This window comes from Triturus cristatus, chromosome 4_2 (assembly GCF_964204655.1).
Source record: "Triturus cristatus chromosome 4_2, aTriCri1.1, whole genome shotgun sequence".
Classification (NCBI taxonomy): domain Eukaryota; kingdom Metazoa; phylum Chordata; class Amphibia; order Caudata; family Salamandridae; genus Triturus; species Triturus cristatus.
In genome coordinates, this window is record NC_140586.1 from 966440425 (window position 1) to 966583759 (window position 143335).

Genomic DNA, 143335 nt, shown 5'->3' on the forward strand with positions numbered 1-143335 from the left:
CGCCACCAGATATGGACACAGTGCTTGTCGCACTACTGTAACTTCCGCCGCGCTGTCGAGCAGCGTCAGTGCCCATGTCAGGTTCCGAAGCTGTGTTCTCACCATCTGTGGCATACCTTGCTGTTAGCGCAGCAACCTTCTTCTTTTGAAACGGGGGTCGTTGATGTGCAAACTCGTCCTGCTTGCCTTTGCCGTCAGTCGGGGTTGCTCACGTCCTTGTTGGGCACCCCGTCCTTTCCCACGGTCTCCGCCACCGGACTGTGAAGCCGATGTTTCCTGTGAAGAACGAGGAGAACGTTGTTCAGAAACCTGTAATCTATCAGGTGACTTAATACTAGAGCGATCACGCAGATCATATGTGCGTTCAGTAGTCGACTGTACGGGTGATGCAGGACGAGACCCCTGTTTCTGTTGCTGCTTCCCCTGTTTCTTTGTTCGCCAATTTTGTTTTGGAAAATTTGGGCGTTCGTCTTTACCAGACGAGCTCACCTTAGTTTGCTGTATTAGATCAGGAATTATTACAGTTGGTTTAACACCTGAGGCACTGCGGCCAACTGTTCTATAGGCTTCCGCTATAATCTTAGCAAACTGCTTGGGCCTGTCGAGTACGTCCACGCGGTCTAATTTATTAGCCACTTGGAATTGCATAGCATCTTCTTTGAGGTTGCCCATGACCATGAAAGCAAACACATTGAACACCCCGACAAGCCGCATTCCCAATTCCACAGCCGCCTCCGCACCGTGATTGTCTTGAACACGTTTAATGATGGAGGGAAGCACAGACATAGACGGAGTGCCGAAGCACTTCGAGTATGTCGCGGCAAAGACCTTGCCCCAGTTGTCACAATCGGCCATTTCCGGGACCAAGTCTTTCAGCAAACTAATGGTGAGTATCCTGTGTTTCTCCACAGGAGTTGTATGCAGAAAAACAACAACAGCAGGTGCCCCCACCTGTATGTTGCGTGACACGTACTGCACTAAAGCCCTATGCACTGTAATAAGGACTGTGTGAAGTACACGCAACTCAGCCACCCCGACCGTCTGATAGCGGGGATGAGGCGTATATCCGGCCAGCACCGGCCATGTGGCCCCTGCAATTGACAAAGGGCCCATTCTAGCTGGTGTAACCGCATGGGGAAAGGTGTCATTAAACCAACTGCTATGCTGCCAGGCAGAAATAGGAATTTATTGTGTCCTATATGGCATATAGTTTGCAGGCAGCTGTGTCTGCATCCACTGCCGGCAAAGTCACCCAAGAGTAAAACAACTCGTAAGGAAACAACGCATCGGCGCTGTTAGACGGACCGGGAGGGTCGGCCGAGGACAAGGGGAGAGGTCTCCGGGGAGAGCCGTCTCCAGCGATCGTTCAGACGAATAACTTCCCCCCCACAGATGTACACCACACAAGGATAGGCTTTAACGTTCTTTATAAGCAGTTTAAGGTACGATGGAGTGATACAAGGAGGTCTGGACTCAGGGGTCCCCTCGATTCTAGTCTCTGGGTTTGGGAAAGGGGGTAGCGGGACAGTCTGGTTACCAATCTGGTAGATGAGATGATGGATAGCTCACAATCCTCGAGCTCGGTGTTCTAGCTTGGACGGGCCGCGGCAGCGCCAGCAGGTCCCGGTGAAGGTGGTCGTTACACGGTCCGCGGCAGCGCCAGCAGGTCCCAGTGAAGGTGGTCGTTACACGGTCCGCGGCAGCGCCAGCAGGTCCCAATGAAGGTGGTCGTTACACGGTCCGCGGCAGCGCCAGCAGGTCCCAATGAAGGTGGTCGTTACACGGTCCGCGGCAGCGCCAGCAGGTCCCGATGAAGATGGTGGTTACAACGGTCCGCGGCAGCGCCAGCAGGTCCCGACGAGGATGAAGGATGCAGAAGGCCGCGGCAGCGCCAGCAGGCAGGACGACAGTTCACAAGGCAGGGCTACGGCAGCGCCGGTAGTCCGTCAAGGATGAGTTCTTCTCGGTGTCTCTCGACTCCAGGATACAACTGCCTTCCTGTTCTGGAGCTGCCCTAGTTATAGGTCTGGCGCCCTTTGATGTCCGGACCCTCGCACTTGGAGGTCGGGAGGTCCGGGATGAGGGAGTCCAGACACCCAGCAGGGGGTGGAGCCAGCGCCTGGGGGAGCTGGAGGGCGAGCGGCACCTGGCGGGGGAGAGCCATCGATACTTCCTTTCTCCCATTGACCTGCCAAGTGGTCCGTTCACCTCCTGGGTGGATGGTGGTGCCGGGATGGCGTGGCCTGGCCAGGCCTAGGATTAGGGTCGAGCTGAGGCCACGCGGCCTCGTGGTGCCGTGTCCAAGATGGCGGCTGGTCCGGCCGGGGGCGCCGGGAGTGGGTCGGCCCCATGATACATAGACGTCCGGGGCAGGAGTACCGTCTGGAGACGGGGTGCGAGTGGTTTCGGCGGGTCACACCTGGAGGCCCGGGGCTTGGGCCTTGTCGTGCGGGGAGGGAGCAAGCCCCTCATGTGGCCTGTCCAACATGCGTCCCCCCCAGCTGAAGGCGGGGAGAGTCACCCATCCTCTTGGGGACTTTCCTCGTCGAGGCGGAAAAAGCGTGACAGGCCATCTGCGTTGGCGTGGTCTTGGCCCGGTCGATGTTCCACAGTGAAGTCCATCCCCTGCAGGGAGATGGACCAGCGCAATAGTTTGGGGTTTTCCCCCCGCATCTGCATTAGCCACTGCAGGGGTCGATGATCTGTCTGCACCCGGAAGTGGGTACCGAAGAGATAGGGCCGGAGCTTTTTGAGGGCCCACACCACTGCGAAGGCCTCCCTCTCGATTGTGCTCCAACGCTGTTCTCGGGCCAGGAGGCGTCGGCTGATGAAGGCCACCGGGTGGTCCAGTCCCTCGGGGTTCAATTGGGAGAGGACCGCCCCGATGCCATGGTCGGAGGCATCCGTTTGTACAATGAATTCCCGACTGTAATCGGGGGCCTGGAGCACAGGGGCAGTGCACAGGGCGGCTTTCAGCTTCTCGAAGGCCGCTTGACAGTCAGGGGTCCAGTTAACCTTCTTCGGTTGGTTCTTGGAGGTGAGTCCCGTGAGGGGCCCCACAATGCTGCCATAGTCCTTCACGAACCGCCGGTAGTAGCCGGTGAGCCCTAAGAAGGCTCGGACCTCGGTCTGCGTGACGGGTGGCTGCCAGGACTGGATGGCAGCGATTTTGAGTTGCAGAGGGGCCACCAGCCCGCTTCCCACCTGGTGTCCGAGGTAGGTCACGGATCCTTGACCAATTTGGCACTTGCCGGCCTTGATTGTGAGGCCGGCCCGCTGGAGGGCCTGCAGGACCTCTCGGAGGTGGTGGATGTGGTCGGACCAGTGGCGGCTGTACACAGCGATATCGTCCAGGTAGGCGGCGCTGAACTCCTCGAGCCCCGCCAGGACCTGGTTCACTAGACGCTGAAAAGTAGCTGGGGCATTCTTCATGCCGAAGGGCATGACCTTGAAGTGGTAGTGGCCATCGGGGGTAGAAAAGGCGGACCGTTCTTGGGCCCGGGGTGTGAGACCGATCTGCCAGTAGCCCGCTGTCAGGTCGAAGATGCTGAGGTAGCGGGCAGCCCCCATGCGGTCGATCAGTTCATCCGCTCGGGGGATGGGATGAGCGTCGGTTCTGGTGACAGCATTCAAGCCCCGATAGTCGACGCAGAATCGGAGCTCAGGAGTGGTGCCAGGGGCAGCAGCTTTGGGGACCAGCACGACCGGGCTGGCCCAGGGGCTATCCGAGGGCTCGATGACCCCAAGCGTGAGCATCTTGGCTACTTCTTCTTGGATGCAGGCCCGCACTCGATCCGGTACGCGGTAGGCCCGGTGTCTGACAGGGGGACTGTCCCCAGTGTCCACGTCGTGCAAGCACCAGGGGGTGACCCCTGGGGTAAGGGAAAATAAGGTAGAAAACTGCAGCAGGAGGTCCCGGCAGCCTTGGCGCTGCTCTGGGGTGAGGGCATCGGAGAGCCGGACCCCGTCCATGGAACCATCTTTCTCCTGAGTCGTCAGGAGATCCGGGAGAGGCTCGGAGTCTTCTTCTGCTCCACTGTCTGTAGCCATCAAGAGGCTGAGCTCTGAGCGCACAAAGTGGGGCTTGAGTCTGTTGGTGTGGAGGACCCGGAGGGGGTTCCGGGAGGATTCCATATCGATGAGATAGGTGACGGGACTCTTGCGTTCGACCACTTTGAAGGGTCCCGTCCATTTGTCCTGCAAGGCACATGGTTCGGTGGGGGACATCACCCACACTTGCTGGCCAGGTTCGAATTCGATGGAGGAGGCATTTCTGTCGTACCATTTTTTCATGTCCTCCTGACTGGCCTCAAGGTTCGTTTTGGCCATTTCCCTGAACCGCCGGGTCTGGTTACGTAGTGCCAGGAGGTACTTGAAGACGTCTGGAGGGGTCTTTAGGGGGGCCATCTCCCAACCTTCTTTGACTAGGCTGAGGGGCCCTCGCACAGGGTGCCCGTACAAGAGTTCGAACGGGCTAAAGCCGAGGGACTTCTGTGGAACTTCCCAATAGGCGAAGAGGAGGCACGGAAGTAGTACATCCCACTGGCGACGGAGGGGCTCTTCCAACCCCCCAATCATTCCCTTGAGCGTGCGGTTGAACCGCTCGACTAGTCCGTTTCCTTGGGGGTGATAGGGGGTCGTGAATCGGTAAGTGACCCCGCACTGTTGCCAGAGGGACTTCATGTATTTCGAGATAAAGTTCGTGCCTCGGTCGCTGACGACTTCTCGGGGGAAGCCCACCCGGGAGAAGATCCCCATTAAGGCCCGGCCGACCACCGGGGCTGTTACAGTTCGCAGGGGCACAGCCTCGGGGTAGCGGGTGGCGTGGTCCACTAGTACCAGGATGAACCGATGTCCTTGTGCTGTACGGGGGTCCAGGGGCCCCACAATGTCTATTCCCACCCTCTTGAACGGGGTGGTAACAACTGGGAAGGGCTGCAGAGGTGCTTTAAGTTTGCGGCAGCTCTTCCCGCTGGCCTGGCACGTGGGGCAGGACCGGCAGTGGTTGAGGACGTCGTTTCTCATCTTCGGCCAGAAAAAGTGTGTCACCAGGCGACTGTAGGTTTTGTCCTGGCCCAGGTGTCCAGCCAGGGGGACATCGTGGGCCAAATTTAGCAAGAAGTCTCTAAAACGGAGGGGCACGACCAACACTCGACTGGCCCCTAACTCCGCGATTCTCTGTTCACTGTAGAGTAGGTCGTTGTCCCAATAAATCCAATGGGCTCCGGTGGTGTCCCCTGCGCTTTGGGCGAGGGCTTGCTGGCGGAGTCCCTCGAGGGAGGGACAGGTTTTTTGCTCTTGACGGAACTGTTCCTGGGTGGGCCCACCTTCTTGACGCCACTGAGCCAGGTCGGGAAGGTCCTGGGGCTGGGCGACCCCTTCGGGGGTTTGCTCTGGGGGGTCGGTATGGTCGGTGTCCTCTACTGGGGCGATCGGGGGAGGAGGTGCTGGCCATTCCGGTTCTTCTGGTCGGGGGACGGTACGGGCGGCCATGGACCGGGTGGTTACGCACGCCCAGTCCGGGAGGCCCAACATCCCCAAATGCTCTCTTCTTTTGACGGTGGCCCACGGGGAACTCTCCAGATCATTCCCCAGGAGACAGTCCACGGGGGCATCATCCCGGACCGTCACCTTCAACATGCCGGAGACTCCTCCCCATTCGAAGGGGACGCAGGCCATCCGACATAGACTTTCTGAATTGTCGGCCGAACGGACGGGGAAGAGAATGTTCGGCAGGATCTGCTCTGGTTTTACCAGGTGACAGCGGACGGCTGTCACACTGGCCCCTGTGTCACGTAGGGCCTCGGCCCGGCGCCCATTAATGTTCACCCACTGGCTATATTTTCTGGTGTTGGCGGGTAGGGGGGCCCGCAGGACCATGTCTCTTCCCCCTAGGCACGCTAGAACCATGGCGGCCGGTTCCCACTCTTGTTGGGCCTGCTCGTACTCTTCCTGTTCTTCAGAGATTTGTTCTCCCCCCAGGGCGGCGGCAGCTACCTGGCGGGGTTTTGGCGTTTGGTTCTGCGGGCAGTTCGGGTCATTGGCGTAGTGGCCGACTCACTGGCATCGGTGACACGTGACGTTGGCTCGGAACCCCGGGCGCATCGGGGGGTTGCCCCGGCCGGCCGGGGGCGGGGTGCTAGCAGCGTGAGTGGCCGGGACGGTGTCTCTCCCTCGCCCCTGGCCTCCTCCTCCTCCTCGGGGACGGTGCTGACCTTGGTTGTTCCGGTTCTGTTCGGGTGGCCCTCTCCGTCCCACTCGGGTGCTCTCCCACCGGTCAGCTTCGGCGGCGAGTTGCCGTGGGTCAGTTAATTTACTGTCGAGGAGGTGCTGCCTGAGCTCGACGAAGCAGTTGTTAGAGAGGTGCTCCCATACCATAAGATTAAAAAGTTGCTCGTAGGTCGTCACGTGGCTCCCCTTAATCCAACCCTCAAAGGCTCGGCTGAAATAGTTGACATATTCCACCCAAGTTGTACCCGGGATCCGGGTGCAGTCTCGAAACCTCTGGCGGTACATTTCGGGCGTGAGCCCATATCGGGTGAGGAGGGCAGCCTTCATGTGGTCATAGGATGACATCTGATGGTCTGGGAGCTGTAGCAGGGCATCACGGCCTTCGTTGACGAACCTCCCCCATAGGCCGGCTCCCCAGTCACTTCGATCGATCCGGTGGGAGGTCATGGCGATCTCGTAGGCCTTGAACCACTGTTGTATGTCGTCCTCTCGGACATACTCTCGAACGACATCCTTGGGGATGTGGACTTTCTTTTCTGTCGCTCCCGGGGTGCGCGGTCGCTCGGGCACCTCCGGTTCTTTGTTCTGCTTCCGTAGGTCTATTTCTGCCAGTTTGCGCTCGTGTTCGTACGCTAGTCTCTTTTCTTCGAGCTCTCTCTGCCTCTGTTTTTCTTCCCGTTCTTCTCGGAGCCGCAGATGTTCTAGGTTCAGTTTTTGCTCGGCTAATTTTAGTTCACGTCCATTTTGAGCCGTGACATTTCTAACTCGTGCAGTCGGTTTTTCTCTCTTTCTTGGATCTCTTCCTGTGAGAGGCCCGTTCCTCGCTCCTCGGGAGCCGTGGTGATCCTCTCTGCCGCTGTACTGTTTCGGTCTGGGGATCTGGTGACCCCGGTTTCTGCCCACGACTCAATGGCGTGCTTGAAATCGTCTTTGGTACTCAGGCCGGTGGTAGCAATGCCTAGTTCCATGCAGAATTGTTTCAACTCACGATGGCTGTACTCTTCCAATTTATCCATCTGGAATTTCTCGGTGGATCCGCTCTCTTTGGTTGACATTGTGGTTTTGTCGTGGGGTGAGCTACTCTCTGTACGATTACGCGTTGATTCGGATCGCGCCGCTGGCCACCAATGTTAGACGGACCGGGAGGGTCGGCCGAGGACAAGGGGAGAGGTCTCCGGGGAGAGCCGTCTCCAGCGATCGTACAGACGAATAACTTCCCCCCCACAGACGTACACCACACAAGGATAGGCTTTAACGTTCTTTATAAGCAGTTTAAGGTACGATGGAGTGATACAAGGAGGCCTGGACTCAGGGGTCCCCTCGATTCTAGTCTCTGGGTTTGGGAAAGGGGGTAGCGGGACAGTCTGGTTACCAATCTGGTAGATGAGATGATGGATAGCTCACAATCCTCGAGCTCGGTGTTCTAGCTTGGACGGGCCGCGGCAGCGCCAGCAGGTCCCGGTGAAGGTGGTCGTTACACGGTCCGCGGCAGCGCCAGCAGGTCCCAGTGAAGGTGGTCATTACACGGTCCGCGGCAGCGCCAGCAGGTCCCAATGAAGGTGGTCGTTACACGGTCCGCGGCAGCGCAAGCAGGTCCCAATGAAGGTGGTCGTTACACGGTCCGCGGCAGCGCCAGCAGGTCCCGATGAAGATGGTGGTTACAACGGTCCGCGGCAGCGCCAGCAGGTCCCGACGAGGATGAAGGATGCAGAAGGCCGCGGCAGCGCCAGCAGGCAGGACGACAGTTCACAAGGCAGGGCTACGGCAGCGCGGGTAGTCCGTCAAGGATGAGTTCTTCTCGGTGTCTCTCGACTCCAGGATACAACTGCCTTCCTGTTCTGGAGCTGCCCTAGTTATAGGTCTGGCACCCTTTGATGTCCGGACCCTCGCACTTGGAGGTCGGGAGGTCCGGGATGAGGGAGTCCAGACACCCAGCAGGGGGTGGAGCCAGCGCCTGGGGGAGCTGGAGGGCGAGCGGCACCTGGCGGGGGAGAGCCATCGATACTTCCTTTCTCCCATTGACCTGACAAGTGGTCCGTTCACCTCCTGGGTGGATGGTGGTGCCGGGATGGCGGGGCCTGGCCAGGCCTAGGGTTAGGGTCGAGCTGAGGCCACGCGGCCTCGTGGTGCCGTGTCCAAGATGGCGGCTGGTCCGGCCGGGGGCGCCGGGAGTGGGTCGGCCCCATGATACATAGACGTCCGGGGGCAGGAGTACCGTCTGGAGACGGGGTGCGGGTGGTTTCGGCGGGTCACACCTGGAGGCCCGGGGCTTGGGCCTTGTCGTGCGGGGAGGGAGCAAGCCCCTCATGTGGCCTGTCCAACAGGCGTTCACCACAAAAATAACAGCCATCCCATCGTCCGGCACCCCATACTGCGTCAAATGACGTCGCAGAGGCGTACGGCTATGCGGTGCAATCTCGACCGCCATAAGGACACACGAGGATCTACAACGGGTGGAATAAGTAGCACAAGGGTTCAAAAACCTTTTTAATGATCAAGCCTGAATGAACCTATCGGATTAGTAATAGGTAGGTTAAGATCCATCACTCCTGTTATCCGGAAACAAGAGTGAGGGAGTCGTGGACTAATATAAGCACTACTAAGGCGTTTCAAATCAATAGACCAAACGTTAGGTGCGCCATGTTGCAGGGATTCTGCTCATGCACAGAACTATGCGCAGGAAACCAGGACCTCAGTGAATTGTGGTCTACCAAAAACTCACCTCAGAACCCAGAACCCCTTTCCGACCAGCATCAGTGTCCCATTCGTTATCCGTATCATCACGGAGGTCCCAATGTATAGACAACCCAGAACAAGAGACTTAGAGTACTCTCAGGAATGGTGGGAATCAGAAATACCTGTTGGTAATTATTCTCATATCAGTCCGCAACAAGAGTTAACAGAGACACGGTAAAGTTTAAAGAGTTTATTTTATAAACCTCGTGTCCTAAGATGCAGTACTTTGACTAACATAAGCAGGCAAATGATTACAATCAAAACCATCAGCATTGTTACAATACCATAGAAAATGAAAGGAGAGATCATATTACAAATGACAGTGGAATACAGCCACCTTCCTTTCGCTAGTAAACTAATATTATTATACTAATAAAAGGTCTCTAGGCTTGAATGGGGAACCCCATACCGTAAAGATCAGCTTAGTTGAATCACATCACAGGATCAGGTGTGCTCTGCTCCTGGAAAAGCTCTTCTTCAGAATGTGTGTGATTCATGCAGCCTGCAATATTAAAAGCACTCGACTTTCAGGTATTTGCAGCTGCGTGCGTGTTATGGCTAAATAGTGGGCCGATCAACCTGAACTCAAAAACATGCATTGTCTAGCGACCCAGACTGTGTCTTTACACAATGTTCAGACCAAGGTCGCAGCTCACGGCTAGGGATGTGGACAACAGACAGTTCTCATGTGAAGAAAAGGCGAGCAAGCAGTTTTCAAATAATAACATGTAACTGCAGTGTCGTGTGCAAAAGCAGCAAAAGTGGCAAGATGTCTTTCTAACTTCTAACGCGGTTATGCTAACTTAGCAATGTATGTATATAAAGTGCCGCCCCTACTACAGATGTGCGGGGTTTCGGCTAGTGCGAGGTTGGAAGATCAGAGGTTTCTTTTAGGTACATGGAAGTTGATTCTGTCATTGAGGTATTTGGGTCCGTTGTTGTGTAGGCATTTGTGGGCGTGAGTGAGGATTTTGAAAGTGACTCTTTTCTCCATGGGGAGCCAGTGGAGACTTCGTAGGTGATGACTGATGTGTTCGTGTCGGGGGATGCTGAGGACGAGTCTGGCTGCAGTGTTCTGTATTGTCTGGAGTTTGGGACTTGTTGATGCCGGCGTAGAGTGCGTTTCCTTAGTCCAGTCTGCTGGTGATGAGTGGGTGGGTGACTGTCTTCCTTGACTCAGGGGGGATCCACTTGAAGGTCTTGCGGAGGATGCAGAGGGTGTTGAAGCAGCTGGAGGTGACGATGTTGACCTGTCGGTTCATGGTGAGTGATGGAGTCGAGTACGATGCCGAGGTTCTTCCCGTGGTCTGAGGGGGTAGGTGGGCTTCCGAGGACGGTCGTCCACCAGGTGCTGTCCCATGCAGAAGGGGTGGTACCGAGAACGGGGACTTATGTCTCCTCGGCGTTGAGCTTCAGGCAGCTGTTGGTCATCCAGACCGCGACATCATGCATTCCTTTCTGGAAGTTGAGTTTGGCAGCGGTGGGGTCTTTGGTGAGGGAGAGGATGAGCTGTGTGTCTTCGGCGTAGGATACAATGTTAAGGCCGTGTTGTCGGATGATGGCTGCGAGGGGGGGCAATATAGATGTTGTAGAGAGTGGGGCTCAGGGATGAACCCTGTGGGACTCTGCAGGTGATTTTCATGGGGTCAGAGAAGAAGGGTGGGAGTCTGATTCTTTGGCTTCTTCCGGTGAGGAATGCTCGGATCCAGTTCAGGGCTGTTCCTTGTATGCCTGCGTCATGTAGTCTGGCGACTAGTGTGCAGTGGGAGATGGTGTCGAAGGCTGCTGATAGATCAAGTAGGATGAGGGCTGCAGAGTGGCCTTGGTCCAGGAGGGTGTAGATGCCATCTGTGGCGGCGAGTAGGGCGGTCTCTGTGCTGTGGTTGTGTCATGCCACGCGATTTAGCCCCTGCAGGTGGCAAGTATATAAGGGGCAAAAAGCGTATACACGCCGCTTCGCGTTCTTGCATCGAGCCCCATTTCCGTCACAAGCGCTGTTGCCTGACTTCCTGTTTTGTTCGTTCCGGTTTCCTGTTTGGTGTCGGGGAAGTTCCTCGGCGCTGGTGGTTGTAGCGTGTGGATCCTGTCGTTACTGACAGTGGAAGGTGTCCTCTCTCTTCAGGATATTCACGAGGGTTGCTCCTGGTTATGGCATCTTCACCCAAGAAAGGTCGGCTGGGTGGTTGGAGTTCCAGGGGTTTCCTGTCTCGCGTTTCCTCGTGTTGAGAGGTCTGACATTGACGGAGCACTTTCTTCATTCCTAGCGCTGTCTAGCGAGGTGTCCTCTGTCATTCGCCTAGCTGGTCCATGTGTCATTCTTGAATATTATTTAGTATTGTTTTTGCCTGTTGTTAAAGTACTCCAAGTTTGGATTAGCTGGAGTCTTTTCCTTTGTCCGGTTTTCACGCCCCCAGTATACTTTCCTCCAGTCACCTTTACATCCATTCCCTTCATCATCCGGAATAGCTACCTGGAATCCGGTGGTGATATATTGCGAGGACCATTGAGCAGGGGGTTAGGTTTCCCGCTCTTCTAATTACCAAGCCAGCTGCACCCTAAGGAACTACTACTTAGATCACACCTGTTGGTTCATACAGACTTCTACTTAGCAGCAGAAGATATACCGCGGGGATATCTACTTGTTGGCCTTGTGGAGATCTCTTACGCTCCTGTTGTTCCTCCTGACGACATCACCTATCCAGACCTTCCGGATCCCCCCACCTATCCTTGTTTTGTTTCCCTGTTTTCCCCAGTGGATTCCTCGCACTCTAGAGTTTGATAGAGTCGGGGAGACACGGGGGACGGCTGTGGACTCATCTACACGACTCCAGACGCTCCTGCAGAATATCCGCGATCCTTACAGGTTGCTTCCGAATCTGGATTTGGACGGGTTGAGGTATTGGGTTTGGGATGTTTTGATCTTTCTGAGGGGAGCATGGATACATGAAAGGGCATCTGCCTTAACTTGTTGAGCGCCAGGCCTCTAGGTAATTTCAAAATTGAACTCATGAAAGAATGATACCCATCTTATCTGTTGTGGTGCTAATGCACTGGGGCTGAGGTAAAACAAGTTTTTAATTTGTCAAATGCTGATTCTGCTTCCTGTGCCCAAGTCAAGGGTCCTTTTCGAACAATAGTGTTATTGGAGCGACTATGTCCGAGAAGTGAGTAATGAATCGCCAATAAAAACTGTCGAAATCCAACACGGTCTGTACTTCCTTTACACTTGTGGGAGCAGGCCAGTTTATAGTGGCTTCTGTTTTTAATATCCATTTGGATGCCCTTGGGGAATAAAATGAAGCCCAAGAAGTCTACTTGAGAGGCATGAAATGGAATTTTATCTAATTTTACATATAGCCGAAGCGGTCATAGTTTCTGCAACACTGCCAAGACATGACCCCTAGTATTCCTATTCACTGTGTGAGTAAATGAGAATATCATCCATATAAACAAATACAAATGTATCCAAGAATTCACCAAGAAGCTCATTAATAAAAAAAATAGGAATACTGTTGGAGCATTGCATTACCCGAATGGCATTACGCAGTACTCAAATAACCTGTAATTTATGTGAAAGGCTGTCTTCCATTAGTCAACTTCGCGCACTCGTATCAGATGGTAGGTGCAGTGAAAGTCGAGTTTGGTGAAAATAGTAGCCTTTCGCACTTGATCCAAAAAGGCAGATATTAGGGCGAGCGGGTACCTATTTTGAACAGTGACTTTATTAAGGGCTGGATAGTCAATACAATCTCTAAGCTCCCCGTTCTTCTTGTGAACAAAAAATAGGGGAGAAGACACAGAGAAAGAGGAATGCCTGATAAATCCCCTTGTCAATAATTCGTTCAGATATTGTTTTAGATCTTGACTTTCAGGCTCTGAAAAAGTATATGCTCTACTGCAAGGCAGGGTAGCACCAGGTATTAGATCTATTCTGCAGTCGAAACTGCGATGTGGAGGTAAACTAGATGCCTGTACCTTATCGAAAAAGTCCGCATAAGCTTCATGATGAGTGGGAAGAGTTGTATGTTCACTTGCTCTTGCTGATGTTCCTACACACAACAATGGGCAATCCCAGTTGGGGACTTCTTGGTAGCAATACTGCAAGAACTTTCTTGAATCTAAGGTAACAGTGTGAGCCTCCCAGTCTATCCTTGGGTTGTGTTGTTGTAACCAAGGGACTCCCAAGATGACTCCAAAAGTGGGGGTATCTATGAGATTAAAGCTGATGGCTTCAGAGTGCCCACTGTCACAAAAGAGAGTGCTGGGTAAAATGTTTTGAGTCCTGAGGATTGTTCTGAACCATCTACTGCGCTTACTGGCTCTGGTTCGTGTTTATGGTGAAACAAGACCCCTAGATATTTGGCTAAAGAGAGATGAGGAAAATTTTCTGTTGCTCCTAAGTCCAGCAGGATGGACTGGACCTTCCAAGTCTGGTTTTGTAACACCATGGTCACAGTGATGGTAAAATGCCGAGGGGGTCTAGGAAGTTTTCTGTTAAGTGCTCTTAAGACCTCTGACTGCTTGCTTAACAGATTGATCTCCTTACCTCTTAGGCAGATTTTTTTTCTGACGTGTCACTGGGAAGCATCACAGAGGAAGCAACCTTCTTGGGTATGGGTCCTTTCTGCTTAGGTCTAACTGGGCACTCACATGCAAAATGACCTGCCTTACCACAATAAAGGCAAAGGTTACTTACACAACGCCTTTCTTTTTCATTGGTTGTTAGCGGGGATTGAATCCTTCCAATTTGTATGGGCTCACCCCTATAATTTGTTTTAGATTCTTCATTTTTGTCTCCACTGTGTAACCATAGGACGCGAGGAGAATCACTCTTGGATTCTTCTCCTTTACGTTCGGTTAGACGATGGTCTACTTTTACTACAAGCACAATACATTTTAAAAAATCTTCGGGAGGATCCTCAATATGGGACAAAACGTCTTTCAGATCATCTCGCAAACCTCGATAAAAGTGAGAGGTATGCTTATTCTCGGGCCAATGTGTCTCTGAAACCAACCTATTAAAATTGGTTACAAAAGTTAGTAGATCTTTATTGCCCTGTTTTAGGTTCAGCAATTCCATGTCGCTAGCTTGCATAAAAGTGTGTTTAGAAATGAAGTTTCTTCGTCTGGTTTGTAATGGCAGTGTAACTGTATAACAGAGGTTCGTCATTTTGAACTATCAGGTTGGACCAATTGGCAGCATTCCCTGCTAAATAAGAAAGGTTGAATGCCGCTTTAGAGGCATCATACCGGAAGGCTGTTGATCGACAAAATAACTAGGAATGGGATTGGTTTATGAGTATGCTAAATTAACTGCTTTGTCAAATAAATCTCTCTGGTGATGCCAGAGGAACAGGTACTGGGTCACTAGGGTTAAGTTAATTGGTGTTGTTTCGCCTGAACCTGTTTGTCTATGTGGTGTAAAAGTTGGTTGTCGTAGGTATGTCTTGTCAAGTTTAGGTGTAGCTCCGGAAACTTTGTCCCAGGGCTCGGTTCTAAGTTTATATCTTGCTAACTTGCTTTGGAGAGACTGGTTTTCTTCCCTTGAGGTAGCTACTTAAGCCTGAAATGGGTGTAAGTGACATAGTTGGTTCAGTTAGTGATCGGGCAGAATACGTTTGTAGTGGGCTTGGCTTTCAGACAGGTCAGTGCCACTCACCTGAAATCTAGGGGTCCCCGGGTGTGAATCTTGTATGCCCACAACCATCGTGAGCTAGTCCTCCACACCTGGAGGAAACAGGATGTGAGCAATTAGCCCCAGGAAAGTGACAGGGGGCACAGAGTAGGAGTAGAAGGAGAGGAACAAACACTGGTCAGTAGCTTCAGCGACTGGTGACTCAGATGGATAGTGACTCACAGGATGGATCTGACTTGCAGTATTTGAGGAGCCCTTGGGTTTGCCTTACAAAGAAGCAAACAAAAACAGTCAGATTACCAAACTTCCCCAATGATTATAACTATCCTCCTTTCACACTGGTAACTTAGTATGTAACTCCCAGTAACGGTCCATAAAATGAAGTCCAAAAAAAGTGGGTTGGGGGCATGGCTTGGAGCGTCAAGATGGCGGTCGCACTCTAAGAGTGCTCCGGAACCCTCTGTCATCTGCTCCAAGATCCACCACTATCAGCAACCATCCATCGCCTTTACAGGTCACCAGAACTCCTGCCACGATCCGGGCTGAACGGCTTCAGGAGAAAACGTCAGAATATTGCGTGCAGCGCCTGTTTGCTGACCGCGGCCTTCAACCTGCTCTGGCAAAATGGCGGCTTCCATCCCACAGCCCTCAGAGCCTTGCCTGTACCCGGCTCTGTGATCCGGCCCACCTGCTACTAGAAATGCATCGGCACTGCACCCGCGGACCCTGCGACCCCCTACTGCTGGGTCTGAAGGAACTGAAGGAGGGCAAGTCGTCCAGGTCCCCAGTGATCCATAACAACAAGTCAGATTGCGAGCAGACCCGCGCGGAGGGGGCCGCGGCCGGCCGCTGTGGCACACGGGGACCAGGAGATCGGCTGCCATATCGGGTAGTGAGGTGCCGGCATTTATGCCCCGCCCCCCCTGACCAAAGCAAACCTGTCGGGCGAAGAACGGCTCAGGCTGGGCATCGTGGACCCGGCGGCAGTTCCATTCCTCCTACCGACTGAACCCCGCCTCTGCTGCACCTGCGGACTTGGCGGCTCCCTGGTGGGGGTCGGAAGGTGAGCTGTGGGCTCAATCCGGCTCCCGGGGCCAAGTGGGGGACCCTGCCGTGTGACATGACCAGGCCTCTGGGGCTGCAGAGCGACAGCAGGACAGAGACTGATGCGGTGGGGCCAGGAAGCTCGGCTGTCATTTCGGACAGAGCCGATCCTCCATCGGCAGCGTCCCTGGCGGCGGTGAGTGTCCCCAGACTTGGCAGCAGTGACTGGGTCTAAGGCGGAAAGGATTTGTGCAGCCCCAGAGACAGCACACCATTGGAGACTCTGGATCAAGCACCCTGCTCCAGCACGCCCATGAACCTGGCGAAAGGTGAGTCGGCTGCAAGGTCGTGCAGCGGGGACGCCGGGTGGGGAGCCCTGCACTCCCCCCTCACTCTCTACTCAGCAGGCCTGGCTCTGCAGCACTGCGACCCTCATTGCGGGGGATTGGGCTTGGCCGTGCCTGGAAGCACCCCTTGCCGCCTTCTGTTCCCTGTAGTCTGGGTGGGTTGGCGCGCCGGACCCCAGGGAAGGCCACTGCCACTGCCTATTTGCTTTGCTTGGCTGCCGGGGTGAGGCTGGAATAAACTTTTGCGCCATCTCTCCTCTGGTCCAGCACTTCCCACAGCCTTGTGTGGCCTCAGCCGGCCCGTGAATCCCCACACGACCTGGCGCACCACAGACGGAGCTCGCCGGCCTGGGCTTGAGTCTTTCCCCGGGCGGGCTCCCCGAGTCCCTGTCTGCCCCGCTACTGCGCCACGCTTGGGGTCCACCGGGCAAGTTTGGGAAGCTGCCCATTTGAACTTCCGGTTCCCCTAAGCCTGCGGCAGCGGACATCCAGCCGTGGGGCAGCAGATACGGCACCGCGCAATGCCGGGCCTCAAGAAAGACCCTGGTCGGGCCGTGACTGCGGTGTGCTTTCGGCTTCGGGGGGAGGAACCTGTGCTGGCCCTTGGCTAACCACCACTCAACTACATTAGACCTCACACAAGTGGGGACCACGGGCCGCAATCTGAGATAGGCCAACCACGGGTCACCCGTCGATATCTTTACAGCTGGCACACCCGTAGGTGCCTGTGCCCGGATCCTGGTGCCTTGACCGTGGCCAGCCTTCTCTGATCAGCCATTTTGCAACGTGGTGATTCTGCATCTGTGGGAGTGCACCTTCACCTGCATGGTTTTCCATGACAACACGTACTTCTTCGACAACCCTGAAGCAGCCTGGACCTGGCTGACAGAGGAATATCCTCTACGTCTCAAAACCAAGTCCATGGCCATAGGGACTCAAGCTGCTACCCCCCACAACTCTGCCCCGTGGAGCAAGCGTACACAGTGCTGCAGAGGCCCAAGGAAAACCAGGGCCAGGTCGGGATCGCTGAGATCTGGGTCCCCGAAATCCAGATGCCAGACTTTACCGTCGCAATCCCATCACTCACAAGCGGCCCGTGAATCCCCGCATGACTTGGCGCACCACAGACGGCGCTCCCCGGCCTGGGCTTGAGCCTTTCCCCGGGCGGGCTCCCCGAGTCTCTGTCTGCCCCACTACTGCGCCATACTTGGGGGCCACCGGGCATGTTTGGGAAGCTGCCCGCTTGAACTTCCGGTTCCCCTAAGCCTGCAGCAGCGGACATCCAGCCGTGGGGCAGCAGATATGGCACCGCGCAACGCCGGGCCTCAAGAAAGACCCTGGTCGGGTCGCGACTGCGGTGTGGTTTCGGCCTCGGGGGGAGGAACCTGTGCTGGCCCTTGGCTAACCACCACTTGACTACATTAGACCTCACACAAGTGAGGACCACGGGCCACAATCTGAGATAGGCCAACCACGGGTCACCCGTCGATATCTTTACAGCAGGCACACCTGTAGGTGCCGTGCCCGGACCCTGGCGCCTTGACCGTGGCCAGTCTCCTCTGATCAGCCATTTTGCAACACGCTGATACTGCATCTGTGGGAGTGCACCTTCACCTGCATGGTTTTCCATGACAACACGTACTTCTTCAACAACCCTGAAGCAGCCTGGACCTGGCTGACAGAGGAACGTCCTCTACGCCTCAAAACCAAGTACATGGCCATGGGGACTCAAGCTGCTACCCCCCACAACTCTGCCCCGTGGAGCAAGCGTATGCAGTGCCGCAGAGGTCGAAGGAAAACCAGGGCCAGTTTGGGATCTCCGAGATCTGGGTCCCCGAAATCCAGATGCCAGACTTCACCGCCGCAATCCCATCACTCAGAAGCGGTCGCCTCCCGAGATCACTCACCTACAGAGAGTTCCTCCTCCAAGATCCTAATTGTAAACTCTCCTGACTCTAATATATCCTGGAGTCCAAACATTCCCACCTGAGAATTCACGGGGCTCTACAGCCACATCCCGTAACATTATGATGATGACAATCGTGAAAAGGCATCATTTAATCATATCAGATCTTCTGCTGATGTTAACTTTGATCCTCCAAACAGAGAGGTCCACCACATTTCTGCTTTTTCTTTTCCTAAAAGTTTGGGACGACAGATGCTTCCTTTCTCGAAGTATAGGTGGGGAGTTGGGGGGAGGGTTCGGGCCGTTGCCCCAGGTTTTTAGATATTCTACACCCGTAGGATTCACAGCACCTCAGCTCCTGCATACCGTCTTATGGCTCCGTACTTACATTTAACCAGGTGACAATCACAATTCATGCAAAACATCCTCCGGGAATTTCACTGCATAGCGGCCTCACAGGCCACGCCAGGCTTAATCCACCTCTCCCGACATGATGACATCCATGGGAAATTCACTTAGCATTATGTCGTGGAACGTGAATGGCCTGATAGACAAGATTAAGCAGACCAAAGTCCTGAAGCAGGTCCAAAGGCTAGCCTCCGACATCCTTATGCTTCAAGAGACCCATCTGATGGGCAACAAGTGCCCCTTCCTTGCTAGATATGGTTTTGATCTGGAACTCCGGCTTCACAAGAGGATCGCGTGGAGTCGCCATTCTCCTGAAACGCACCCTACCCTTTGTGCCAACCCAAGCCATCAAAGATTCCAATGGCCTCTTCGTAGCCCTCTCTGGCACACTAGGTGAAGAAACTTTGAACTTTTCCTCCATTTATATCCCTGCAGCCACACACTCACAAACCCTCAACCAGATAGGTAGCACGCTCGCCTCTGCCTTATGGTACCACCGTGGTGGGAGGGGACTTCAATGCAGTCATACACGCCGAACACGACGCCACAGGGATCCTATCCGCCGCACGCACCGCCCACGCCAAGCGACTGGTGAATTGGTCTGAAGCCATGGTTATCTGTGACGTATGGCGCATCTGGAACCCACGGGCTTCCCAATACATGCACCCATCAGCTGCACAAGGTAGTCACTCTTGCATCAACATGCTTTTCATGCCAGCACCAGACTGTCGTAGAATCAGGGACACACAAATCTTCTCCCGAGGTATCTCAGATCACTCGCCAGTCTTTCTGACCCTGGGTGACCCGGCCACGGCTCTTCGCCCGATGTGGAGGATGAATGCCTAGTTCCTCCAGGATAGGGACTTCCGAAAAGCACTTCATGAAGATGTCAAGCAATACTTTCTCACAAACTAAGGCTCTGTCTCCTCCCCCCACATCCTATGGGAAGCCGATAAGGCCACGATTCGAGGTCTTGCTAAGCGCTAACTCAAAGCTCAAAGGGAGGCGTGGGACGGTAAGCTCATTCTTCTTGAAGCTCAGGCTTGCCAACTCGAGAGAGCCACAGCAACATTAGCAGATGACTCTCAGAAGTGTCAATTGTCCCTGATCCATGATGAATTGAGACAAATGTCCCTAGACTCCGCGAAACTACTGTGGCGCTCCTCCATGGCACGGGTGTACGGCTGGAGTGACAAGAATGGGAAAATGTTGCACCGCCTGGTGTCATACCCGCTGGCCAACCGTTATGGCCACGATTGTTCTAATCCCCAAAACACAACCACCCTCATCGGCCTGCACGGACTACCGACCCATATCCCTCATTAATACAGAGGTCAAGATATATGCCACAATCCTGGCACAGCATTTGAAACCACACCTCAAAAGGCTAGTCCATCCTGACCAATGTTGCTTTATGCCTGCGCGTGGCACAAGACACTGCTTAAGACGCCTGCACTTGGTGTTGGGCAACAGCCAACAGCTCACCCCATACCTAGCACTCCTCCTGGTGGATTTTGGAAAGGCCTTTGATTCTGTTGACTGGGGTTACCAGGAGGACGTCTTGCTGACCATGAGTATGGGACCTAAGTTCCGCCACATGAGTCACATTCCTAGTGCTAGTCAATGAGATCCTTTCACAAACCTTTCTTATCGAACGGGGGACGCGACAGGGCAGCCCGCTTTTCCCCCTCCTTTTCGCCTTAGAAATGGAGCCCCTAGCATACTTCATCCACACGGATCCCCAAATCCAGGCCTGGAACTGGGTGGGATCAACGTAGACAAAATCGCACTTTATGCGGATGACGTACTGCTATACCTTGCAAACTCCGCACGATCTGGCCCCAGATGCCTGCAAATCCTGCATGCCTTTGAACAGGCTTCGGGCCTGCATCTTAACCCGGCCAAATCGACCTTAATCCCTCTGCATCTTTCACAGGAATGCTTCGACCGGCAGTCCACCATCCCCATTAGACAGCAGTCACTTAAATACTTATGAATTTGGATAGCCCTCCTCCCAGAATTGGCCTGGGCCCTTAATGTGACACCCTGACCACCAGAACCAACGTGACTTGCAGAAATGGCAAAAATTGCCATTGAATCCACTGGGGAAGATAGCACTTTTTAAAATGATGGTCCTTCCCCAATTCCGCTACATTATCCAGAACACCCCGCTTCAGTTCCCGTGCACTTGGTTTCGAGGTATAGACAGTCTTATCTCCAGATTCCTTTGGGGTGGTCGCCGGCCGCGTATGGCACTCTCATGCTGCCAGATCCTGCCCTATGACGGAAGAATGGGGCTCACCAATCTGCACCTCTATTATCTTGCAACCCGTCTTCTGGTCTTGCACGACTGGTTCAACGGGGGTGGTCTGACCCTGCCTATAGAACCGAGCTTCACAAATTGGGTTTCTCACAAATTCAAGCCATGATCTATAGATCACCCATCCCCCAGGGCCTCCCCACAGTAACCCACACAGTCCTCCTAGCATGGCACACCACCCACATGCAATGGAAGGGCAAACTGACACAGCAAACGCCCCTATGGCACTGCACCTGGTTGCGGGAAGTGGGGGGCTTAATGGGTTTTCAAAGTTGGGAACGCATAGGTATCACCCTGCTGGGAGACGTCTGGGTCAGTGATCACATTTGCTCGTTTGCAGATCTACAACTGAGACACTCACTTCACCCATCCCACTTTTATAGATATCTGCAACTTCGTCATGCCCTAGACTCCCACTTACTACCGGGCACGTCCCTGCCAGAACACAGCCCCCTTGAAGCTCAAATCACCATGGGAAACCTGGGGAAAGTGGGCGTATCACGCATATACCGCTCATTAACGAACAATTGTCCAACGTCCCTCGACCCCCCCAAAGGCCAGATGGGAGACTTGGTTGGGCCCTCTAGAAGAGGAGGATTGGAGAGATGCGTTAATGTCTCCCAGAAGCATTACGACCTCATCCAGGCTTCGCCTGGTTCAACTATACTACCTCCACGCCTCCTACCTTACTCCCACCCGCCTATACAGGGCAGGCCTTACGCCGAACCCCTCCTGTGCGCAATGCGGGACCGACCGAAAAGACTTTTTCCACATGGTATGGTCCTGTCCACACATAACTCTCTACTGGAATACCATAGAGGCCGAGCTCACGGAGGTGTTGGGGTGGGGAGTCCCGCACAACCCACAACATATATTACTGGGTGTCACAGATGGGCTGGATGGATCGAGAGCGGATAAGAAATTCCTTGGTGCTGCCCTAGTAAAGGCCAGGCACGAAAGTGATGGTTTGGATAAATTCTGCTTCACCCAAAATCTCTACATGGCGCAGTGGGGTGGACTGGTGCGCTGCGCAACAACTTCTCCTATACGAAGTTAGAGGTGGCCAGGCCAAACACCGTTGGGTATGGGGTAAATGGCTCGATCTGTTAGAATGATTGCTATGATCCCTTCTCTAGGAGCACTCCCGAGGAAGTACCCGTGCAATGTTGAATATATACTGTCATAGAAATGTTCATGCCTGCATGATGCCATATGTACGGAACCGAGAATCAAACTGTATTGTTTGTAATTTGTATTTGTATGAAATCAATAAATTTGTTTATAAAAAAAAAAAGTGGTTAGGGCTGCAGAATACAACTACAAAATGGGTCTTTGGATAAAACTATTGCATTCAAGCAAGCAAATAAACTCTACATTCTTCTGGGCTGAAATAAACAATCTAGTCAAAGGGAGAAATCGGCATTACAATGCTAACATTACAGAGGCAATATGGCCACCACACATGGCTACAGTATATAATTCAGAAGAACATGACCCCACCTCCTGGTCATCACAAGCAGAGCCTGGTGTAGTTAGCCAGGAGAAGAAACAAACTCGGCCCCAGCAAGAGACAGAATTTCAGCTGATAAGCAAAGATCATGTAGCCAAAAAGTTAAAAAGGCTCAGATCAGAGGGGGCCCAGGTTCTAATGGCCTTTATTTATTTGAAAAGGATGTCAGCCGCTGGCCCTCATATCTAACACAGATTTGTAACTACGTCACGGTATCAAACGATATCCCGGAGTCATGGCGTCTTGAGCGCCTTGAGACCCTCACGGGTGAGTAGCGCGCTTTCCAAACCCCTGATTGATTGATTGGCAGTATCGTCCTGCCTATTTATAAATCACGAGAGCATTCACATCCACCAGGCCCCTCGTCTTGACAGATGTAGAAGTAAAGATCTGCGCTTCGAACTTGCTGATGGATTTAGAAAGTTGGGCCTACACTTCAAACATAATCCTACTAACTCAAACTAGCTTCAGGGTGGGAATGAGCACCTTAGCAAACCTGTTGGTGGTAACCATTCTGGCTGAACAAACGATCGCCAAATCCAGTAATTTGTACTCCTGATTTATCAACCTCAAATGGGGTGTGCCGCCTGTAGGAGATTAGGATCTGCTTCACATGGGTACCCCCACTTTTTGCTGGTGTTTCACTGTTTTTCGACCATAGTCTGGCTGTGGCACTGCTAATCAGGACCCCAGCCTAGCTGCTTCCTCTCTAAAATGGTTTCCATGTACATTACGTACATATCTAATTGGATTCTGGAGTGCCTTATAAGCCCCTAGTATATGGTATACTATGTACCTAGGGCATAGGTACACCAGAGGCCTACCAGTGGCTGCAGCATGTATTATGACACCCCTGGGAAGCACTCCAAAATAACACCACAGGTCTGCTACTGCAACCTGGGCAAGGGTGTGCTTGCACCCCTTACTGTGGTATAGGCTACCTATATCACTACCTTATACAGACACATATAAACCTATAAGCCACTCCTATGGCAGGCCTTGACAATCCTGAAGGCAGAGTGCTTGATTTATGTGAGAGGGTGTGTTGGACCCGGCCTCGTGGCGTGGTCCCTAACCCTATGGATTGTGCCCGTTACCCGCCCCGGCCTTCACGGGCCAACCGTCTGAACTGCACCAAGGCCCTTCACCTGGAGCTGCACGTGGTCGCATACTCCTCGTGGCTCCGCCATCTTGTTGGCATCCACGTCACACTATGCACCAGCCACCGCGTCCCCGCTCAACCCGGCCTCGACCCCAGCGAAGCCCCGACATCAAGGCACCACGAACTGGCCAGGGGGTGCCGCAGGGACCATTCATCGCCCCCGGCGGAGGACAGCATCGATGGGACCCCCAACTGTCCTCCCATCCCTAGGTGTGATCGGCCTGCAAATCTCTTGGGCCTGGCGCCTCTCCTGCTGGGCGTCTGGCCACCTCCACCCGGCCTCTCCGCCCCCCTCGGGCGCCTGGGTCCGGACATCAAAGGGCTCCAGTCCTATATCTGGGGTGACCCCGCCACAGATCGGCAGTTGTATCCCGGAGTCGAGAGCCCTGCTGATTGAATCGCGGCTGACCCTACGGAGAAGAACTTTTGTCGGTACCATCACGAGCCCTGCGGACTGCGTCGCGGCTCCTTCTTGTGAACACTTTGAAGCCATTCGGAACATCGGAGCCCTGCTGACGCGGTCGCGGCCCACCCTCGCTGAAACCTTCCTCGGAGCCCTGCTGACGACGTCGCGGCTCGAGCTATGCAGAAACCACCTTGAGAGACCTGCTGATTGAATCGCGGCTCTCCCTGAACTGTACGCCGGAGCCCTGCTGACACCGTCGCGGCTCGACCCCTCCGAGGTCGGAGGTCCTCCAGCTGGAGAAGAAGAACTGGGCCCCAGGTACCCTCGTACCGCATCCCTGCCAAAGACTGTCCCGCTACCCCTACCCTTCCAAAGAGACATTGAGACTTTTGGTGGATCCCTCGATCCCTTCGTGTAAATATTGACCTCGTAACCTTCTTATTGATGATAAAGCATTTCTTGTCTTGAGACAACCTCCTTGAGTCCTGTGTGGTGGTGTTACTGTGCTAGTACGTGATCGGAGAAGGATCTCCCAGGAGACTTCTCGGCAGCGCTCGGCTACTTCATACAGTGGGAGGGCCCCCCTTGGTGGTCTCGCCGACTCCTCGGGGTCCGCCTTCCAACATTTGGTGGCAGCGGAGGGATCCGAGCCGAACGCAATACGTACCAGCCAGTACCCACTAGCTACCCATCCAAACGAACAGCATCATGAGCAGCCAGGAAAACAACGCGACAATGGAGTTCCAGCCCGAACGGCTGGAGGAATATACGCACAAAGAGTTAAAGCAGTTCTGCAAGGACAAAGGCATTGCAACCACCGGCCTAGGTACCAAAGAGGAGATGCAGAAGGCTCTAAGGGCATGGTGGGAGGCCGGGGCAGGCCCCTCCCAGGAGGAAGGTCCCCTGCCCCTGACTGAGACCACTGCAACCGCACTGACTTCGGCAACTGGAGGAAGAAAGAGCCTGGAAACCGGCCTCTCCGGAGACGAAATACGAGAGCGGGAGAAGGTCCGGAGCCACGAGCTAGAGCTCGCACGACTGCGGCTGGACGGCGAACTCCAGCTGGCAGAAAAGAAACTGGCCCTAGAACAGCTACGGCTTCAAGAGGAGATCGAGGAGAAGAGACGACACCGGGAGTTGGAGGAGAAGAAACTGACTCTTGAGCACGAGCGCAGTCTCAAGGAGCTCGAGATCAAGGCCAAGAACGGAGGGACCAACACCCCCAGTACTAGAGACACTCTACCGCCTTCCGAGACCAAGGTACATATCCCGAAAGAGGTCGTCAAGGAGTATTACAAGAATGACGACATCCAGCAATGGTTCAAGGCCTACGAGGTGGCCATGACCTCTCATCGGGTGCCCCGAAAAGACTGGGGCGCGGGCCTGTGGGGGCGGTTCCTGAGTGAGGGTCGAGACACGCTGCTCCAGCTGCCGGAGGAGGTGATGACCTCCTACGATCACATGAAGGAGGCCCTGCTCACCCGCTACGGGCTCACCGCGGAAATGTACCGCCAGCGGTTCAGAGACTGCAAGAAAATCCCGGGCACCACCTGGGTGGAATATGTGGACTTTTTCAGTCGGGCCCTAGAAGGGTGGATCAAAGGGAGCAAAGTCACTACCTACGGGCAGTTGGTCGACCTCATCGTGTGGGAGCACCTCTCCAACAATTGCTTTGTGGAACTGAGACAGCACCTCCTCGACAGCAAAATGACCGACCCACGAAAACTCGCCGTCGAGGCCGATCGATGGGTCAATTCCCGGGTCCCCCGGAACTCAATGGGGGAGTACCAGAGGAACCCCACCGGACCCCCCCGCCAGCGCGGTGGAGGGGGAGGGCCGAACAGGAACCAAGACCCTCCCGCCGGGGCCCCCAGGAGCCCCCCTCGAGGGCCACCGCAGCAACAACTCTCCCCGAGCCTAGCCCGAAGGGGGGCACCCCCGGCCAGACCCGGACCACGGCCACCAGTGACCTGCTACGGCTGCCAACAGACCGGACACTATGCCAGCGATCCGGTCTGCCCCCTGAACCGAAGAAACGGGGCCGGCGCGCCCCCGCCCCGACAGCTGGCGGCCGCCGCCCTGGGAGAAGGAGAAGAGGAAGAGGAGGCCCTCGACCGAGGAAACACTGAGTGGGAGCCTGCAGCCATGTCCCTGGTCTGCCTGGGTAGCCGAGAAATGGTACACTGCACCCCCATCCCAAGCAACACCCAGAAGTACCGGCAGCAGGTCACGGTCAATGGACAACGGGCCGAAGCCCTTCGTGACACAGGCGCCAGTATCACCGCTGTCTGCTGCCACCTGGTGACCCCTGAACAGATTCTACCGAATGTCCTGTGCCCCGTACGGACGGCCGACAACAGTGAAAGCCTGTGCCAGATGGCCCTGGTCCCCTTCGAGTGGGGAGGGGTGACGGGCCTGCTGAAAGTGACGGTGCGCGACGACGCCCCTGTCGACTGTCTCCTGGGGAACGACTTGGAGAGTTCCCCCTGGGCTCAAGTGGAGCGACGGGAGCACCTCCGGATGTTGGGACTGGCTGACTGGGCCTGCGCCATCACCCGGTCCATGACCGCCCGGGCCACCAGCTCATCCTCGACCTCCGGGGCCGCCCCAGCCGAGGGGCTCACACCCCCTACCACCAGCCGCGAGGAGGAGGCGGACACCGACCCTGGACCCCGCGAATCCTCCCCCGAAGAGATGGCGTCCCCGAGCGCCCTACCAGAACTGACACAATGGCGACATGAAGGGGGCCCCACCCGAGAGCAGTTCCAGCAAGAACAGCAGTCCTGTCCCTCTCTCGAAGGGGTCCGACAACAGGCGACCGCGCAAGCCAACGGTGACCAGACCGGCACCCACTGGGTCTACTGGGCCGAGGGCCTGTTGTACAGCGAACAGAAAGTGGCAGAACTCGGGGCCAGCCGCGTGTTGGTGGTCCCCCTCCGCTTCCGGGAATTCCTTCTCAACCTGGCACATGATGTGCCCCTCGCCGGACACTTGGGGCAAGACAAAACGTACAGTCGTCTGGTGACCCACTTCTACTGGCCCCGGATGCGGAAAGATGTGGACAACCACTGCCGGTCCTGCCAGACCTGCCAAGCCAGCGGGAAGACGGGGGGTCGGGTCAAGGCCCCCCTCCAGCCCTTTCCAGCCGTCAGCACCCCGTTCGAACGGGTCGGAATCGACATTGTGGGGCCCCTGGACCCCCAAACCGCCCTGGGCCACCGCTTCATCCTGGTCCTCGTGGACCACGCCACCAGGTACCCGGAGGCGGTCCCGCTAAGAACTATAACGGCCCCTGTGGTAGGCCGGGCCTTGATGGGGATCTTCTCCCGAGTGGGATTTCCCCGCGAAGTGGTGAGCGACCGCGGCACGAACTTTATCTCCAGGTACATGCGGTCCCTGTGGCAGCAGTGCGGGGTCACATACAAGTTCACGACCCCCTATCACCCTCAGGGGAATGGACTGGTTGAGCGGTTCAACCGAACATTAAAAGGGATGATCCAGGGCCTGGAAGAGCCCCTCAGGCGGAGATGGGATGTTCTGCTGATGTGCCTCCTGTTTGCCTATCGGGAGGTCCCGCAGAAGTCCCTGGGGTTCAGCCCGTTCGAGCTATTGTATGGACACCCGGTCCGCGGACCGCTCAGCCTGGTCAAGGAGGGTTGGGAGATGAAGCCCCAAGGCGCCCCCCCTGACGTCTACCGATACCTCCTGACTCTCCGGAACCAGACCCGCAAGTTCCGAGCCATGGCCGAAGCCAACCTCGAGGCCAGCCAGGAGGACATGAAGCGGTGGTACGATCGGAACTCCTCTACCGTCGAATTCGAGCCGGGACAGAAAGTATGGGTCATGGCCCCGGTCGAACCCGGCGCCCTCCAGGACAAGTGGACCGGGCCCTTCAAGGTAGTGGAGAAGAAAAGTCCCGTCACCTACCTGGTCGACCTAGAGACCCCCCGGAACCCCCTCCGGGTCTTACATGCGAACCGGCTAAAACCCCACTTTGCTCGGACCGAACTGAGCCTGCTGCTGGCGACCGACGAGGGGGGCGAGGACGACTCCGAACCCCTGCCCGACCTCTTGCAGTCCAGCATTCAGGATGGATCGATCGAAGGGGTCCAACTCGCCTCTTCCCTGACTCCAGAACAGCGCCATGACTGCCAGCGACTGCTGCGGGACTACGCAGCCCTCTTCTCCCTCACCCCGGGGGTGACCCACTGGTGCGTCCACGACGTCGACACCGGGGAGAGCCCCCCCGTGCGACACAGAGCCTACCGGGTGCCTGACCGAGTGCGGGCCTGCATCCAGGCCGAAGTAACGAAGATGCTGACCCTGGGGGTCATCGAACCCTCCGACAGCCCGTGGGCCAGCCCTGTCGTCCTGGTGCCCAAGGCCGCAGCTCCCGGCCACCCCCCAGAGTTGCGATTCTGCGTGGACTACCGAGCCCTGAATGCTGTAACCAAGACCGACGCCCACCCGATACCCCGGGCCGACGAACTCATCGACCGCCTGGGGGCCGCTCGCTACTTGAGCACGCTGGACCTCACCGCCGGGTATTGGCAAATCCAGCTCACCCCCGGCGCCCAAGAAAGATCCGCCTTTTCGACCCCGGATGGCCATTACCACTTTCGGGTGATGCCCTTCGGGATGAAGAACGCCCCGGCCACCTTCCAGAGACTGGTGAACAAGGTTTTGGCCGGGCTTGAGGCCTTCAGCGCGGCCTACCTAGATGACATTGCCGTGTACAGCAACCACTGGGCAGAGCACCTCCTTCACCTGAAAGCCGTCCTGGCCGCCCTCCAGCGGGCCGGGCTCACAATCAAGGCCAGCAAATGCCAAGTCGGCCACGGATCCGTGACCTACCTGGGCCATCAAGTGGGGAGCGGGCAGGTGGCCCCCCTCCAAGCAAAGATAGATGCCATCCAGTCCTGGGAACCCCCCACTACCCAGACCGCTGTCCGGGCATTCCTGGGCCTCACCGGATACTACCGGCGGTTTATCCGGGACTATGGGAGCATTGTTGGCCCCCTCACAGAGTTAACGTCCAAAAAGCAGCCCAAGAAGGTGCACTGGACACCCCGCTGCCAAACAGCCTTTGACACCTTAAAGTCAGCCATGTGCACTGCTCCGGTGCTGCAAGCCCCGGACTACCAGAAAGAGTTCATGGTACAGACGGACGCCTCCGAGTATGGGATCGGGGCTGTCCTATCCCAAGCCGATGAGAAGGGGCTCGACCGACCAGTGGCCTTCATCAGCCGACGACTACTGCCCCGAGAGCAACGCTGGAGCACTATTGAGCGTGAGGCCTTCGCTGTGGTGTGGGCCCTCAAGAAGCTCCGGCCCTACCTCTTTGGCACCCACTTCCGGGTCCAGACCGACCACCGGCCCTTGCGGTGGTTAATGCAAATGCGGGGCGAGAACCCCAAGCTGCTGCGGTGGTCCATCTCGCTACAAGGGATGGACTTTGACGTCGAACACCGGCCTGGCAATGACCACGCCAACGCCGACGGCCTGTCCCGCTTCTTCCGCCTTGACGAGGAGAATCCCCAAGGAGATGGGTGACTCTCCCTGCCTTCGGCTGGGGGGGACGCCTGTTGGACCCGGCCTCGTGGCGTGGTCCCTAACCCTATGGATTGTGCCCGTTCCCCGCCCCGGCCTTCACGGGCCAACCGTCTGAACTGCACCAAGGCCCTTCACCCGGAGCTGCACGTGGTCGCATACTCCTCGTGGCTCCGCCATCTTGTTGGCATCCACGTCACACTATGCACCAGCCACCGCGTCCCCGCTCAACCCGGCCTCGACCCCAGCGAAGCCCTGACATCAAGGCACCACGAACTGGCCAGGGGGTGCCGCAGGGACCATTCATCGCCCCCGGCGGAGGACAGCATCGATGGGACCCCCAACTGTCCTCCCATCCCTAGGTGTGATCGGCCTGCAAATCTCTTGGGCCTGGCGCCTCTCCTGCTGGGCGTCTGGCCACCTCCACCCGGCCTCTCCGCCCCCCTCGGGCGCCTGGGTCCGGACATCAAAGGGCTCCAGTCCTATATCTGGGGTGACCCCGCCACAGATCGGCAGTTGTATCCCGGAGTCGAGAGCCCTGCTGATTGAATCGCGGCTGACCCTACGGAGAAGAACTTTTGTCGGAACCATCACGAGCCCTGCGGACTGCGTCGCGGCTCCTTCTTGTGAACACTTTGAAGCCACTCGGAACATCGGAGCCCTGCTGATGCGGTCGCGGCCCACCCTCGCTGAAACCTTCCTCGGAGCCCTGCTGACGACGTCGCGGCTCGAGCTATGCAGAAACCACCTTGAGAGACCTGCTGATTGAATCGCGGCTCTCCCTGAACTGTACGCCGGAGCCCTGCTGACACCGTCGCGGCTCGACCCCTCCGAGGTCGGAGGTCCTCCAGCTGGAGAAGAAGAACTGGGCCCCAGGTACCCTCGTACCACATCCCTGCCAAAGACTGTCCCGCTACCCCTACCCTTCCAAAGAGACATTGAGACTTTTGGTGGATCCCTCGATCCCTTCGTGTAAATATTGACCTCGTAACCTTCTTATTGATGATAAAGCATTTCTTGTCTTGAGACAACCTCCTTGAGGCCTGTGTGGTGGTGTTACTGTGCTAGTACGTGATCGGAGAAGGATCTCCCAGGAGACTTCTCGGCAGCGCTCGGCTACTTCATACAGTGGGAGGGCCCCCCTTGGTGGTCTCGCCGACTCCTCGGGGTCCGCCTTCCAACAGGGTGTCCAAGCATGAGCTGAGCCCATCTGCAGCATTTGGAAATACTTCCTTATGCCTGTTCTGTGATACAGCCATACCATATACTCTTAAGTGCATTATAACCTCGCGGTAAATGCCAACTTTGGAATAGCTGCATCAAAACATGTCGTGTTTGGTGTCAAACGCTTTGGAATACTAACCCCCCCCCGCCAGTCCTGGCGGCGGGGGTAGCATTCCACCCTTCTAGAGGGAGAGACATGTTCACACTGGCTAAACCCGGTTAAATCCTCTCAAAGCCCTGGCATCACAAAATGGATACCACTGCCACAGACACGGGTCTGGCCTCCTGCTGCTGGGGGAGACTCCGGCAGGGGAGGCCTGGACAATAGGTTTCCTGTCACAGGGAGGTGTAACCACCTCCCCAGACAGGCAGATATGTATTAGGGCAGGGTGGGTGCATTCAGAGAATTCTTTTGAGACACTGCCTGGGGCACACAAGGTGTCCCTGTGCATAGCCCGGTTCAAACTGGTTGCAGGGGCACTCAGCCCCTGCTCTGGCGCGAAACTGGACAAAGGGGAAGGGGTGTAACCACCCCCACCCCAGGCCCACCCATAGGTGGAGCCTGAGAGGTAGTCCATCCCCTAAACTTAGTATAAGTATAGGAACACAGTACCCAGGACTTTAGATTACCCTGGACGAACCTCTGAAACATATATCCTGGACCTTCGACTTTCTATCACGACTAGAAGACGGAAGAAATCTCCCTTGGGGTCAAGGAGAGACTCCCCTGCTTGTCAGGCACCAAAGAAGCAACTGACCGGTCTGCATTACTGAAGCTCCCACTGGACGCCGAAGTCTCTGCATCACCAGAGGTGGATTTCCAGACATCCCCGAGGCTACCCTGAATCCACAGGAAAGCTGAGGCCCGTGGCTATCGTGGGTAATGTGGAACCGTGACCCCTGGACACCGTGAACTTTTGCAGCAACAACACCTTCCTGGTCATCCTCGAAGTTGTGCTTAGGGCTCCGAGTAGCCCCAGCCTTGAGCACCTCCTGCACCAAAGATTGTTGACCTCCACTCCACGAGTGACCCGTGGGTCAGCTCCAAGTGCGACCGCTCGAGGCTCCTTCGCGATCACTAGCCCGTTGGCTAGCAGGTCCCCATGAAGGCAACTCCACTTCTAACTGTGCTTTTCTGGTTGCTCCAGACTTGTGCTTATTTACCCTCGCTGGGTGAGTCCATGGTTGCTGGTCTGCACCGCAGTCCTTTCTCTGATTTCCTGAGACTTGCCGTTGCCAAGGCTTGTTGGGTCCTTTCTGGTCGCCGACACCGCAGCACTCGACAGACTTCGTGGGACAGTTGGAATCCGGCTTGTGGACTTCGTCGACGCCTCCTGGACCTCGTAGCTGAAGAGTCAAGACACTCGACAACTCACCTGAAGCACCCGGCATCTGTGGGCATTGGTCCATCTTGCCCTAGGTCACTGGCAAGTGACCCAGACTCTGTCCCCTCTGCTTTCAGGTTCCTTACATCCTAGATCCAGGCTTGGATCTCTCTGGACACTTCTCCTCTCCTCGGCAGCAGCAGTTCTTTGCAGTCTTCCATTGGAATCGACGACGCAACCCGACACCAAAAGACACCTATGCACCCAGCTTTCCTGGGTGAGGTAACTCAAGTACTCCGGTACTCTCGAGGGTGCTAGCCCTAGAACTGTCTAAGTCCAAAAGGGTTTGGTCCTAGTTCGATTTGAAGTGTCTCTAATCTTTAAAATTCCAACCGCGCCATTCCCCATAGAAAGTAATAGGAACCCGCGGTTGTATTTCAACACTGCATACGGCTCCCGTGGGTCCCCAACGTCCCTACCTTGGGTGGTTCCTTGGGGTCCCAGCGATTCTAGAGGTGATAGGCACCTTGCCTATCTCAGTCGTGGTTCTTATACCACTATTTTAGTATATGGTTTGGTACGCCCCTAGGGCCCAAACGTGTATTTGTGCTTTTACTGAGGCTTAAACACTTGTAACTGAAGTACTTCGAACTCCAGTCTCATAAAGAGACTAGAGGGGTGTGATTTATCTTAAATACATATATTTTGAATATATACCCGGTGTGGTTGTCTTTTCATTTGATCATTCAAGAGATTATAGACTGGTAAAACAAGCTGCTTTACATTCCTTCAAGACTTAGCATGAAGGCTGCTCTCCATAGCTACCACTAGGATAGCTTTCAATAAAGGTTGTCTTTAACCTATCACCATAAGGGGTTGTTTGGACTGATACAAGGTGCCCACTAGAACTAGTGGACAGCATATATCAGGCCACCTTCTCACACCGACACTGCAGAAGGCAATAATCAGCTTATATTCCAACACATGGGTACAAATTAAGATAGGGGATCCCCTAAGATCCATGTGAACACGGGCTTAAAACAAGGGTGGATTCTTGCACCGTGCTTATTTAATATATACATGGCCGACCTCGATAACCACCTGGCCCTAGTGCAGGGGGATCCTCCCAGGTTGGGCGCGGAACAAATAAGACGCATAAAATACGCTGACGACATCGTCCTCCTCAGCAAAACCCCAAGTGGGCTGCAGCGGTCGATAAACCAGTTATTGGAGTACACCAACAATTCACGACTAAGCCTGAATTGCAGCAAACCAAGGGTTCTTTGCTTCAAAGGTAGAGGTAGCAAGAGGTAGCAAAGCAAGGGTTCTTTGCTTCAAAGGTAGAGGTAGCAACAGGCAGCAAAGCAAGTGTTCTTTGCTCCAAAGGTAGAGGTAGCAACAGGCAGCAAAGCAAGGGTTCTCTGCTTCAAAGGTGGAGGTAGCAAGAGGCAGCAAAGCAAGGGTTCTTTGCTTCAAAGGTAGAGGTAGCAAGAGGCAGCAAAGCAAGGGTTCTTTGCTTCAAAGGTAGAGGTAGCAGAGGCAGCAAAGCAAGGGTTCTTTGCTTCAAAGGTAGAGGAGGCAAGAGGCAGCAAAGCAAGGGTTCTTTGCTTCAAAGGTGGAGGTAGCGAGAGGCAGCAAAGCAAGGGTTCTTTGCTTCAAAGGTGGAGGTAGCAAGAGGCAGCAAAGCAAGGGTTCTTTGCTTCAAAGGTAGAGGTAGCAAGAGGCAGCAATGCAAGGGTTCCTTGCTTCAAAGGTAGCGGTAGCAACAGGCAGCAAAGCAAGTGTTCTTTGCTTCAAAGGTGGAGGTAGCGAGAGGCAGCAAAGCAAGGGTTCTTTGCTTCAAAGGTAGAGGTAGCAGAGGCAGCAAAGCAAGGGTTCTTTGGTTCAAAGGTAGAGGAGGCAAGAGGCAGCAAAGCAAGGGTTCTTTGCTTCAAAGGTAGAGGTAGTAACAGGCAGCAAAGCAAGGGTTCTTTGCTTCAAAGGTAGAGGTAGCAAGAGGCAGCAAAGCAAGGGTTCTTTGCTTCAAAGGTGGAGGTAGCGAGAGGCAGCAAAGCAAGGGTTCTTTGCTTCAAAGGTAGAGGTAGCAAGAGGCAGCAAAGCAAGGGTTCTTTGCTTCAAAGGTAGAGGTAGCAACAGGCAGCAAAGCAAGGGTTCTTTGCTTCAAAGGTAGAGGTAGCAAGAGGCAGCAAAGCAAGGGTTCTCTGCTTCAAAGGTAGAGGTAGTAACAGGCAGCAAAGCAAGGGTTCTTTGCTTCAAAGGTAGAGGTAGCAAGAGGCAGCAAAGCAAGGGTTCTTTGCTTCAAAGGTAGAGGTAGCAGAGGCAGCAAAGCAAGGGTTCTTTGCTTCAAAGGTAGAGGTAGCAAGAGGCAGCAAAGCAAGGGTTCTTTGCTTCAAAGGTAGAGGTAGTAACAGGCAGCAAAGCAAGGGTTCTTTGCTTCAAAGGTAGAGGTAGCAAGAGGCAGCAAAGCAAGGGTTCTTTGCTTCAAAGGTAGAGGTAGCAACAGGCAGAAAAGCAAGGGTTCTTTGCTTCAAAGGTAGAGGTAGCAACAGGCAGCAAAGCAAGGGTTCTTTGCTTCAAAGGTAGAGGTAGTAACAGGCAGCAAAGCAAGAGTTCTTTGCTTCAAAGGTAGAGGTAGCAAGAGGCAGCAAAGCAAGGGTTCTTTGCTTCAAAGGTAGAGGTAGCAACAGGCAGAAAAGCAAGGGTTCTTTGCTTCAAAGGTAGAGGTAGCAAGAGGCAGCAAAGCAAGGGTTCTTTGCTTCAAAGGTAGAGGTAGCAACAGGCAGCAAAGCAAGGGTTCTCCGCCTCAAAGGTAGAGGTAGCAAGAGGCAGCAAAGCAAGGGTTCTTTGCTTCAAAGGTAGAGGTAGCAAGAGGCAGCAAAGCAAGGGTTCTTTGCTTCAAAGGTAGAGGTAGTAACAGGCAGCAAAGCAAGGGTTCTTTGCTTCAAAGGTAGAGGTAGCAACAGGCAGCAAAGCAAGGGTTCTTTGCTTCAAAGGTAGAGGTAGTAACAGCCAGCAAAGCAAGGGTTCTTTACTTCAAAGGTAGAGGTGGCAGGAGGCAGCAAAGCAAGGGTTCTTTGCTTCAAAGGTAGAGGTAGCAACAGGCAGCAAAGCAAGGGTTCTTTGCTTCAAAGGTAGAGGAGGCAAGAGCCAGCAAAGCAAGGGTTCTTTGCTTCAAAGGTAGAGGTAGCAAGAGGCAGCAAAGCAAGGATTCTTTGCTTCAAATGTAGAGGTAGCAACAGGCAGCAAAGCAAGGGTTCTTTGCTTCAAAGGTAGAGGTAGCAAGAGGCAGCAAAGCAAGGGTTCTTTGCTTCAAAGGTAGAGGTAGCAGAGGCAGCAAAGCAAGGGTTCTTTGCTTCAAAGGTAGAGGTAGCGAGAGGCAGCAAAGCAAGGGTTCTTTGCTTCAAATGTAGAGGTAGCAAGAGGCAGCAAAGCAAGGATTCTTTGCTTCAAAGGTAGAGGTAGCAACAGGCAGCAAAGCAAGGGTTCTTTGCTTCAAAGGTAGAGGTAGCAAGAGGCAGCAAAGCAAGGGTTCTTTGCTTCAAAGGTAGAGGTAGTAACAGGCAGCAAAGCAAGAGTTCTTTGCTTCAAAGGTAGAGGTAGCAAGAGGCAGCAAAGCAAGGGTTCTTTGCTTCAAAGGTAGAGGTAGCAAGAGGCAGCAAAGCAAGGGTTCTTTGCTTCAAAGGTAGAGGTAGTAACAGGCAGCAAAGCAAGAGTTCTTTGCTTCAAAGGTAGAGGTAGCAAGAGGCAGCAAAGCAAGGGTTCTTTGCTTCAAAGGTAGAGGTAGTAACAGGCAGCAAAGCAAGAGTTCTTTGCTTCAAAGGTAGAGGTAGCAAGAGGCAGCAAAGCAAGGGTTCTTTGCTTCAAAGGTAGAGGTAGTAACAGGCAGCAAAGCAAGAGTTCTTTGCTTCAAAGGTAGAGGTAGCAAGAGGCAGCAAAGCAAGGGTTCTTTGCTTCAAAGGTAGAGGTAGCAACAGGCAGCAAAGCAAGGGTTCTTTGCTTCAAAGGTAGAGGTAGCAAGAGGCAGCAAAGCAAGGGTTCTTTGCTTCAAATGTAGAGGTAGCAAGAGGCAGCAAAGCAAGGGTTCTTTGCTTCAAATGTAGAGGTAGCGAGAGGCAGCAAAGCAAGGGTTCTTTGCTTCAAATGTAGAGGTAGCAAGAGGCAGCAAAGCAAGGGTTCTTTGCTTCAAAGGTAGAGGTAGCAAGAGGCAGCAAAGCAAGGGTTCTTTGCTTCAAAGGTAGAGGTAGCAAGAGGCAGCAAAGCAAGGGTTCTTTGCTTCAAAGGTAGAGGTAGCAAGAGGCAGCAAAGCAAGGGTTCTTTGCTTCAAAGGTAGAGGAGGCAAGAGGCAGCAAAGCAAGGGTTCTTTGCTTCAAAGGTGGAGGTAGCGAGAGGCAGCAAAGCAAGGGTTCTTTGCTTCAAAGGTAGAGGTAGCAAGAGGCCGCAAAGCAAGGGTTCTCTGCTTCAAAGGTGGAGGTAGCGAGAGGCAGCAAAGCAAGGGTTCTTTGCTTCAAAGGTAGAGGTAGCGAGAGGCAGCCAAACAAGGGTTCTTTGCTTCAAAGGTAGAGGTAGCAACAGGCAGCAAAGCAAGGGTTCTTTGCTTCAAAGGTAGAGGTAGCAACAGGCAGCAAAGCAAGGGTTCTTTGCTTCAAAGGTAGAGGTAGCAAGAGGCAGCAAAGCAAGGGTTCTTTGCTTCAAAGGTAGAGGTAGCAGAGGCAGCAAAGCAAGGGTTCTTTGCTTCAAAGGTAGAGGAGGCAAGAGGCAGCAAAGCAAGGGTTCTTTGCTTCAAAGGTGGAGGTAGCGAGAGGCAGCAAACAAGGGTTCTTTGCTTCAAAGGTAGAGGTAGCAAGAGGCAGCAAAGCAAGGGGTCTCTGCTTCAAAGGTAGAGGTAGCAGAGGCAGCAAAGCAAGGGTTCTTTGCTTCAAAGGTAGAGGAGGCAAGAGACAGCAAAGCAAGGGTTCTTTGCTTCAAAGGTGGAGGTAGCGAGAGGCAGCAAAGCAAGGGTTCTTTGCTTCAAAGGTAGAGGTAGCAAGAGGCAGCAAAGCAAGGGTTCTCTGTTTCAAAGGTGGAGGTAGCAAGAGGCAGCAAAGCAAGGGTTCTTTGCTTCAAAGGTAGAGGAGGCAAGAGGCAGCAAAGCAAGGGTTCTTTGCTTCAAAGGTGGAGGTAGCGAGAGGCAGCAAAGCAAGGGTTCTTTGCTTCAAAGGTAGAGGTAGCAAGAGGCAGCAAAGCAAGGATTCTTTGCTTCAAAGGTAGAGGTAGCAGAGGCAGCAAAGCAAGGGTCCTTTGCTTCAAAGGTAGAGGTAGTAACAGGCAGCAAAGCAAGGGTTCTTTGCTTCAAAGGTGGAGGTAGCGAGAGGCAGCAAAGCAAGGGTTCTTTGCTTCAAAGGTAGAGGTAGCAAGAGACAGCAAAGCAAGGGTTCTTTGCTTCAAAGGTAGAGGTAGCAACAGCCAGCAAAGCAAGGGTTCTTTACTTCAAAGGTAGAGGTGGCAAGAGGCAGCAAAGCAAGGGTTCTTTGCTTCAAAGGTAGAGGTAGTAACAGCCAGCAAAGCAAGGGTTCTTTGCTTCAAAGGTAGAGGTAGTAACAGGCAGCAAAGCAAGGGTTCTTTGCTTCAAAGGTAGAGGTAGCAGAGGCAGCAAAGCAAGGGTTCTTTGCTTCAAAGGTAGAGGTAGCAAGAGGCAGCAAAGCAAGGGTTCTTTGCTTCAAAGGTAGAGGTAGCAAGAGGCAGCAAAGCAAGGATTCTTTGCTTCAAATGTAGAGGTAGCAACAGGCAGCAAAGCAAGGGTTCTTTGCTTCAAAGGTAGAGGTAGCAAGAGGCAGCAAAGCAAGGGTTCTTTGCTTCAAAGGTAGAGGAGGCAAGAGGAAGCAAAGCAAGGGTTCTTTGCTTCAAAGGTAGAGGTAGCAAGAGACAGCAAAGCAAGGGTTCTTTGCTTCAAATGTAGAGGTAGCAGAGGCAGCAAAGCAAGGGTTCTTTGCTTCAAAGGTAGAGGTAGCAAGAGGCAGCAAAGCAAGGGTTCTTTGCTTCAAAGGTAGAGGTAGCAAGAGGCAGCAAAGCAAGGGTTCTTTGCTTCAAAGGTAGAGGTAGCAAGAGGCAGCAAAGCAAGGGTTCTTTGCTTCAAAGGTAGAGGTAGCAACAGGCAGCAAAGCAAGGGTTCTTTGCTTCAAAGGTAGAGGTAGCAAGAGGCAGCAAAGCAAGGGTTCTTTGCTTCAAAGGTAGAGGTAGCAGAGGCAGCAAAGCAAGGGTTCTTTGCTTCAAAGGTGGAGGTAGCGAGAGGCAGCAAAGCAAGGGTTCTTTGCTTCAAAGGTAGAGGTAGCAAGAGACAGCAAAGCAAGGGTTCTTTGCTTCAAAGGTAGAGGTAGCAACAGCCAGCAAAGCAAGGGTTCTTTACTTCAAAGGTAGAGGTGGCAAGAGGCAGCAAAGCAAGGGTTCTTTGCTTCAAAGGTAGAGGTAGTAACAGCCAGCAAAGCAAGGGTTCTTTGCTTCAAAGGTAGAGGTAGTAACAGGCAGCAAAGCAAGGGTTCTTTGCTCCAAAGGTAGAGGTAGCGAGAGGCAGCAAAGCAAGGGTTCTTTGCTTCAAAGGTAGAGGTAGCAAGAGGCAGCAAAGCAAGGGTTCTTTGCTTCAAAGGTAGAGGTAGCAAGAGGCAGCAAAGCAAGGATTCTTTGCTTCAAATGTAGAGGTAGCAACAGGCAGCAAAGCAAGGGTTCTTTGCTTCAAAGGTAGAGGTAGCAGAGGCAGCAAAGCAAGGGTTCTTTGCTTCAAAGGTAGAGGTAGCAAGAGACAGCAAAGCAAGGGTTCTTTGCTTCAAATGTAGAGGTAGCAGAGGCAGCAAAGCAAGGGTTCTTTGCTTCAAAGGTAGAGGTAGCAAGAGGCAGCAAAGCAAGGGTTCTTTGCTTCAAAGGTAGAGGTAGCAAGAGGCAGCAAAGCAAGGGTTCTTTGCTTCAAAGGTAGAGGTAGCAAGAGGCAGCAAAGCAAGGGTTCTTTGCTTCAAAGGTAGAGGTAGCAACAGGCAGCAAAGCAAGGGTTCTTTGCTTCAAAGGTAGAGGTAGCAAGAGGCAGCAAAGCAAGGGTTCTTTGCTTCAAAGGTAGAGGTAGCAGAGGCAGCAAAGCAAGGGTTCTTTGCTTCAAAGGTAGAGGTAGCAAGAGACAGCAAAGCAAGGGTTCTTTGCTTCAAAGGTAGAGGTAGCAAGAGGCAGCAAAGCAAGGGTTCTTTGCTTCAAAGGTAGAGGTAGCAGAGGCAGCAAAGCAAGGGTTCTTTGCTTCAAAGATAGAGGAGGCAAGAGGCAGCAAAGCAAGGGTTCTTTGCTTCAAAGGTGGAGGTAGCGAGAGGCAGCAAAGCAAGGGTTCTTTGCTTCAAAGGTAGAGGTAGCAAGAGGCAGCAAAGCAAGGGTTCTTTGCTTCAAAGGTAGAGGTAGCAACAGGCAGCAAAGCAAGGGTTCTTTGCTTCAAAGGTGGAGGTAGCAACAGGCAGCAAAGCAAGGGTTCTTTGCTTCAAAGGTGGAGGTAGCAAGAGGCAGCAAAGCAAGGGTTCTTTGCTTCAAAGGTAGAGGTAGCAAGAGGCAGCAAAGCAAGGGTTCTTTGCTTCAAAGGTAGCGGTAGCAAGAGGCAGCAAAGCAAGGGTTCTTTGCTTCAAAGGTAGAGGAGGCAAGAGGCAGCAAAGCAAGGGTTCTTTGCTTCAAAGGTGGAGGTAGCAAGAGGCAGCAAAGCAAGGGTTCTTTGCTTCAAAGGTGGAGTTAGCAAGATTCAGCAAAGCAAGGGTTCTTTGCTTCAAAGGTAGCGGTAGCAAGAGGCAGCCTCAATGTTCTTGGCGGCCAATGGTAATGCACTAGAACAGGTCAGCACATATAAGGACCTCGTTTCCATCCAGACTCCCACTTAACCTACAAAGCTCACTTACAATCAAGACGACCAATTGCTAATAATCTATTTTGTTCTTCAGAAACCTTGAAACGTAAGGCACTGAACCCATCAACGTGCCATTCTCCTCAGATTGCAGGAGCTAAGTTCCTGCCTTCGATATTACACGGCTCTGAAGTGCTTAAAGGGAAAAACGTTGTAGCCCTGAACAACTTACAATCAAACCTTTTTAAAAACTCTTTGCACCTCCACAGTACGAGTCGCAAGCCTGTATCAGATTGGAGTTTGAATTACTGTGAGAAGTTGGCCTGGCATATGCTGGTCACTAGTTATAGTGGCCACCTTGCACCAGTCCAATTCGACTCTTATGGTAGATAGGTTTAAGACAGACTTTTAAAGAAAGCTATCCTAGTGGTAGCTGTGGAGATCAGCCTTCAGGCTAAGTCTCTGAGGAATGTAAAGCAGCTTGTTTTACCTTATAATCTCTTGAATTACCAAATGAAAAGGACACCACACAGGTATATATATCAGATATATATGTATTTATTTCTAGATACACTCTACTAATCTCTTTATGAAATTAGAACCCAGATATACATTCAAATGTCAACTGTTCTCAATAAATTAAGCACAAATATGGCTGTAGCCCTAGGGGCGTACCAGACCATATACTAAGAAAATGGTTTAACAAAGTCGACTTGCAAAATGACAAAGCCTAGGGCCTTGGGAATCGCTGGGGCTTCACTACTGCAGTGTTAGCAGGTAAGTAACAAGCCCACGGGAGACGCGTGCAGTGTCTAAACACAGCCACGGGTTTCCTATAGGTTACAATGGAGCAAGTCGCGGTTTGCATTTTAAAGTTTTAGGGCACTTCGAAGAAGTCAACAAGCAAGCCACTTACAGGGTAAGTATTTTTGAAGGCCAACACACACCGGAGTGCACGAGTTACCTCACCCAGGGAAGCCGGGTGCATAGGTGTCGGGTCGCGATGCTGTTTTCAATGGAGACCAATTAAGACTTGCTGCTTGAGACGACTGGAGAGGTGTCCGCTGGAATACGAAGGTGGGTTGAAGATGAAGAGGACCTGAAAATTGAGGGGACAGTGTTCAAAGTCACTTGCCAGTGACCGGTGGCCAGCAGGATGGATGACGACAGATGTCGCGTCGTTTCAGGTCGTCGATGGTGATTTGTCTCTTCGCTCACGAGGTCCAGGAGGGATCGATGATGACCAGCAGCTGGATTCAGAGTGTCCCATAACGTCTGCAGCTGATGACGGTGTCGGCAACCAGATTGGAGCCAACAAGCCTTGGCAACTGCAAGTCTCGTGTGGACTGAAGATAGTCGGTGATGCAGACCAGTAAGGTCTGATGGACTTACCCAGCGAGGGTAAGTGAGGGAAGGCCCGGAGCAACCAGGAGAGCCCTTGAAGTCGGTTAGAAAGTCTTCGGAGGAGTCACTAGCCAACAGGCAAGTAACCGCGAAGACGCCTTCACAGGAAAAGTTTCACAGGAGCCCACGGTCACTCGGGACGGGGTAGGCCGCTGATTTTTGGAACCAGACCTGCTAGGGACTTGGGCCACAAATGGTCCAAAGCACAAGTTCGTAGAACGTTGTTTAGGGTTTGCACTCGAAATCAGTGCACGGTTCCCAGGTATTGCTGTTCCTCGTCACTCGCGGGGTCCAGATGCCACAGCTTCGCTGGGGACTCAAAATGGCCGTCGAGAGGTCAGGAAATCTGCTTCTGGGGCCGCAGGGACTTCGGGCTCCGGCAGGAGCAGTGAAGTTTGCAACCGTTGATTGAGGTTATAGGTGCCTGCCAAGCAGGGGAGTCACTCCTTGACTCCAAGGGAGACTCTTCAGTCTTCCAGAGATAGTGGAACGTCGAAGGGCCAGGATTATTCTTTGTAGAGCGTCGTCCAGGGTAATCTGAATTGCATTGGCAATGCTTGGTATCTTACAGTGAAGATAGGGGAGGGACTAGCTCTATGTCCACTCCTCTAGGAGGGTCAGGGTAGTGGGTGGTTACACCCACTTCCCTTTGTCCAGTTTCGTGCCAGAGCAGGGGCAGGTAGCCACTGAACCGGTTTGAGCTGGCATATGCACAGAGGAGCCTACTGCTCCCCCAGTGCAGGACTTCAAAGCACTCTAAGAGTGCACCCACCCAGCTCCAATACACTAAATCCTGTCTGGGAGGTGGTGACGCCTCCCTGTGACAGGATGCCTTTTGTTGGGCCTCCTCCATTGCGAGTTTCGGTCAGCAGCAGGAGGGCAGCCCAGTGTTGGTGCTGGTGACATCCATTTTGTGATGCCAGGGCTCTAGGAGATTTCTACCGTTTAGTACAGTGGGTACATGTCATCCCCTCTAGAAGGGTGGGATCATACTCCCACACCAGTTACTGGTGTGGGGGTATGATTCCAAGTTGTTTGACACCAAACACGACATGTTTTGATGCAGTCATTCCAAAGTTAGCATTTCCCGCGAGCTTATAATGCATTTAAGAGTATATGTTTTAACTGCATCCACAAACAGTAGCAGAGAATAGACTCTGCCAGCTGCAGAGGGGTCTTGCTCATGCAGAAGCACCCCCTCACATAGTAAACCAAGCATCCTGCCCTCAGGATTGTTAGGGCCTGCAAGAAGGGTGGCTGATAGGTTTATATGTGTGTGTATGGTGAGATATAGGAACCTATACCTCAGTGAGGGGTGCTAACACTATCTCACACAGGCTGCAGTAGCAGGCCTGTGGTGTCAGATTGAGAATGCTTCCCAGGGGTGGCATAATACATGCTGCAGCCCCTGGTAGGCCTGTGAAGTACCAATGCCCTATGTACCTAAGGTACCATATACTAGGGGCTCATAAGGTACCACAGTATTCAATCACTAGTGCATCTAATATGCACACCAATCATTTAAGGGAGTAAGCAGACTCCTAAATGCCTTCTGTGAATACCGAAAGTCTTAAAGTTAGAATTTTTCTCCGTTTAGGAGTAGTAAAGTTAGGACTCCTAACTTTAGGATTCCTAAATGCCTTCTGTGAATACCGAAAGTCTTAAAGTTAGGATTTTTCTCAGTTTAGGAGTAGTAAAGTTAGGAGTTCTAACTTCTGTGAATACCGAAATGAGTAAGTGCCTTCTGTGAATACCAAAATGAGTAAGTGCCTTCTGTGAATATCAAAATGAGTAAGTGGCTTCTGTGAATACCAAAATGGTAGTAAGTTTAGGATTTTGTCTTAAGTTAGTTCTGTGAATCGGGCCCAGTAACTCCTGGCACGATGGCTTGGCCTCAGGCTCCACTGGAAACAGCTCTGGACAACTTCAGATTGGCAGCTCTGTGGCCAAACTAACACATCTCTGCCCCTTTGATGTGCGTTTGCCCAGCCTTGCTGCAGAGGCAAGGCCTCCTACGACCTACATTCAGAACTTTGCAAATGAGGTCCTGTCGACCTGCAGTTATCCCATTACCAAGGGGAGCCCCTGTGCATTTGGCACGTAAAACCGTAATATTCCTGAACCTAGCAGCTCAGGAGTTGCAATCACTGGTATCTCGCTTTGAATTGGAGCCTCTAAAGGAGATTAGAACATTGGTGGGTTGGTCCATGTTCTATAAAAATGCTATAATGTAGTACACAATGAAGGTGCACGCCCCTCATTCATTGAAGCCCAAGTGAACAGTATTCATTTAGTCCGTTTATAGTAAAACAGATGCACTTATGATGCACTTATGGCAAACGTCTTGTGTGCATGTGTGCACGGTATTATTATTAGGACAAGCATTGGCATAGCCAATAGGTCTCGCCTTTGGGACCTTATACGTGTTTAGCCTTGCAACAGTTCACGTTGTTGCACCAAGGATATTGTGCTGCAAAACTAAATACTTATAAGGTCCCAAAGGCGAGACCTATAGGCTATGCCAATGCTTGTTTTATTTGAATTGATGGGAAAGACTTTTCAGGGTCAGGAGCGCTGGGGGCTGTTACACCATTGAGGCCATTACCAATGAAAACAAATATTGAATTAAGATCGCAGTCGATTCCAAGATGACACCTCAACACTGGTTTTGCTATCTGGTTCTTTAAGTTCTGGAGCTTAAGCTTCCAGCATGCAGCAACTAAATGGATGGATGATGTGAGGGTAAGGCTGGGTCAAGGGTTAACCCTATGACGTCACTGGTTGATCATTGAGTGTGTGCTGACTCTCGGCGACACTTCAGTTCTTGGTGAATCTGCGTCCGTGCGCACAGCATCTGTCCCTGCAGTTGCTATTGGTTGATGTTCACCAGTCAGTCTGTTTTCTATTAAGTGTTTCATTTTCTGGAAAAGTCTCTATTGAGTAGGTGTCTAGTTAAACCAGGTGTCTAGTGTTCCCTCCTAGCCTGCCATGTACTGGCCTGTCCTGTATTTTTTATTCCAGTAAAAATATTGGGAAAAGCAAGTGAAAAAAAGCGGCGTTTTCCCTTCTGAAACATAACACGAAACCGCACATACAGAAATCAGTCAACAAGTATTTGAGAGCTGTCTAAATCTTTTCAGAACAATTGTAGTGGTAAACAAAGGCTTAATTACCAAGGAATAAAAGAATTCTGACACCTTCACACGATTTTTTTTCACATAACAGTTGTTATTATGTGTTACCTAACATCAACAGGTAAACACATTTTGTTCCAAGAAGGAGGTAATCCTACATGAGGTTCACCGAGTAACTGTTTGCATTATTAAAAGCGGTATTTGCATTATAAGCAGCATGTATATGTTCTCCAACATACTCGTGCTTGCGGTATGTTCAATTCCAAGCACAGCTCGTGGCCATCCCAAACAGGGCCTCTGGTGCTTTACATCTTGCACTGGTCTCCTCCGTGCCAGTGGCCACAGCGACATCTTCTGGTGGCCGTGAAACTGCACCTCTCCGGAGCAAATAAACGTAGATCGTTGCGAGTCCTCTGATGAGTAGAGGAAAAGGGCAACAGCAGAGACTATGAGGACATTTGCTTCTCACGTGGGGGAAAATCCCCAGAGCAGTCCCCACAAAGATATCAATCAATATTACTGCGGTAGGATGCGAGGAAAGAGCGCTGGCGCATTCTTCTCAGGACTAGCTGCTGATTCAGATATAGTTTGATGTGAGTGTCGATTACCACGCAACGTGTGCAGCACATTGTCCTCGGCTTCAATCCAATCAAACTAAAAACAGTTTCAATCCAATCAAACTAAAAATAGTTTCAAACCAATCAAACTAAAAACAGTTTCAATCCAATCAAACTAAAATCAGTTTCAATCCAATCAAAGTAAAAACAGTTTCAATCCAATCAAACTAAAAACAGTTTCAATCCAATCAAATTAAAAACAGTTTCAATCCAATCAAACTAAAATCAGTTTCAATCCAATCAACCTAAAAACAGTTTCAATCCAATCAAAGTAAAAACAGTTTTAATCCAATCAACCTAAAAACAGTTTCAATCAAACTAAAAACAGTTTCAATCCAATCAAACTAAAAAAAGTTTCAATCCAATCAAAGTAAAAACAGCTTCAATCCAATCAAACTAAAAACAGTTTCAATCCAATCAAAGTACAAACAGTTTCAATCCAATCAACCTAAAAACAGTTTCAATCCAATCAAACTAAAACCAGTTTCAATCAAATCAAAGTACAAACAGTTTCAATCAAACTAAAAACAGTTTCAATCCAATCAAACTAAAAAAAGTTTCAATCCAATCAAAGTAAAAACAGCTTCAATCCAATCAAAGTAACAGCTTCAATCCAATCAAAGTAAAACCAGTTTCAATCCAATCAAATTAAAAACAGTTTCAATCCAATCAAACTAAAAACAGTTTCAATCCAATCAACCTAAAAACAGTTTCAATCCAATCAAAGTACAAACAGTTTCAATCCAATCAAACTAAAACCAGTTTCAATCCAATCAAAGTACAAACAGTTTCAATCCAATCAAACTAAAAACAGTTTCAATCCAATCAAAGTACAAACAGTTTCAATCCAATCAAACTAAAACCAGTTTCAATCCAATCAAATTAAAAACAGTTTCAATCCAATCAAACTAAAAACAGTTTCAATCCAATCAAAGTAAAAACAGTTTCAATCCAATCAAACTAAAAACAGTTTCAATCCAATCAAACTAAAAGCAGTTTAAATCAAACTAAAAACAATTTCAATCCAATCATAGTAAAAAAAGTTTCAATCCAATCAAAGTAAAAACAGCTTCAATCCAATCAAAGTAACAGTTTCAATCCAATCAAAGTAACAGTTTCAATCCAATCAAAGTAAAAACAGCTTCAATCCATTCAAAGTAAAAACAGCTTCAATCCAATCAAACTAAAAACAGTTTCAATCCAATTAAACTAAAAACAGCTTCAATCCAATCAAACTAAAACAGTTTCAATCCAATTAAACTAAAAACAGCTTCAATCCAATCAAACTAAAAACAGTTTCAATCCAATCAAAATAAAAACAGCTTCAATCCAATCAAACTAAAAACAGTTTCAATCCAATCAAACTAAAAACAGTTTCAATCCAAACTAAAAACAGCTTCAATCCAATCAAACTAAAAACAGTTTCAATCCAATTAAACTAAAAACAGCTTCAATCCAATCAAACTAAAAACAGCTTCAATCCAATCAAACTAAAAACAGTAAAAACAGCTTCAATCCAATCAAACTAAAAACAGCTTCAATCCAATAAAACTAAAAACAGTAAAAACAGCTTCAATCCAATCAAACTAAAAACAGCTTCAATCCAATAAAACTAAAAACAGTAAAAACAGCTTCAATCCAATCAAACTAAAAACAGTTTTGTTCCCGGCGTCATCCAGCATGATAAAACTGCAAGAGGTGTAATAAACCAATGGCAAGTTTCTATTGCTGTCTCTTTACTATGGGTGCTTTGTGGAGCGCGCGCTATGATGTCATCTGCCACTTCTGAGCGCATAGCCCGATGATAAACAAGTCGAAGGTCATGGTCGAGTTATAAAGTTAATGTAGTCCAATCGGAATGAAGGCTGTGCCCAAACTCACGATAGCTCCACACCGTCGAGAGCTTAGAAGCCAACATGAAGCGCTGTGAATTAAATACCACAAACCTCCCACTGACGTCCTAAGAATATTTTCTTTCGCATATTTCGCGAGAGAAGCATGGCTAAAACGTCAGGTTCTGCTTCTGCTTTTTAAAAGCAAAGGGCTGGACCTCTCAGTGCTGATGCTTTTAAAATATGCGTTTCTTCCTCTAAATTGTTTTCAGTGCTCCTCCGTCCATCCATTCAAATATGCCTGACTTCCACACAGTGCCGCGGTCCGCTTAAAAAACACAAATGGGGACGGGCCAGGAAAAGGGAGAGAGGAGACGGGAAACAAACAGCTGTGTGAGGCAGATACAGCCGATGCTTTGGAATGGCTCAAAAGCAGCACTGTTTGTTTAACCGGAGCTCTCCACAAAGCAGTAACTGGGAGAAGCGGTGCGAGGAAAGGCAGATGGCGGCGCCGCGAAAGTGAAAGTATTTGAGGCTGCAAGGGTGGGCGCCTGTGGTCGTAAGCGCGCACCCGTGCGCGTATCCACTCGCTGGTGGCCGGAGAAAGCCTTTTGGTAGCACTTCAAAAAGCCAGCTACTAAATGTCTCGCCAGACCAGCGCATGCGCTAGCTCTAGCGAGACCTAAAAAAAGGGGGTTCCCTATTGTAAAATTCAAGTTGAATAGAAGATGAGGAGGCTCCAATGATTAAAGTAGGTTTTAAGTTTATTCCAGCATGGTGAACCCATCCATCCAGCAGGAGATGTCAGGTACAACTGACCATCAACAGCAGAAGCATCACTGCACCAGATTCTATCACCATGGTGCACTTTCAAGCATAAGCAACATGACTGAAATGTGAACAACATTAAAGCAACTTATCAATCTTACAAATTTAAGGATATTACACCTAAGAGGCAGACCTCGGTCTGTTTCACCCTTTCACTTTTGCTGGTTATGATAATGTGCACTGACGGACAGAATGTTTTTAACCATAACGCTTGAGTGGCTATCTCGAATTATCTCCGCAATATGTTCAAATTTGCTTTTTTGTGCACGCAATGGTTTTAATGATCAAATTAGATGCACTTTAGGCAAAGTTTTGCACTGCACGTACGCACTTTATAAATACTAGAAAAAGGGTTTCCTGAGAGGTTGGCCTGGACTCTGATTTTGCATCCTGAATGTCGTATTTTAATTCATAGTATTAAATTGTTAAGTTTAGCCTGTGCAATATGAAACGAGATATTCAGTATTGAGTCCATGTCCTTTCATTGTTTTGAATCGTTTACTGCTGTGGCTATGTTGTAATTCCATGATAATAACTAGCATACTCTTATGTAAAAATAATGGTTTTAACTAACTGCATGAAGAAACCAGTCGATAATCTGAACTGGGGCTACTTATGTCTTGCTTGAAAAACAACAGTCTTTGTGGACATGTTAAATGGTTATATGCAGAACCTGTGATGAGGATACAGATAGGCAAAGGTCCCCCAAACTCACTCCTCCTCACAGGGCTGCCAAAGGCCTCCTAAAATCACCTCTCCTCACAGGGCTGCCAATGGCCTCCCAAACTCACTCCTCCTCACAGGGCTGCCAAAGGACTCCGAAACTCACTCCTCCTCACAGAGCTGCCAAAGGCCTCCCAAACTCACTCCTCCTCACAGGGCTGCCAAAGGCCTCCCAAACGTACTCCTCCTCACAGGGCTGCCAAAGGCCTCCCAAACTCACACCTCCTCACAGGGCTCCCAAAGGCCTCCCAAACTCACACCTCCTCATAAGGCTGCCAATGGCCTACCAAACTCACTCCTCCTCACAGGGCTGCCAAAAGCCTCCCAAACTCACTCCTCCTCACAGGGCTGCCAAAGGCCTCCCAAACTCACTCCTCCTCACAGGGCTGCCAAAGGCCTCCCAAACTCACTCCTCCTCACAGGGCTGCCAAAGGCCTCCCAAACTCACTCCTCCTCACAGGGCTGCCAAAGGCCTACCAAACTCACTCCTCCTCACAGGGCTGCCAAAAGCCTCCCAAACTCACTCCTCCTCACAGGGCTGCCAAAGGCCTCCCAAACTCACTCCTCCTCACAGGGCTGCCAAAGGCCTCCCAAACTCACTCCTCCTCACAGGGCTGCCAAAGGCCTCCCAAACTCACTCCTCCTCACAGGGCTGCCAAAGGCCTCCCAAAATCACTCCTCCTCACAGGGCTGCCAAAGGCCTCCCAAACTCACTCCTCCTCACAGGGCTGCCAAAGGCCTCCCAAACTCACTCCTCCTCACAGGGCTGCCAAAGGCCTCTCAAACTCACTCGTCCTCACAGGGCTGCCAAAGGCCTCTCAAACTCACTCCTCCTCACAGGGCTGCCAAAGGCCTCCCAAACTCACTCCTCCTCACAGGGCTGCCAATGGCCTCCCAAACTCACACCTCCTCACAGGGCTGCCAAAGGCCTCCCAAACTCACTCCTCCTCACAGGGCTGCTAAAGGCCTCCCAAACTCACTCCTCCTTACAGGGCTGCCAATAGCCTCCAAAACTCACTCCGCCTCACAGGGCTGCCAAAGGCCTCCCAAACTCACTCCTCCTTACAGGGCTGCCAAAGGCCTCCCAAAATCACTTCTCCTCAAAGGGCAGCTAATGGCCTCCCAAACTCACTCCTCCTCACAGGGCTGCTAATGGCCCCCCAAACTCACTCCTCCTCACAGGGCTGCCAAATGCCTCCCAAACTCACTCCTCACAGGGCTGCCAATGGCCTCCCAAACTCACTCCTCCTCACAGGGCTGCCAATGGCCTCCACACTCACACCTCCTCACAGGGCTGCCAATGGCCTCCCAAACTCACTCCTCCTCACAGAGCTGCCAATGGCCTGCCAAACTCACTCCTCCTCACAGGGCTGCCAAAGGCCTCCCAAACTCGCTCCTCCTCACAGGGCTGCCAAAGGCCTTCCAAACTCACTCCTCACAGGGCTGCCAATGGCCTCCCAAACTCACTCCTCCTCACAGGGCAGCCAAAGGCTTCCCAAACTCACTCCTCCTCACAGGGCTGCCAAAGACCTCCCAAACTCATTCCGCCTCACAGGGCTGCCAAAGCCCTCCCAAACTCACTCCATAGCCTCCCAAACTCACTCCTCCTCACAGGGCTGCCAATGGCCTCCCAAACTCACACCTCCTCACAGGGCTGCCAAAGGCCTCCCAAACTCACTCCTCCTCACAGGGCTGCTAAAGGCCTCCCAAACTCACTCCTCCTTACAGGGCTGCCAATAGCCTCCCAAACTCACTCCGCCTCACAGGGCTGCGAAAGGCCTCCCAAACTCACTCCTCCTCACAGGGCTGCCAAAGGCCTCCCAAAATCACTCCTCCTCACAGGGCTGCCAAAGGCCTCCCAAACTCACTCCTCCTCACAGGGCTGCCAAAGGCCTCCCAAACTCACTCCTCCTCACAGGGCTGCCAAAGGCCTCTCAAACTCACTCCTCCTCACAGGGCTGCCAAAGGCCTCCCAAAATCACTTCTCCTCAAAGGGCAGCTAATGGCCTCCCAAACTCACTCCTCCTCACAGGGCTGCTAATGGCCCCCCAAACTCACTCCTCCTCACAGGGCTGCCAAATGCCTCCCAAACTCACTCCTCACAGGGCTGCCAATGGCCTCCCAAACTCACTCCTCCTCACAGGGCTGCCAATGGCCTCCACACTCACACCTCCTCACAGGGCTGCCAATGGCCTCCCAAACTCACACCTCCTCACAGAGCTGCCAATGGCCTCCCAAACTCACTCCTCCTCACAGGGCTGCCAAAGGCCTCCCAAACTCGCTCCTCCTCACAGGGCTGCCAAAGGCCTTCCAAACTCACTCCTCACAGGGCTGCCAATGGCCTCCCAAACTCACTCCTCCTCACAGGGCAGCCAAAGGCCTCCCAAACTCACTCCTCCTCACAGGGCTGCCAAAGACCTCCCAAACTCACTCCGCCTCACAGGGCTGCCAAAGCCCTCCCAAACTCACTCCATAGCCTCCCAAACTCACTCCTCCTCACAGGGCTGCCAATGGCCTCCCAAACTCACACCTCCTCACAGGGCTGCCAAAGGCCTCCCAAACTCACTCCTCCTCACAGGGCTGCTAAAGGCCTCCCAAACTCACTCCTCCTTACAGGGCTGCCAATAGCCTCCCAAACTCACTCCGCCTCACAGGGCTGCGAAAGGCCTCTCAAACTCACTCCTCCTTACAGGGCTGCCAATGGCCTCCCAAACTCACTCCTCCTCACAGGGCAGCTAATGGCCTCCCAAAATCACTTCTCCTCACAGGGCTGTCAATGGCCTCCCAAACTCACTCCTCCTCACAGGGCTGCCAAAGGCCTCCCAAACTCACTCCTCACAGGGCTGCCAATAGCCTCCCAAACTCACTCCTCCTCACAGGGCTCCCAATAGCCTCCCAAACTCACACCTCCTCACAGGGCTGCCAAAGGCCTCCCAAACTCACTCGTCCTTACAGGGCTTCCAATGGCCTCCCAAACTCACACCTCCTCACAGGGTTGCCAATGGCCTCCCAAAACTCACTCCTCCTCACAGGGCAGCCAAAGGCCTACCAAACTCACTCCTCCTCACAGGGCTACCAATGGCCTCCCAAACTCACACCTCCTCACAGGGCTGCCAAAGGCCTCCCAAACTCACTCCTCCTCACAGGGCTGCCAAAGGCCTCCCAAACTCACTCCATGGCCTCCCAAACTCACTCCTCCTCACAGGGCTGCCAATGGCCTCCCAAACTCACACCTCCTCACAGGGCTGCCAAAGACCTCCCAAACTCACTCCGCCTCACAGGGCTGCCAATGGCCTCCCAAACTTACTCCTCCTCACAGGGCTGCTAATGGCCCCCCAAACTCACTCCTCCTCACAGGGTTGCCAAAGGCCTCCCAAACTCACTCCTCCTCACAGAGCAGCCAAAGGCCTCCCAAACTCACTCCTCCTCACAGGGCTGCCAATGTCCTCCCAAACTCACTCCTCCTCACAGGGCTGCCAAAGGCCTCCCAAACTCACTCGTCCTCACAGGGCTGCCAATGGCCTCCCAAACTCACACCTCCTTACAGGGCTGACAATGGCCTCCCAAAACTCACTCCTCCTCACAGGGCTGCCAAATGCCTCCCAAACTCATTCCTCACAGGGCTGCCAAAGGCCTCCCAAACTCACTCCTCGTCACAGGGCTGCAGATGGCCTCCCAAACTCACTCCTCCTCACAGGGCTGCCAAAGGCCTCCCAAACGCACTCCTCCTCACAGGGCTGCCAATGGCCTCCCAAACTCACTCCTCCTCACAGGGCTGCCTAAGGCCTCCCAAACTCACTCCTCCTCACAGGGCTGCCAAAGGCCTCCCAAACTCACTCCTCCTCACAGGGCTGCCAATGGCCTCCCAAACTCACTCCTCCTCACAGGGCTGCCTAAGGCCTCCCAAACTCATTCCTCCTCACAGGGCTGCCAATGGCCTCTCAAACCCACTCCTCCTCTCAGGGCCACCAGGCAGGGCTGCCAACTGTTCCCCTTCTTTTTGCTCTTGCAGTAGAACTATTGATTCAAAATAGACCCCAGAGTGATAGTTAAAATGAGCAACCAGGATGGAAGATAAAGTATTACTTTATGCTAATGGCCTATTTATATGTGAGTGACCCTGAAATTTGATGCCCACAAATATTTCAGAATGTGAATTGTTTCTAAAACTTCAATCAATCAATCGAAGATTTATACAGCGCTGAAAATCACCTGTGAGGGTCTCAAGGCGCTGGAGTTGCTAACTGCTTGGGGGTGATTTGAAAAGCATGGAGAAAGCACTCAGAAAACAGTGAAAATGGAACAAGAAAGCAGAGAAAAATGAGGGAAAAGCAAGGAGAAAGCTTTCAGAAAATGGGGGAAAGGAAGGAGAAAGCAATGAAAATGTGGGGAAAGCAAGGATAAGGCACTTAGAAAACAGGGGCAAAAGAAATGAGAAAGCAGTGAGAATGAGTGAAAAGCAAGGATAAGGCACTCGAAAAAGGGGGAAAAGGAAGAAGAAAGCAGTGAAAAATGAGGGAAAAGGAAGAAGAAATGACTGAGAAAACAGGGAAGAAGCACGGGGAAGACAGGAGCAGGAGCAGGAGCAGGAGCTCCGGGAGAGCCGGGACTGGGACCTGCTCATGGGGTCACGCTGCGAAAACATTGAAAATGAGGGGAAAGCAAGGAGAAGACAGGAGCAGGAGCAGGAGCAGGAGCTCCGGGAGAGCCGGGACTGGGACCTGCTCATGGGGTCACGCTGCGAAAACATTGAAAATGAGGGGAAAGCAAGGAGAAGACAGGAGCAGGAGCAGGAGCAGGAGCTCCGGGAGAGCCGGGACTGGGACCTGCTCATGGGGTCACGCTGCGAAAGCATAGAAAATGAGGGGAAAGCAAGGAGAAGACAGGAGCAGGAGCAGGAGCAGGAGCTCCGGGAGAGCCGGGACTGGGACCTGCTCATGGGGTCACGCTGCGAAAACATTGAAAATGAGGGGAAAGCAAGGAGAAGACAGGAGCAGGAGCAGGAGCTCCGGGAGAGCCGGGACTGGGACCTGCTCATGGGGTCACGCTGCGAAAACATTGAAAATGAGGGGAAAGCAAGGAGAAGACAGGAGCAGGAGCAGGAGCTCCGGGAGAGCCGGGACTGGGACCTGCTCATGGGGTCACGCTGCGAAAGCATTGAAAATGAGGGGAAAGCAAGGAGAAGACAGGAGCAGGAGCAGGAGCAGGAGCTCCGGGAGAGCCGGGACTGGGACCTGCTCATGGGGTCACGCTGCGAAAACATTGAAAATGAGGGGAAAGCAAGGAGAAGACAGGAGCAGGAGCAGGAGCAGGAGCTCCGGGAGAGCCGGGACTGGGACCTGCTCATGGGGTCACGCTGCGAAAGCATTGAAAATGAGGGGAAAGCAAGGAGAAGACAGGAGCAGGAGCAGGAGCTCCGGGAGAGCCGGGACTGGGACCTGCTCATGGGGTCACGCTGCGAAAGCATTGAAAATGAGGGGAAAGCAAGGAGAAGACAGGAGCAGGAGCAGGAACTCCGGGAGAGCCGGGCCTGGGACCTGCTCATGGGGTCACGCTGCGAAAACATTGAAAATGAGGGGAAAGCAAGGAGAAGACAGGAGGAGGAGCAGGAGCTCCGGGAGAGCCGGGCCTGGGACCTGCTCATGGGGTCACGCTGCGAAAGCATTGAAAATGAGGGGAAAGCAAGGAGAAGACAGGAGCAGGAGCAGGAGCTCCGGGAGAGCCGGGACTGGGACCTGCTCATGGGGTCACGCTGCAAAAGCATTGAAAATGAGGGGAAAGCAAGGAGAAGACAGGAGCAGCAGCAATGCAGCAGCTCCGGGAGAGCCGGGACTGGGACCTGCTCATGGGGTCACGCTGCGAAAGCATTGAAAATGAGGGGAAAGCAAGGAGAAGACAGGAGCAGGAGCAGCAACTCCGGGAGAGCCGGGCCTGGGACCTGCTCATGGGGTCACGCTGCGAAAGCATTGAAAATGAGGGGAAAGCAAGGAGAAGACAGGAGGAGGAGCAGGAACTCCGGGAGAGCCGGGCCTGGGACCTGCTCATGGGGTCACGCTGCGAAAACATTGAAAATGAGGGGAAAGCAAGGAGAAGACAGGAGGAGGAGCAGGAACTCCGGGAGAGCCGGGCCTGGGACCTGCTCATGGGGTCACGCTGCGAAAGCATTGAAAATGAGGGGAAAGCAAGGACAAGACAGGAGCAGGAGCTCCGGGAGAGCCGGGACTGGGACCTGCTCATGGGGTCACGCTGCGAAAGCATTGAAAATGAGGGGAAAGCAAGGAGAAGACAGGAGCAGGAGCAGGAGCAGGAGCTCCGGGAGAGCCGGGACTGGGACCTGCTCATGGGGTCACGCTGCGAAAGCATTGAAAATGAGGGGAAAGCAAGGAGAAGACAGGAGCAGGAGCAGGAACTCCGGGAGAGCCGGGACTGGGACCTGCTCATGGGGTATCGCTGCGAAAGCATTGAAAATGAGGGGAAAGCAAGGAGAAGACAGGAGGAGGAGCAGGAACTCCGGGAGAGCCGGGCCTGGGACCTGCTCATGGGGTCACGCTGCGAAAGCATTGAAAATGAGGGGAAAGCAAGGAGAAGACAGGAGCAGGAGCTCCGGGAGAGCCGGGCCCGGGGCTCAATGGGTTCGGATTAACTGGTGTTTACTCTGAGGCGGGAACCAGAGGAGTCGGGGACTGGGCCTTGCAGGCATCTATCTGTGTACGAACATCCATTATCAAATACTTTACTCGCACATGTTTATTTCTGAAACTACAGACTCATTATCGAAGGAGAATCCAGACCATTGAGTGAAAAACTTAAGGAGTTGTGTCAGGTGAAATGGGACTTTCGGAGCCAGAAGGAAGTCATGGAGCATAGACCTCTAGTCTTGGGTGGGCCCCCTATATATAGTTGACCCAAACACAGGGTTTCACTGCCCCCTCCCAAGTTAGGAATCTCCTGTCAGTCTGTCCAGGCGGCAAGTCTGGGTTTCCTGTAACTTGGGTCAGGGGGGCAGTCGATCGTAATATCCTTCGTCTGAACTGCTTCTGATCAATCTTGAGGGTGACTGTTCTGATCCATCTTGAGCGGATCCGAGGGCGACGAGCACTTCGGGGTAGCCACAGCAGCTAGCGGAGTAGGATCTTGCTACATTCTTGTTCTGTGAGGCACCAGAGTTTAGCTGCGTCTGGGGGACACCAAACCAACGATGGGAATATTTGTGCAGCAAGATGCAAAGTTTGATATCAGGGACTCCCTGCTCCTCGTCAAAAGGGGCCTGGCTATCCTTGGTGGCTTGTTATCCCATATAAAAGCCACAAATCCTTTGAGTGAGGGTCTCAAGGACCTCCGTAGCAATCCGTACTAGGAGGCAATGGAAAAGATAAACAAGTCTTGGCATAAAGTACATTTTTATGCAGTTTATCCTGTTTTTCCAATCTATTTCACCTATATAGATCTTTAAATAGGGTATCTAGGAGAGGAGGCACCTTGCTATGGAAAACATCTGTCATGGTGGCTGGAATAACCACTCACAAATACTTGATCCCATTGGGGGCCAGCTGCAGACCAAAACCTGCCACCAGGCTTTTCTGTTTGCCCGATTCTTCCCCACCTCCATTGACGTCGATTTCTATAGACCTTGAAACCCTCCATGAGACGAACTTGCTCCAGTTCAATCAGCACTGGAGTAGGGGAGGCTAAATGGGGTTAATCAAAAACTAGATCATCAGTAGCAAGAAGGGACAATGTTATCAGTTCCACGTTGGTGTCTGGGCTGTCCTTGAAAGGGTTCCATCATGAGGGAGGAAATCAGAGGTGCAAGAGGACACCCCTGCCATGTACCCTGGGCCAGTCGACAAGGCTCAGACCACCCTGCCTAGTTTGCTAATATAAATGATTTCTCACAAGGTCTGAGGTGGTCTTGTCAAGTGTTTTGGCCAGGTACGACCAGTCCACGCGATCAAACGCCTTCTCTGCGTCAAGAGAGAGAGTAGAAGTTGAGTGTCGATAGAGGTGGCCTTGTCAACCACATTAAGAGTCAATCACCCATACGTCTATTTCTAACAAAGCCTAATTAGTAGGGAGAAAGCAATCGAGGTCCTTTACCTCTCAGCCGAAAAGCCAGCAATTTGGTGGAAATCTTCATGTTGCTACTGAGGAGTGCAATCAGGAGATTTCATCAAAGTCGGGGTGACCTCCCGAGAGCCCAGGAATGAGTTGTACTCTTTAGACAAGAAGGAGGGTAACGTATTCTGTCTTGAGTATTAGATATATGGTCTTGGTAAGCCACAGAAACGTAGAAGTATGTTTAATAACCTCCAGCCTAATTATAGCATTTTCAGCATCCCATTTAGGCACACATCGGAGGTCACCATTTTGATTCTCTTTAAAATATCTATCCATCACTTCCATAATGTTTTGTCTGAGGACCAGGTCCCAGAAAGTTATCTAATTCAACTTCCAGAGCCTATGTGGGGGGTCGACTGGCTGGGGTGATGTAGTGATACTGACACCAATGCATGGTCTGAACAAACCTGAGTGGCGAATGTTGAAGAGCCAACCCAAGGATAGACAGTCGGAAAACAAACAAAAATGTTTGATCCTGGAATGCAATCAGTGAATCTTAGAATAAAATGTATAATCCCTTCAACTGCATGTAGAGCACACAAGACGTCTACCAACTTCAAATCATCTAGGACCAGGGTCAGGGAAGGCGGGGATTTAACGTGTGCCAAGTGGGGTGTGATCTTTCAATACTGGACTACAGGGCCACACTATAATCCCCCCCAACCCCAAGCTTAACATAGGAGTGTTGTGTCATGTAGGGAAATAACCGGGCCAAAACCTGTATTTTATTATCTTTAGGGCCATAGATCGAGGCTATCGTCACCTTTTCAGTCCAACGGCCCTCATTATCATGACCAACCTCCCATCCCGGTCTTCATGTGTTGAGTCAACTCAAAAAGAGGCCGCTGCCCCGTCAGCATCGCTACCCATTTTGTTTAAGTTGAGGCAGTAGAATGAAATTATTGTGGAAAGTATTGTGATGAGCATCATCTATCAGGAGGTGCGTCTGCTGTAAGAGCACGACATCCGCCCGCTTCCAGTGGCGCCAACAAAGCAAGGCGTTTCTCTTGACTGGCGGGTTCAGACCCCATACACTTAGGGTAAGAATATTTAACATCTGCAGGGGTACCCCGCGTCAGGATTTAGGATAAAAATCTATGACATGGTTGATGGCCCCTTGCAACATGCCAGCAGTGGTGCTGTTGGGTTCTACTTGTACTTATGCACTACTGACTACAGAATTAGTGTTCAAGCCTGGGGAAAAAAATAACGGAACAACAAACATAAAACATGAAAGAACTTGGATGACCCGAAAGCCATCCTCAAATATGTGATTGTCTGTTCTGTGCGGGACTTTAACAGGAGAAAGGAAGGCTACAGAAATAAAGGGTGACGCACACACCCTACCATCCTCGACGGTGGGGCTAGCACCTTTGAGCCACCTCCCGGTAGGCACCTATATTTTAACCGACTATTTAACTCATCATGAATCCCAAGAGGTGGAGCAAGACCACCTCAGGAGGCAGCAAAGATGCCGTGAGCTTGTGTCACACTCCAAGTCAAAGTCAATGTTCCTCAGCTGGCAGCAGATGAAGAGTTCTGGGGATGAGGTCGTCTCTGGCAGAGGATTGGCGCTCATGTGTGTTCCTGCGCGTCTCAAGTTGTTTTGCCGTCTTCATTTGTCATTGTCTCCATTCTTGGCGCTGCTGGTCGATTTATTCCTCTGTGGAGTTCCAATTATTTTCCAGCTGGTATAGTGCGACTGCTCCTGTGTAGAAATTATGGCTGTCTTCTCTCTGTAGTGGAACAAAAGGTTCATCAGGAAACCCTAGCAATAAGGTATCTTACGGGCTCTTAAGTAGTCAGTTGCTATTTTGAGTGATTTCCATTTTCCCAGTGTCAAGGCAGAAATATCCTGAAAAAGTGCCAGGGGCGAACCAGGGAAGGGATTTGGATTGCCTGACCGCTTTCATTATTTTGTCTTTCTGACGGAAGTGATGGACTCTGATAGGACATCAGGCGACAGGATGTTCGGACTTTGATATGGAATAAAAACTGTGCATCCAATCCAGTTCAATTGTCATGTCACACAACCTTGTAGTATAAACCTAAACAAATCTTGGACGTATTGGGAAAGGTCGCAAATGGAGATTGGGTCTGGGATGCTTCTGATGTGCACGTTGTTCCATCAGGAAAAGTTTTCCCCATCCTCAACTTTGTATATAAGCCACTGATGCAGGTTCTCCAGCTCCTCCATACGCACTCTCAATTCGCCCCTTTACTGGGCTCCTTCCGCTATTGCCACCTCCAGACGGTCCGTTCTAGTGGCAAGGTTTTGAACATCATGGTATAATTTAGTAAGCAACCTGACGAAACCGTATTGCAGCAGGCCCATCTCTGTCTTGAAAGCAGTATTATCTCCTGGATATTTCCCATTGTTGCAGGGGTCCGTCTCTGTCTTGAAGGCGGTATTGTCTCCTGGATATATCCCATTGTTGCAGGGGCCCGTCACTGTCTTGAAGGTGGTATTATCTCTTGGATACATCCCATTGTTGCAGGGGCCCGTCTCTGTTTCGAAGGCGGTATTATCTCTTGGATATATCCCATTGTTGCAGGGGCTCGTCTCTGTCTTGAAGGCGGTATTATCTCCTGGATATATCCCATTGTTGCAGGGGCCCGTCACTGTCTTGAAGGTGGTATTATCTCTTGGATACATCCCATTGTTGCAGGGGCCCGTCTCTGTCTTGAAGGCGGTATTATCTCCTGGATATATCCCATTGTTGCAGGGGCCCGTCACTGTCTTGAAGGTGGTATTATCTCTTGGATACATCCCATTGTTGCAGGGGCCCGTCTCTGTTTCGAAGGCGGTATTATCTCCTGGATATATCCCATTGTTGCAGGGGTCCGTCTCTGTCTTGAAGGTGGTATTATCTCTTGGATATATCCCATTGTTGCAGGGGCCCGTCACTGTCTTGAAGGTGGTATTATCTCTTGGATACATCCCATTGTTGCAGGGGCCCGTCTCTGTTTCGAAGGCGGTATTATCTCCTGGATATATCCCATTGTTGCAGGGGCCCGTCTCTGTTTCGAAGGCGGTATTATCTCCTGGATATATCCCATTGTTGCAGGGGTCCGTCTCTGTCTTGAAGGCGGTATTATCTCCTGGTTATATATCATTGTTGCTGGGGCCCGTCCCTGTCTTGAAGGTGGTATTAGCTCTTGGATACATCCCATTGTTGCAGGGGCCCATCTCTGTCTTGAAGGCGTTATTATCTCCTGGATATATCCCATTGTTGCAGGGGCCCGTCTCTGTCTTGAAGGCGGTATTATCTCCTGGATATATCCCATTGTTGCAGGGGCTCGTCTCTGTCTTGATGGCGGTATTATCTCCTGGTTATATATCATTGTTGCTGGGGCCCGTCCCTGTCTTGAAGGCGGTATTATCTCCTGGATATATCCCATTGTTGCAGGGGCCAATCTCTGTCTTGAAGGCGGTATTATCTCCTGGATATGTCCCATTATTGCAGGGGCCCGTCTCTGTCTTGAAGGCGGTATTATCTCCTGGATATGTCCCATTATTGCAGGGGTCCGTCTCTGTCTTGAAGGCGGTATTATCTCCTGGATATATCCCATTGTTGCAGGGGTCCGTCTCTGTCTTGAAGGCGTTATTATCTCCTGGATATATCCCATTGTTGCAGGGGTCCGTCTCTGTCTTGAAGGCGTTATTATCTCCTGGATATATCCCATTGTTGCAGGGGCCCGTCTCTGTCTTGAAGGCGGTATTATCTCCTGGATATATCCCATTGTTGCAGGGGCCCGTCCCTGTCTTGAAGGCGTTATTATCTCCTGGATATATCCCATTGTTGCAGGGGCCCGTCTCTGTCTTGAAGGCGGTATGATCTCTTAGATATATCCCATTGTTGCAGGGGCTCGTCTCTGTCTTGATGGCGGTATTATCTCCTGGTTATATATCATTGTTGCTGGGGCCCGTCTCTGTCTTGAAGGCGTTATTATCTCTTGGATATATCCCATTGTTGCAGGGGCCCGTCTCCGTCTTGAAGGCGGTATTATCTCCTGGATATATCCCATTGTTGCAGGGTCCGTCTCTGTCTTGAAGGCGGTATTATCTCCTGGATATGTCCCATTATTGCAGGGGCCCGTCTCTGTCTTGAAGGCGGTATTATCTCCTGGATATATCCCATTGTTGCAGGGTCCGTCTCTGTCTTGAAGGCGGTATTATCTCCTGGATATGTCCCATTATTGCAGGGGCCCGTCTCTGTCTTGAAGGCGGTATTATCTCCTGGATATATCCCATTGTTGGAGGGGCCCGTCTCTGTCTTGAAGGCGGTATGATCTCTTAGATATATCCCATTGTTGCAGGGGCTCGTCCCTGTCTTGATGGCAGTATTATCTCCTGGTTATATATCATTGTTGCTGGGGCCCGTCTCTGTCTTGAAGGCGTTATTATCTCTTGGATATATCCCATTGTTGCAGGGTCCGTCACTGTCTTGAAGGCGGTATTATCTCCTGGATATATCCCATTGTTGCAGGGGCCCGTCTCTGTCTTGAAGGCGGTATTATCTCCTGGATATATCCCATTGTTGCAGGGTCCGTCTCTGTCTTGAAGGCGGTATTATCTCCTGGATATGTCCCATTATTGCAGGGGCCCGTCTCTGTCTTGAAGGCGGTATTATCTCCTGGATATGTCCCATTATTGCAGGGGTCCGTCTCTGTCTTGAAGGCGGTATTATCTCCTGGATATATCCCATTGTTGCAGGGGTCCGTCTCTGTCTTGAAGGCGTTATTATCTCCTGGATATATCCCATTGTTGCAGGGGTCCGTCTCTGTCTTGAAGGCGGTATTATCTCCTGGATATATCCCATTGTTGCAGGGGCTCGCCTCTGTCTTGATGGCGGTATTATCTCCTGGTTATATATCATTGTTGCTGGGGCCCATCCCTGTCTTGAAGGCGGTATTATCTCTTGGATATATCCCATTGTTGCAGGGGCCCGTCTCTGTCTTGAAGGCGTTATTATCTCTTGGATATATCCCATTGTTGCAGGGGCCCGTCTCTGTCTTGAAGGCGGTATTATCTCCTGGATATATACCATTGTTGCAGGGGCTCATGTATCTATCCCTTTACCTGTGGAGGGAAAGCCTGGCTCATCAGCTCCACTGTCCAGTTTGGTCGTTGCCAGCTGTCGTCTCTTGGCATTGAGAAGATCTTTCATAGAAGGGTGACCCTTAGCGGGATTTCATCATCAGCTGGATGGACGGAGTTCAAACAAGAAATTCTGGCCCACAGGTTTGCAATCCAGCTTCAGGAGTGGCATGAGGACCATGTTGGGGTCAATCATGAGGCTGCCTGGCAGGCACTGGGGCTCCTGGGCAGATGTAAAGGCTACCCTCCCGCTGTTGTGTAGTTGTAGGCCCGTGAGCGAGGGCTCCAACGAGACACCAGTGGCAAACACAGTCCTAGGCCTTCCCCGGAGACTTTACTCTACCTCTCTTCCAGCTTTGGAAGCTCACATGGGCAAAGGTGCCCTGTTGCCCCTCTCGGCGGGCCCTTAACCACCGGAGCCACAGCAACAACCATGTTCTTATGCTCCATCTGAGGCTGGGAGGGGATTCATCTTCACAAGTCTCATGGCGGTATTGGAGGGGTACCGGGCCCATTCCAACAGCACCCCCAGGCATAGGAACAATTCCCAGGTCCAGGCTGCAGGTCTTAGGGGCTCATGATTTTGGCCTGACCGGGATTGGGCGGTGGAAGGCTCCTCAGCGAACGGAAATGAGGACGTGGTGATCAACGAAACTAAAATCCTCTGGCTGAGCCTGTGGCCTCCACTTAAAGCTTTAACTGACCAACAGTGTTACACAAGGCAATTCACACCGATGAGGAAGTCCCTAGACATTCAATTCAAGTATTCTCTATTCATATATAAGAAAATCACAGAAGAGTTGACAGAATGTGAGTGAATAAATCAATCAAGATTTATTTTAGAGTTAATGTACAGTAATGTATATTGCATGAAATCGTTCCATCAATAGTACAGAAAGATACATCAATGACAAAAATGCATATTAACATTAGCTAATCAATTCATAAACAGTAGTAGGGAAACAAGGAACTGCTGCATCAAATGTATAGCGTACATCTAAAGTCTAAAAACTAACTTAAAGGAATCCGTAGTGTAAAACACTAATGGCTAAATGAAACTTGCAGAAATATGTACCAGCAGCTTCCTCCGACCAATGGGTGACATGAATTATTAGGATAATTACATCAATTTATGACTTAAAACTCTTAAACCTCGTCAATTCCTCTCTAGTTTCAGTATGTTTCATACTTATGGACAATTATTATAGAACACTCAGGTCATGTGATGTTAGGAGGAAAGTTATTATATATTAACAGCTTCTCACCTAGCATTTTTTAAGTTGTTATTTCATTATAAGGGGAACAATACAGTGACAAAAGAATCTCGGCCAATTGCAATTCTGTTTCCCTGTTATTTGTCACTTCGGAGTCACACAACTGTAAGTCAGAGTGACTCTGTGCACCTCCTTATCCCGCACATCCGCATTGAAAGCTATGAAAAGATTTCTTAGCAGTCAACAAACCATTTAAATTAGTCAAAGATCCTCACTGCCCTCAGCCCAGGTGGAGAAGACAATTCATAGTGAATCCCCGCCATGTCATGCAGACAGGTAGCTATATGACTAAGAAGAAAAAAGTTACTTACCTGAGATAGCAATCTTTCTGATGGATACTCTTAGCTGCCTGCAGATTCCTCACCTTTATAATATTCCCAGGTGCCAGTCTGGATCCGGAAACTTCAAAGTTCTCACATCGCTGATGGGGAACGCTGGTTCGGATTAGCACCGGTAGCAACATCCGTTGACATCCCAATCCCAGCACAAGGACTTCAGTGTTCACCCATTTTGTACCAGCTTTGGAGGCCAGCAGACTGACTGACATCGATAGAGAGGTCAGTACCAAAATGAATTTGAGATCTTATTACTCTCCCTATAACATATCAACCAAACATGGAGGCGGGAGAGTCAATGAGGAATCTACTGGTAGATAGAGTATACACCAGAAATACTGTTACCGCGGGTAAGTAACCTTTCTTTTGATGGACTTGGTGAAGGGTCAACGCACTGACGGGGTGATGTCGCTGGAAAGAGATCAGATGTCCCTGCTCAATCTCCAGGCATGAAGATGGAGGCCTCACAAACTCGGATGCAGCACCATTCCCTCTGACTCGGAGAGAAGGTCTAGACTGCATGGCAGCTTGCGAAGGGGACTTATGGAGAAGCTCTGAAGTGCGATGAGAATGACTTGGGGCCGGTCTTGGCGTATCGTCCACAGACCCCAAAGGAATCAAGAGAAATGTGCAGATGAAAGTTCCACCTCAAGCGAAACGTGTCCCACAAAGATTCCATCAACGGATACCAGAGATAACATCGCCTGACAATGTTGGCTCTGACATTTAGAGACCCCGCTAGCTGATTGGTGGTGATCCAAATCCCCTGTTGGTGTGTCCCAGACGAGTCTCAATTCTTGCAGGCAAAGGAACTACTCCCCCTTGTTTACTGACATGAATATCTGTATGGACCAACCTTGGATGGAGGGGGGGGAAGGCTTTGAGCACCAGCCAAATTGCCTGCCGTTCCAGCAAGTTGAAAAGGAAAACCTGTTCTTCCAGAAACCAGAGGCTTCTGATCTCCAGATCTTCTGGGAGAGCTCCCCACTCTGAGGTGGGAGCATGCGTTACTACTCTAGCCACAGGTGAAGGGTGAGCAAAGGCCATCTTGCAACTCAGGTTCAACTTGTTCCCCCACCAAACCACTACTGCTGCAGAGCTGGGGGAGATTAAAATGGAGTCCAACAGGTCTCCCCCGAAATGTAGCCACTGCCTGCAGAGGCACCAGAGCAGACCCCTCACGTGCCAACATGCATGCAGTACTAGGAGAATGCAGGAGCCCATCAGACCTAGGAGTCAGAGGACCTCAGAACTGGGACTCACGCGCTTTGTTGGAATTAGGGAACCCATTACTGAATGTAGACAATCCTCTGCAGTGGAGGAAAGGCGTGAAGAAGGGCAGTGTCCTGTACTATGTGAACTGAAGCCGTTCGGAGGGCTGCAGGTGGGAGTTTGGCTCATTACTCAAGAAACCCAGGTTGAACGGCAGGGCTACACTTGTCAGTACATGGCAGGATACCGCCTTCAACAATCCAACTTTAATTAGCCAGTCAACCAAGTATGGGGAAATTGGTGTGCCCGACCTTTGCAAATGGGCTGCAACTCGATGTTAACTTAAACGGGTACACCACCTACAAAACGCAGATGCCTCAGATGCAAACACTAGATTGGGGTGTGGAAGTGCGCATCCTACAGGTGAAGTGACACCATCAAATCTCCAGCTTCCAATGCCAGTGATACATGGGCTAGGGTCTGCCTCTTGAACGTCTGCGTTTTGAGGGAGAAGTTCAATTCTCTGAGGTTCAGGATTAGACACGGAAAGCTGTCCTTTGGAACAGAGAAGCTGATTGTCTTCCATCTCTGATACTTGCACCACAGTCCCTTTCTGTAGTACTGCCAACTCTTGCTGAGAATGGGAAGATATATCCAGAACGGCTGGAGGGGGCAGAGGTGGATGGGGGTTGAGCCCCCACCTACGATTTGGAGGACCTACTGGTCTGAAGTAACAGCCTTAAAGGTCACCCCCTCACGCTGCGAGTGAGCTAGGATACACGATTAGATCTGCTTTTCTGCTGGTGTAGGGGAAGAGGAGAAGGAAGAGGAGGAGGAGATTTGCTGGATGGATCCACAGCCCTTTCCTTTGGCTCTGCCCCTAAACTGTTTGACCAGTGGATTTTTCTGCTGCTGGGATTGGAGCTGGTAAGGTGCATGTTGGCAAAAGGAGAATTCCCTCAACAAGACAACAAAAATTCTGAAATTGGTGATAATCTCTCGTAGCAGGAGGCAGCTGAAGTCTCAAAGAGTGGGGTGTAGCTTTGCTGGCCTTGAACTACTCTAATGCCAAATACGAACAGCCACTCCCTGTCAAACGGGAGGTCATAAGGTTGGCCTGGACATCAGGGGAGACGGCAGACGTGCATAACCAGGCCTGTCTACGGATGGAGACAGAAGTACCCATGGGTCTGAATACCAAACCAGCAGTGTCCAGTCTAGATTTTATTATGTGGAGCGATGCATTCTTACCATCTAAGGCCACCTCTCAGAAGTGCATCCTCACTTCCTCTGGCACGTGAGCTACAACCATCTGAGTCATAGCCCAAAGGGCATGGGTGTAGCACAGTCGCATGCAGTTTATATTTAATAACTCCAATGCTTTCTTTTCTGTTGAAAAAGTAATTTTACCCCAGGCCTCCACACGCTTACATTCTCTGACTGAGGGAACTGTTTAGAAGCTCCCAGCCGACTGTCCAGATGACCATGAAGCCTGAATAACTAAGCTTTCAGGTGAGGAACGGGAGGAGAGAAATGGAGGGTGCACTGTGGCAGCGTGCTACTGGGGAGTTCTGGAGAGGTGTCTAATCAGCTTGCAGAAGGCAGGCCAGTCCTTGCCGCCCAAGGTGTATACATTCAAAGAGTTTAAATCTGATCTGAATAGGTCATGGATCTTATTTCTGTACTCGTCTTCCCTGTGCGGTTTGGACGGAGGCACAACTTCAGGGTGCAGGCATCAGTAGTGGTGGGGATGCTATGTAGCAGGTTGAAGCAGCTTGGAGTATCTAAGATCTGGATCAAAGAAAGGACAAGTCTTTGTTGGTCCAGATGGAATGAAGCATAAAGCTGTCATAGTCAAGGGCATAAACATAGGGAGAGTGTACGACACATAGGGCCTGAAGTCATGCCAGATGGCACCAATGCCCTTGCGAAGATTGAGTATATAGCATTCAGAAATGTTGCTGGGTCAGAACCTGAAACTCGAGAAATGCAGGTGCTGGTGTCAGAACTGCTGGGAGACAGAGGCCTGGCACTGAAGGATCCTGGAAGTTCAAGGATGAATACGGTGGAGGTTCAAACTGTTCTGGGCCAGGTCCAATGAAATCAACGGAGCGGGGCAATTGAGGAAAGGGTCAACCACTTCAATGACAACTACCTATCCTACAGGGTTTGACCCCTGATCTCTTGGGAGGAGGCAGGAGGGTACTGCACTTGTGGGAATAATTTCTGTGAAAACCTCAAGACTCTCAGAGATGGTTTCCCTTTCTTTCTTCTTACATGAATATTTGATTGGTGAATTCCTTCCTCTATACAAGGCTGGGCAATGAGAACACTCTGCATCTGAGGGTTCCAACAACAAACAGGTCATTAAAGACGATTCAGAAAGCTGCAGTCAGTGGCATTTGTGGTCTGAGAAAGTCTCATGTTCATCACAGACTTTCAATATTTGCTCACAAGGCAGCATATATGTTACAACTTCAGCATTCACCAGAGGCGTTTATATAAAAAGAGGGCTCCTTTATGCTTTAAAACACAAACCTGAATATCAGATGGGCCAAGCCTGATTATCAGATGGGCCAAGCCTGATTATCAGATGGGCCAAGCCTGAATTTCAGATGGGCCAAGCCTGATTATCAGATGGGCCAAGCCTGAATTTCAGATGGGCCAAGCCTGAATATCAGATGGGCCAAGCCTGATTATCAGATGGGCCAAGCCTGATTATTAGATGGGCCAAGCCTGATTATCAGATGGGCCAAGCATGATTATCAGATGGGCCAAGCCTGATTATCAGATGGGCCAAGCCTGAATTTCAGATGGGCCAAGCCTGAATATCAGATGGGCCAAGCCTGATTATCAGATGGGCCAAGCCTGATTATTAGATGGGCCAAGCCTGATTATCAGATGGGCCAAGCCTGATTATTAGATGGGCCAAGACTGAATATCAGATGGGCCAAGACTGAATATCAGATGGGCCAAGCCTGAATATCAGATGGGCCAAGCCTGAATATCAGATGGGCCAAGCCTGAATATCAGATGGGCCAAGACTGAATATCAGATGGGCCAAGCCTGAATATCAGATGGGCCAAGCATGAATATCAGATGGGCCAAGCCTGAATATCAGATGGGCCAAGCCTGAATATCAGATGGGCCAAGCCTGAATATCAGATGGGCCGAGCCTGAATATCAGATGGGCCAAGCCTGAATATCGTTCATGTTTCTTTTCTTCTGAATCCCGATTTCTTTTCCAGTGCTTAGGTTTCAGAAATGTAAAGCAATGAGTCGATGATTCTCAATTCTAGCTCCTAACATCCTGAATTCTTTGCTGCTCGAGATTCAATCTTCGCTCAGCCGTCAAGCCTCAAGAAACCTATGAAGAATGACATTTTAAACATCTCTTTCTCATATCAATAAATCTGCCATCATGCACTGATTCTTTCCTTTCACCAGTTGGGATTTGATGGGAAGATGCTCGGCAAATAAGAAACTCCTCAAATATAGTTACATATAATTAATCTAACCGTGATTCATTTACATAGTCAGTGATGAGCAAACAAATCTCCCCAGGACCCAGCTGGATGCGGGACACCTCTGGGGCAGTGGGACTGTGGTTTGTGCGTTTACAGATGCACATGATGATGGAAAGGAGCATCGCTTGTCCTACGTCAGCGGTGGAGGGAGATCCCTTGCACTGCAACCATTAACCCCGAGAGTTACAGCTCACACTTTCCTACTTTCAATTCTACTTTTGGACACTGACGTCTGGCCGCTGTCACAGAACCATAAGTGATGCATAAAATGAACAAACACCACAATCGGATGTGAAAATTCCCCAATGTGTTTTTGTTAAATTGTTCGAGTGTGCTGAGTTTATAAGTTTCATCACTAATCCCTAAAGTAAGATGAAAACCTCTTACTGGTCCAAGTATTGTTTATGGTGTTGCTTTTTCAGGTAGCATGATCAGGTGTGCTTGGATGTTTTTCTTTCTTCTTTTCTGGTAGACGGGTCCTATATAATGTACTTTTTATCTTCTGGCATTGGAATGTCCCACATGATTGTAATGTTATCATCTTCTGCAATTTACTGATAGCTTTGGCAACATGATAATCGACTACAGAGTTTCACACATTCAGTGCTTTTGAACGGCTTTTCACCTCTGTGTGCTCGTTCATGATTCTTTAATGTTGAAGATTCATTAAAACTACTTCCACATTCACTGCAATGGTATAGTTTTTACCCTGTGTGTATTCGCTGATGTCATTCGAGATCTGATAACTGACAAAACCTCTTCACACATTCATTGCAATGGTATGTTCTTTCCCTGTGCATGTTCACTGGTGTACATGGAGGTGTGTTAACTGACTAAAGCTCTTCACACATTCATTGCTTTTCCACTGTGTGTGTTTGTTGATGCCTTTGGAGGTGTGATAACCGACTAAACTGTTTCAAACATTCACTGCAATTGTATGGTTTTTCCCCTGTGTGTGTTTGATAATGTCTTTCAAGGTGTGTTAACCGACTAAAGCTCTTCTCACACTCACTACAATGGTATGGTTTTTCTCCTCTGTGTGTTCGCTGATGACTATATAGGTTTGATAATTGACTAAAGCTCTTCCCACATTCAATGCAATTGAATGGTTTTTCCCCTGTGTGTATTAGCTGATGTCTTTGTAGGTCTGATAAGTGACAAAAACTCTTCACACATTCATTGCAGTTGAATGGTTTTTCCCCCGTGTGTATCCGCTGATGATTCCTTAATGTTGAAGATTGACTAAAACTACTTCCACATTCACTGCAATGATATGGTTTTTCCCCTGTGTGTGTTCGCTGATGACTTCTTAATGTTGAAGATGTGCTAAAACTACTTCCACATTCACTGCAATGGTATAGTTTTTCTCCTGTATGTATTTGCTGATGTCTTTGGAGATGTGATAGCTGACTGTATGTTTTCACACATTCATTGCAATGGTATGGTTTTTCCCCTGTGTGTGTTTGCTGATGTCTTTGGAGGTGTGATAACAGACTAAAGCTTTTCACACATTCATTGCAGTGGTATGGTTTTTCCCCTGTGTGCGTTCGGTGATGTCTTTGGAGGTGTGATAACCGACTAAAGGTCTTCATACATTCATTGCAACTGTATGGTTTTTCACCTGTGTGTGTTCGCTGATGTAGCTGTAGATGCGATAACCGACTAAAGCTCTTAACACATTCACTGCAATGGTATGGTTTTTCACCTGTGTGTGTTCGCTGATGTAGCTGTAGCTGTGATAACCGACTAAAGCTCTTCACACATTCATTGCAATGGTATGGTTTTTCCCCAGTGTGTGTTCGATGATGTCTTTGGAGGTGTGATAACCGACTAAAGCTCTTCACACACTCATTGCAATGGTATGGTTTTTCGCCTGTGTGTGTTTGCAGATGTCTTTGGAGGTGTGATAACAAACTAAAGCTCTTTGAACATTCATTGCAATGGTATGGTTTTTCCCCTGTGTGTGTTGGCTGATGTCCTTCAAGGTGTGATAACCGACTAAATAATGTTTGATAATGTCTTTCAAGGTGTGTTAATCGACTAAAGCTCTTCCCACATTCACTACAATGGTATGGTTTTTCCCCTGTGTGTGTTCGCTGATGACTATATAGGTTTGATAATTGACTAAAGCTCTTCACACATTCACTGCACTTGAATGGTTTTTCCCCTGTGTGAGTTTGCTGATGTCTTTGGAGGTGTGATAACAGATTAAAGCTTTTCACACATTCATTACAATGGTATAGTTTTTCCCTTGTGTGTGTTTGGTTATGTCTTTCAAGGTGTGATAACCGGCTAAAGCTCTTCACAAATTCACTGCAATGGTATGGTTTTTCCCCTGTGTGTGTTCGCTGATGTAGCTGTAGGTGTGATAACCGACTAAATGGCTTTTCCACAGTGTGTGTTTGCAGATGCTCTTTTAGGAGTGCTAAATGACTAAAGCTTTGCACACATTCAGTGCAATGGAACAGTTCTTCTGTGTGTGTTTGCTGATGGTGCATTAGTAGCGATGATAAACTAAAGATTTCACTGTGTGTGTATGATTCTTCTTCCTTGGTTAGTGTCTCTGGGTCAGGTATATCTTTATCCACTTCCCATGACTGGGTTTCCTGAAGGGCCGACATGGTTGATAAAGCGTTGTGTTGTCTCACTTTTCCTGTATGTGTTGGTATTTAGGCTATTTGATTTCCAATTTAAAAATAAAGTTCAATGGTCAAAAAATAGGCGCCACACTTCTAATATGTGTCAGGCTTCCTTGCGAGCGATTGTGTCCTTAGAATGGATTACAGTTTTGATTTTTGAGGGTAAAGATTATTCTTCCATCTGGCCAGAACAAATTGGGACTGTACTATATCTTTTAGACAGCAGAACTCCTCTTTCCTTTCTCCGTCATTTGTTTGTCTCCACTCCGTTGTCCTTTTCTCTGACTGCTGAGGTATAGCCAGGAAGAGTTTATATTACATCTAGAGCACTGAATGATGGTATGTTATCATTTTAGGAATCACAGCACTGTTGTAACCACATCATACCGATCCCATGATCACAGCCGGTGTTAGATGCCTGTTTATACAGGTGCTGGTTTGTCAGTGTTGTTACCTCCATTTTCCAGATGTCATTTCTTCATCTTGTGGCGTGGAGGTGCACAGCGCAGACTCGTACATTCAGTGAAAAGTCCTCACAGCTTCTTCCAGGATCTGTCCGTTTATGGTCAGGCTCCTCTGTCGCCGGATGCACTTATGCTTTCCTGTGTACTGGTCCTTCTTACTTATGACCGTTGTTTTGCAGAGTTAAAGTATTATCTTCATTATTCAGAATCATTCTGTGCATTCCAGACGTTCTGTCCTGTTGAATGTAAAAAGATGTATAATGACTAAATGCAAATGAAACAGAATTGAATACACAATAATTATCTGGTTGTAGAAGACATCTCTCCTCTATAATCTTTGAACTTATCAAGGAATATTTCACCATACACAGCCATTTACTTAAATTCACATCACATTTAATTAACTTCTGAAAAGGATGTGATCTACCAGTGTTCACATAATACAATATCTATATTCTTAATTTGTAAAGCGAGAAAATATCACACCTTAAGGTATTCAAGGCGCTGGGAGCCGTCGGGAAGATTAAGTGAACTATTGCCCAGAGTCACATGGTGCTGAGCTGAGCTGCTGCTAGCGCCGGGATCGATCTGTGATCCCACGCGCCGGAGTCAGCCACTATCTCCCCATTCACAGAGTAACTCAGTAAAGAAATTGCACTCATGGAGCACTATATGCTACAGGTAGAGCTTAAGGTAGATGCACATGGACAAGAGTTCATTAAAGAACAGATTGTGGAAGAAAGAGGATCAGGATTTGATGCTCTGTCTTCAGTTTCAGGAAGTATCTACCAAAGGTGACTCTTCTGAAAGTATGTAACCAAGGTAACTGCGTTCACAAACGTCAGTGCTTTCCTGGTCACACTGGATCAGCTCAAGTGCCAACTCATGTCTTTACCTTGCTGTCCGTTAAGTAATAGTTGCTCTTTCTCAGCCCCCCAGGGTTGGTTCAGGCATTTCTGGTTTCCTCTAACCTGAAAGATTGGAACATTATCATGTGAGGAGGTAGATTTTGTTATTGCTGTAACATCAATCCATCTCCCTAAAACTAGTGCAATTTGCTGGGCCTGGTTGTGGCTGCACACATTATATAGAAAAGAGATTCTTTAATTCTCCCTAAAGTAGATAAAGTTCAGCCCTTGTTGCATTTCAAGATGCATCTCTTTGCAAAACAGAGTGAGGGGTTCATTTTAATGTCCCAGATTTACATCATGCTCACAGATAAGGCAAACAAACTTTGATTTCTAATGTAACATTCAACAACATCAGTCATTTAGTTCTTATTATAGACAGTCTATGACAACCAATAAGCCAACAGATGTGTGCATATTCATCATTTTTCCCTTTTTTAACTTTAGTGGACAGCCAACTTAGTGTTGTCCATTTGGTGCCCAGGAAGCTACTTTGTGACCAGATGGGGCTTTGCCAGTGTGGGAGGAGGTGCACAGGTAGGTTCTTAGGAGGTGCAAATGAGAAGGTGCACTGGTAGGTGCATATGAGGTTCAAACAGAGGAAGTGCACAGGTAGGTGCTTATGAGATACAAAGAGAGGAGGCTCACAGGTAGGTGCTTATGGGATACAAAGAGAGGAGGTGCACAGGTAGGTGCTTATGAGGTATAAACAGAAGAGGTGCACAGGTAGGTGCATGTTAGTTTCCAGGTCTGCTTCCATCTGTAATGCGTGGTGTATTGGTGTAATGCATTCTATTCCTACGGCCTCACATGAGCACTTGTTACAATGGTTTTAGCACTTTGACCCTTTAGTTGAGGGGAGCAGAGCCTCAGAAAGCACAACACCTGGAGGATGCCTACCTCGAGGGGGAGATCCAGATGAGTGTTCAGGTGTCAGACAATATGAGCTTGGGAGACAAAAGGATCCTTAGAAATGCTCTTGGGGCGTTCCCACAAGAGACCCAAGGATCATTAGCTATCAGTTCACTCTCTCAGACTTGGATCCTTTTTCCAGAGCGGCTGGGACTACCTATGCCTCTAGCCGCCTTCCGCACCCCCTCTTCCTGTAATGCTGGTTCTCTCTCCTCCTATAACACTTGTTGTAGACTTTGGTCCTGATTAGAGTTTGGTGGACAGGTTATTGCATCACAAACATGGAAGATATCCTGTCCACTTTATTAAAATTACCACAAGAACAAATGCACTTTAATAGGACGGACGGGATACCCATCACATTTGTGATGGAGTAACCCGTCCACTGAAATCAAAATCAGACCAAAGGCCATGTCCAATGTCTGTTCTGTGTGACACCCAACTCATCCTCTCTCTCACGGCGAAACCGGAAGACACCAGACTCCGTTTCCAGGAAGGAATGAAGAATGTGGCAGCCTGGATGAAGGACAGCTGTCTGAAGCTCAACTCAGAGAAGACGAGGTCCTCATCCTCGGACCCTGCTCATCCGCCTGGGATCCTCCGCAAGAACCTCAAATGGATCCCCCCCAACTGCAGAAAGACTGCCACCCATGCATTCATAACCAGCAGATTGGACTATGGCGACACATTGTACACCGGAATCAACAGAGGTCTACTACACAGACGTCAGGCGATCCAGAACGCCGCCGCCAGACTGATCCTTGGGACTCCACATCACAAACACATGACCCAACACCTGCGAGAGCTCCACTGGCTCCCCATCGAGAAGAGGGTCACCTTCAAACTCCTCACCCACGCCTACAAATCCCTCAACAACATCGGACCCAAATACTTCAACGAGAGAGTCTCCTTCCATGTACCCAAAAGGAACCTCCGCTCCGCTGACCTCGCCCTGGCAGAGGTCCCCCGCATCCACAGAACCAGAACCGTCAGGAGAGCCTTCTACATCGCAGCCAAGACCTGGAACGAACCCCCCGTGGACATCAGACGCACCCCAACCCTGCGAACCTTCAGGAAGGACCTCAAGACCTGGCTCTTCGAATAACCTGATGCTGCGTCTGATCCAGAACTGGCACCCCCTAGCGCCTTGAGACCCTCACGTGTGAGTAGTGCGCTTTACAAACCCTTGATTGATTGATTGATTGATTGTGTCAGAAAGTCTCAATTGTATTAACGGGAGAGTGCTATCACACCACTGCTGTGACTTGGAGTCATACTGTCACCCTTGCTGTGTTTCTTTTCCAAGCACCTGTCACTGATGGTCATGAATTGACCAGAGTCGATTTTCTAATTGGTACACTCTGTTTTGAGTGACCAATTCTCTTAATGATTTTTATCCATATTTTTTCAATGTGCATTGTCACAGAAGAGGTCTGACTGCAGGTACTGGAGGCTTCCCTGGGATTTAAAGAACCATTATAGTACACCCAGGCTAGTCTCCTGCAGCCATGCATTACAATGGATTCTGGGTATTTGAATATTTTTGTTACTTCATTTTCCTTGGTTCTGTAAAGACAAAGCAAGCCAAATAATGCATAATACGCGCCTCAGTCTTAAAAAAAAATTAGAGTTTACAACAGTGAACACTTGAGAAATCTAAATTCTGAGCATCCATGCAACGTCGGGGAAAGTGCATACTGGGCTGAGAATATAATCAGATGGCAGAAAAGAAAGGAGGTGGAAAAGAGAAAAGACTGGATGAAAAGTGGGAAAAACCCTGTATCTCCAAGGGGTCAGCCTTAAAATACAGATGAAATTTAGAACTTAGCTAAGAGACACTTTTTGAGTCGATTTGAACACTTTCATGGAGTGAGTGGATCTGAAATGAACTGGTAGGGGCCCCAGATCCTCCGGACTTTGGCAGTGAAGGACTTTTGAAGGTGGACATCTTTGTCAAATGAGGAAACTTGAGGGAGCGACTCACTTCCTAGAGTTCTGGTCTTGCTGGATAGCTCAAGCTTTCAAGAAGAGATGGCGGTCGGTTAATTTAGACAGTTAGTGGGGGAGGCATTGTGCTGACGACTCACTTTGAACAAGGTTTCCAAGACCTGTGCGAGGATCTTGGTTGGAGAAGGTAACCCATGAAATTCCAAGAAAGAAACCTGCAGTGAGTAGGCAAATGGCAAACATTCCAACCCAGAAAGCATTTTACAGGACGTTGTCATGAGCTTTATGTGTTTCCCATTTTTGTGGTCTGTATTTTATTCATTCATTCATTCATGGATAGATTTTGTTATAAAGATATGTTTTTGTTTTTCATTCACTAGTATATTATGTATTATTTTGATACTGCAACAAATACTTCATATAATATATGTTAGAGGTTTGAGTTAGATACGTGTTAAGTTTAAACAGGAATGCAATGGAATTCATATGCATATGTATGCATTTTATATCACAAATCACGTCTGCCTCATTTCAAGATATTGAAAAAAGTGTATTTAACCTCAATTTACAGGCATTTCGTCAAAGAGGACATCTTGTGATTTCCAGAACGAATAAGGCTTGTGATCCAGACATTTCAGCCGTGAAGACCATGGACTTGTAGCGCAGCTCGAGTCACTCTCTGTACTCTTAGAGGATGGAATTCTAAAAAGAGGCACTACCCGACCTTGTCTCTGAAGCAGCGCACAGTAGCAGACTGAGAAAACATCTTGTAAAGTAAGCGCTTCAGGGCCTTATAAGTAACTGATCTAGGCACTTTCCATGCTGAATAAGTATAACTGAGCTAAGGCCTTGAAAGGAGGGGTTCCACCATAGAGTGATTATACAAAAAACCATTTAACCATGTTACCACTTTTTCAAATTTACTGTTTTATTGCTCATATCTTCAAGCTCGTTCTGTTTATACTAGTTACATATATTCATAATATTTGGACTTGGATAGGTCATTAAGTTTCATTAAACCTTCTAAAATATATGGTGTGGATTTCTTCTGTGTGGTCACTCATGTGGGGAAGGAGCTCTGGAACTCACTTATAAATAATCCTGTGAGTCTTTAATGACTGATCGTTGTGTTGTCCAATAAACACTATCTTGAAGTAAGAGTGACTCACTTATATATAATACTGTGAGTCTTAAAGGACTGATCGTTGTGTTGTCCAATGCACACTATCTTGGAGTAAGAATGAACTCACTTATAAATAATCCTGTGAGTCTTAAAGGACTGATCGTTGTGTTGTCCAATAGACACTACCTTGGAGTAAGAGTGACTCACTTGTATATAATACTGTGAGTCTTAAAGGACTGATCGTTGTGTTGTCCAATGCACACTATCTTGGAGTAAGAATTAACTCACTTATAAATAATCCTTTGAGTCTTAAAGTACTGATCCTTGTGTTGTCCAATAGACACTACCCTGGAGTAAGAGTGACTCACTTATATATAATCCTGTGAGTCTTAAAGGACTGATCGTTGTGTTGTCCAATGCACACTATCTTGGAGTAAGAATGAACTCACTTATAAATGATCCTTTGAGTCTTAAAGGACTGATCGTTGTGTTGTCCAATAGACACTACCTTGGAGTAAGAGTGACTCACTTATATATAATACTGTGAGTCTTAAAGGACTGATCGTTGTGTTGTCCAATGCACACTATCTTGGAATATGAGTTGGGAGATCTGAGGGTTGAAGGATCTCCTTCCTTATAACTGTGGGGTCGGTGAAGCCTTAACTCCTCAGAGAGTTAGGATTTCTAAATCTAGGACATATTTACTCTTAGATGTTCAAAAGCACACCTTGGCACCCAACTAGGGCCAGCGTTTGATTAATCCTGGGGGACACGCACTAGACCCTACGCATTATACCTAAAAGGGCATATTGGGTAGGGTCCATTTTAATATTGATTACATCTAAGGAGCTAAGGAGCTCCTTATTAGCTGTAGGATTTGTTAAACGTGTAATTAAAAATAGATTTCTCCATTTCAATTTTATCAGTTTGAATCACATTATGAAATGGCTACACAAAAAGGGCAAATTTTAGGGGTTAATTGACAGAGTACCTCAACAGGACAAGGGTACCCCGAGGCAGGGGGCATATTCATTTGAGTAGTCTCAGCACATGCAGCATATCCCTTTCAAACATTTTATTCATCAGTGGTTAGCGAACCTGTAGATCTTGCAACTACACATTTAACAATTTACAGAGCTTGTGCTATTTCTGCAAATTATGACCAATGCACATGCAGTGGAAGACTACCAGTGCTCGAGCAGTCATAAAAGACTTGCAGTGCCTAGTAGTAATGGAAGCAGTTCATTCCTTTCGAGCTCTACTTTCACCGCTAAGGCTGTTATGGAAGCTATGTCTGCTCTTAGAGTACGTCTGCTGTTCTTGCACCTGTTCCTTCTGGAATGTGGTTCAGTGAGCCAATAGTACACCTGAAGCAAGCCTTCATGGTTAGGGTTTTGAACTCATGATTGGTGTGGTTTCATGGATTTTATGGGATTCAGTGAGCACTTACTAATTTACCTAGAAGAATATTAGATGATTACACTCTTCTAAAGCTTTACTTGGTCCAGGAAACGGGGTCTCTCCTCCTCCTTTGAAGGGTGTCATAAAGCACAGATTGCTGGGAGGGTGGTGGATTGACCAATGTAAAAAGGAGTCTCAACTTTTGTAAAAAAGCATTTGCAATGCAATAGGTCTCGCATTTGCAATGCCTTTTATTTATCTGTTTTGATAATTAACACATGAATAAAAGACATTGTCATTTACAATGGCACAAACTCTCGTAAATGCGAGACCTATTTCATTTCAAAGAAGCGGCCGCTATTGTCCCAGGCTACTTGGAAAATGAAAGCACGCGAGGCACGCTAAATGTTGCAGTAAAGCATGTTGTGCCTGCAGTAGGAAACGCATTAAAAAAAATAGTTTTTACAGACTAAATTAGATATACCGTGGAACAACCAAAGTAAAAGGGACAGTCACCATGGGAGGTTACAAATGAAGACAGGCGGTACTAATGAGGGACTAATAAGCCTATTAACAAATCAGAAGTCAGCATTTACAAAGGGCAAGGACACAAGTCACTTAAAAATATGGGCGGAGAGTGGGCAGGGCTTCAAGTTCATGCTCTAATACAGCATGCCTCGCAGAGCAGCGCATGCGCTACCCAGGCTCGACCTAAAAAACATATGTGGCACATCCTTCTCTGTTCAAGCAACCAAACTATGGAACTTTTTACCTCCAAACATAAGATCCACGGATAACTACCTTATCAAAGAAGTTTACTCAAGAATTGGTTCTGATCATAACTATTCATCTACAATTGCTTTACTATTGTATGAAAATATATATATATATATATTACCTACTGGCGGTCGCCAGTAGGTAGTTATAGTTAGGACCCTCTTACCATAGGAAATCCGCAACATTCTATTTTGAATAACTTTGGCGCCGGTCGACGAATCCTCGTGAATTTTTCAAAATAGGTGGGGCGCTCCGCTCCGCTCCTACCCTGAAAGTCTCGGGGGGATTCGTCAAGCGGGGGCTGAGATAAAAGGGGGGGTCCCAAAACGCGTTTTTCCCATGCATTTTTCCATAGGACCTTTAGACAGAGCTACAGCCCGAACGGCTGAACAGAATTAAATGACTTTTGGCAGAGAGGTAGTCCTCAGGTCAAGGAAGTGCCTTTTGTAGGTTTGGTGTAAATCTGTTCAGTAGATTCTGAGAAAATAGCCTTTAAATCAATATAAATATCTGAGCCAGCTTACGGTGCGCTTACGGTGCGCTTACCGTACGCGTACGGTGACGTGCACGAGCGCGATTCTGATTGGCTCTTAGATCTTAGTAAACAGTCGAATCGGCCGAAACCAGGAAGCGGCGGCCGCCATTTTCTCTCTCGCACTCTGACTGGGGCAGCATAAATGAAGCCAAAAAATGTCTAAAGGGGCAGTATTTTGAGATCATAACCACCCAGCAGTGATATACGGGTCCCCAAAACAACCCCCAAGGCCCCAAAAAAATGTTTTTTTTTTTTCGAAAAATCGCCGATTACGCTTACCGTACGCGTACGGTAAAAATTTTAATAACAAAAAAAAATTATCCACACTCTCCCCACCCCGTGAGCAAACGGTGCCCGAAGGGCAACATTAGTGCATGGCATATAATTTTTTCTGAAAATAATAAAGAATACATTTCACAACGATGCACATAATATGTCCCCCATGTGCGCACGGTGCGCGAAGCGCAGCGCGCGTACATGGGCCATCCCGCGTAACGTGGGCACGCGGTGCACGGCACTAACTGCGTAAAGTGGGCGCGCGGTGCGCGAAGCGCACTGCGTGCTCACTGTGCGCGCACGGTGCGCGAAGCGCACCGTGCGCGCACGGAACGAACTGCGTTAACTGGGCGCGCACGCCACGAATGGCGTAAAGTAAGTTAGCATTTAAAAAACCGTACAAATTCACTGAAAAAACCATAGGTTTCACACACGTTATAGTTAGGAATTAGCATTTAAAAAACCTTGCTAATTCACTGAAAAAACCATAGGTTTCACACATGTTATAGTTAGCTGTACATTTCACTCGTAAAAAACCAATGAAATTCCCCCGTTATAGTTAGTGCAGGTAACTATAACTCACGCGACCGCAATCTTTTGCTGATGACATATGTGTCTGTATGAAAAAAAAATATTTGTAATATATGTATAGCTTAAATTTAATGGAAGAAGACATGGGCAAATAAGTGTCTAAATACAGTATTAGCATCAGCAGAGGATTGCGGTCGCGTGAGTTATAGTTGCCTGCACTAACTATAACGGGGGAATTTCATTGGTTTTTTACGAGTAAAATGTACAGCTAACTATAACATGTGTGAAACCTATGGTTTTTTCAGTGAATTTGCAAGGTTTTTTAAATGCTAATTCCTAACTATAACGTGTGTCAAACCTATGGTTTTTTCAGTGAATATATATATATATATGCTATAAAAACAAATAAATTAGCTCAAAATACAGCAACACTTGAAAGTCTGAGTTTATTAAATACAACTAAATCTAGATATATTACCTTTCTTACACATATATTCCTTCCATGTACTTAGGTATTTTTATATTTATTACTTTACTCTTAATTCAGCATCTCCAATGCACTACCCTATATCTCACCCTATACCTCTCTTAATGTATCCTCTACTTACACACTCCAATTCATCCCAAACCTCATTCTACTACTCTCTCCAATGCACTACCCTATTTCTCACCCTAAACCTCTCGCAATATTCCCCAGTCTACAACTATGATCCCCAGAATAGCCCTTTATAGACTCTACCCTCCTTTCATCATCTCAAAGCTCTTACTATTCAGATCTCCCAAACAAGCCTTTCTATACCCTCCCTCCGACTCTTCCCCCTTTCCCTCTACTCATCCCAAACCTCCTCCTGCTGCTATGGTCGCCACATAAACACTTTCTAGAACCTTCTCTCTTCTATCCCTCCACTGACCTCTTCAATCCAACTAACAGAAAATGCTTTGATGCGCCATCAGGGGTAGCAAGCGCTATATAAATGCAAACTGTTCCCTCTTCTATCAGGGGGGGTTGGTTTGTGATATATGGGCATACAACCACACAAGACAAGTACCCCACCTTGATTATACGGGCCGGTGAGGAAAGGCATGCAGTATCAGTCTATTGGTATATTGAAAACAAGATTTGTACCAGACAGAGTTGGTTAAAGTGGGGCTTGGAGATAAAATATGTAAATGGATCCTGGCACACTACATATTCGCAAAACCCGGCTATTGTCTGGTAGATTATCTGACGTGATGCCACTGAACGCTCACACTGAACAGTGCACTCACCACCTCCCTTTGTTTGGGAGCAGCTCGGCAAAGGGACCGGATTTGGGGCAATAGTGATGTAGAGCCTATTAGTAGTGAAGAAATTCAAATTCGACCCCCATCCCGTTTTGGTAACATCGTTGCGCTGTTGCCCTCACTCAGGCACCTTAAACCTCTATAGCGTTTCTTTCGTATTTTATGCTGTTGTACATATTACACGACCTCTCCTCTTCTCTCGAGCTGAACCCATCCTGAACCTCGTGAACCTTGGTTCGAAACAACCAATTCTCGAGATAAGCATCTATTGACCCTTGGTGACCGTTCTCCGGCCCCTACAGCTGTTTTACAAATCATCATCTCCAGCATGCATACGCGCCCTGTCGTAAAGTAATTTAACTAAGGAATGGCTAAGCCACCTGACCTGTCGGGTCGGGTAGAGAACACGACCTTAGGGAAAGAATGTGCATTGCCCATTATCCAGCATCTTGTACGAAGAATGTGTCCTTGTGGATGATTTGTATTTTTATTGCACATGCAGGGGGGTTGTTGCTTTAGGGGATTCCAGCGCTACAAAAGATTGTGAGCCACAGATTGAAGTGGCAGTCTCCTAAGAACCTACTTACGATGTACTTCTGGGACAACTGTACCTAGCTGCAGCTAAATAAATTGAAGTTCCTATGCTAACAGAGTGTTCCGTGTCTCTGTAACTTGGAAGGCGAACTCAGAAGATTTCAGGCGTACCCTGCGCCGCCAGGCTTAATGAGCCCGGTTCTTCAAATGGTGCCCTCTGTGAGGCCGCTTCAGAGGACGTGGGTCCAGCCCGAGGATTGTGAGGAGCCCCGCCAGGAAATTCCGGAGGACGCGCACCACGTGATCGACCCCTGCATGTCGTAAGTGGACCGAAGATTTTTACAGCATGGCTTCTCCCTTCCGACGGCTGCGAAGACCTGCTGCCCTGACTGCGGCCACGCTTTGGCTCCCTTGGTAATTGGTATCGCGAGACATCAGACGGACCTCTGTTGGCGTACGGACTCATCTGGTTAAGTTAAGTATAGTGGCCACTCCTTTGTCTTTGTTTTGTTTGGTTCGACTTTTGCAAAAGCCGAAACCGAGTGGTGAGTGCAGTTTGTGTACCGTAAAGTGACTAATTAATCCCCTTGACGTTTGTAAGAAACTAGTGAGCTAGCGATGCCTGGTTTCAATAAGTTTGGTAATTGGTTTGGTTTTGGTTGCAATAGGGATTCCCGACTGGAGGACTCTTGTCCAATTCCTCCGGCCGGGACCCCCACTTATGAAGTATACTCGAAACATGGTATCGGGCACATAGCCTTTAATGAGGCGTGGGTCCGCTATACTAGGAAATATGGTGTTTTACGGTGGCCGCAGCACGACAGTTATGAGCTCAATATCTTAGATAATTTGGAAGACGCCCTGTTTAAACGGAAAGCCCGGCCGGCTATGTTTGACTCCTTTCGCTTATGGTGCAAGGAGGCCAAACAGAAAGAAATGAAACAAGCTAAAAAAGATAGGAGAAATATGACTATTGTACAAGCTGCTCAGCAATTTAAAATTGATGAGACCGATCGTGCGATTGAGGTTTTAGATAGGCAACATCATATGGCAGTCGATAGATGTTATCCAGTGTTGCCAACACCCCCTGCAGAGAAAAATGCGGACCCTGAGAAGGATCCCTTAATGTCCCACCTGTTGAGACTACCACCGCCCGATGGGCAAGGGACTAATGTACCTCCCGCACTGCCGCCTCCCCCAGGAGTGAATGCACCCTTATTGTTAGTACCTGCCCCACCTGTTGTTCCACCCGTCGCTCCCCAATTGGTTCCTGCACCCCCATTACAGCCTCTTCCGGTATTACCGAGCTCTCCCTTGCCTTCGGCTCCCTCAGTAAATGCTACCCCCTCACCTGCTGCGCCTAATATTATGTCTCGTGTCCTAATGACGAATTCCCCCTCCGCTCGGAAGCGGATGATCGATACCGTTTCCGGCCTTTTGTCCCCTCTCTTTGGGACTTTGCAAACTAGCCCCGTTCCTCCTCGCAGGCAAACTCGTAGCCAGCTCCCCGGTCCTGACGAACGGGAAGTGCTAGACCTCCTTGCCCGACAGTGGGCCACGAAGGGCTCCCAGTATAATTTGCAGGATATTATGATTACCTTTAACAAATGGGAAGCGCCGACACAAAGATACGTTTTTGATGTGATGTGTAATGTTTTAAGTCAAGAATGGGAAGATCTGGGATTGGGGCCAGTTCCCCAGGGCCTGCTAGATGTGCAGGCCGAGTTTGATAAAGGATCGATTGTGGGCGCTGAGGTCGAGGACGCGGTAGGGACGCTCGTCACGTTCAGAATGATGTTTGCTTGCCGGTCTTTGCCGAAACGCGATTCTTCTGTTAGGCGAAAATTAAAGCACTACCCTATGAGGGAGGTTCCCCCAGTGTGGAGAGAGGAGGTCGCAGCTCAGGGAAACAATCCTCTTATACCTGCTCACTTCCAGCGTGTGTGGGTGCACGTTCCTTGGAAACGTTCCGAAGTATTGGCCCTTAAGCAGTGGTTACCGGACCCCCGTAAAAATCCTGCTGGGTATTATAAAGAGTTGTCCCAAACTGTCGACGCATGTGTTATGAATTTGGCCGACATAGACATGCTCATGGGTAACGTAGTACCACAACCATTATGGGCGAGAATTCGGAAGGAAGACCACCCTGCGGAATTGGGGGGTAATTGGGCTGCCATACTTGCCGCAGACAGACTCCAAGTGGGTGGTGCTAAACCGGAGCTGTTAGTTACAGAACTCCCACCTAGAATTATTGCCTTACTGAAAACTATGATGCCCCCTCTGCGAGTTAATTGGGATAAACTAGCAGCTTGTAAGCAAAAAGCGGACGAAAATGTCTCTGATTTCTTCACTCGTTTTGAGGATACGTTCATCGATCATAGTGGTCAAGATATGAGCACGGAAGGTGGCCAACGACTGTTTGTAGATAAATTTGTGTCTAATTTGGTTCCGGAAATATCAAATAAATTAAAGAATTCCGAAAGTGCGTGGGCCGTGTCATCTTCTGCCCAGATACTGGCCCCTGCTCAGTATTATGAGAATAGGGATAAAGAGGAGAGAGAGAAACTAGATAAAAAGACGAAAGAACTGAAAACGAAAGTTCTCTGGCAACAGGCTTATCCTCCTCGCCCTGCCCAACAGGAATATCGGCCGCCTCCACAATTTCTGAGACCGTTGCAGAGGTCTGGGCCTTTTATTCCCCGACCGGCGCTGGGCCCGAATCAATGCGCCTATTGTAAAGAAGACGGCCATTTAAAATATAATTGCCCAGTTTTGTTACAGTGTACGAGTGGCATCCCCGGGTCGCGATGCCGGGGTGGTTATCAGTCAGCATCGAGAGGTAGAAGGGGCACACAGCATAATAACCCACGTTCCATGCCCCCTGAAAACTCCACGAACTATTTTGATCAGCACAATGTTCAGTCTACCAACTATTACAATGATGATTACTATACCGAGGATGAGAGCCAGAATTGCCAATCTAGTTAGGACAGCCTTGGACAAAGTAAGGGAGTAGTATCAATTCCAGTGGACCAAAACGGGCCTTATGTTGATGTGGTAGCACTAGGTGTTACAGAGCCATTCCTATTAGACTCTGGTGCAACAAAGAGCTCTATGATTCACTCTAAACTCCCTGGGGCACCTTTGTCTGGCTGTACGAATGTTTCTGTGGGTTTTTCTGACGCCCCAGTTCAGAACCCAGTTTAACGCCCTTTGTCCATTTCAATAGGTCCTTACAAATTGGATGCCCCACTCCTTTTAACAACTGGTTGTGGTGAAAATTTGTTGGGTTTGGATTCATTGAAAAAATTGTATGCGACATTGCACTGTTCTCCTTCTGGTGTGCGTCTTACCCTATGTAAGAAAATGACGTCATCAATGTATTTGTCCACAGACCAGCTTCCTCCTGAATTACAGTCTCTTTCTGCCACCCTCTGGGCCACGGGCCCCAATGATGTGGGCCTCTTACAAATTCCACCCTATATTGTAACCATTAAGCCCAATGTTAAATTCCCTCGCATTCCACAATATAAAATTTCCAGTGACGGCGAAAAGGCTCTTTTAACTATAGTTCACGATTTGGTACAAAATGGTGTGGTTGAAGAGACTAGGGGGAATGTATGCAACAGCCCTGTTCTGCCCGTTTTTAAACGGACCGACCCCTCCCAGCCACCTGTTTATCGTTTTGTGATTGATCTCAGAGAAGTCAATAAGATTGTAGTGCCTCAATTCCCTGTTGTCCCAGACATTAATGCCATATTGACAATGTTACCTGCCTCAGCTTCCTGGTTTTCTGTCATTGACCTCAAAAATGCTTTTTTCAGCATACCTATTGCTGAGGAGAGTAGGGATATTTTTGGCTTCTCCTTAGCAGGCCGAAGCTTCCGGTTCAAGAGGGCTCCTCAAGAGTATTGCGAGAGCCCCTCCATTTACAGTCAAGCATTAAAATCACAGCTCGACACTATGCCTTTACCACCAGGTGCCACTCTTATTCAATATGTGGATGACCTGTTGGTTGCAGCAGATTCGGAGGACACTTGTAAAAAGGCCACTGTTTCATTGTTACGCCACTTATCTGACCACCACCACAAGGTTTCACCGTCTAAATTGCAATATTGTTGCCAAGAGGTTACCTTTTTAGGTCATCTCTTGTCAAAGGAGGTACGACGATTGACCCCAGAACGTATCCAAGCAATTGCCCAAATGCCTATTCCATATACGCAAAAAAAGAGGTGCGTGCCTTTTTAGGTATTACCTCTTACTGTAGACAATGGATCGCCAATTTCTCCCTTCTGGCAAAACCCTTGTTGGCACTGACTCTTAAAGACACACCACACCCTCTCCCATGGTCAGCGGAATGCCAGAAAAGTTTCACTGATTTACGTACTGCCTTGTGCTCTGCTCCTGTGTTAGGTACTCCTGATTACAGTAAACCTTTCACACTCTATGTTCATGAGAAAGAAGGTTGCGCATTATCAGTTTTAACGCAACGATTTGGGGACAGGCAACGTCCCTGTGCCTATTTCTCTGCCACATTAGATCCAGTGGCCAAGGCTTTACCTAGCTGTTTGAGAGCAGCACCAGCAGCAGCAGCAGTTTCCATTCGCCAGTCTGCCGGATTGGTATTAGATAATACCCTCATTGTCATGGTGCCCCATGCAGTAGACACCCTCCTAACCAGAACAAAGACGCAACACCTTACGAGTGCCCGCCTTTCGGGGTACGAACTGACACTCTTGGCTAGCACATACACATTAAACCATGTAATGTCCTGAACCCGGCAACATTGCTGCCGATTCCAGTAGAAAATAGTACACCGGAGCAACATGATTGTTCCCTCCGTACGGAGGAAGAGACAAGAGGCAGAGTTGATTTGAAGGATACTCCACTCCCGGACCCGGATAGGACCCTATGGGTGGACGGTTCCTGTTTTAAGCTTCCCAATGGCGAAACAACTGCAGCCTATGCAGTCACTACCTTGTACACTGTTGTGGAAACAGCGCGGTTTATGCATAATTCAGCCCAGGCGGCTGAATTGATAGCACTGACTAGAGCGTGTGTGTTGGCTGAAGGGAAAAGGGTGAATGTGTTCACTGATAGTCAGTATGCGTTTGGAGTGGCCCATAGTTTTCGCCGCCTGTGGAAGGAAAGAGGTTTTCTCACATCCCATGGCCAATTGGTAAATGACCTTCTTGAATCGCTTACCTTGCCCACTCAGATAGCAATTGTGAAGTGTAGTGCACATAGGAAGATTACTGATGATGTAGGTCAAGGAAATGCTTTTGCAGACCAGATAGCGAAAGAGACAGCTAAGGACACCACTAGCCGCTAGATGGGTTGCACAAGGTGGGATGTGTGAGAATACTGTGGACAGTGTGAAAATGATCCAGGCGGAAGCCACAAAGAACGAATTAAGTACGTGGAAAGAAAGTATGGGAAGGTTGGATGTGACAGGGTGCTGGACAGATTTGTCAGAGCATCAACGCTGGTTGTTACCAGATGCTTACGTGCTACCAATAGTGACCATGGCACATGGTCCAGCCCACATCAGCGCAAAAGGTATATGCAAACTTCTGGCCACAGTATGGCAGAATGTGGGGATACCTAAATGCGCAGACAATCTGGTTAAACACTGTATTGTATGTTTGATGCATAATCCGGGGAAGGAAACAACAACACCGGCAGGCCACTTTGCTCCCCCAACGTACCCTTTTGAGGTATTACAAATAGATTACATCCACATGGAACGATGTAACAATTTGAAGTACGTTCTTGTTGTGGTATGTGCCTTCTCCCAATGGATAGAGGCCTGCCTATCCCCTGAAAGATAAAACTGCTCTATCAACGGCAAAAGTCCTCTTAAAGGAATTTCTGCCGAGATTTGGGTTACCTAGAATTATTTGGAGTGACAACGGGAGTGAATTTGTGGGCCAGATCATGCAGAAAGTATGTGCCGGTCTTGGCATCAAGCAAAAGTTCCACGCAGCAAACCATCCTCAGTCAGCAGGTTTGGTGGAGTGCTATAATGGCACTCTCAAGCTTAAGTTAGCGAAAATTCAAGCCAGCACGGGTCTGGCTTGGCCTGATGCCTTGCCCTTGGCTCTCTTATCAACCAGAACAACCAGCCATTCCCGTATGGGGCTTAGTCCCTATGAGGTTGTGTTCGGACGCCCGGCAAATGTTTGGGGAGTCCCAAGGCCCATGAAATACTCCGAGATAGAGCATCCATTGTTAATTGATTATTTGTATGAACTCACCACTAAGCTACGTGTCCTTCACCAACAGGTACAAGATACTTTGCCTCAGGCTTCAACTGATCCTGGTCATACAATACGTCCGGGAGACTGGGTCTGCGTTAAAAACTTCCAGAGGTCGAAGAACTTGGAACCTCGCTGGAGAGAACCCCGCCAAGTACTTCTGACAACGCGCACGTGATGGTCGTCGGCAAAAAGAACTGGGTACATGGGGTGCATTGCAAGAAAGTGCCCTTACCTTTGCCTTATGATCAGTGGCTTCGTAACCCAATTGGCGATTCTGAAAGTGAAAGAATACCAAGATTTGAACTGTTTAGCGATGCACACCTAAACTCTGCCAGATCACAGAAAAACGACGGCGAGGCCTTCCAAGCAACCGTAGCACCGACATCGAAATTGGGCACTACTGGACCACATCTCCTTTTCCAAGAACAAACTGTACGTGGTTCCCAGAGATACGATTTGAGGCCCAGGTTGAATAGAAATTCCTCAATAGTACCTCATTGACTTTGTCTTTTATCCCGATTTCCACATGTTGCAGGGCCGTGATTGTAGTCTCAGAATTGTGACCCAAGGTGTGGCTCTAGGCCTGTGGGACTTGTAGGACAGCAAAGAAAACTACAGACAATCACAGCTGAGTGAAGCAACCTCCCGTCACGGGCAACCTTTAGAGATGGAAATGACTGTTAAAAAGGGAATGGATAAAACACGAACAATGAACACGAAGCATTGTAAATTATTGCATAACCGTTTTGTAGTAGTCTTAATAGTATTGATTGTAATGTGTATTATATTGTCTTGCATAGGATGGGGACTACATGCAATTTTTACGCAGCCTGTTACCAAAGTTACCGTTGAAATGCATACATATGTCACTCTACCACCTCATGTCGAGTCAAGAAGGGGTGAATTCCGTAACAATACATTTGTTTCTATGCTACACCAACATCAATTGGCGACTAATGCAACAAACTGTTGGGTTTGTGGCCTCCTGCCAAGTTTAGTGAACACTGGAATGTCATATATTACCCTTCCTTTATCATTTAATGGTTCTTGTAGTGCATGGTGGGAACTGAGTGCCAGTTGGGTATTTTCTGGAGATGGTGACACCCGAGACGTAAGGAGCTTGGGAGTACATCTGTATCACTTATGTTGGCGGGACAGAAAAAGGATATATGGGACGAGTAGTGAGAAGTCAGAATATGCTGATCGCCAAACCAGATCTACAGACTTGTACTTTCTGCCCTCCAATAAAACCTCTCGAAAAGGACAAACTTTTCTAGTGGTACCCGGACAAGCGCCATTCTGTATTAGAAAAGGAGGGTTGGAATATAAGGGTACTACTTGGTCTGGGGATACCAGCCGCCTCACTACGGTGGTCATGCTGGCACCTGTGTCCCTCAGAGCCTCCACCTCCTCCCCGTTAACTCTCACCCTCTGCTGATATTTAGCAGTGTTCGGGGGCAGGGACACTACGGGGACCATCTCTCTATCCCCGAGTGAAACCTGGGTCAGGTCTGTCCACTCCCCTTCCCTATCTAAGGGCAGCTCCACCCCAAGCGCTACACTACTTACCCCGGGGCTCTTCCCGCCCGTTGGGGCTAGGGGTCTCTTTTGCAACACTTGGGATCTCCTTTGTAGTGTCCAATTTCCCCACATTCGTAGCACCTCACAATCCTTGGCTGCTGACTCCTGTCAGGGTAAGTGGGCTTTGTGGAATTGGACGGGGGTGGGGTTCCTACTCCCTTCCCAAACTTATTTTGGGGGGCTTTCGAGAACTCCACCTTTTTATCTCCCCCCTCTTTCTTCTGGGGGAAACCCTGTCCGCCTTTCGAGCCATCTCCCCCGGGGCCCTTGTGAGACACCTGGGTGCTCACCCAAATATCCGCCTCCTCCGCAAGCTCACGGGGATCCGTTAACTTGCAGTCCACCAGATGTTGGCGCAGCTCTGGAAAGCACTTATCCAAGAGGTGCTCCCTTAAAAAAAGATTGTACAACCCTTGGTAGTCCTGAACCTCGCTGCCACGCAGCCAACCATCTAGTGCCTTACGGGCATAGTCCAAAAAATCCACCCAATTCTGTGTGGACAGCTTATGGCTGCCACAAAACTTCTGCCTATACCTCTCGGGGTTGAGACCAAATTTCTTTAGTAAGGCCTCTTTCATGGAGGCATACCTGACCTGATCCGCCTTGGCTAAGTATAACAGGGTGTCCCTGACATTGGGAGGTATATAGCGATACAGGCCACCTCCCCAATTGCTCTCGGGTACCCCATGGGCTGTCAAGGCCACCTCGTATGCCTCCAACCACTTGGCAATATCATCCCCCACTGTGTAATTGGCAGACTTCTTTTGGCAAATAACATTTTGACTCTTGGGGATCTCTTGGTACGCTGCCACCATTGTCCTTATTGGACGCATTTAACTGGAGGGCGCGCAGCTCCAACTCCTTCAGCTGAAGCTCGTGCGCCAGCTTCTTTTCCTCCATTGCCCATCTCTTGTTTTCTCTCTCTTGTTCCAATTTGGCCAATTCCCTTTCTCTCTCTTGTTCCAACTTGGCCAGCTCCCACTTTAACTGCCTCTCCTCCCTCCTGTCCTCATACTCCTCTGGAGACGCGCTCCTCCTAGACCCTGTCCTACTACTGGCCCCAGAACGTCTCCCTGGGGCCACATTTTCAGACACATCTACATTTAGTATGTCTAGTACTTCCTAGGCGCTCTCCTCCTGAGGTGCATCCCCTCTGGGTGGGCCTCTACCCATGCCCTTAAGGCGGTACGGAGTTCTGGTACTTTGGCCCTCCGCACCCCAGGCATCCCCATCCCCTGCCCGAATTCTCTCAGCTGCCTTACAGTGTACCCCTCGAGGTCGGCTAACCGGAACTCCATCGTGACAGGTGGGGTCCTAGATACCAAGGAAGAAAACAAATTCTAGGATATGGGTGACAGTTTCAAGCTAACCAGGATTTTACACCCTCAATCTGGACAGTGGAATACAATCAGTGCAGTAATAAACAGTTGCAGAGCTTAAATACAATAGGCGTTTAATTGTGGCGCCCTCCGCTTCACGGGATGGTGCTGTATGGTCACAGGTCCTAGTCCCACCGCTCGCCAGCAATGTAAGACCTGGGGTCACCGGGCCCTAAGGGGGTAACGTGACTCGAGCGGGTGGGCACCCGAAGGCTTAAGTGTAAAGCGACCATACAACACACACATCCCCTGAAGCAGGAAACGCACACAATAATGGACACCACACAGTAGGTTCAATCAAAATCAATCAAGTTTATCTAAGCAGTTAGATGCAAATGCAGTTCATTAGATGGCAATGGGCATTACTTGAATACATTAGCGTTAGATTCAACAGCATTTCATTATGATGCAATAGGCAACACCTGTATACCTTAGCGTCAGATTCAAGAGCGCTTCATCAGAGTTCCATTGGCAATACCTGGCGAACCTGGGGGAGCGGTAAACACAGCGGTTAACCAGCGCGCTGCGCCCCTCCCACCACTAGCGTTTCAATCCGCCGTGGGCACCTCGCGCGGTATCTAGGAATTATCAGTGCTTCGACATAGGACGGGGGAACGTAGCGCCCCACCTGGGAAACTAATAGCGTTTCAGGGCACAACTTGCGGGCTTACCGCTACTCATGACACCGCTGGCGCTTCAGAGCAGAAGTGGAGATCACAGCGCTACACGGAATAAACAGGCATTAAGCACTTCAGAGCAGAACTTAAGAACACAGCGCTACTCGTAATAATCAAGCATTAAGCACTTCAGAGCAGAACTTAAGAACACAGCGCTACTCGTAATAATCAAGCATTAAGCACTTGGTCCCCTTGTATGCGGCAGTCTAGAAGCAAGGGGGCAATCCCACGGAGGGGAACCAGAGTCTCGGTTGGGCACCGGGAAGCGGTCGCAAGTAGTGCGGTGCCGCTCCCGATCTTTAGGGGGCGCACCGGGTCCTCCTCAGACCTCCCGGGGAGCAGGGGGGTGAGTCAAAGGCCTCAGCACGGCCACGCTACCTCCCAGCCCCCGGGGGTTACCTTGCTCTCGGCGTCCTCCACAGGCAGACACTCTGGGGATCTTCACTGTTCCGGCCCCGCAGTCAGAGCACTCAGCGGCGGGGGTGGCGACGCGCTGTCCGCCCTCGTCACGTGGGTGCAGGAGCCGGCTTCACGGCCTTCCACGACTCAGGCAGCAGCTGCGACGGCAGCGGCGGGGCCCCGGGCTTCTCCGCGGGCCCCGGTTCGATGAGGGGCAGACTTCTGGATCATGGGCCGCGGCGGTGAGTTCGCCTCTGGTCCCCGCGCCGGGGGGGGGGGGTGACAAATTAAGCAGGGGCGACGGCGGGCTCAGCGCTCAGCGTCCGATATGGGACTGACTCGGGGGGATCCCAGGCAAGGTCGGGGAGCGCAGGGGTCACAGCGCTAGTACCTGGTTGATCCCCCAGCAGTCCAGCAATCACTTTCAGCTTAGGTTTCAATAGGGAGCTTCAGCATTAGGTTTCAGCATTCAGTTTCAGCATGAAGTTCCAGCGTTTAGTTTCAGCATTCAGTTTCAGCATGAAGTTCCAGCGTTTAGTTTCAGCATGAAGTTCCAGCAATCTTAATGGCGCAGATGTCTCTGGCGCCCTTAGGGGTTCTGTTCCTTGGGGGTAGGGATTGAGTTGGTGACTAGTTCCCTCCTAGTCAAGTTTGGCAGATGGCCCCTGGGTTCTCCTACCGCTGGGCTAGATCAGTGGGCTGTACAGGATCCCTCATTCACTTAAAAGGCAGTACCTAAGTCCTGTCACTTTCAGAGGCATAAGTCCCTGGCTAGGCCCTACCGCCTAAAACTCCTGCGTGGATCCTCCAGGTCTGCTTTACCCCAACTGGCCAACTGACCAGAAAATGTTCCCTCCCTCTGTTAAGTAGCCCTAGGTCAGGTGACCCCTATCCAAGGCGGCAAAAGTAAAAACCCCACCTCCCTTCTAGAAGGTTCCAGCACATTCCAGGAGCTTCCCCATTCTACCTATGGGACAAAAAAGGCGGGCTGGTGTCGCAACATTGTTGTGGGGTTCCAGCCAGCTCCTGGCAGCTAGGGTGCTACTAGAAAGACCACTTGCAGTAGCAGGGGCCTGTGGCAGCCATCTTGGGAGAAGGGAGTACCTGCACCTTAACACTGATTGGCAATGAAAAGGCACCCGGAGACCTAAGTCCAACATAAAAATGAGGGTGGAAAAAATGAGGCACAATCAAAAATAGAGGGGGAGACCACCCTAGGGCTGACAGGTCTAACAGGTGGCCATAGATTACACTGTAATGTCGACGGTGTTTCGACCTTGTTGAATAAAGGTCATCATCAGGACAATGGCTACTACTTATAGGTAGTGCTGGAGAAACGTAGCGAATAAATCACAAGAGGTAATCGCAGGGATGATTAAGAAGCGATCACTGTCAGTGAATGTAGGAAGCAAGGAATAATTCAAGTGGCATCAGGGCAAGCGAGGCATGATGACGCTGTCCGTGAATTAAACAGGGCAGCGATATGACCGGCAGTCCGGAGATCAATATAGCCAGAAGATCGTCACATCGAAGTGTGATGTAAGCTGCTCCAATTATGGCGCGAGGGTAACAGCATGCAGGAAAGTCACTATATGTAAATGGAGTAAGCAGCAGAAGGTAATAGACTCCACGATCGATGTTAATTGCGGGTCTAGGAATGAATTACCGAAACGAGTGAAACGTACCATACGTCTATGCATAGGCCTGTGGTAAGCTCCTCCACACGCCTATCAAACTCTCAAAGCATACATCTATGCATAGGTCTATGGTAACCTCCTGATACAGAAACCTAGTATCTTTCGACGATCTACGCTTTGCTGGGCGGCTGAAGAATCTCCCTTGGAGTAAAGGAGTTACTTCCCGGCAAGGTAGGCACCGCAACGCATCTGACCGGTTTGCATCTACACAGCTCCTGACGGACTCCGAAGATTTTGCAACACAGGAGGTGGGTTCCCAAGCTTCCTGAGGCCGACCAGTGCTCTCAGCAAACCTGAGACCCGCAGCCCTTGTGGGGATAGTGCAACCCGAACCCCTGGACACCGTGCACATTTGCAGCAGCATATGTTTTTTGGCGATCCCTCAAGCTGTGCTTTGGGCTACTTGTAGTCCAAGCCCCGAGCAGTGTTTCCACCGAAGATTACTGGACTACACTCCACGAGTATTCCCTGGGCTGAAATTTTGTGATTCCTCTCAAGGCCCCTTCGCGATCCCTGGTCCGGCAACCTGTGGGACCCTTAGAAGGGAACTTTAACTTTGCGGTGGCTTACCTGGTTGCTGCAGACCTGCCCTGACTCTCCATAGTTTGGGGAGTCCCCAGGACCTTGCTGGTCCACACAGATGCATCTTTTCTCTGACAGCGTGGGTTGCCGTTGCCAAGGCTTGTTGGTCCCCAATTCAGACACCGAACCCCCCCAGCACTCAACATCCTTCGTGGGACAGCTCACCTGCGGACTTTGGCCGTCATCGAGGTCTCCTGGTTCCTGTGGCTGCAGAGTCAAGCTTCACCTCTTTGCACCTGAGGCACCCGACATCGGTGGGCATTCGTCTACCGAGCCCCTGGTCACTGGCAAGTGACCCAGACTCTGTCCCCTCTGCTTTCAGGTTCTTCTCAGTTCTAATCCAGGCTTGGATCATAATGGACACTTTCCTCCTTCACGGCAGCAGCACTTTGCAGCAGCACACCATTGAAAACAACAAAGATTCCCGCCACCATTTGACACCTATGCACCTGGCTTCTCTGGGTGAGGTAACACGAGTATTCCGGTGCTCGCATGGGTGCTGGCCTTAGAACCTTCTAAGTTTAAAAGGCTTTGCTCAAAGTCCTCTCCTAAGTGTCCTTAAGCCTTAAAATTCCAACCGCGTCTTTCCCATAGGATTGTACAGAGCTCGCAGCTGTGTTCTCACACTGCACGCGTCCCCCGTGGGTCCCCTGTGTCACTACCTTGGGTGGTTCTTTGGGGTCCCAGCAATTCTACGTGCTCTAGGCACTGTGTCTAGTCAAGTCGGGGTTGTTAGACCACTTTCTTAATATATGGTTTGGTCTCCCCCTGGAGCCCGCTGTGTATTGTGCTATTTACTGTTGTTCTAGTGCTTTAATATTGTGTACCTTGCTCTCTAATATCATAAAGAGGTTAGTAGGGAGTGTTTAGAAATAAATACATATATTTGATATATACCTTGTGTGGTTCTCCTTTCATTTGGTCATTCAAGAGGTTATATTCTGGTAAACCAAGCTGCTTTACAGTCCTTCAAGACTTAGCCTGAAGGCTGCTCTCCATAGCTACCACTAGGATAGCTTTCACATAAGGTTATCTTTAACCTATCATCAATAAGGGGTTGTTTGGACTGGTACAGGGTGCCCACTATAACTAGTGGACAGCATATACCAGGCCACCTTCTCACAACGGGGTTCAGTGCAATGAGTTCCTGGTATCTTTAAAATACCCTCACGGTTGAGTGCGCGCGCAACAGCGCGGGGGAAACAATTCTGTACGATAAACACTGCAGTCCGACTGCAAGCGTCTGATTTACACAAAGCACCACCTGGCTCAAACAACAACACCATTACACAATACCGTCAGTCAGAGCAAAAGTGGGTTTTGAAATGTTGTCCATCAACAGCGCTGCATTCCACGTGAAAGAAACGGTGCTTTCGAGACATCACTTCTAGGTACCAGAATGCCAGCGAGAGCCAGCCAGAGATGATAAAAGACAGCCTTCCGTGGAAACCTAACAGGCGTGCTTCAGAGAAGCAAACTTTGGGTTTTACACTTCAGTGGGACTCCCTTGACAGAAAACACGGCTCCCTGGTATGTTTATTTACTGCAACACGTTGTTCGGACGGACAGACTCGCTGGGTCCTCCCAGACAACCCGTCACTCAGTTCAGAGTCGGTATCTCTGCACTACAGATTGGCGGGGCGTGCAGCAGCTAAGCACTAGGCTTAAATAAAAAATAAATACATAAATAAAAACAAAGTGCCATGTCCCTGAGGCGGGCGCTGCGCTTTAAATTTAAGCTAAAAAAATAAATGAATAACCAGAGCACGGTGTCTCTGAGGCAGGCGCTGTGCTTTGAATTTAAGTGAAAATAAATAAATAAATAACCAGAGCGCGGTGTCCCTGAGGCGGGCGCTGCACTTTGAATTTGAGTTTAAAAAAAACAACAAAAAAACAAGAGCGCCGTGTCTCTGAGGTGGGTGCTGTGCTTTGAATTAAAGTTAAAATAAATAAATAAATAACCAGTGTGCGGTGTCCCTGAGGCAGGCACTGCGCTTTGAATTTAAGTTAAAAAAAAGTAAAAAATTAACCAGAGAACAGTGTCCCTGAGGCGGGCGCTGCACTTTGAATTTAGGCTAAAAAAAAAAAAAAAAAAACCAGAACGCGGTGTCCCTGAGGCGGGCGCTGCGCTTTGAAATTAAGGTAAAAAAATAAATAAATAACCAGAGCGTGGTGTCCCTGAGGCGGGCGCTGCGCTTTGAATTTAAGTAAAAAAAAAATAAATAACCAGAGCGCGGTGTCCTTGAGGCGGGCGCTGCGCTTTGAATTTAAGTTAAAAAAAAAAAATAATTATCAGAGTGCGGTGTCCCTGAGGCTGGCGCTGTGCTTTGAATTCAAGTAAAAATAAATTAATAACCAGAGAGCGGTGTCCCTGAGGCCAGCGCTGTGCTTTGAATTTAAGTTAAAAAATAAATAAATAACCAGAGCGCGGTGTCCATGAGGCTGGCACAGCTCTTTGAATTTAAGTAAAAAAAATAAACAAATAACCAGAGTGCGGTGTCCCTAATGCGGGCGCTGCGAATTGAAATTAATTTTAAAAAAATAAATAAATAACCCGAGCGCGGTTTCCCTGAAGAAGGCGCTGCACTGTGAGCTGCTCAGAAGGTCACGTGGGGCTGGCAGGGTTTAGCACAGAAAGCCTCCTTGCTTGTCTCAAGAAATTACAAGCTTCTCTATTAAGAAAACTCTCCCCCCAGCCACCCACCCCAAAAAGATATCTACCCGTCCAACCACGAACACAAAAGTATGGCTGATTTTCGTGACACTGAAGCCAAAACTACATTGGTGAAACACCCCCAGTGCATTCTGTATGGACTTCACTAAATAATGAAATACCAGCATGTAGCAACCGGTATGAGCTGGACTATGCACAGGGACACCAAATGTGCCCCCAGTGCATACCTCAAAGCACTCTTGGGGTGCATCCACCCAGCCCCAATACACTAAAGCATGAAAGTTGGTACCGGGTAGCCCGGTAGGTCACATTTGTCCCTCTAGGAGGGTGGAATCATACCTCCCCTGCCAGTTACTAGCGGGGAGGTAGGATTCCAAGGTGTTTGACACCAAACACAACATGTTTTCATGCAGCCGTTTTGAAGTTAGCATTTACCGCGAGGTTATACTGCACTCAAGTATATATGGTTGGCTGCATCACAATCAACCCCAAAAATAGGTTCCGAAGGCTGCAGAGGGGCTCTGTCCATGCAGGTGCACCCTCTCACATAAAACCCAGCACCCTGCCTTCAGGATTGATAAGGCCTGCCATAGGTGTGACTGATAGGTTTATATGTGCAGTGATATAGGATAGATAGATATATAGATATTCTGAACCTACATCTAAGTAAGGGGTGCATGCACCACCTTACACAGGGTGCTGTAGCAGACCTGTGGCGTCATTTTGAATGGTCTCTCAGGGGTGGCACAATACATACTGCAGCCCCTGGGAGGCCTCTGGGGTACCTATGCCCTGGGTACATAGCATACCATATACTAGGTACTGATAAGGGTACCTCAGGATCCAATCTGGAGCGTACTTAAAGTCCATGCAATACCAATTTAGGGAGAAAGCAGAAAAACTGAGGTCCTGATCAGCAGGATCACAGTCAGATCCATTTGCTCCTGCTCTGGTGCGAAAATGAACAAAGGACATGGGTGTAGCCACCCCTCTGTCCTGACCCTCTCAAAGGTGGGTCCCCAGAGTTTGTCCCACCCCTTCCTCGGGTATAAAGTAGGAACTCCTGACTACAGGACATTCGATTTTACCTGGACTACACTCTGCTACAGAAACCAAGTATCATTTGACGATCTACGCTTTGCTGGACGACTGAAGAATCTCCCTTGGAGTAAAGGAGTTACTCCCCGGCAAGGCAGGCACCGCAACGCATCTGACCGGTTTGCATCTACACAGCTCCTGACAAACTCTGAAGATTTTGCAACACAGGAGGTGGGTTCCCAAGCTTCCTGAGGCCGACCAGTGCTCTCAGCAAACCTGAGACCCGCAGCCCTTGTGGGGATAGTGCAACCCGAACCCCTGGACACCGTGCACATTTGCAGCAGCATATGTTTTTTGGCGATCCCTCAGGCTGTGCTTTGGGCTACTTGTAGTCCAAGCCCCAAGCAGTGTTTCCACCGAAGATTACTGGCCTACACTCCACGAGTGTTCCGTGGGCTAGAATTTTGTGATTCCTCTCAAGGCCCTTTCGCGATCCCTGGTCCGGCGACCTGTGGGTCCCTGAGAAGGGAACTTTAACTTTGAGTGGGCTTACCTGGTTGCTCCTGACGTGCCCTGACTCTCCATAGCATGGGGAGTCCCCAGGACCTTGCTGGTCCACACCGAAGCATCTTTTCTCTGACCGCGTGGGTTGCCGTTGCCAAGGCTTGTTTGTCCCCAATCCGGACACTGACCAACAAAGCACTCGACATCCTTCGTGGGACAGCTCGTCTGCGGACTTTGGCCATCGTTGACGTCTCCTGTTCCCTGTTGCTGCAGAGTCAAGCTTCACCTCTTTGCACCTGAGGCACCTGACATCGGTGGGCATTTGTCTACCGAGCCCCTGGTCACAGGCAAAAGACCCAGACTCTGCTCCCTCTGCTTTCAGGTTCTTCTCAGCTGTAATCCAGGCTTGGATCACACCGGACCCTTTCCTCCTTCACGGCAGCAGCACTTTGCAGCATAACGCCATTGAAAACAATGAAGATTCCCAATACCATTTGACACCTATGCACCTGGCTTCTCTGGGTTAGGTAACACGAGTATTCCGGTGCTCGCATGGGTGCTGGCCTTAGAACCTTCTAAGTTTAAAAGACTTTGCTCAAAGTCCTCTCCTAAGTGTCCTTAAGCCTTAAAATTCCAACCGCGTCTTTCCCATAGGATTGTACGGAGTTCGCGGCTGTGTTCTCACACTGCATGCGTCCCCCTTGGGTCCCCTGTGTCACTACCTTGGGTGGTTCCTTGGGGTCCCAACAATTCTACGTGCTCTATGCACTGTGTCTAGTCAATTCAGGGTTGTTAGACCACTTTCTTACAATATGGTTTGGTCTCCCCCTGGAGCCCGCTGTGTATTGTGCTATTTACTGTTGTTCTAGTGCTTTAATATTGTGTACCTTGCTCTCTAATCTCATAAAGAGGATAGTAGGGAGTGTTTAGAAATAAATACATATATTTGATATATACCTTGTGTGGTTCTCCTCTCATTTGGTCATTCAAGAGGTTATATTCTGGTAAACCAAGCTGCTTTACATTCCTTCAAGACTTAGCCTGAAGGCTGCTCTCCATAGTTACCACTAGGATAGATTTCAATAAAGGTTGTCTTTAACCTATAAATATTTCGGCAGCGAGACACTTACGAACTGGACCCGCCTGCACCAGGCTCCACTGATACACGGACACACCCGCCCGTGTGACTCTTTCATTCTTGAATTATCATTTCGACACCCGATTTCTACCCTTCGAATCCTTTTGGAATTTTCACTGACATCTCGATGCTCAACCGTATCGCTTCCATCAGCCCTGAAGAATCACAGGTAACTACCTGTTGACGAAACACGTGTCGGCTGGCGTTTTTGCTTTGACGATTTCAACTTGCATTAAAACAACATTTACAGAACCACCAGTGTTGACCTACTCTTGATTCCCAAACTGTAAATGTCTCTTAAATCTGTGCCCAGGACTTGTTTGTAATTGTTTTGGTATGGGTGTCTAGCCCACACCTTACACAGGGGTTTTGGGACTTCCCCTGACCTGGTTGCACCGTGAAGCTATTGTTCTTTATTTCTCTCGCTATACGTTACTGTTTACCTGCCTGAGTACCAATTTTCCTGTTCTTCAAAACCCTTCGCAGAGAATAAACAATAAGGGGTTGTTTGGACTGGTACAGGGTGCCCACTATAACTAGTGGACAGCATATACCAGGCCACCTTCTCACAACGGGGTTCAGTGCAATGAGTTCCTGGTATCTTTAAAATACCCTCTTTGTTGAGTGCGCGTGCAACAGCGCGGAGGAAACAATTCTGTACGATAAACACTGCAGTCCGACTGCAAGCGTCTGATTTACACAAAGCACCACCTGGCTCAAACAACAACACCATTACACAATACCGTCAGTCAGAGCAAAAGTGGGTTTTGAAATGTTGTCCATCAACAGCGCTGCATTCCACGTGAAAGAAACGGTGCTTTCGAGACATCACTTCCAGGTACCAGAATGCCAGCGAGAGCCAGCCAGAGATGATAAAAGACAGCCTTCCGTGGAGACCTAACAGGCGTGCTTCAGAGAAGCAAACTTTGGGTTTTACACTTCAGTGGGACTCCACTGACAGAAAAACAGGGCTCCCTGGTATGTTTATTTACTGCAACACGTTGTTCGGACGGACAGACTCGCTGGTTCCTCCCAGTCAACCCGTCACTCAGTTCAGAGTCGGTATCTCTGCACTACAGATTGGCGGGGCGTGCAGCAGCTAAGCACTAGGCTTAAATAAAAAATAAATACATAAATAAAAACAAAGTGCGGTGTTCCTGAGGCGGGCGCTGCGCTTTGAATTTAAGCTTAAAAAAAAAGAAAAAATAACCAGATGGCGGTGTCCCTGAGGCGGGCGCTGCGCTTTGAATTTAAGCTAAAAAAATAAACAAATAACCAGAGCGCGGTGTCTCTGAGGTGGGCGCTGTGCTTTGAATTTAAGTTAAAATAAATAGATAAATAACCAGAGCGAGGTGTCCCTGAAGAGGGCGCTGCGCTTTGAATTAAAGTTACAAAAACAAGCATTTGCACTGCAATAGGACTCGTATTTATGCGAGGCCTATTTCATTGCATTGCAAACGCGAGTGCGGCTGGGGCGGGGAGAATCGAGAAGGCACGGACAGCGGGAGTACAGGTCAGGAGGGCGAGAAAGCAAGGACAGCTGGAGTGGGGGGGAGCGAGAAGGGACAGCGGGAGTGCAGTAAAAATAGTGGTCACAATCTCAATCACACATACCATGCAACACTCGAAGTAAAGGGGCCAGTAGCCACGGAGGGATACAACTGACAGCATGGCCCTCATAAGGAGAGACTAACAAGCCTATAAACCAATCGGAAGGCAGCATTTAGGAAGGACACAGACACAAGCCAATGAAAAATATGGGCAGGGGAGTGGGCAGGGCTTCCCTCACCTACTGAACTACCCCAGATTTTCCCTAGGGCAGCACTTGCGAGCTGACTTTAGGCTCGACCTAAAAAAGGCGACCAGGTCCTCAGCACCAGAATTTCTGGATAAATGTTGGTGTGGAGCAGTTGTACTAAAAGAGTCTGGAGTTCCCTCATGCTGTGAGCTGAAGCGAATACAAAGAAGAAACGGTCTTGAAAGTTAGAAGACGCAATGAGCTGCTTTGCATTGGCTCGAAAGGCCTGCACATGAAGAACATCTGGCCCAAGTTAAGGTCTCACTGTGTCATCCCAAATGGCTTGGGAGGGAACATGTGTCAAACATTTAAGAAACTTCTACACATCAAGTGATTTAAACAAGGATGGTTAATCTGGCAAACGCACAAACCATGAAAGAGGCGACAAAGAACCTTTAACTGGTTCCATGCCATGGACGTAAAGGTTACGTCCATGGCTGCAGTGCTGGTGTGTCGTGGATGTAACCATTACGTCCGTGGTACACCAACGCAGAATTCCTCTGCAGTTTCCTTATTTTTTTTTTCCAAGCGTCTGAGGCATTTTTGTTCTTCATATGTAACAACGATCCCGCGCATGGCGCGCAGATGTCATTGCATATGAAACTGAAATGAGCTGATCAGCTCGTTTCAGTTTCAGTGCTTGGTGCTCGTGGCGCTATCTTAGCCCACCGAGCACCAAAACACACGGGAGGGGTGCCATTGGAAAGGGGAGAATCACCCCTTTCCAATGGTAACCCTCCCGTTTGGATCCCTGCTAGGGGATCCCCAAGCAGCAATCCACCCACTAGACACCAGGAAGGGGGGGAGCAGGTCCTTGGTCAAGGGCTTTTGCTCCCCCCATAGTAAATTGGGCAAATCCTGAGCATTCATGCAACATGTCATGGAAAGTGCATACTGGGACAAGAATATATTCAGATGGCAGAAAAGAAAGGAGGCGGAGAGGAGAAAAGACGGGATGAAAAGTGGGAAAAACCCTGCATCTCCAAGGGGTCAGTCTTAAAATACAGATGAAATTTGAACTTAGCTAAGAGACACTTTTTGAGTTGATCTGAACACTTTCATGGAGTGAGTGCATCTGAAATTAAGGAAGCGGCTCGCTTCCTAGAGTTCTGGTCTTGCTGGATAGCTTAAGCTAGCCCCCAATCTGCCATCCCCGAGGGGTGGGTGGCAAAAAGCACACTAGACACCAGGGATTCTTTTAATGATTAGGGGTGGGGGCTGCCCTAAATGAGAACAACAATGCCACCACCCCTCCCAAAAACTAGTAACAGTCTTTCTGCCCCCACTCACCCCCGGGGTGAGGAGGCCCCTGGGATTTTCTTTTTTGAATTTTCTTTTTATAAAAGATGGAGGAGCTGCCTTCAATGTGCATATCAATGCCCCCCACCCCAACACAAAAGAGACAGAATTTTGTGAAGATGACCAAGGGCACTAAGGGCATAATAGCTTTTTTATACGATCTTCTACTCTGCTCAATGCACTCACAACCGGCCGCCATATTGCTTTTTGGAAACGCACCCTGTGTCCCGAAATTTCAGAAGGAGCATGGTGAGTGCTTTGGAAGGACATTCACAGACATAACCATTCCTTAGGTCTCCGGGAAGCAGATTACAAAATCCTATATGATTGTTATTTATATCCGAAAAAACTGAAAAAATGCTTTCCAAATACACCCTACTTGTGCGGGAGGGGATGTGGCCTCCTGGGCGATTTCCGCCACATCTGGTGGAACTGTCCGACGTTCCACCCTTCTGGTCCGGAATCTTGGCATAGATAAAAGATATCTTTGGGTACCCAATCCCTGACACACCGACCTTTGCACTATTGGGGCTTAGATCTGAATCCCTGAAATACCAAACAAACGCAGATAAAGGTATTCTATGGCTATATCTGGGGCAGCAAAGATAGTGGTAGCGGCCGCTTGGAAGAAACCTGAAGCACCAACTCAGACCCAATGGCATGCCCGACTGTGGCAAGCGGTCACAATAGAGAGGATGAGTGATACTTTCAGGGACAACTTTAAAATGTTTGAGTATACATGGGGATCCTTAATTAGTTACCTTTCTACAGGTCTGCCACTAATAGCCTGTCCATCATGGATGCAAGCATTACACCTCTTCCAATATTGAACACCCCCTCACAAAGTACCCAAACAAACCCCGGGGGCTCATTAGCCCTGAATCACATGCTAAGATCTGTTTAAATCCTGGAGATCCTGGTACACAGCCGACTCTCATTTGAGGACCTAGTTTGACTTTTGTTTCTTTCCTAGTTCACTTTTTGTTTAGATCAGGGAGGGAGGGCAGAATGGGAGTGAGGGGCAGGAGCTTGTAAAGACAATGCGTAGATCAGGGAGGGAGGGCGGAGTGAGGGGCAGGAGCTTGTAAAGACAATGCGTAGATAAGAGAGCGAGGGCGGAGTGGGAGGGAGGGGCAGGAGCTTGTAAAGACAATGCGTAGATCAGAGAAGGAGGGCGGAGTGGAAGTGAGGGGCAGGAGCTTGTAAAGAGAATGCTTAGATCAGGGAGGGAGGACGGAGTGGGAGGGAGGGGCAGGAGCTTGTAAAGACAATGCGTAGATAAGAGAGCGAGGGCGGAGTGGGAGGGAGGGGCAGGAGCTTGTAAAGACAATGCGTAGATCAGAGAAGGAGGGCGGAGTGGAAGTGAGGGGCAGGACCTTGTAAAGACGATGCGTATATCAGGAAGGGAGGGCGGAGTGGGAGTGAGGGGCAGGAGTTGTAAAGACAATGCGTAGATCAGGAAGGGAGAGCAGAGTGGGAGTGAGGGGCAGGAGCTTGTAAAGAAAATGCGTAGATCAGGGAGGGAGGGCGGAGTGGGAGGGAGGGGCAGGAGTTGTAAAGATAATGCGTAGATCAGGAAGGGAGGGCAGAGTGGGAGTGAGGGGCAGGAGCTTGTAAAGAAAATGCGTAGATCAGGGAGGGAGGGCGGTGTGGGAGGGAGGGGCAGGAGTTGTAAAGACAATGCGTAGATCAGGGAGGGAGGGTGGAGTGGGAGGGAGGGGCAGGAGCTTGTAAAGACAATGCTTATATCAGAGAGCGAGGGCGGAGTGGGAGGGAGGGGCAGGAGTTGTAAAGACAATGCGTAGATCAGGGAGGGAGGGCGGAGTGGGAGTGAGGGGCAGAAGTTGTAAAGAAAATGCGTAGATCAGGGAGGGAGGGCGGAGTGGGAGGGAGGGGCAGGAGTTGTAAAGACAATGCGTAGATCAGGGAGGGAGGGCGGAGTGGGAGGGCGGGGCAGAAGCTTGTAAAGACAATGCGTAGATCAGAGAGCGAGGGCGGAGTGGGAGGGAGGGGCAGGAGCTTGTAAAGACAATGCGTAGATCAGAGAGGGAGGGTGGAGTGGGAGGGAGGGGCAGGAGCTTGTAAAGACAATGCGTAGATCAGGGAGGGAGGGCGGAGTGGGAGGGAGGGGCAGGTGCTTGTAAAGACAATGCGTAGATCAGAGAGGGAGGGCGGAGTGGGAGGGAGGGGCAGGAGCTTGTAAAGACAATGCGTAGATCAGGGAGGGAGGGCGGAGTGGGAGGGAGAGGCAGGAGCTTGTAAAGACAATGCGTAGATCAGGGAGGGATGGCGGGGTAGGAGCTTGTAAAGACAATGCGTAGATCAGAGAGGGAGGTCGAAGTGGGAGGGAGTGGTAGGAGCTTGTAAAGACAATGCGTAGATCAGGGAGGGAGGGCGGAGTGGGAGGGCGGGGTAGGAGCATGTAAAGACAATGCGTAGATCAGGGAGGGAGGACGGAGTGGGAGGGAGGGGTAGGAGCTTGTAAAGACAATGTGTAGATCAGAGACAGAGGGCGGAGTGGGAGGGAGGGGCAGAAGCTGGTAAAGACAATGCGTAGATCAGAGAGGGAGGGCGGAGTGGGAGGGAGGGGTAGGAGCTTGTAAGGACAATGCGTAGATCAGGGAGGAAGGGCGGAGTGGGAGGGAGGGGCAGGAGCTTGTAAAGACAATGCGTAGATCAGAGAGGGAGGGCGGAGTGGGAGGGAGGGGTAGGAGCTTGTAAAGAGAATGCTTAGATCAGGGAGGGAGGACGGGGAGTGGGAGGGAGGGGCAGGAGCTTGTAAAGACAATGCGTAGATCAGGGAGGGAGGGCGGAGTGGGAGAGAGGGGTAGGAGCATGTAAAGACAATGTGTAGATCAGGGAGGGAGGGCGGAGTGGGAGGGAGGGGCAGGAGCTTGTAAAGACAATGCGTAGATCAGGGAGGGAGGGCGGGGTAGGAGCTTGTAAAGACAATGCGTAGATCAGGGAGGGAGGGCGGAGTGGGGGGGGAGGAGCAGGAGTTGTAAAGACAATGTGTAGATCAGAGAGGGAGGGCGGAGTGGGAGGGAGGGAGGGGCAGGAGTTGTAAAGACAATGCGTAGATCAGGGAGGGAGGGCGGAGTGGGAGGGAGGGGCAGGAGTTGTAAAGACAATGCGTAGATCAGGGAGGGAGGGCGGAGTGGGAGGGAGGGGCAGGAGCTTGTAAAGACAATGCGTAGATCAGAGAGGGAGGGCGGAGTGGGAGGGAGGGGCAGGAGCTTGTAAAGAAATGCGTAGATCAGGGAGGGAGGGCGGAGTGGGAGGGAGGGGTAGGAGCTTGTAAAGACAATGCGTAGATCAGGGAGGGAGGGCGGAGTGGGAGTGAGGGGCAGGAGCTTGTTAAGACAATGCGTAGATCAGAGAGGGAGGGCGGAGTGGGAGTGAGGGGCAGGAGCTTGTAAAGACAATGCGTAGATCAGGGAGGGATGGCGGGGTAGGAGCTTGTAAAGACAATGCGTAGATCAGAGAGGGAGGTCGAAGTGGGAGGGAGTGGTAGGAGCTTGTAAAGACAATGTGTAGATCAGAGACAGAGGGCGGAGTGGGAGGGAGGGGCAGAAGCTGGTAAAGACAATGCGTAGATCAGAGAGGGAGGGCGGAGTGGGAGGGCGGGGTAGGAGCATGTAAAGACAATGCGTAGATCAGGGAGGGAGGGCGGAGTGGGAGGGAGGGGTAGGAGCTTGTAAAGACAATGTGTAGATCAGAGACAGAGGGCGGAGTGGGAGGGAGGGGCAGAAGCTGGTAAAGACAATGCGTAGATCAGAGAGGGAGGGCGGAGTGGGAGGGAGGGGTAGGAGCTTGTAAGGACAATGCGTAGATCAGGGAGGAAGGGCGGAGTGGGAGGGAGGGGCAGGAGCTTGTAAAGACAATGCGTAGATCAGAGAGGGAGGACGGAGTGGGAGGGAGGGGTAGGAGCTTGTAAAGAGAATGCTTAGATCAGGGAGGGAGGACGGAGTGGGAGGGAGGGGCAGGAGCTTGTAAAGACAATGCGTAGATCAGGGAGGGAGGGCGGAGTGGGAGAGAGGGGTAGGAGCATGTAAAGACAATGTGTAGATCAGGGAGGGAGGGCGGAGTGGGAGGGAGGGGCAGGAGCTTGTAAAGACAATGCGTAGATCAGGGAGGGAGGGCGGGGTAGGAGCTTGTAAAGACAATGCGTAGATCAGGGAGGGAGGGCGGAGTGGGAGGGAGGGGCAGGAGTTGTAAAGACAATGTGTAGATCAGAGAGGGAGGGCGGAGTGGGAGGGAGGGAGGGGCAGGAGTTGTAAAGACAATGCGTAGATCAGGGAGGGAGGGCGGAGTGGGAGGGAGGGGCAGGAGTTGTAAAGACAATGCGTAGATCAGGGAGGGAGGGCGGAGTGGGAGGGAGGGGCAGGAGCTTGTAAAGACAATGCGTAGATCAGAGAGGGAGGGCAGAGGGGGAGGGAGGGAGGGGCAGGAGCATAAAAAAAAGACAATGCGTAGATCAGAGAGGGAGGGCGGAGTGGGAAGGAGGGGCAGGAGCTTGTAAAGACAATGCGTAGATCAGAGAGGGAGGGCAGAGTGGGAGGGAGGGGCAGGAACATGTAAAGACAATGCGTAGATCAGGGAGGGAGGGCGGAGTGGGAGGGAGGGGCAGGAGCTTGTAAAGACAATGCGTTGGTCAGGGAGGGAGGGCAGAGTGGGAGGGAGGGGCAGGAGTTGTAAAGACAATGCGTAGATCAGGGATGGAGGGGCAGGACCTTGTAAAGACAATGCGTAGATCAGAGAGGGAGGGCGGAGTGGGAGGGAGGGGTAGCAGTTGTAAAGACAGTGCGTAGATCAGAGAGGGAGGGCGGAGGGGAAGGGAGGGGTAGGAGCTTGTAAAGACAATGCGTAGATCAGGGAGGGAGGGCGGAGTGGGAGGGAGGAGCACGAGTTGTAAAGACAATGCGTAGATCAGGGAGGGAGGGTGGAGTGGGAGGGAGGGGCAGGAGCTTGTAAAGACAATGCGTAGATCAGGGAGGGAGGGCGGAGTGGGAGGGAGGGGCAGGAGCTTGTAAAGACAATGCGTAGATCAGGGAGGGAAGGCGGAGTGGGAGGGAGGGGTAGGAGCTTGTAAAGACAATGCGTAGATCAGAGAGGGAGGGCGGAGTAGGAGGAAGGGGCAGGAGTTGTAAAGACAATGCGTAGATCAGAGAGGGAGGGCGGAGTGGGAGGGGCAGGAGTTGTAAAGATAATGCGTAGATCAGGGAGGGACACCGGAGTGGGAGGGCGGGGTAGGTCCTTGTAAAGACAATGCGTAGGTCAGGGAGGGAGGGCGGAGTGGAAGGGAGGGGCAGGAGCTTGTAAAGACAATGCGTAGATCAGGGAGCGAGGGCGGAGTGGGAGGGAGGGGTAGGAGCATGTAAAGACAATGCATAGATCAGGGAGGGAGGGCGGAGTGGGAGGGAGGGGCAGGAGCTTGTAAAGACAATGCGATGGAACATGGCAAAAGGGGCAGGACTGTTTTTGAAAACTGTCTCTTGAAATAGCGATGTAAGATGATACGATGGTCTTCATGCTTTGAATGTTTTTCAAGCATTGATGACAAAAATCAATAATAAAAAGAAGTTTGATAAAGTGCACATGCAAAATGACCGAATATATTTAACGCCAGAAGTAATATACCAGTACGGAGACCCAGATGGAACCCCAAAGTAGCCTGAAGGTTTATCTGTCCTTCTGCCCTCCTTAATCCTCCAACCAGGTAGTAATGGGGCCCATATCCTGGACCCCCATTGTTGTTTCCTATGCCCTTTGCATTTGTACAGAGAGGTTTCCATGTGGTATATTGCTAACAACCTTGATTGCCAAATTGCAAAGGTTGGGGGGTCGGGGCTTAGCTAATGTGTCGCGATGCATAGACGGGCTACAGCCATAGCCAGAAATAGTAGAAATGCCTCTTGCTTTACAACACCATTATCTTCAGTACTGTAAATCACCCCAGGATCATCCTCACAGAATTAATTTGGACCTTGCCACCACCAATTTGCCCCATAAATCTTACAATCTCCTGCAGGAATCCATCCAATTTGGGGCATGAGAAAAACATGTGGACAGTATCAGGAAGTTCCAACCCACACTTATTGCATTTGCCCCCAAACCTTACCCCCCACTTTGCTACCTTCGCCAGAATATGATACAGATTAAAAACAGTCTTAAAATTATGGCTTTTTAAACTGGCCGTTAAAAACACTTTATTACCTAAACCCAATGACTCCTGAATATCTACTCCCTCGATGCCCAGTCCATCCTCCCACCTAGAGTTTTGCAATTCTAGGTCATCTAGTAGCATTTGCATTTATAGGTCGTAGATTACACCGATCGTGTCCCTTCGCCTCATTGCTTCGACTACAAGGATCTTTTTCATTGCCTTTGCATCCTTCATGTTCTTAAATAGAAAATCTCAAAGCTGCAGAAACCTAAAGAATCAACTTGGCAAAAGAGCAAAGATCTCCATCTTTGTACATATCTCCAGAACTCTAAGGCCCCTTTGAGCCCATCTAAATGTGATTGCATCTTGAAACACTGATGGGAGAATCGAGGGGGCCCTCAACGGTGCATGTAGACTGACCCTAGGGATACCCAATTTCTGCTTGACTTGAGCCCAGACCTGGTAAACCGCCTTTAGGACCTTAAACCTTGTTTTATTAGAATAACTAGCCTCCACGTTTCTAACACGGCACCCTTCGACTTCACTCCCCAAAATCACCTCATATATTGTCGGAGTTTCTGCCACGTCGATCCCGCGTGAACTCGCTGAAACCAGAATACCCATATGCTGCAACATGCATGCCCAGCAATAAAACAAGAAGTTGGGAACCGGCCAACCCCCACATTGCTTTGGCAGAATCATATATTTGGCCGCCCTTCTCGGTCTCCGGTAGCCCCATAATATTCTAGTACAGGCACTCTGCAGCCTAGAGAACCGTATTGTATTGATTTCAAGCGGACAATATAAAGCACCTTCAAGATGGTCCTTTTCAACACATTACCCTCTCCGTATAATGACAAATGCAGATGATCTATTCTGTCTGGATCTCCTTTGATATCATCTAATATTGGTGCCAGATTCATTTCCACCAGTTTATCCAGGGCTACTGTAATGTAACACCAAAACATACCACACTCGATGCTACCCTTGAATCGCAGGATCCTATTCCCTCCATACATAGAATCTGGGTTTTACTCTTGTTCAATTTATATCCGGGGCTCAGCCCAAAGTGCCTGGCCAAAGCTTCAATTTTGGGTATCGAGGAAGATGGATCAGCAATTACCACTGTGCTATCTTCCACACACGCAAGAACCTTACACTCCACCGGATTAAAAATAATAGGTTTAAATGCGCTCTTCTCCAATTTCCCTATAAAAGGGTTGATATGTAGTGCAAATAACAACAGCGAACAGGGGCATCCCTGCCTCAGACAACTTGAAATTCTTATACCTTCCGATTCCTGCCCCATTGCTCGCACAACAGCCCTTGGTGTTTTATATAAGGAGTTGATGGCTTGAACAAAGCTGTTACCAACACCTTTTCCCTCTAGCACTGCCCATACAACTCCCATGACGCGCAGTCAAACGCGTTCTGAGTGTGCAATAAGACTAAGTCAAGTGGTGAACCTGAGGCTGTCGTCATGTCTAATAGAGTGAGGACCCTCCGAACATGTGCTGCGCCCCGGGATAAGTCTCCGCTGCCGGTGTGACAAAAAGTATAATAAAGTAGTAATAACAAGTGCAGTGTGCACAGATTTCTCAAAGTGCAATAAGATCCAATGCAGAACACACGGATTTCGTAGAGAGCAGAAACCTCTGCAGATTCCTAATAGTGCAGTGCAGTGCACTGATCCCTCAGTGTGCAGTCAGATGCAGTGCAGTGCACAGACTCCTCATAGTGTAGTAAAATGTAGTGACGTGCACAGATCCCTCACAGTGCAGTAAAGAGTAGTGCAGTGCACAGATTCCTCACAGTGCAGTAAAGAGTAGTGCAGGTGCACAGATTTCTCATGGTGCAGTGCAGTGTGCACAGATCCCTCACAGTGCAGTAAGATGCAGTGCACAGATTCCTCACAGTGCAGTAAGATGCAGTGCAGTGTACAGATTCATCACAGTGCAGTAAGATGCAGTGCAGTGCACAGATCCCCTCTTTAACTCTAATGAGGCCCACAAACCCCCCCCAAGGCCGGAAGGAAAGCCCCCCCCCCCCCCAGATAGAAGAGCCCAGCTCAGCCCCCAGAGGCCCCCTGATAGAAGAGCCCAGCTCAGCCCCCAGATCCCACCGGATAGAAGAGCCCAGCTCAGCCCCCAGAGGCCCCCGGATAGAAGAGCCCAGCTCAGCCCGGCTCCTGCAGAGATTCCCTCCAGGATTATTCAGTCTATTTCTACAAACACAGCAGAAGGTGCTGACAATCTCCTACCTGAGCAGAAACCTGCATAGATTCCTCACAGTGCAGTAAGATGCAGTGCAGTGTGCACAGATTCCTCACAGTGCAGTAAGATGCAGTGCAGTGCACAGATTCCTCACAGTGCAGAACATGCAGTGCATTGCACAGATCCCCTCTGTAACACAAATGATGCCCACAAACACCCCAGGGTGGAAGGAAAGCCCCCCAGAGGCCCCCGGATAGAAGAGCCCACCTCAGCCCCCCAGAGGCCCCCGGATAGAAGAGCCCAGCTCAGCCCCCCCAGGGCCCCGGATAGAAGAGCCCAGCTCAGCCCCCAGAGGCCCCCGGATAGAAGAGCCCAGCTCAGCCCCCAGAGGCCCCCGGATAGAAGAGCCCAGCTCAGCCCCCAGAGGCCCCGGATAGAAGAGCCCAGCTCAGCCCCCAGATCCCACCGGATAGAAGAGCCCAGCTCAGCCCCCAGAGGCCCCGGATAGAAGAGCCCAGCTCAGCCCCCAGATCCCACCAGATAGAAGAGCCCAGCTCAGCCCGGCTCCTGCAGAGATTCCCTCCAGGATTATTCAGTCTATTTCTACAAACACAGCAGAATGTGCTGACAATCTCCTACCTGAGCAGAGACCTGTGCAGACATGTCCAGGCTCTCGCCTCCTCCTGGAGGGCTGGGGCAGGGGCAGATCTGGGGTCTGGGGGAAGGCTGGGGCAGGGGCAGATCTGGGGTCTGAGGGGGGCAGGGGGAGATCTGGGGTCTGTGAGGGTCTGAGGATGAAGATAACTGCACACACAAACAGGGGGTCCTCCCTCCTCTGCAGAGGCCGGAAGTGATGTCACCGCCGCTGCTGCTGCTGTCTCTGCCGCCGCTGACCCGGAAGAGGAAACCCTTCTCTTTTTCATCCCATGTGCAGCTCCGTGGATTCATCAGCAGGCGAGGAGCGCCCTCTGGTGGCCGCTGACGGGACCGCCGCCTCCAGGCTCCAGCAGTAAATACATTTAACAGAAACAAGCATTGGTCCCTATAAAGAGCTGGATTTTAGATGTCACAGACATGGATGTTTTTAAGACACACACAGTCCATGACAGGGCCTCACATGGATGCTCTGTGAGGCTTCAACAGGAGCAGAACAAGTCAATATCCTGTTTGTTTCCCTAATCTAATCCCATCATTTGTATAGCGCACTACTCACCCGGTAGGGTCTCAAGGCGCTGGGGGGAGGGGTCCGCTACTGCTCGAATGAGCTGTATGCAGAGCTAAGAGATGGGCAGGGTGGGCCCTGAGAGCTGTAGGCAGAGCTAAGAGATTGGCAGGGTGGGCCCTGAGAGCTGTATACAGAGCTAAGAGATGGGCAGGGTGGGCCCGGAGAGCTGTATACAGAACTGAGAGAGGGGCAGGGTGGGCCCGGAGAGCTGTATACAGAACTGAGAGAGGGGCAGGGTGGGCCTGGAGAGCTGTATACAGAGCTAAGAGATGGGCAGGGTGGGCCCAGAGAGCTGTATCCCTGAGGAGACACACACTAACCGCCCACCTATCAGTCCACACTGCAGAGCTGCCAAGGTTTCAGGGTGCCATGTGTGAGATGTGTGTGTATGTCTCTGTGTCTGTCTGTGTGTGTGTGTATGTCTCTGTGTGTATGTCTCTGTGTCTGTGTGTGTGTGTGTGTGTGTGTGTGTGTGTCTGTCTGTCTGCGTGTCTGTGTGTGTGTGTGAGATGTTCATGGTGTCGGTGCTTATATGAGTGTGACCTCAGAGTGTCACCTTAGCGCATGCACAACCAAGCAATGACGTGCACACAAAGACACATACATATCAAACATGACTCCCTTTGAGAAACGAGAGGCTGCTGAAAAATCATTGAAATGGAAGGTCGGTGATCTGCAGACACTTTCTAAGACTAGTGCTGCACATTCACAGCGCTTCAACTGCAGGCTGGGACCTCACAGCACTGTGAATACAGCAGGACAGGTGTCAGCATCCCCTTAGCAACCGCACACACACACACACACACAAACGCACACACAGACAGACACACACAGACAGACAGACACACACAGACACACACACACACACACACACACAGACACATAGACACACGCAGACACACACACACAGACCCACAGACACATACACACACACAGACCCACACACTCACAGACAGACAAACGCAGACACACACACACAGACAGACAGACAGACAGACAGCCACACACACACACACAGACCCACACACACACAGACACACACATAGACAGATAGACACACACACACACACACAGACACACATGCACACACACACACAGACCCACACACACACAGACAGACACACGCAGACACACAGAGACAGAAGACAGACAGACACACACACACACAGACCCACACACACAGACACACGCAGACACACACACACAGACAGAAGACAGACACACACACACACACAGACCCACACACACACACACAGACACACGCAGACACACAGACACACACACACACACACACAGACCCACAGACACACACACCCCTGCAGTGATTGCATTAACCAGTTGAGTCAATTAAGTTGTCATAAGGGAGACGTAAATGAAAAAATAGCACATTTTTCTATCAATTTAACTTGCATGATTGTATGACCATCTTTCAATTAAAGTACATCACGGTTAGTTGTATGTATGGTTACCTGAAGATGAAAGACCAAAATAATTGGAGAAGATTTCATTGTTTGAGCCATGTGGTGACTTTGACCCCCCTCAAAGACACATGATTATTGCCCCATGGATGCACAGCACTAATCACTGCAGTGCCAGATTGAGCCAGAGAGCGTCTACAGCCAGGATGTTAGGCAGGATGGGCCCGGAGAGCTGTATGCAGAGCTGAGAGAGGGGCAGGATGGGCCCTGAGAGCTGTATACAGAGCTGAGAGAGGGGCAGGATTGGCCCGGAGAGCTGTATGCAGAGCTGAGAGAGGGGCAGGATGGGCCCGGAGAGCTGTATGCAGAGCTCAGAGAGGGGCAGGGTGGGCCCTGAGAGCTGTATACAGAGCTCAGAGAGGGGCAGGATGGGCCCGGAGAGCTGCAGGTGCTGGAGCAGGGTTTTCTATTGAAAATTTATTGAGATTTAAACTCCAGTTTATGTTATATGTCATGATTAAAATTACTAATTTATAATCATTAATATTAAATTTGTTGAAAGTCTTGATTAACCAACATTACTAATGAAGAGAAAATTACACGCGGGAATGCATTTATGTTGCTTTATTAATACGTGAACTAAATTGGTGAGCAAATTAATTAAATGAGTGTCGTAAAAGTGCTATTTGTTTCGTGTTTGCGCTTTAAAATAACGTGCTCTAATGCTTCTTTATGTTGCAGATGGCTAGATAATTACATACACATAAGGGTATTAGTGGGGATTAACACTGTATAATCATTACGATGTGGTAACGTTGTTTTGTGTTTCTTTTAATTAAGATGGTCCGTTTTGGCCTAAACCAAGATGGCCGCTATTTACAGCCTGCACTCGAGTGACTGAGATTTGACAAGAGGCCTTGCTGAACATGGTTGGAAGTCACCTGACCACAGCCTCTGTCTGAATTAAAAGTTTCCGTGAGGACGGCAGCTCCGGGTTGCTTTCATTTGTCCTTGGAAAAGAATAAAGCCACAATGAACTGAGATAACTTGCGGTGGCTTCACTATGGTACCAAGGAAGAGCATTCATAAATGTATCGTTCCCTCAGCTCGAGTTTCCTTCTTCCGTGTTTTTATTTTTGTGATTTTTCTGAGCGGAGGTTTTCTAAATGTTGCCAAGCGACATCCTTTCCTGCTCGCTCTGCTCAGCGGCTCAACGGACGTTTAGTATTTGTTTGTTACTTTTATTTGGCAAGTTTTATTATAAATAATGTTAGACTAGGGAGGGTCTAAGGCCACTTCTTCCTGAACCTATGTTCGTGAGGATCGATGCTGATCGTGTGCACGGCGACTCGGGAGACTTTATTGAGAGACCTGTCCTGACCCATTTAGCTAGAATAGGTAACTATGAGAATAATGATTTTGCTATTGATTGACTTTCATTTGAACTAATTTAGATAAACAACCATTTGTTTGAATTTCAGTGTCGGGTGGTTATTCTTTGTCATTTATTGAGTTTCAAATGTATTTCCTATGTTTAAAATCATGACTCAGGACAATTTCTTTATGGTCGCATTGACCTCGCTTTAGGTGCAGATTGGTTTGGTTTCTCTCCTATATTCAGTGTGGATAGAGTAATAGAATAAATGTCAGTGCGATGGGCCCTAGCGTATGATGAGTGTATGTGCGTGCGACTGTGGATATACTCTGTCCGTGGAAGTAGGGAGATTTTATATGCGCCGATCTGCAGCACATGCAGAGCTGAGAGAGGGGCAGGGTGGGCCCAGAGAGCTGTATGCAGAGCTCAGAGAGGGGCAGGGTGGGCCCAGAGAGCTGTATGCAGAGCTGAGAGAGGGGCAGGATGGGCCCAGTGAGCTGCATGCAGAGCTGAGAGATGGGCGGGATGGGCCCTGAGAGCTGTATGCAGAGCTGAGAGAGGGGCAGGGTGGGTCCAGAGAGCTGTATGCAGAGCTGAGAGAGGGGCAGGATGAGCACTGAGAGCTGTATACAGAGCTGAGAGACGGGCAGGATGGGCCCGGAGAGCTGTATGCAGAGCTGAGAGAGGGGCAGTATGGGCCCGGAGAGCTGCATGCAGAGCTGAGAGAGGGGCAGGATGGGCCCAGAGAGCTGTATGCAGAGCTCAGAGAGGGGCAGGGTGGGCCCTGAGAGCTGTATACAGAGCTGAGAGAGGGGCAGGATGGGCCCGGAGAGCTGCATGCAGAGCTGAGAGAGGGGCAGGGTGGGCCCAGAGAGCTGTATGCAGAGCTCAGAGAGGGGCAGGGTGGGCCCAGAGAGCTGTATGCAGAGCTGAGAGAGGGGCAGGATGGGCCCAGTGAGCTGCATGCAGAGCTGAGAGTGGGGCAGGATGGGCCCGGAGAGCTGTATGCAGAGCTGAGAGATGGGCAGGGTGGGCCCGGAGAGCTGTATGCAGAGCTGAGAGAGGGGCAGGGTGGGCCCAGAGAGCTGTATGCAGAGCTGAGAGAGGGGCAGGGTGGGCCCGGAGAGCTGTATGCAGAGCTGAGAGAGGGGCAGGGTGGGCCCAGAGAGCTGTATGCAGAGCTGAGAGAGGGGCAGGGTGGGCCCAGAGAGCTGTATGCAGAGCTGAGAGAGGGGCAGGATGGGCCCAGTGAGCTGCATGCAGAGCTGAGAGAGGGGCAGCATGGGCCCAGAGAGCTGCATGCAGAGCTGAGAGAGGGGCAGGGTGGGCCCGGAGAGCTGTATCCAGAGCTGAGAGAGGGGCAGGGTGGACCGGGAGAGCTGTATACAGAGCTGAGAGAGGGGCAGGATGGGCCCAGTGAGCTGCATGCAGAGCTGAGAGAGGGGCAGGATGGGCCGGGAGAGCTGCATGCAGAGCAGAGAGATGGGCAAGGTGGGCCCGGAGAGCTGTATGCAGAGCTGAGAGAGGGGCAGGATGGGCCCGGAGAGCTGTATGCAGAGCAGAGAGATGGGCAGGGTGGGCCTGGAGAGCTGTATCCAGAGCTGAGAGATGGGCAGGATGGGCCCGGAGAGTTGTATACAGAGCTAAGAGATGGGAAGGGTGGGCCCTGAGAGCTGTATACAGAGCTAAGAGATGGGCAGGTGGGCCCGGAGAGCTGTATGCAGAGCTGAGAGATGGGCAGGGTGGGCCCTGAGAGCTGTATACAGAGGTAAGAGATGGGCAGGGTGGGCCCGGAGAGCTGTATGCAGAGCTGAGACAGGGGCTGGGGGGGGCCAGAGAGCTGTATGCAGAGCTGAGAGAGGGGCAGGGTGGGCCCAGATAGCTGTATACAGAGCTGAGAGAGGGGTAGGGAGGGCCCGCAGAGCTGTCTGCAGAGTTGAGAGATGGGCAGGATGGGCCCGGACAGCTGGATGCAGAGCTGAGAGAGGGGCAGGGTGGGCCCGGAGAGCTGTATCCAGGGCTGAGAGAGGGGCAGGGTGGACCCGGAGAGCTGTATACAGAGGTGAGAGAGGGGCAGGATGGGCCCAGTGAACTGCAGGCAGAGCTGAAAGAGGGGCAGGATGGGCCCGGAGAGCTGCATGCAGAGCTGAGAGAGAAGGGTAGGGAGGGCCCGCAGAGCTGTATGCAGAGCAGGGAGATGGGCATGGTGGGCCCGGAGAGCTGTATGCAGAGCTGAGAGAGGGGCAAGGTGGGCCCAGAGAGCTGTATGCAGAGCAGAGAGATGGGCAGGGTGGGCCTGGAGAGCTGTATCCAGAGCTGAGAGATGGGCAGGATTGGCCCAGAGAGTTGTATGCAGAGCTAAGAGATGGGCAGGGTGGGCCCTGAGAGCTGTATACAGAGCTAACAGATGGGCAGGGTGGGCCCGGAGAGCTGTATGCAGAGCTGAGAGATGGGCAGGGTGGGCCCTGAGAGCTGTATACAGAGCTAAGAGATGGGCAGGGTGGGCCCGGAGAGCTGTATGCAGAGCTGAGAGAGGGGCTGGGTGGGCCCAGAGAGCTGTATGCAAAGCTGAGAGAGGGCCAGGGTGGGCCTGGAGAGCTGTATGCAGAGCAGAGAGAAGGGCAGGGTGGGCCCGGAGAGCTGTATGCAGAGCTGAGTGAGGGGCAGGGTGGGCCCGGAGAGCTGTATGCAGAGCTGAGAGAGGGGCAAGGTGGGCCCGGAGAGCTGTATGCAGAGCTGAGAGAGGGGCAGGGTGGGCCCAGAGAGCTGTATGAAGAGCTGAGAGATGGGCAGGGTGGGCCCGAGAGCTGTATGCAGAACTGAGAGAGGGGCAGGGTGGGCCTGGAGATCTGTATGCAGAGCAGAGAGAGGGGCAGGGTGGGCCCAGAGAGCTGTGCAGAGCTGAGAGAGGGGCAGGGTGGGCCCGGAGATCTGTATGCAGAACTGAGAGAGGGGCAGGGTGGGCCCGGAGATCTGTATGCAGGGCTGAGAGAGGGGCAGGGTGGGCCCGGAGAGCTGTATGCAGGGCTGAGAGAGGGGCAGGGTGGGCCCGGAGAGCTGTATGCAGAGCTGAGAGAGGGGCAGGATGGGCCCAGTGAACTGCATGCAGAGTTGATAGAGGGGCAGGATGGGCCCGGAGAGCTGCATGCAGAGCTGAGAGAGGGGTAGGGAGGGCCCGCAGAGCTGTATGCAGAGCAGAGAGATGGGCATGGTGGACCCGGAGAGCTGTATGCAGAGCTGAGAGAGGGGCAGGGTGGGCCCGGAGAGCTGTATGCAGAGCAGAGAGATGGGCAGGGTGGGCCTGGAGAGCTGTATCCAGAGCTGAGAGATGGGCAGGATGGGCCCGGAGAGTTGTATGCAGAGCTAAGAGATGGGCAGGGTGGGCCCTGAGAGCTGTATACAGAGCTAAGAGATGGGCAAGGTGGGCCCGGAGAGCTGTATGCAGAGCTGAGAGAGGGGCTGGGTGGGCCCAGAGAGCTGTATGCGGAGCTGAGAGAGGGCCAGGGTGGGCCTGGAGAGCTGTAAGCAGAGCAGAGAGAAGGGCAGGTTGAGCCCGGAGAGCTGTATGCAGAGCTGAGAGAGGGGCAGGGTGGGCCCGGAGAGCTGTATGCAGAGTTGAGCGAGGGGCAGGGTGGGCACAGAGAGCTGTATGCAGAGCTGAGAGAGGGGCAGGGTGGGCCCAGAGAACTGTATGAAGAGCTGAGAGATGGGCAGGGTGGGCCCGAGAGCTGTCTGCAGAACTGAGAGAGGGGCAGGGTGGGCCTGGAGATCTGTATGCAGAGCTGAGAGAGGGGCAGGGTGGGCCCGGAGAGCTGTATACAGAGCTAAGAGATGGGCAGGGTGGGCCCAGAGAGCTGTATCCCTGAGGAGAAACACACTAACCGCCCACCTATCAGTCCACACTGCAGAGCTGCCAAGGTTTCAGGGTGCCATGTGTGAGATGTGTGTGTATGTCTCTGTGTCTGTCTGTGTGTGTGTGTATGTCTCTGTGTGTATGTCTCTGTGTCTGTGTGTGTGTGTGTGTGTGTGTGTGTGTGTCTGTCTGTCTGCGTGTCTGTGTGTGTGTGTGAGATGTTCATGGTGTCGGTGCTTATATGAGTGTGACCTCAGAGTGTCACCTTAGCGCATGCACAACCAAGCAATGACGTGCACACAAAGACACATACATATCAAACATGACTCCCTTTGAGAAACGAGAGGCTGCTGAAAAATCATTGAAATGGAAGGTCGGTGATCTGCAGACACTTTCTAAGACTAGTGCTGCACATTCACAGCGCTTCAACTGCAGGCTGGGACCTCACAGCACTGTGAATACAGCAGGACAGGTGTCAGCATCCCCTTAGCAACCGCACACACACACACACACAAACGCACACACAGACAGACACACACAGACAGACAGACACACACAGACACACACACACACACACACACACAGACACATAGACACACGCAGACACACACACACAGACCCACAGACACATACACACACACAGACCCACACACTCACAGACAGACAAACGCAGACACACACACACAGACAGACAGACAGACAGACAGCCACACACACACACACACAGACCCACACACACACAGACACACACATAGACAGATAGACACACACACACACAGACACACATGCACACACACACACAGACCCACACACACACAGACAGACACACGCAGACACACAGAGACAGAAGACAGACAGACACACACACACACAGACCCACACACACAGACACACGCAGACACACACACACAGACAGAAGACAGACACACACACACACACAGACCCACACACACACACACAGACACACACAGACACACAGACACACACACACACACACACACACACACAGACCCACAGACACACACACCCCTGCAGTGATTGCATTAAGCAGTTGAGTCAATTAAGTTGTCATAAGGGAGACGTAAATGAAAAAATAGCAAATTTTTCCATCAATTTAACTTGCATGATTGTATGACCATCTTTCAATTAAAGTACATCACGGTTAGTTGTATGTATGGTTACCTGAAGATGAAAGACCAAAATAATTGGAGAAGATTTCATTGTTTGAGCCATGTGGTGACTTTGACCCCCCTCAAAGACACATGATTATTGCCCCATGGATGCACAGCACTAATCACTGCAGTGCCAGATTGAGCCAGAGAGCGTCTACAGCCAGGATGTTAGGCAGGATGGGCCCGGAGAGCTGTATGCAGAGCTGAGAGAGGGGCAGGATGGGCCCTGAGAGCTGTATACAGAGCTGAGAGAGGGGCAGGATTGGCCCGGAGAGCTGTATGCAGAGCTGAGAGAGGGGCAGGATGGGCCCGGAGAGCTGTATGCAGAGCTCAGAGAGGGGCAGGGTGGGCCCTGAGAGCTGTATACAGAGCTCAGAGAGGGGCAGGATGGGCCTGGAGAGCTGCAGGTGCTGGAGCAGGGTTTTCTATTGAAAATTTATTGAGATTTAAACTCCAGTTTATGTTATATGTCATGATTAAAATTACTAATTTATAATCATTAATATTAAATTTGTTGAAAGTCTTGATTAACCAACATTACTAATGAAGAGAAAATTACACGCGGGAATGCATTTATGTTGCTTTATTAATACGTGAACTAAATTGGTGAGCAAATTAATTAAATGAGTGTCGTAAAAGTGCTATTTGTTTCGTGTTTGCGCTTTAAAATAACGTGCTCTAATGCTTCTTTATGTTGCAGATGGCTAGATAATTACATACACATAAGGGTATTAGTGGGGATTAACACTGTATAATCATTACGATGTGGTAACGTTGTTTTGTGTTTCTTTTAATTAAGATGGTCCGTTTTGGCCTAAACCAAGATGGCCGCTATTTACAGCCTGCACTCGAGTGACTGAGATTTGACAAGAGGCCTTGCTGAACATTGTGGAAGAGTAGGTCGCACACCGCTCGTCACACCAGCAAGTTGCCCCAAAGGACTGTGGGAAATGTAGTGGCGACGGCGGGTACGCCTATGCCACGAAATGTAAAAAGAACAGTATGTGTTGCGTTAGCCATCCCTGGACACGTGTTTCGAGGTAGTTGCCTCTCGTCAGCAGGGAGCAGGTCAGTGTAAGGGGTGCCGTGTGGACTGCCAAAATGTAATTAAAAGCAGGTCAAGTACCTCTCCTGGCGCGCAGGTGCAGACCAAGGCTCGTCAGCCCGTTAGCTCCAAGAAGCCGTTTAAATTGTGGAAGAGTAGGTCGCACACCGCTCGTCACACCAGCAAGTTGCCCCAAAGGACTGTGGGAAATGTAGTGGCGACGGCGGGTACGCCTATGCCACGAAATGTAAAAAGAACAGTATGTGTTGCGTTAGCCATCCCTGGACACGTGTTTCGAGGTAGTTGCCTCTCGTCAGCAGGGAGCAGGTCAGTGTAAGGGGTGCCGTGTGGACTGCCAAAATGTAATTAAAAGCAGGTCAAGTACCTCTCCTGGCGCGCAGGTGCAGACCAAGGCTCGTCAGCCCGTTAGCTCCAAGAAGCCGTTTAAATTGTGGAAGAGTAGGTCGCACACCGCTCGTCACACCAGCAAGTTGCCCCAAAGGACTGTGGGAAATGTAGTGGCGACGGCGGGTACGCCTATGCCACGAAATGTAAAAAGAACAGTATGTGTTGCGTTAGCCATCCCTGGACACGTGTTTCGAGGTAGTTGCCTCTCGTCAGCAGGGAGCAGGTCAGTGTAAGGGGTGCCGTGTGGACTGCCAAAATGTAATTAAAAGCAGGTCAAGTACCTCTCCTGGCGCGCAGGTGCAGACCAAGGCTCGTCAGCCCGTTAGCTCCAAGAAGCCGTTTAAATTGTGGAAGAGTAGGTCGCACACCGCTCGTCACACCAGCAAGTTGCCCCAAAGGACTGTGGGAAATGTAGTGGCGACGGCGGGTACGCCTATGCCACGAAATGTAAAAAGAACAGTATGTGTTGCGTTAGCCATCCCTGGACACGTGTTTCGAGGTAGTTGCCTCTCGTCAGCAGGGAGCAGGTCAGTGTAAGGGGTGCCGTGTGGACTGCCAAAATGTAATTAAAAGCAGGTCAAGTACCTCTCCTGGCGCGCAGGTGCAGACCAAGGCTCGTCAGCCCGTTAGCTCCAAGAAGCCGTTTAAATTGTGGAAGAGTAGGTCGCACACCGCTCGTCACACCAGCAAGTTGCCCCAAAGGACTGTGGGAAATGTAGTGGCGACGGCGGGTACGCCTATGCCACGAAATGTAAAAAGAACAGTATGTGTTGCGTTAGCCATCCCTGGACACGTGTTTCGAGGTAGTTGCCTCTCGTCAGCAGGGAGCAGGTCAGTGTAAGGGGTGCCGTGTGGACTGCCAAAATGTAATTAAAAGCAGGTCAAGTACCTCTCCTGGCGCGCAGGTGCAGACCAAGGCTCGTCAGCCCGTTAGCTCCAAGAAGCCGTTTAAATTGTGGAAGAGTAGGTCGCACACCGCTCGTCACACCAGCAAGTTGCCCCAAAGGACTGTGGGAAATGTAGTGGCGACGGCGGGTACGCCTATGCCACGAAATGTAAAAAGAACAGTATGTGTTGCGTTAGCCATCCCTGGACACGTGTTTCGAGGTAGTTGCCTCTCGTCAGCAGGGAGCAGGTCAGTGTAAGGGGTGCCGTGTGGACTGCCAAAATGTAATTAAAAGCAGGTCAAGTACCTCTCCTGGCGCGCAGGTGCAGACCAAGGCTCGTCAGCCCGTTAGCTCCAAGAAGCCGTTTAAATTGTGGAAGAGTAGGTCGCACACCGCTCGTCACACCAGCAAGTTGCCCCAAAGGACTGTGGGAAATGTAGTGGCGACGGCGGGTACGCCTATGCCACGAAATGTAAAAAGAACAGTATGTGTTGCGTTAGCCATCCCTGGACACGTGTTTCGAGGTAGTTGCCTCTCGTCAGCAGGGAGCAGGTCAGTGTAAGGGGTGCCGTGTGGACTGCCAAAATGTAATTAAAAGCAGGTCAAGTACCTCTCCTGGCGCGCAGGTGCAGACCAAGGCTCGTCAGCCCGTTAGCTCCAAGAAGCCGTTTAAATTGTGGAAGAGTAGGTCGCACACCGCTCGTCACACCAGCAAGTTGCCCCAAAGGACTGTGGGAAATGTAGTGGCGACGGCGGGTACGCCTATGCCACGAAATGTAAAAAGAACAGTATGTGTTGCGTTAGCCATCCCTGGACACGTGTTTCGAGGTAGTTGCCTCTCGTCAGCAGGGAGCAGGTCAGTGTAAGGGGTGCCGTGTGGACTGCCAAAATGTAATTAAAAGCAGGTCAAGTACCTCTCCTGGCGCGCAGGTGCAGACCAAGGCTCGTCAGCCCGTTAGCTCCAAGAAGCCGTTTAAATTGTGGAAGAGTAGGTCGCACACCGCTCGTCACACCAGCAAGTTGCCCCAAAGGACTGTGGGAAATGTAGTGGCGACGGCGGGTACGCCTGTGCCACGAAATGTAAAAAGAACAGTATGTGTTGCGTTAGCCATCCCTGGACACGTGTTTCGAGGTAGTTGCCTCTCGTCAGCAGGGAGCAGGTCAGTGTAAGGGGTGCCGTGTGGACTGCCAAAATGTAATTAAAAGCAGGTCAAGTACCTCTCCTGGCGCGCAGGTGCAGACCAAGGCTCGTCAGCCCGTTAGCTCCAAGAAGCCGTTTAAATTGTGGAAGAGTAGGTCGCACACCGCTCGTCACACCAGCAAGTTGCCCCAAAGGACTGTGGGAAATGTAGTGGCGACGGCGGGTACGCCTATGCCACGAAATGTAAAAAGAACAGTATGTGTTGCGTTAGCCATCCCTGGACACGTGTTTCGAGGTAGTTGCCTCTCGTCAGCAGGGAGCAGGTCAGTGTAAGGGGTGCCGTGTGGACTGCCAAAATGTAATTAAAAGCAGGTCAAGTACCTCTCCTGGCGCGCAGGTGCAGACCAAGGCTCGTCAGCCCGTTAGCTCCAAGAAGCCGTTTAAATTGTGGAAGAGTAGGTCGCACACCGCTCGTCACACCAGCAAGTTGCCCCAAAGGACTGTGGGAAATGTAGTGGCGACGGCGGGTACGCCTATGCCACGAAATGTAAAAAGAACAGTATGTGTTGCGTTAGCCATCCCTGGACACGTGTTTCGAGGTAGTTGCCTCTCGTCAGCAGGGAGCAGGTCAGTGTAAGGGGTGCCGTGTGGACTGCCAAAATGTAATTAAAAGCAGGTCAAGTACCTCTCCTGGCACGCAGGTGCAGACCAAGGCTCGTCAGCCCATTAGCTCCAAGAAGCCGTTTAAATTGTGGAAGAGTAGGTCGCACACCGCTCGTCACACCAGCAAGTTGCCCCAAAGGACTGTGGGAAATGTAGTGGCGACGGCGGGTACGCCTATGCCACGAAATGTAAAAAGAACAGTATGTGTTGCGTTAGCCATCCCTGGACACGTGTTTCGAGGTAGTTGCCTCTCGTCAGCAGGGAGCAGGTCAGTGTAAGGGGTGCCGTGTGGACTGCCAAAATGTAATTAAAAGCAGGTCAAGTACCTCTCCTGGCGCGCAGGTGCAGACCAAGGCTCGTCAGCCCGTTAGCTCCAAGAAGCCGTTTAAATTGTGGAAGAGTAGGTCGCACACCGCTCGTCACACCAGCAAGTTGCCCCAAAGGACTGTGGGAAATGTAGTGGCGACGGCGGGTACGCCTATGCCACGAAATGTAAAAAGAACAGTATGTGTTGCGTTAGCCATCCCTGGACACGTGTTTCGAGGTAGTTGCCTCTCGTCAGCAGGGAGCAGGTCAGTGTAAGGGGTGCCGTGTGGACTGCCAAAATGTAATTAAAAGCAGGTCAAGTACCTCTCCTGGCGCGCAGGTGCAGACCAAGGCTCGTCAGCCCGTTAGCTCCAAGAAGCCGTTTAAATTGTGGAAGAGTAGGTCGCACACCGCTCGTCACACCAGCAAGTTGCCCCAAAGGACTGTGGGAAATGTAGTGGCGACGGCGGGTACGCCTATGCCACGAAATGTAAAAAGAACAGTATGTGTTGCGTTAGCCATCCCTGGACACGTGTTTCGAGGTAGTTGCCTCTCGTCAGCAGGGAGCAGGTCAGTGTAAGGGGTGCCGTGTGGACTGCCAAAATGTAATTAAAAGCAGGTCAAGTACCTCTCCTGGCGCGCAGGTGCAGACCCAGGCTCGTCAGCCCGTTAGCTCCAAGAAGCCGTTTAAATTGTGGAAGAGTAGGTCGCACACCGCTCGTCACACCAGCAAGTTGCCCCAAAGGACTGTGGGAAATGTAGTGGCGACGGCGGGTACGCCTATGCCACGAAATGTAAAAAGAACAGTATGTGTTGCGTTAGCCATCCCTGGACACGTGTTTCGAGGTAGTTGCCTCTCGTCAGCAGGGAGCAGGTCAGTGTAAGGGGTGCCGTGTGGACTGCCAAAATGTAATTAAAAGCAGGTCAAGTACCTCTCCTGGCGCGCAGGTGCAGACCAAGGCTCGTCAGCCCGTTAGCTCCAAGAAGCCGTTTAAATTGTGGAAGAGTAGGTCGCACACCGCTCGTCACACCAGCAAGTTGCCCCAAAGGACTGTGGGAAATGTAGTGGCGACGGCGGGTACGCCTATGCCACGAAATGTAAAAAGAACAGTATGTGTTGCGTTAGCCATCCCTGGACACGTGTTTCGAGGTTGTTGCCTCTCGTCAGCAGGGAGCAGGTCAGTGTAAGGGGTGCCGTGTGGACTGCCAAAATGTAATTAAAAGCAGGTCAAGTACCTCTCCTGGCGCGCAGGTGCAGACCAAGGCTCGTCAGCCCGTTAGCTCCAAGAAGCCGTTTAAATTGTGGAAGAGTAGGTCGCACACCGCTCGTCACACCAGCAAGTTGCCCCAAAGGACTGTGGGAAATGCAGTGGCGACGGCGGGTACTACTGTTCTTTTTACATTTCGTGGCATAGGCGTACCCGCCGTCGCCACTGCATTTCCCACAGTCCTTTGGGGCAACTTGCTGGTGTGACGAGCGGTGTGCGACCTACTCTTCTACAATTTAAACGGCTTCTTGGAGCTAACGGGCTGACGAGCCTTGGTCTGCACCTGCGCGCCAGGAGAGGTACTTGACCTGCTTTTAATTACATTTTGGCAGTCCACACGGCACCCCTTACACTGACCTGCTCCCTGCTGACGAGAGGCAACTACCTCGAAACACGTGTCCAGGGATGGCTAACGCAACACATACTGTTCTTTTTACATTTCGTGGCATAGGCGTACCCGCCGTCGCCACTGCATTTCCCACAGTCCTTTGGGGCAACTTGCTGGTGTGACGAGCGGTGTGCGACCTACTCTTCTACAATTTAAACGGCTTCTTGGAGCTAACGGGCTGACGAGCCTTGGTCTGCACCTGCGCGCCAGGAGAGGTACTTGACCTGCTTTTAATTACATTTTGGCAGTCCACACGGCACCCCTTACACTGACCTGCTCCCTGCTGACGAGAGGCAACTACCTCGAAACACGTGTCCAGGGATGGCTAACGCAACACATACTGTTCTTTTTACATTTCGTGGCATAGGCGTACCCGCCGTCGCCACTGCATTTCCCACAGTCCTTTGGGGCAACTTGCTGGTGTGACGAGCGGTGTGCGACCTACTCTTCTACAATTTAAACGGCTTCTTGGAGCTAACGGGCTGACGAGCCTTGGTCTGCACCTGCGCGCCAGGAGAGGTACTTGACCTGCTTTTAATTACATTTTAGCAGTCCACACGGCACCCCTTACACTGACCTGCTCCCTGCTGACGAGAGGCAACTACCTCGAAACACGTGTCCAGGGATGGCTAACGCAACACATACTGTTCTTTTTACATTTCGTGGCATAGGCGTACCCGCCGTCGCCACTGCATTTCCCACAGTCCTTTGGGGCAACTTGCTGGTGTGACGAGCGGTGTGCGACCTACTCTTCTACAATTTAAACGGCTTCTTGGAGCTAACGGGCTGACGAGCCTTGGTCTGCACCTGCGCGCCAGGAGAGGTACTTGACCTGCTTTTAATTACATTTTGGCAGTCCACACGGCACCCCTTACACTGACCTGCTCCCTGCTGACGAGAGGCAACTACCTCGAAACACGTGTCCAGGGATGGCTAACGCAACACATACTGTTCTTTTTACATTTCGTGGCATAGGCGTACCCGCCGTCGCCACTGCATTTCCCACAGTCCTTTGGGGCAACTTGCTGGTGTGACGAGCGGTGTGCGACCTACTCTTCTACAATTTAAACGGCTTCTTGGAGCTAACGGGCTGACGAGCCTTGGTCTGCACCTGCGCGCCAGGAGAGGTACTTGACCTGCTTTTAATTACATTTTGGCAGTCCACACGGCACCCCTTACACTGACCTGCTCCCTGCTGACGAGAGGCAACTACCTCGAAACACGTGTCCAGGGATGGCTAACGCAACACATACTGTTCTTTTTACATTTCGTGGCATAGGCGTACCCGCCGTCGCCACTGCATTTCCCACAGTCCTTTGGGGCAACTTGCTGGTGTGACGAGCGGTGTGCGACCTACTCTTCTACAATTTAAACGGCTTCTTGGAGCTAACGGGCTGACGAGCCTTGGTCTGCACCTGCGCGCCAGGAGAGGTACTTGACCTGCTTTTAATTACATTTTGGCAGTCCACACGGCACCCCTTACACTGACCTGCTCCCTGCTGACGAGAGGCAACTACCTCGAAACACGTGTCCAGGGATGGCTAACGCAACACATACTGTTCTTTTTACATTTCGTGGCATAGGCGTACCCGCCGTCGCCACTGCATTTCCCACAGTCCTTTGGGGCAACTTGCTGGTGTGACGAGCGGTGTGCGACCTACTCTTCTACAATTTAAACGGCTTCTTGGAGCTAACGGGCTGACGAGCCTTGGTCTGCACCTGCGCGCCAGGAGAGGTACTTGACCTGCTTTTAATTACATTTTGGCAGTCCACACGGCACCCCTTACACTGACCTGCTCCCTGCTGACGAGAGGCAACTACCTCGAAACACGTGTCCAGGGATGGCTAACGCAACACATACTGTTCTTTTTACATTTCGTGGCATAGGCGTACCCGCCGTCGCCACTGCATTTCCCACAGTCCTTTGGGGCAACTTGCTGGTGTGACGAGCGGTGTGCGACCTACTCTTCTACAATTTAAACGGCTTCTTGGAGCTAACGGGCTGACGAGCCTTGGTCTGCACCTGCGCGCCAGGAGAGGTACTTGACCTGCTTTTAATTACATTTTGGCAGTCCACACGGCACCCCTTACACTGACCTGCTCCCTGCTGACGAGAGGCAACTACCTCGAAACACGTGTCCAGGGATGGCTAACGCAACACATACTGTTCTTTTTACATTTCGTGGCATAGGCGTACCCGCCGTCGCCACTGCATTTCCCACAGTCCTTTGGGGCAACTTGCTGGTGTGACGAGCGGTGTGCGACCTACTCTTCTACAATTTAAACGGCTTCTTGGAGCTAACGGGCTGACGAGCCTTGGTCTGCACCTGCGCGCCAGGAGAGGTACTTGACCTGCTTTTAATTACATTTTGGCAGTCCACACGGCACCCCTTACACTGACCTGCTCCCTGCTGACGAGAGGCAACTACCTCGAAACACGTGTCCAGGGATGGCTAACGCAACACATACTGTTCTTTTTACATTTCGTGGCATAGGCGTACCCGCCGTCGCCACTGCATTTCCCACAGTCCTTTGGGGCAACTTGCTGGTGTGACGAGCGGTGTGCGACCTACTCTTCTACAATTTAAACGGCTTCTTGGAGCTAACGGGCTGACGAGCCTTGGTCTGCACCTGCGCGCCAGGAGAGGTACTTGACCTGCTTTTAATTACATTTTGGCAGTCCACACGGCACCCCTTACACTGACCTGCTCCCTGCTGACGAGAGGCAACTACCTCGAAACACGTGTCCAGGGATGGCTAACGCAACACATACTGTTCTTTTTACATTTCGTGGCATAGGCGTACCCGCCGTCGCCACTGCATTTCCCACAGTCCTTTGGGGCAACTTGCTGGTGTGACGAGCGGTGTGCGACCTACTCTTCTACAATTTAAACGGCTTCTTGGAGCTAACGGGCTGACGAGCCTTGGTCTGCACCTGCGCGCCAGGAGAGGTACTTGACCTGCTTTTAATTACATTTTGGCAGTCCACACGGCACCCCTTACACTGACCTGCTCCCTGCTGACGAGAGGCAACTACCTCGAAACACGTGTCCAGGGATGGCTAACGCAACACATACTGTTCTTTTTACATTTCGTGGCATAGGCGTACCCGCCGTCGCCACTGCATTTCCCACAGTCCTTTGGGGCAACTTGCTGGTGTGACGAGCGGTGTGCGACCTACTCTTCTACAATTTAAACGGCTTCTTGGAGCTAACGGGCTGACGAGCCTTGGTCTGCACCTGCGCGCCAGGAGAGGTACTTGACCTGCTTTTAATTACATTTTGGCAGTCCACACGGCACCCCTTACACTGACCTGCTCCCTGCTGACGAGAGGCAACTACCTCGAAACACGTGTCCAGGGATGGCTAACGCAACACATACTGTTCTTTTTACATTTCGTGGCATAGGCGTACCCGCCGTCGCCACTGCATTTCCCACAGTCCTTTGGGGCAACTTGCTGGTGTGACGAGCGGTGTGCGACCTACTCTTCTACAATTTAAACGGCTTCTTGGAGCTAACGGGCTGACGAGCCTTGGTCTGCACCTGCGCGCCAGGAGAGGTACTTGACCTGCTTTTAATTACATTTTGGCAGTCCACACGGCACCCCTTACACTGACCTGCTCCCTGCTGACGAGAGGCAACTACCTCGAAACACGTGTCCAGGGATGGCTAACGCAACACATACTGTTCTTTTTACATTTCGTGGCATAGGCGTACCCGCCGTCGCCACTGCATTTCCCACAGTCCTTTGGGGCAACTTGCTGGTGTGACGAGCGGTGTGCGACCTACTCTTCTACAATTTAAACGGCTTCTTGGAGCTAACGGGCTGACGAGCCTTGGTCTGCACCTGCGCGCCAGGAGAGGTACTTGACCTGCTTTTAATTACATTTTGGCAGTCCACACGGCACCCCTTACACTGACCTGCTCCCTGCTGACGAGAGGCAACTACCTCGAAACACGTGTCCAGGGATGGCTAACGCAACACATACTGTTCTTTTTACATTTCGTGGCATAGGCGTACCCGCCGTCGCCACTGCATTTCCCACAGTCCTTTGGGGCAACTTGCTGGTGTGACGAGCGGTGTGCGACCTACTCTTCTACAATTTAAACGGCTTCTTGGAGCTAACGGGCTGACGAGCCTTGGTCTGCACCTGCGCGCCAGGAGAGGTACTTGACCTGCTTTTAATTACATTTTGGCAGTCCACACGGCACCCCTTACACTGACCTGCTCCCTGCTGACGAGAGGCAACTACCTCGAAACACGTGTCCAGGGATGGCTAACGCAACACATACTGTTCTTTTTACATTTCGTGGCATAGGCGTACCCGCCGTCGCCACTGCATTTCCCACAGTCCTTTGGGGCAACTTGCTGGTGTGACGAGCGGTGTGCGACCTACTCTTCTACAATTTAAACGGCTTCTTGGAGCTAACGGGCTGACGAGCCTTGGTCTGCACCTGCGCGCCAGGAGAGGTACTTGACCTGCTTTTAATTACATTTTGGCAGTCCACACGGCACCCCTTACACTGACCTGCTCCCTGCTGACGAGAGGCAACTACCTCGAAACACGTGTCCAGGGATGGCTAACGCAACACATACTGTTCTTTTTACATTTCGTGGCATAGGCGTACCCGCCGTCGCCACTGCATTTCCCACAGTCCTTTGGGGCAACTTGCTGGTGTGACGAGCGGTGTGCGACCTACTCTTCTACAATTTAAACGGCTTCTTGGAGCTAACGGGCTGACGAGCCTTGGTCTGCACCTGCGCGCCAGGAGAGGTACTTGACCTGCTTTTAATTACATTTTGGCAGTCCACACGGCACCCCTTACACTGACCTGCTCCCTGCTGACGAGAGGCAACTACCTCGAAACACGTGTCCAGGGATGGCTAACGCAACACATACTGTTCTTTTTACATTTCGTGGCATAGGCATACCCGCCGTCGCCACTGCATTTCCCACAGTCCTTTGGGGCAACTTGCTGGTGTGACGAGCGGTGTGCGACCTACTCTTCTACAATTTAAACGGCTTCTTGGAGCTAACGGGCTGACGAGCCTTGGTCTGCACCTGCGCGCCAGGAGAGGTACTTGACCTGCTTTTAATTACATTTTGGCAGTCCACACGGCACCCCTTACACTGACCTGCTCCCTGCTGACGAGAGGCAACTACCTCGAAACACGTGTCCAGGGATGGCTAACGCAACACATACTGTTCTTTTTACATTTCGTGGCATAGGCGTACCCGCCGTCGCCACTGCATTTCCCACAGTCCTTTGGGGCAACTTGCTGGTGTGACGAGCGGTGTGCGACCTACTCTTCTACAATTTAAACGGCTTCTTGGAGCTAACGGGCTGACGAGCCTTGGTCTGCACCTGCGCGCCAGGAGAGGTACTTGACCTGCTTTTAATTACATTTTGGCAGTCCACACGGCACCCCTTACACTGACCTGCTCCCTGCTGACGAGAGGCAACTACCTCGAAACACGTGTCCAGGGATGGCTAACGCAACACATACTGTTCTTTTTACATTTCGTGGCATAGGCGTACCCGCCGTCGCCACTGCATTTCCCACAGTCCTTTGGGGCAACTTGCTGGTGTGACGAGCGGTGTGCGACCTACTCTTCTACAATTTAAACGGCTTCTTGGAGCTAACGGGCTGACGAGCCTTGGTCTGCACCTGCGCGCCAGGAGAGGTACTTGACCTGCTTTTAATTACATTTTGGCAGTCCACACGGCACCCCTTACACTGACCTGCTCCCTGCTGACGAGAGGCAACTACCTCGAAACACGTGTCCAGGGATGGCTAACGCAACACATACTGTTCTTTTTACATTTCGTGGCATAGGCGTACCCGCCGTCGCCACTGCATTTCCCACAGTCCTTTGGGGCAACTTGCTGGTGTGACGAGCGGTGTGCGACCTACTCTTCTACAATTTAAACGGCCTTGCTGAACATGGTTGGAAGTCACCTGACCGCAGCCTCAGTCTGAATTAAAAGTTTCCGTGAGGACGGCAGCTCCGGGTTGCTTTCATTTGTCCTTGGAAAAGAATAAAGCCACAATGAACTGAGATAACTTGCGGTGGCTTCACTATGGTTCCAAGGAAGAGCATTCATAAATGTATCGTTCCCTCAGCTTGAGTTTCCTTCTTCCGTGTTTTTATTTTTGTGATTTTTCTGAGCGGAGGTTTTCTAAATGTTGCCAAGCGACATCCTTTCCTGCTCGCTCTGCTCAGCGGCTCAACGGACGTTTAGTATTTGTTTGTTACTTTTATTTGGCAAGTTTTATTAGAAATAATGTTAGACTAGGGAGGGTCTAAGGCCACTTCTTCCTGAACCTATGTTCGTGAGGATCGATGCTGATCGTGTGCACGGCGACTCGGGAGACTTTATTGAGAGACCTGTCCTGACCCATTTAGCTAGAATAGGTAACTATGAGAATAATGATTTTGCTATTGATTGACTTTCATTTGAACTAATTTAGATAAACAACCATTTGTTTGAATTTCAGTGTCGGGTGGTTATTCTTTGTCATTTATTGAGTTTCAAATGTATTTCCTATGTTTAAAATCATGACTCAGGACAATTTCTTTATGGTCGCATTGACCTCGCTTTAGGTGCAGATTGGTTTGGTTTCTCTCCTATATTCAGTGTGGATAGAGTAATAGAATAAATGTCAGTGCGATGGGCCCTAGCGTATGATGAGTGTATGTGCGTGCGACTGTGGATATACTCTGTCCGTGGAAGTAGGGAGATTTTATATGCGCCGATCTGCAGCACATGCAGAGCTGAGATAGGGGCAGGGTGGGCCCAGAGAGCTGTATGCAGAGCTCAGAGAGGGGCAGGGTGGGCCCAGAGAGCTGTATGCAGAGCTGAGAGAGGGGCAGGATGGGCCCAGTGAGCTGCATGCAGAGCTGAGAGATGGGCAGGATGGGCCCTGAGAGCTGTATGCAGAGCTGAGGGAGGGGCAGGGTGGGTCCAGAGAGCTGTATGCAGAGCTGAGAGAGGGGCAGGATGGGCACTGAGAGCTGTATACAGAGCTGAGAGACGGGCAGGATGGGCCCGGAGAGCTGTATGCAGAGCTGAGAGAGGGGCAGTATGGGCCCAGAGAGCTGCATGCAGAGCTGAGAGAGGGGCAGGATGGGCCCAGAGAGCTGTATGCAGAGCTCAGAGAGGGGCAGGGTGGGCCCTGAGAGCTGTATACAGAGCTGAGAGAGGGGCAGGATGGGCCCGGAGAGCTGCATGCAGAGCTGAGAGAGGGGCAGGGTGGGCCCAGAGAGCTGTATGCAGAGCTCAGAGAGGGGCAGGGTGGGCCCAGAGAGCTGTATGCAGAGCTGAGAGAGGGGCAGGATGGGCCCAGTGAGCTGCATGCAGAGCTGAGAGTGGGGCAGGATGGGCCCGGAGAGCTGTATGCAGAGCTGAGAGATGGGCAGGGTGGGCCCGGAGAGCTGTATGCAGAGCTGAGAGAGGGGCAGGGTGGGCCCAGAGAGCTGTATGCAGAGCTGAGAGAGGGGCAGGGTGGGCCCGGAGAGCTGTATGCAGAGCTGAGAGAGGGGCAGGGTGGGCCCAGAGAGCTGTATGCAGAGCTGAGAGAGGGGCAGGGTGGGCCCAGAGAGCTGTATGCAGAGCTGAGAGAGGGGCAGGATGGGCCCAGTGAGCTGCATGCAGAGCTGAGAGAGGGGCAGCATGGGCCCAGAGAGCTGCATGCAGAGCTGAGAGAGGGGCAGGGTGGGCCCGGAGAGCTGTATCCAGAGCTGAGAGAGGGGCAGGGTGGACCCGGAGAGCTGTATACAGAGCTGAGAGAGGGGCAGGATGGGCCCAGTGAGCTGCATGCAGAGCTGAGAGAGGGGCAGGATTGGCCGGGAGAGCTGCATGCAGAGCAGAGAGATGGGCAAGGTGGGCCCGGAGAGCTGTATGCAGAGCTGAGAGAGGGGCAGGATGGGCCCGGAGAGCTGTATGCAGAGCAGAGAGATGGGCAGGGTGGGCCTGGAGAGCTGTATCCAGAGCTGAGAGATGGGCAGGATGGGCCCGGAGAGTTGTATACAGAGCTAAGAGATGGGAAGGGTGGGCCCTGAGAGCTGTATACAGAGCTAAGAGATGGGCAGGTGGGCCCGGAGAGCTGTATGCAGAGCTGAGAGATGGGCAGGGTGGGCCCTGAGAGCTGTATACAGAGCTAAGAGATGGGCAGGGTGGGCCCGGAGAGCTGTATGCAGAGCTGAGACAGGGGCTGGGGGGGCCCAGAGAGCTGTATGCAGAGCTGAGAGAGGGGCAGGGTGGGCCCAGAGAGCTGTATACAGAGCTGAGAGAGGGGTAGGGAGGGCCCGCAGAGCTGTCTGCAGAGTTGAGAGATGGGCAGGATGGGCCCGGACAGCTGGATGCAGAGCTGAGAGAGGGGCAGGGTGGGCCCGGAGAGCTGTATCCAGGGCTGAGAGAGGGGCAGGGTGGACCCGGAGAGCTGTATACAGAGGTGAGAGAGGGGCAGGATGGGCCCAGTGAACTGCATGCAGAGCTGAGAGAGGGGCAGGATGGGCCCGGAGAGCTGCATGCAGAGCTGAGAGAGAAGGGTAGGGAGGGCCCGCAGAGCTGTATGCAGAGCAGGGAGATGGGCATGGTGGGCCCGGAGAGCTGTATGCAGAGCTGAGAGAGGGGCAAGGTGGGCCCAGAGAGCTGTATGCAGAGCAGAGAGATGGGCAGGGTGGGCCTGGAGAGCTGTATCCAGAGCTGAGAGATGGGCAGGATGGGCCCAGAGAGTTGTATGCAGAGCTAAGAGATGGGCAGGGTGGGCCCTGAGAGCTGTATACAGAGCTAACAGATGGGCAGGGTGGGCCCGGAGAGCTGTATGCAGAGCTGAGAGATGGGCAGGGTGGGCCCTGAGAGCTGTATACAGAGCTAAGAGATGGGCAGGGTGGGCCCGGAGAGCTGTATGCAGAGCTGAGAGAGGGGCTGGGTGGGCCCAGAGAGCTGTATGCAAAGCTGAGAGAGGGCCAGGGTGGGCCTGGAGAGCTGTATGCAGAGCTGAGAGAGGGGCAGGGTGGGCCCGGAGAGCTGTATGCAGAGCTGAGAGAGGGGCAGGGTGGGCCCAGAGAGCTGTATGAAGAGCTGAGAGATGGGCAGGGTGGGCCCGAGAGCTGTATGCAGAACTGAGAGATGGGCAGGGTGGGCCTGGAGATCTGTATGCAGAGCAGAGAGAGGGGCAGGGTGGGCCCAGAGAGCTGTGCAGAGCTGAGAGAGGGGCAGGGTGGGCCCAGAGATCTGTATGCAGAACTGAGAGAGGGGCAGGGTGGGCCCGGAGATCTGTATGCAGAGCTGAGAGAGGGGCAGGGTGGGCCCGGAGAGCTGTATGCAGGGCTGAGAGAGGGGCAGGGTGGGCCCGGAGAGCTGTATGCAGAGCTGAGAGAGGGGCAGGATGGGCCCAGTGAACTGCATGCAGAGTTGATAGAGGGGCAGGATGGGCCCGGAGAGCTGCATGCAGAGCTGAGAGAGGGGTAGGGAGGGCCCGCAGAGCTGTATGCAGAGCAGAGAGATGGGCATGGTGGACCCGGAGAGCTGTATGCAGAGCTGAGAGAGGGGCAGGGTGGGCCCGGAGAGCTGTATGCAGAGCAGAGAGATGGGCAGGGTGGGCCTGGAGAGCTGTATCCAGAGCTGAGAGATGGGCAGGATGGGCCCGGAGAGTTGTATGCAGAGCTAAGAGATGGGCAGGGTGGGCCCTGAGAGCTGTATACAGAGCTAAGAGATGGGCAAGGTGGGCCCGGAGAGCTGTATGCAGAGCTGAGAGAGGGGCTGGGTGGGCCCAGAGAGCTGTATGCGGAGCTGAGAGAGGGCCAGGGTGGGCCTTGAGAGCTGTAAGCAGAGCAGAGAGAAGGGCAGGTTGAGCCCAGAGAGCTGTATGCAGAGCTGAGAGAGGGGCAGGGTGGGCCCGGAGAGCTGTATGCAGAGTTGAGCGAGGGGCAGGGTGGGCACAGAGAGCTGTATGCAGAGCTGAGAGAGGGGCAGGGTGGGCCCAGAGAACTGTATGAAGAGCTGAGAGATGGGCAGGGTGGGCCCGAGAGCTGTCTGCAGAACTGAGAGAGGGGCAGGGTGGGCCTGGAGATCTGTATGCAGAGCTGAGAGAGGGGCAGGGTGGGCCCGGAGAGCTGTATGCAGAGCTGAGAGAGGGGCAGGGTGGGCCCGAAGATCTCTATGCAGAACTGAGAGAGGGGCAGGGTGGGCCCGGAGATCTGTATGCAGAGCTGTGAGAGGGGCAGGGTGGGCCCGGAGAGCTGTATGCAGAGCTGTAAGATGGGCAGGGTGGGCCCGGAGAGCTGTATGCAGGGCTGAGAGAGGGGCAGGGTGGGCCCGGAGAGCTGTATGCAGAGCTGAGAGGGGGGCAGGGTGGACCCGGAGAGCTGTATGCAGCGCTGAGAGAGGGGCAGGGTGGGCCCTTAGAGCTGTATGCAGAGCTGAGAGAAGGGCAGGGTGTCCCCGGAGAGCTGAATGCAGAGCTGTGAGAGGGGCAGGGTAAGCCCAGCGAGCTGTATGAAGAGCTGAGAGATGGGCAGGGTGGGCCCAGAGATCTGTATGCAGAACTGAGAGAGGGGCAGGGTGGGCCCGGAGATCTGTATGCAGAGCTGAGAGAGGGGCAGGGTGGGCCGGAGAGCTGTATGCAGAGCTAAGAGATGGGCAGGGTGGGCCTGGAGAGCTGTATGCAGAGCTAAGAGATGGGCAGGGTGGGCCCGGAGAGCTGTATACAGAGCTGAGAGAGGGGCAGGATGGGCCCAGTGAGCTGCATGCAGAGCTGAGAGCGGGGCAGGATGGGACCGGAGAGCTGAATGCAGAGCTGAGAGAGGGGTAGCGAGGGCTCGTCAGAGCTGTATGCAGAGCTGAGAGAGGGGCTGGGTGAGCCCAGAGAGCTGCATGCAGAGCTGAGAGAGGGGCAGGATGGATTGGGAGAGCTGTATGCAGAGCTGAGAAATGGGCAGGATGGGCCCGGAGAGCTGTATGCAGAGCTGAGAGATGGGCAGGATGGGCCCAGAGAGCTGTATGCAGAGCTGAGAGATGGGCAGGGTAGGCCCAGTGAACTGTATGAAGAGCTAAAAGAGGGGCAGGGTGGGCCCGGAGAGCTGTATGCAGGGATGAGAGATGGGCAGGGTGGGCCCGGTGAGCTGTATGCAGAGCTGAGAGATGGGCAGGATGGGCCCAGTGAGCTGTATGCAGAGCTGAAGGATGGGCCCAGCGGGCCCAGAGAGCTGTATGCAGAGCTGAGAGCATGTCAGGGTGGGCCCGGAAAACTGTATGCAGATATGAGAGATGGGCAGGGTGGGCCCAGAGAGCTGTATGCAGAGCTGAGAGAGGGACAGGGTGGGCCCAGAGAACTGTATGAAGAGCTGAGAGATGGGCAGGGTGGGCCCGAGAGCTGTCTGCAGAACTGAGAGAGGGGCAGGGTGGGCCTGGAGATCTGTATGCAGAGCTGAGAGAGGGGCAGGGTGGGCCCGGAGAGCTGTATGCAGAGCTGAGAGAGGGGCAGGGTGGGCCCGAAGATCTCTATGCAGAACTGAGAGAGGGGCAGGGTGGGCCCGGAGATCTGTATGCAGAGCTGAGAGAGGGGCAGGGTGGGCCCGGAGAGCTGTATGCAGAGCTGTAAGATGGGCAGGGTGGGCCCGGAGAGCTGTATGCAGGGCTGAGAGAGGGGCAGGGTGGGCCCGGAGAGCTGTATGCAGAGCTGAGAGGGGGGCAGGGTGGACCCGGAGAGCTGTATGCAGCGCTGAGAGAGGGGCAGGGTGGGCCCTTAGAGCTGTATGCAGAGCTGAGAGAAGGGCAGGGTGTCCCCGGAGAGCTGAATGCAGAGCTGAGAGAGGGGCAGGGTAAGCCCAGCGAGCTGTATGAAGAGCTGAGAGATGGGCAGGGTGGGCCCAGAGATCTGTATGCAGAACTGAGAGAGGGGCAGGGTGGGCCCGGAGATCTGTATGCAGAGCTGAGAGAGGGGCAGGGTGGGCCGGAGAGCTGTATGCAGAGCTAAGAGATGGGCAGGGTGGGCCCGGAGAGCTGTATGCAGAGCTAAGAGATGGGCAGGGTGGGCCCGGAGAGCTGTATACAGAGCTGAGAGAGGGGCAGGATGGGCCCAGTGAGCTGCATGCAGAGCTGAGAGCGGGGCAGGATGGGACCGGAGAGCTGCATGCAGAGCTGAGAGAGGGGTAGGGAGGGCTCGTCAGAGCTGTATGCAGAGCTGAGAGAGGGGCTGGGTGAGCCCAGAGAGCTGCATGCAGAGCTGAGAGAGGGGCAGGATGGATTGGGAGAGCTGTATGCAGAGCTGAGAAATGGGCAGGATGGGCCCGGAGAGCTGTATGCAGAGCTGAGAGATGGGCAGGATGGGCCCAGAGAGCTGTATGCAGAGCTGAGAGATGGGCAGGGTAGGCCCAGTGAACTGTATGAAGAGCTAAAAGAGGGGCAGGGTGGGCCCGGAGAGCTGTATGCAGGGATGAGAGATGGGCAGGGCGGGCCCGGTGAGCTGTATGCAGAGCTGAGAGATGGGCAGGATGGGCCCAGTGAGCTGTATGCAGAGCTGAAGGATGGGCCCAGCGGGCCCAGAGAGCTGTATGCAGAGCTGAGAGCATGGCAGGGTGGGCCCGGAAAGCTGTATGCAGAGATGAGAGATGGGCAGGGTGGGCCCAGAGAGCTGTATGCAGAGCTGAGAGAGGGGCAGGGTGGGCCCGGAGAGCTGCATGCTGAACTGAGACATGGGCAGGGTGGGCCCAGTGAGCTGTATGCATAGCTGAGAGATGGGTAGGAAGGGCCCAGAGAGCTGTATGTAGATCTGAGAGATGGGCTTGATGGGCCCGGAGAGCTGAATGCAGAGCTAAGAAAGGGGCAGGGTGGGCCCGGAGAGCTGTCTGCAGAACTGAGAGAGGGGCAGGGTGGGCCTGGAGATCTGTATGCAGAGCTGAGAGAGGGGCAGGGTGGGCCCGGAGAGCTGTATGCAGAGCTGAGAGAGGGGCAGGGTGGGCCCGAAGATCTCTATGCAGAACTGAGAGAGGGGCAGGGTGGGCCCGGAGATCTGTATGCAGAGCTGAGAGAGGGGCAGGGTGGGCCCGGAGAGCTGTATGCAGAGCTGTAAGATGGGCAGGGTGGGCCCGGAGAGCTGTATGCAGGGCTGAGAGAGGGGCAGGGTGGGCCCGGAGAGCTGTATGCAGAGCTGAGAGGGGGGCAGGGTGGACCCGGAGAGCTGTATGCAGCGCTGAGAGAGGGGCAGGGTGGGCCCTTAGAGCTGTATGCAGAGCTGAGAGAAGGGCAGGGTGTCCCCGGAGAGCTGAATGCAGAGCTGAGAGAGGGGCAGGGTAAGCCCAGCGAGCTGTATGAAGAGCTGAGAGATGGGCAGGGTGGGCCCAGAGATCTGTATGCAGAACTGAGAGAGGGGCAGGGTGGGCCCGGAGATCTGTATGCAGAGCTGAGAGAGGGGCAGGGTGGGCCGGAGAGCTGTATGCAGAGCTAAGAGATGGGCAGGGTGGGCCCGGAGAGCTGTATGCAGAGCTAAGAGATGGGCAGGGTGGGCCCGGAGAGCTGTATACAGAGCTGAGAGAGGGGCAGGATGGGCCCAGTGAGCTGCATGCAGAGCTGAGAGCGGGGCAGGATGGGACCGGAGAGCTGCATGCAGAGCTGAGAGAGGGGTAGGGAGGGCTCGTCAGAGCTGTATGCAGAGCTGAGAGAGGGGCTGGGTGAGCCCAGAGAGCTGCATGCAGAGCTGAGAGAGGGGCAGGATGGATTGGGAGAGCTGTATGCAGAGCTGAGAAATGGGCAGGATGGGCCCGGAGAGCTGTATGCAGAGCTGAGAGATGGGCAGGATGGGCCCAGAGAGCTGTATGCAGAGCTGAGAGATGGGCAGGGTAGGCCCAGTGAACTGTATGAAGAGCTAAAAGAGGGGCAGGGTGGGCCCGGAGAGCTGTATGCAGGGATGAGAGATGGGCAGGGCGGGCCCGGTGAGCTGTATGCAGAGCTGAGAGATGGGCAGGATGGGCCCAGTGAGCTGTATGCAGAGCTGAAGGATGGGCCCAGCGGGCCCAGAGAGCTGTATGCAGAGCTGAGAGCATGGCAGGGTGGGCCCGGAAAGCTGTATGCAGGGATGAGAGATGGGCAGGGTGGGCCCAGAGAGCTGTATGCAGAGCTGAGAGAGGGGCAGGGTGGGCCCGGAGAGCTGCATGCTGAACTGAGACATGGGCAGGGTGGGCCCAGTGAGCTGTATGCATAGCTGAGAGATGGGTAGGAAGGGCCCAGAGAGCTGTATGCAGATCTGAGAGATGGGCTTGATGGGCCCGGAGAGCTGAATGCAGAGCTAAGAAAGGGGCAGGGTGGGCCCGGAGAGCTGTATGCAGAGCTGAGAGAGGGGCAGGATGGGCCCAGTGAGCTGCATGCAGAGCTGAGAGAGGGGCAGGATGGGCCCGGAGAGCTGTATGCAGAGCTGAGAGATGGGCAGGGTGGGCCCGGAGAGCTGTATGCAGAGCTGAGAGAGGGGCAGGGTGGGCCTAGAGAGCTGTATGCAGAGCTGAGAGAGGGGCAGGGTGGGCCCGGAGAGCTGTATGCAGAGCTGAGAGAGGGGCAGGGTGGGCCCAGAGAGCTGTATGCAGAGCTGAGAGAGGGGCAGGGTGGGCCCAGAGAGCTGTATGCAGAGCTGAGAGAGGGGCAGGATGGGCCCAGTGAGCTGCATGCAGAGCTGAGAGAGGGGCAGCATGGGCCCAGAGAGCTGCATGCAGAGCTGAGAGAGGGGTAGAGAGGGCCCGCAGAGCTGTATGCAGAGCTGAGAGATGGGCAGGATGGGCCCCTAGAGCTGGATGCAGAGCTGAGAGAGGGGCAGGGTGGGCCCGGAGAGCTGTATCCAGAGCTGAGAGAGGGGCAGGGTGGACCCGGAGAGCTGAATACAGAGCTGAGTGAGGGGCAGGATGGGCCCAGTGAGCTGCATGCAGAGCTGAGAGAGGGGCAGGATGGGCCGGGAGAGCTGCATGCAGAGCAGTGAGATGGGCAAGGTGGGCCCGGAGAGCTGTATGCAGAGCTGAGAGAGGGGCAGGATGGGCCCGGAGAGCTGTATGCAGAGCAGAGAGATGGGCAGGGTGGGCCTGGAGAGCTGTCTCCAGAGCTGAGAGATGGGCAGGATGGGCCCGGAGAGTTGTATACAGAGCTAAGAGATGGGAAGGGTGGGCCCTGAGAGCTGTATACAGAGCTAAGAGATGGGCAGGTGGGCCCGGAGAGCTGTATGCAGAGCTGAGAGATGGGCAGGGTGGGCCCTGAGAGCTGTATACAGAGCTAAGAGATGGGCAGGGTGGGCCCGGAGAGCTGTATGCAGAGCTGAGACAGGGGCTGGGTGGGCCCAGAGAGCTGTATGCAGAGCTGAGAGAGGGGCAGGGTGGGCCCGGAGAGCTGTATACAGAGCTGAGAGAGGGGTAGGGAGGGCCCGCAGAGCTGTCTGCAGAGTTGAGAGATGGGCAGCATGGGCCCGGACAGCTGGATGCAGAGCTGAGAGAGGGGCAGGGTGGGCCCGGAGAGCTGTATCCAGAGCTGAGAGAGGGGCAGGGTGGACCCGGAGAGCTGTATATAGAGGTGAGAGAGGGGCAGGATGGGCCCAGTGAACTGCATGCATAGCTGAGAGAGGGGCAGGATGGGCCCGGAGAGCTGCATGCAGGGCTGAGAGAGGGGTAGGGAGGGCCCGCAGAGCTGTATGCAGAGCAGGGAGATGGGCATGGTGGGCCCGGAGAGCTGTATGCAGAGCTGAGAGAGGGGCAGGGTGGGCCCAGAGAGCTGTATGCAGAGCAGAGAGATGGGCAGGGTGGGCCTGGAGAGCTGTCTCCAGAGCTGAGAGATGGGCAGGATGGGCCCAGAGAGTTGTATGCAGAGCTAAGAGATGGGCAGGGTGGGCCCTGAGAGCTGTATACAGAGCTAAGAGATGGGCAGGGTGGGCCCGGAGAGCTGTATGCAGAGTTGAGAGATGGGCAGGGTGGGCCCTGAGAGCTGTATACAGAGCTAAGAGATGGGCAGGGTGGGCCCGGAGAGCTGTATGCAGAGCTGAGAGAGGGGCTGGGTGGGCCCAGAGAGCTGCATGCAGAGCTGAGAGAGGGCCAGGGTGGGCCTGGAGAGCTGTATGCAGAGCAGAGAGAAGGGCAGGGTGGGCCCGGAGAGCTGTATGCAGAGCTGAGTGAGGGGCAGGGTGGGCCCGGAGAGCTGTATGCAGAGCTGAGAGAGGGGCAGGGTGGGCCCGGAGAGCTGTATGCAGAGCTGAGAGAGGGGCAGGGTGGGCCCAGAGAGCTGTATGAAGAGCTGAGAGATGGGCAGGGTGGGCCCGAGAGCTGTATGCAGAACTGAGAGAGGGGCAGGGTGGGCCTGGAGATCTGTATGCAGAGCAGAGAGAGGGGCAGGGTGGGCCCAGAGAGCTGTATGCAGAGCTGAGAGAGGGGCAGGGTGGGCCCGGAGATCTGTATGCAGAGCTGAGAGAGGGGCAGGGTGGGCCCGGAGAGCTGTATGCAGGGCTGAGAGAGGGGCAGGGTGGGCCCGGAGAGCTGTATGCAGAGCTGAGAGAGGGGCAGGATGGGCCCAGTGAACTGCATGCAGAGCTGAGAGAGGGGCAGGGTGGGCCCGGAAATCTGTATGCAGAGCAGAGAGATGGGCAGGGTGGGCCTGGAGAGGTGTATCCAGAGCTGAGAGATGGGCAGGATGGGCCCGGAGAGTTGTATGCAGAGCTAAGAGATGGGCAGGGTGGGCCCTGAGAGCTGTATACAGAGCTAAGAGATGGGCATGGTGGGCCCGGAGAGCTGTATGCAGAGCTAAGAGATGGGCAGGGTGGGCCCTGAGAGCTGTATACAGAGCTAAGAGATGGGCAGGGTGAGCCCGGAGAGCTGTATGCAGAGCTGAGAGAGGGGCTGGGTGGGCCCAGAGAGCTGTATGCAGAGCTGAGAGAGGGCCAGGGTGGGCCTGGAGAGCTGTATGCAGAGCAGAGAGAAGGGCAGGTTGAGCCCGGAGAGCTGTATGCAGAGCTGAGAGAGGGGCAGGGTGGGCCCGGAGAGCTGTATGCAGAGCTGAGCGAGGGGCAGGGTGGGCCCAGAGAGCTGTATGCAGAGCTGAGAGCGGGGCAGGATGGGACCGGAGAGCTGCATGCAGAGCTGAGAGAGGGGTAGGGAGGGCTCGTCAGAGCTGTATGCAGAGCTGAGAGAGGGGCTGGGTGAGCCCAGAGAGCTGCATGCAGAGCTGAGAGAGGGGCAGGATGGATTGGGAGAGCTGTATGCAGAGCTGAGAAATGGGCAGGATGGGCCCGGAGAGCTGTATGCAGAGCTGAGAGATGGGCAGGATGGGCCCAGAGAGCTGTATGCAGAGCTGAGAGATGGGCAGGGTAGGCCCAGTGAACTGTATGAAGAGCTAAAAGAGGGGCAGGGTGGGCCCGGAGAGCTGTATGCAGGGATGAGAGATGGGCAGGGCGGGCCCGGTGAGCTGTATGCAGAGCTGAGAGATGGGCAGGATGGGCCCAGTGAGCTGTATGCAGAGCTGAAGGATGGGCCCAGCGGGCCCAGAGAGCTGTATGCAGAGCTGAGAGCATGGCAGGGTGGGCCCGGAAAGCTGTATGCAGGGATGAGAGATGGGCAGGGTGGGCCCAGAGAGCTGTATGCAGAGCTGAGAGAGGGGCAGGGTGGGCCCGGAGAGCTGCATGCTGAACTGAGACATGGGCAGGGTGGGCCCAGTGAGCTGTATGCATAGCTGAGAGATGGGT

At 51.5% G+C, this 143335-nt stretch overlaps 1 protein-coding gene across 1 annotated transcript; it reads right to left on the reverse strand.

Annotated features, from left to right (window-relative positions):
* Window positions 1-62204: 62204 nt before the first annotated feature.
* LOC146839162 (uncharacterized) lies at window positions 62205-111337 on the reverse strand. Its single transcript, XM_085603161.1, has 2 exons — window positions 111119-111337; window positions 62205-71082 (listed from the first exon to the last, which is right to left on the reverse strand). The coding sequence occupies exon 2, from the start codon at window positions 70362-70364 to the stop codon at window positions 68595-68597; it is 1770 nt and encodes a 589-aa protein (XP_085459287.1). The 5' UTR covers window positions 70365-71082; window positions 111119-111337; the 3' UTR covers window positions 62205-68594.
* Window positions 111338-143335: the final 31998 nt, after the last annotated feature.

What these genes read in the sequence shown, in the direction of transcription:
- LOC146839162 (XM_085603161.1), bottom strand. Translation starts at nt 70,364, where the DNA reads ATGTCGGCCCTTCAGGAAACCCAGTCATGGGAAGTGGATAAAGATATA.